The sequence below is a fragment of the Ailuropoda melanoleuca genome, chromosome 5 (genome assembly GCF_002007445.2).
Source record: "Ailuropoda melanoleuca isolate Jingjing chromosome 5, ASM200744v2, whole genome shotgun sequence".
NCBI lineage: Eukaryota > Metazoa > Chordata > Mammalia > Carnivora > Ursidae > Ailuropoda > Ailuropoda melanoleuca.
The window spans coordinates 115084440-115228618 of NC_048222.1; the positions used below are offsets into that span (position 1 = coordinate 115084440).

At 42.2% G+C, this 144179-nt stretch overlaps 1 pseudogene; it reads right to left on the reverse strand.

Moving 5' to 3' along the window:
- Positions 1 to 23673: 23673 nt before the first annotated feature.
- On the reverse strand, positions 23674 to 68808 carry LOC100471422 (annotated as a pseudogene).
- Between the last annotated feature and the right edge of the window lie 75371 nt (positions 68809 to 144179).

The following is a 144179-nucleotide window of genomic DNA, read 5'->3' on the forward strand; positions in this document are numbered from 1 at the left end:
CATCTGAACGGCACACAAAGAATGTCTACCCAAGGGGCAGTCCGGACAGAGAAGGAGAGGCTGAGCCAACCGAGGAAGGCTTTCCAGGAGCTGTCCAGGATGTCGCCGGGGTAGGAATGTCCTGGCCAGGCTCCGTGTCTGAACTGGGAACTCCGGTCTGGTGGCAAAGTCACACTAATGTCCCAAGGGCACTACTGACGGTGGTAGATGGCCACCACCTTCTTTGGGGCCAAGTTTCCCAGGGGTCATGTGGGGGGATTGGAGCTGTCCAAGCTGGATTTCCAACTTTGTGTTCACGAGGCTTCCTTTCTCAGTAGATGCTGCCCCCTTCTGATGATGCGGAATGTTGGGCCGCAGGGAGAAGGTGCAGCCTGAAGTGAGCTGTGGAACCTCGGGAAGTCCTAGAGACCAAAATTCCCCTTAGAAGATGTTCTCCATTCCTGGCAGTTACCTTTCCCCTCACTGCCCGGTTAGCATCCTATCACTACGGTAACAGAGTACCACAAACTTGGTGGCTTGAAACAGCAGAAATGTATTCTCTCACCATTCTGGGGGGCCGGAAGTCTGAGGTCAGTTTCCCAGGGCTGAGATCGAGGTGCTGGCAGGGCCGTGTTTCCTCTGGAGGCTTAGGGGGGATTCTGTTACCTCTTCTAGATTCTTTGAGCAGCCACATTGCCTTCTTTGCTGCCTGTGTCAAATCTCCCTTTGCCTCTTTTTTATGAGGATACTTACGATTGCATTTAGCGCCCATTGAGATAATCCAAGATAATTTCTCCACCTCAAGATCCTTAACTTAATCACATCTGCAAAGGTTTTGCCAAGTAAAGTAGCATTGACAGGTTCCAGATATTAAGCCCTGCTATCTCTGGGCCGTCCTGCTGCCCACTGCATCACCTCATTTTCAGCGTTAGTGTGGCATGAGCCATTCATAATTATTAAGTGGCATTGGAAAGCTCTCCTGTGGACTTCCTGCCAACTAAGGACTCTCTGTCCTTAAAGCAAATAGGTGTGTGTGTGTGTGTGTGCACGTGATGCGTGCGTGTATAATAAAATACGCTGACAAAGAGGAGCATTTTAGCACAGACATTGCTTCCAATTGCTTTCTTGGGGTGATAATAAAAAGCAGAGTGACTGAGCCAGTTTTATTACTGCATTAGAATTCTCTCATGACGATGCATCCCTCCTTTCCCGCACTCAGGGTGAAACATTCCCACATCTGCTGTCTTAGTACTCCATTGTTCTGGCCAATGTCTGAGTGAAGGAGCCAATTCCTACTTTAGGAGGCCCAGAGAGGCAGGGAAGACTTGCCCACAGAGTCAAGAGCAGCACTCGTGGCTTCTCACTCACCATTCAGGGCTGAGTTCTTGCCGCTGTGTCCCTCCTCAAGCCCCACCACTGGTTGCTCACTTACTCAGCTATGAAGGCTCCAGAGGTTCAGCCTGACCCTCAGGCTCCTTTTCTGAGTCGCCACCTTCTGCCCTTTCCAGGGGACTTTTCCTCTTTCCCAGTCTAAGTGGGGTGGTAGAGGAGGAGGGAGGAGGAGGAGGCTGTTTCTCTAGCTTTCCTGTTCTCTGCGGCAAGTGGAACCGTCTGGTCCAAGGGCTCTAGGGCTGCTCACCATGGGGACAGAGCAAGGGAAGAGAAGCAGCCGCAGAGATGTAGCGAAGATTCTAGGCACCTTATCACATTCTTACGGCAGTGAGTCATGTATAATTCTGTGCTCCCGCTCTTAAATTGTGCGGAGTCCCCTGAGATGTTCTTGGACACCCTTGTTATTCTCTCTGGGCCGTTTGAGCTACCCAGGTCTGATTCGGCTGGACGCTGCCAAAACTACTCAGACTGATGGGGCTGTGCTTCGTCCTCGGCCTCCTTCCTCATCTTTTCAAGGTTTGGGAGCCTTCTAGTGGCCTCGGGTTCCCTAAGATGGCTCTTGGGAATTGCTTTGCACAACTGCTTTGTGCAGGCTGCCTGTCCCACTCTTGTGACATGCACTTCCCTGGACCTTCCCGAGAGCATATACACAGAGTACAGAGCCAGGTAGAGGTCACTCTTTCTTGCTGTTTGGACTCTCACCCAAGCTGCAATGTAGCTGCTGGCAAACTCAGGTAAAATACTTACGGACTCATTTTCCTGGGCTAGAAATAGCCTTCCGTGGTCTCGGACAATAGAGGAAGGCCAGGTGACTGTGGTGACCCGTTTGGCCTACTTCCATGTGTTCTCCTCTCCTGCGCCTAGACCATTCTCAGGGGAGGGGCAGCTCTCAGACTTTCTTTCCTCTAAGATGTGGGTGAATCCAGAAAGAAAGTAGCCATGGTTATTGCCTGTCTGAAAACTCCAAGCTGTTGCTCCCAAGGTCCAATTCATATTTTATTTTAAGATTTTACTTATTTGAGAGGCAGAGGGAAAGAGCACATAAGCAGGGGGAGCGGCAGGCAGAGGGAGAAGCAGACTCCCCATTGAGCAGGAAGCCTGATGCGGGGCTGGATCCCAGGACCCTGAGATCATAACCTGAGGCAAAGGCAGACGCTTAACTGATGGAGCCACCCAGGGGCTCCCCAATTCATATTTTTCAACCTTGATTCATCCATGTGGACATGGCTTTTGGGGATGGGTGGAGAGGAGCACGTGCTACTTTGCGGGCCACCTTTCTGTCCTGTTTCCAGATGCCTGCCTGCCTTCCTCCCTCCTGTGATCTTGTTGGTTCTAGTCCAGATAACCATCATTTTCCTCTCTCCTCTGGAGAAGTCTGACTTTCCTAAATTGAAACCTATAAAACTCCTTACGATTTCCTCGTTAGCCTTTGGGGAAGACTCTCAACCCTGGAAGTCCGACTCCCTTCTGCAGGACTGTTTTGTTCTGCCTGTTCTCTGCTCTGTTTTGTCTGTCCGTTGCTCCTCAGTGGCCAGTCCTTGAGTGGATTCTCTGTGGGTCAAATGTCAGCATCTTTTCCTATCACTTGAAGCCGATGGGCCTCCCCTCTTGACAGAGGTCCCAAGGGTTTCTCTTCACCTCCAGTTCCTGTTCTCTCCAGACGGGTGTCTGGTTCCCGGGGCTCCGTGTGGGCAGCTGTGGACTGTTTGAACTCCCCCCAGCTCAGGTTCCTGCGGGTGGGGGTCCCCTTTCTGTTGTTTTTCCTCTGTGCTCTTCTCTCCCTGCTCCCCTCTTCCCCATGCCCTCAATGGAGCAGTCTTTTAAAGTTGCATCTTTAAAAAAGAAAATACTTCCAAATACAGAGACAATAAAAGACATAATACCCACCGAGGGACTAAGAGATAATTTCCTCGCATGCGTTTTTGCACAATTTTGGCAAAGCTGCTTCCCAAACAGATGCATTAAATATTCCCCACCACAGGTGTGTGTTTAATGTGGTTGGTGAGTAAATAACACTCAGAATTGTAATTGCCGGGCAGCCTGGGACTAGCCGGGCCGTCTACCTGGATTTCCTTCTGTGAATCTGGGGTGAAGGAGGCCTGGGGCCGGGGCTCCGGGGCTGCAAGTGTAGGTTTGCTTCTGCTCAGCAGTGTGGAGGAGGCAGCCCGAGCTCAGGGCTTCTAGAGGCAGCACGCGCTCTTCGACAGCTTGGTCCTGAATATCAGCTTGTGGTTAATTTAGCCGCTGTGCTATCATTCTCCTGCTTCACAGATGAGAAAAAGGAGGCACTGAGTAGTTGAAGATTAGATCCTAAGTACCTCAGTCCCCTCATCTCTGAGATGAAGAGGGTGGACTAATGTTTCTCCTCATTCTAAAATGGTCTGATTCTATAAAATCACTCCTTCCAAATTTATACACTATTGCTGATGAGTGCGGCTGCCTCTCTAATTTCTGAGGGATGTGAAGGGTTTTCTAGCAATCTGCAGGCTGAGCTGAATGCCTCTTTGTGCTTTCCATCGCAGTCTAAAAGAAAATCTTAGGAATCGTAGCAGAAAAAAAAAAAAAAAACCATCTGAAAAAGTCTCAGAAAAAGAAAAGTGCCTTCACTGTAGCCTGCGTTCCACAAAAGGAAAAAGATCTTGACATTTTCCCAGGAGTGAATAAGCAGGTGCAGCAATTGTAAGAGTTAATGGCAAGGTTTCCCGAGAGCTCTGGGATAAGGACAGGATCATGACCGAACTTCTGAATGAGCTTTTTAAGAGATGATGTACAGGCTGGAATCTAGGGTGCCTTTGTGTTTCTGGGGTGAGGAACAAAAAGGCTGTGGAGCGTGTCTCTCATTGTACCCTTCTGCTTAGTAGCCCGTGGATCTATGTACCTATATGTATGTCTCTCTCAGTCCATGTATGTACGCACGCACATGTATGTGTATCCATCAATCATTCTATGTATGCGTCTATATCTGCATCTGTCCATCTGTCCATCAGTTCGTCCACCCCTCCGTTGGCCTGTCCGTCTCATTTTCTCACTTGCTCGCTCTGTCTGCCTCTTCTCATTTTTGTCTCGTCAGGCTGAAATTACTTGTCTTCCCAGTAAGGATGAATAATGAAGCAGTTTTTCCCCACCCGCGGTATGTCAATCTTTCTCCTGAGTGGACTGTTCAGATAGTTTCATTGAATTAAAATTCCAAGTTTGCCCTGAAAGTTGAAGCATACATGTATAATGCTTCCTGAGGGTTTTCAGAAATTCCAAGACAGGTGATCAGAGCTGCTGACAGTGGGGCCCTCTCCTCTGAAGGGTCCCGGAGCTGTTTTGTGTGATCATCAAGGAGGCATCCCCAGGCGCCCGTGGGCGTAGCAGAGGCCACATCTTCCCATTCAGGGTCTCCTGGTCTCCTGGGGTGTGGATGGAATTTGGAGGCTGCAGAATCCCATGGAACATCTCTTAATGCTTCCTCCTCAAGGAGCTCGAGGTCTTGGAAAGAAGACGTGCATTTCCTAAAAATGTAGTCATGCAACCTACAAAAAGAATTTTTGAAGAGCAAATAGTCTGTCTTTGCCCCCTGGCCCCGCTCATTTGGCATGCTGGGATTAAGTAAGTACAGCTGCCATTTATTGAGAGCACAAGTACTGTTATAAGTCTCGGACGTGTATTAACACACTTAATTCCCCCAGTAACCCAATGGGGCAGATACTATTAATAGCTCCGTTTTACAGCATGGGGGTTAATGAGGTAACTAATATCTTTCTGATGGTAAGGCACACATTTTTTACTTGGGAATTAAAAAGACAAGGGAATCTAAAAAGTGAATTTCTGTCCTACCCACATTTTACTTTTAAATTCCCTGCTGACAGGCAACAATAATTTAAAAATAATTTTAAAAATAGGGCAATAAAGATAAATAGGGCAGGGGAAAAAATAGAGCAGTGATTACTAGATTTATGATCAGCCAGGGTTGACGTGAGTGGAGGTGCCGGTCGTCACCTCAGGGTCCTCCTCGGCCACCAGTCTGTTCTTGAGAACTTCTGCAAGGCGCTTGGGTTGCTGAAGCTTTTTCCCACAGGCCTAGCAGCCCTGCAGTGCTGATGAAGTCCCCTCTTCATCTCTGCCACGTCTCCTCCTGGATTACAGACTTGCTGGAGAAAATAGGATCTGGGTGTCCCTGTACAATCAACTTCTATTGACATTGACTCTTAAAATTGATCAGCCAAGTAGCGGCACCTGAGGGGTGGAGTGAGCAGAAGGAACTGGGAAGGAGGAGGACCAGTTCTCCACGCCTCTGACCCTTTCGCCTTTGCGTCCGTTGGGCAGGTTCAGGGTTGCAGAAGGGGAGGGGGCTGACCCCGAGTCACCGCTTCCGTGAGGCCGCTGGCCTCTCCGTTGAGCTCAGTCAATAGTGTGAGCTGCGATCTGACATCCTGCTGGACAGCGCCGTTAACTGCCCGCGCTTTCCATGGGCTGAACTTGGCTTCTGTTTCTAAGCCTTTCAAGCAGAGCAAGGAGAAAGAAGGCCCCTCTAGTACGGATATTGACAGCTTATCTAAATTTAGAGGCCATGTGGAGTGTGATTTCGCATATGTCCTTTCCCGATGCCAGTTGGCACCACGGAGCTCCGCACAAGCCCTGAGCGTTTTCATGCTGCTTCCCCACAACACACACACACACACGCACACACACGCACACTCCCCATCCCCACCCGTGTGTTCCAGACAGCGTGCTTCAAGCAGGTGACGAAGCAGACAGAGCAAAAGCACTTTACAGATGGGTTTGAACATGGTTCCTTTCAGAATGCCATGCGATCGGCTGCAGCTCTGTCTCTGGGAAGCCGTGAGGAAATGCCATGGGCCCAGCACAGGGTTCTGAGGCACAACCGTCGCTGTGCGGGCCAACTCTGTCCTCTGCCAAACCAGTTTAGGACGGGAGCTCTTGAGCTTTCACGGCCAGAGCCGCTCATTCTCAAAATCCGAGGAAAACAATTGTGAGACCTAACAGCATATGGCCACTAGATGGGGCCAAAGGTCTGTGAAAGATTCACACGTGTGCGTGTGTGCGTGTGTGCGTCACCCTAAATCTGTAATTCTGCCTTAGCTGAAGAATCCTTGTAGAAGACAGAGACCTTGATCATAAATCCCACACACAATAACAGGTTCATAATGCATCCTAGTGACTACATGTTGTATTTTTTTCTCCCTGAGAAAGAAAATTTCTCTTTCAGTGGAGAAGGATGTTCCTTAACATCTAACATGAACTAATGTTAAATCTCTTTTCTAAGAAGCCAGCAAACTAAGCCTTTAATGTGCACTGACCAAGACGTCTGGGCAATGTCTACAGTGAAATGCGGATTGGTAGCTTGAGGGACGGAGGACACATGAGCCACAATCTTGGCAGCCTGGATAGAGAGGGTTATTTTTCCCCTAAAAAAAAATGAACATTTGACTTGTCAAAAACATTTTCTCATTGATCCACTGAGACAGAATCTGCAGGTTACAGAGACAAGTTTACAGAAACTCTCCCTCACTTTGGAAGGGGAGTTAAGGGAAAAGCAGAGACTAATTTCTTCCATTTAAAAAATTCCTATTTGAGGGCGCCTGAGTGGCGCAGTCGTTAAGCGTCTGCCTTCGGCTTAGGGCGTGATCCCGGCGTTATGGGATTGAGCCCCACATCAGGCTCCTCCGCTATGAGCCTGCTTCTTCCTCTCCCACTCCCCCTGCTTGTGTTCCCTCTCTCGCTGGCTGTCTCTATCTCTGTCGAATAAATAAAAATAAAATCTTTAAAAAAAAATTCCTATTCGAGAGTGAGTTTAAGAACAAAATATTGGTGGTCAGAAATACAATTCTTTGTCGCCCTGACGCTTATGTTCCCGCAGTCTTCCATGTTCCCTGGGTAAAAGGAATCCTAGAACATTGGACAGCAATGGCCAGGTGAGAACCAGCAACAGAATCTACATAAAAACACCGCACGCGTTCACCTCCATCTCGATTTATTCTTCATATCAATTCTTTTCTTAGCAGTGCCGTGTAACAAAAACAGTTGGGATTTCCTGCTTATGATGCACCTTTTGGTCCCTAACTGATGAACTCTTTGTATGCTGATTGTTTATCACGTGCAAAATGTACGGGTAACTAAAAAAACCCTCAAACCCAAAAAACCCACATACCTAAACTTAATTTGATGTTGAGTTACAATTCCTTTGAAATCTCTTACTGTCATAGTTCTCCAGCTAATTCTCCAAATTACTTTTCTGGAACTACACTAGGAGGGCAGATGCCTTGCGTGTCTTTTTTGCTCTTTTATGGCCAGCTCCTGGCGTCATGTTTGGCACATGGTGAGTTCTCAATCTACTCGCTCAATGAAAGAACGGCGTGCAGGCCCGGCTGTGGGCTCGGCATGGAGAGAGCATGTTAGTTTCTGTATTTGTAGGGGTCACATTCTGAGATCTGCCTGTATCAGATTGACCCTTCCAGAGGCAGGGATTTACCTAGAAACCTTGCAAGCTTATGACTGGAAAAAGTAGGATAAAAATCAGCGCATTCTTATTACCAATATGGGGACGAACCCTGCTGCGTTTCAAAGAAATCAAATTGAGATTCCCAAAGTTGAATGTGGCACAGTTCTTTTTAACAGGCTTGTTGTTTTTATTACTGTGTGTCATGAGGAAGAGACATTCAGTCTGTCAACATTCCCCCTCCCCCATCACCCCGAGTATAATGGTGTCTTACTGGTTTCCATTATGCTAAATAGTCATCCCATATTTAGTCCAGACCCATGTGGTCATTTGCAAAAGTGATGCCGGTGTTTAATAAGGCACACATTCATATTTAGTTATTTTTAAAGATCTATTATTTATTTGGGGGGGGCAAGGGAGAGACAGTCCTGGGCAGACTCCACGCTGAGCGCAGAGACCGATCTCAGAACCCTGAGATCATGACCTGAGCTGAAACTAAGAGTTGGACACTTAACCGACCACCACCCAGGGGCCCTGCACACATTCATATTTAGGCCCTAAGATAAATAATGCAGAAGCTTTCAATGAGGTGAGAGCTTTCATTGACATGCTTTTTTTGGTCAAACTTCATCTCCAGAAATAGAATAATATAGGAAGCAGATGGCTTTGCCTTTGTCTTTGATACTTATAGAGACTTTTTACCAGCAATGCCCTCCTCTTCATCCCTCCCCTCTCCTCCCCTCCCCTCTTCCTCTAGGCAAGGAGATAGGTATCAATCAAGATGAGATAAATCATGGTCCCTGGTCTTCAAATGGGGAACGGCTTTGTCTCCTTGGCTGCATCCCCATTCAATGGTGTGGAGCCACACGTGGGTCAAGTCTGGAGAAAATACTACCTGCTGCCCAACAATCGGGCCGCAGAGGTTGGGATGTGCCCATAGCAGGACCAGAAATGTCTCCTGTCTCCCCAGCTGCTGAAGCCCCTGTCCCAGCTGGGAGGGAGCCAGAACTGGCCTGCAGCTCCTTCTCCAGCCAAATTCTCTTCCTTTTCACCTTCATTTGGCTGTCAGACTCATGAAGCAGCCTGAATACAGTGTGGATCTACCGGGCTTCACATTTCAACCGCTCTTTCTTCTGAGATTTCCTCCCTCTGGTCAGAATGTGAGGAGCTAGCTACCTAGAACACTTGCTCAGTGTGCTCCCTTGAAGTCTTCCTACCGCTCTGGGTAGCACCCCGCCTGTTCCACACGGTGTTTTATTGGGGACTCAGAGCAGCACAGCTCTGTGTGAGGATATCTTTATGGAGATTCTCATCAGAACACCTCCTAAAAGTTCTTGCAACTCTCTGCCCTCTTTTCATACCCCTATTAATACAGGGACCAAAAGTTGTGGAAGGGGTTCTGGAACCATCTCTATGAATCTGCTGGGAGTGGCGTGTCCCAATCCTCTTGAGAGCAGTTACCATTTTTTCGGCAGCTCAGTTGAGATGGAGGCAGAGTCCCATTCTAATATCCCATTCCTTGAGGACTGAAGGAGATTCTATAAGAAAACCAAATGTGAAGAGATCTCTGTCAACTCGAAATTTCAGTGCACGTGTCACTTATGAGCCTCACCATTGTCTGTTAATCTGATAATGGAGTCTTATTACAACTACTACCAGGAAGTATTAAAAACCCATTCCGGTCTAAAAATGTCCTTTCTGGAAACAATGTTTAGATTCTAGGTTTGGTAGTGAGTGATCACATTTGGTAAAAGAGCAGTTAATTTCTCCGAGGTGGTGGACAGTGCTGAACTGTGTGCTATGGCCGTGGAGTGAAAACTAGCCATTGTGGCTGAGGAGACATCCCCAGTTCAGGCTGTGTGAGGACAAGCGGTCAAGTAACTGTGAAGCAGTGTGGTTGTTTTCAAAAGCCAAAGAGAAATTCAGTCAGCATTCAGTAACTAAAGGAGTGAGAGGGATGGAAGGAAGAGGGTATCCAGGCCGAGAGCCTGGGCGTGCAATGGAGAGAAGGGGTCACAGGGGGCACACGCATGCACACGTGCACTTATGTACCTGTGAATGGGGGGAAAGGCATCATCAGGGCATGAATTAGACACTGAATTGGTCTGACAGAAAGTTTACAGAAGGAAGGTCCAAAGAGCCAATGTGGAGTTTAGATTTGGTAAGTAGTGAATGATGAATCATATTGGGTTCTTTTATTTATTTTTTTATTTCTTTTCTTTTTTTAAAAGATCTTATTTATTTATTTGACAGAGACAACCAGTGAGAGAGGGAACACAGCAGGGGGAGTGGGAGAGGAAGAGGCAGGCTCCCAGCAGAGGAGCCTGATGTGGGGCTCGATCCCAGGACCCTGGGATCATGCCCTGAGCCGAAGGCAGATGCTTAACGACTGAGCCACCGAGGCACCCCCATTTTGGTTTCTTTTTGGGGCACCTGGGCTGCTCAGTTGGTTGAGTGTTGGGCTCTTGGTTTTCGCTTGGGTCATGATCTCATAGGTCATGAGATCAAGCTTCAGGTTGGGCTCCTGCCTCAGTGGGGAGTCTGCTTGAGATTCTCTCTCTCTCTCTCTCTCCCTCTCCCGCCCATGGACATGCACACACACATGCTTTCTCTCTCTCCCTCTCTCTCTAAATAAATCTTAAAAAAAGTCTCTTTTTTAAAGATTTTATTTTCATTTTTTTGAGAGAGAGCGAGTGAGCATAGGGGGAGGGGTAGAGGGAGAGGGAGAATCTTAAGCAGACTCCACGCAGAGCACAGAGCCCGACACGGGGCTCGATCCCCCAACCCTGGGATCACAACCTGAGCCGAAATCAAGAGTTGGACTTAACCATCTGAGGCACCGTGGTGCCCTAAAGATTTTAAGTAATTTCTGTTCCTAATGCGGTGCTTGAACTTACAACCCTGAGATCAAGAGTGGCACACTCTTCTGACTGAGCCAGCCAGGTGCCCCTAAAGCATGTTTCTCATCACCAAGTAGTACACGCATGCAGCAAAAAAGGGAAACATTATGAAATGTTCGTACATCAGGGCTGATATGTTTCCATTGCCGTCCTGGCAGTGATTTCGGATTTGTTCATCTAGTCCTTAGCAAAGCTTTACTTACCCTGTAATCACTCTCTGTTGCTCATGGTTCATCTGATTTGGGGCAAGATGACAGGTCATGAATATTTAGTGTTGTTGAACTAGATCCTGGGAGTTTTCCACTGGAGGTGGGTGGGACGCAGGCACAGGGCAGTGTTGGGTCCATGTGTCATTCCAATATGAACATCACCAGGTGGCAAGCTAACCTTAGCCATGGGCGGTCCTCACCAAGGAACCTGGCCACTCTCAGCTCCCTGCAGCTCCCTGGAGCTGGCCAGACTTTCCTCCAGGGGGCTCACGACTTCTCCTTGTCACGCTCTCCTGTCCCTGGTGGTGCCCCCTGCATGTCTTCTTGCCAGCCCATGGGGTCTTTTCTCCCAGCCTTGCTCAGTCTTAAAGCTTTGCTCTGTTAGTATATGGCAGAATATTCCTGCCCTAGATTTAGAGCAGAAAACAAAAACATTTTTTTCTTAAAAGTTGAGTATTGGCAACATTTTTCTTGTTCCGTTGTGGGTGACTCATGCCAGGGCACCCTTGAAGGGTTTTGGTGAGTCTAGTTCAGGGACTAAACATACTGATTAATAATTTGAAATAATCCCATATTATACTTCAAGACAGAAAGCCCTTCATAACACCATCCCTTAGAGAAAACCGCTATTTACGTTTGTTGTATGTGCTTCCATACTATTCTAGGCATGTAATGATATGTAATGATATGTGCAAATGTGACTTGTCATTATGGCTATATTATTTACAGAAATGGAATCTTACTAAATGGACTCTTTTGCATCTTGTGTTTTTTCCTTAACACATCTTGGACATCTTTCCAAATTGTTAGTTGGAGACCAACCTCAGAATCTCTAAAGGAAGGAGGAGAAGGATACTCTGGCAAAGCTGCTCAGGCAATTCTGATAGCTAATCGTCTCCGCCTCCCTGGGTGCCGCTGCTGTGACCCCTCTATGATCCAGACCCCCCCCCACCCCCGTGCAGCGCCCATGAGAGCACTGTGCTTGAAGCCACAGCGGCATGTTCATTGGTACTTTTTTTGATTTTGAAAATGTTCTCTAACATCTCTCCCATCCTCTCTTCCTCCCTTCCCTTCTTCTCTTTTCATTCCTTCTCTCTTTCCTCTATTTCTTTCTCTCCTTACCATTAAAAAACCCCACTCGAACATAAAGGATGCCATTAATGAGCAAAAGAACAACAGAAAGGCTTTCCTCTACCTTCCCCTCCGCCCCTTCAATAGAAGTGTAACTGAGTTTTGGTCACTGTGAGGGAGGCGACACTGAAAGCAGCCACCGAGTAGCACCAGGCTGTGCTGTCTATAGAACTCGACAGCCCTGCTGCTGTGCTGGGGGGCAGCCCCCCGAGGAGCAGGGGTCTGGGAAGCAGACTCTGCAGGGACCTTAGGTCTGTGCCGAGGCTCTTTTGATTCCTTCAAAAATAGCATTCATCCTCTGCCAGTGCCGTGGAGGTTCTCACAAGATATATTTGTGCTTTTGCCCAAGAGCATAGGAGGAGAGAATACAGATAGAACAGGGCAGCTATGGGACTCCTGTGATTTCATCACCAATCCCGGTGGTGGGGAGAGGAGCTGAGCTGTCCCCTGGCTTCCCTGGCCTCCCCCCCGGCTCCCACTGCTTGATTGCTGGAATTCTCGCCTTCGATAATCAGGCTTGTATTTCCAGGCTGGAGCTGCTCTGGCCTCTGACTCAGCACAGCCTCCCCCCTCGCACAACCTGTATCGAAAGCTTCATGGGGGAGGTGCCATTAGAATCTCAGCTTCTCCTTGAAATAAGGGAGATGGTTCAGCAACTATCCCTCTAACTTCCATATGCTGTCTCTGTCTGATCAATAAGGAACCATTTTTGACAAGTCCGATGTTCAGTTTTTAGGAGGAAAATCACCTTCTGGAGCTGACAGAGGAAAGATTTATGTGCCAGGGTACCTAAGAGAAAGACCTTGTCTTTCACCTCGAGCTCGTGGAAGGAGATTTTAGGGTAATGGGTGTTTGGCTTCTCTTGCCTCTGTGACAGCTTCTTTCTAGGAGGGCCTTTTTCTTTCTTTCTTTCTTTCTTTTTTTTTTTATTCTACAGAGATAGAGACAGCCAGTGAGAGAGGGAACACAAGCAGGGGGAATGGGAGAGGAAGAAGCAGGCTCATAGCAGAAGAGCCTGATGTGGGGCTCGATCCCATTACGCCAGGATCACGCCCTGAGCCGAAGGCAGACGCTTAACTGCTGTGCCACCCAGGCGCCCCTAGGAGGGCCTTTTTCTTAAGCTCAACTATCAAGGCTAGTAGCGAACACGACAAACCATGACACTGGCAATCACAAAGAAGGAAAAAAGATTCCTGAAGAGTGCGTGGCATCTTTTGGTTTTTGCAGGAATAAGGGACACTGTTATAATGTTTCAGAAGGAGTTATTCAGACCCTCACATGAGATTTCCATTCAGGAGATTAATTCCCCTGCTTTACGTTCCTCTGTCTAGTGTTTTATCTGGTGACTCTTCTTTTCTGTCTTACCAATGAGGAATATGAGGTACTGATAAGCTTGGTAAGTGTCCAGGAGCAAGTGGAATTTGAAACCTTTGGTCATCTGCTTATTAAAATCTGTTAATCTCAATTTTCATATTCCTCCTAGGTTTGAGATCAGAAGATATTGTAGCTGTCCAGGAGCATTTCAGCATGGAGGCAGGAAACCCATCTCACAGGGGCCATTGGGCCCGGCCTTACCCTCACCTGCTGGTTTCCCGTGCAAAGAAATCAGCTCTGATGCCTTAGGTGGACCACCCTGCTTCCAGCTTTCCAGGTGCGTGGGATGCAAGACAAGAAACTATGGTCAAATAGGATCTTAATTGTGGGCTCCCAGTTAAGTGGGAGGCACACAAGGCATTTTTTCACCCCTAGACGACATAGGCGGGAGACTCCATACGCCGTTCAGACATCTATCCTTCCAAGAGGTTTGGGGAAGGCGTCTTCCCTCTAGGGGCAGACCAATTCCAGCTCTGAGGCAGATGTATTGAAATGATTGGCTGGTAGTGTAGATACCTATTCAGGGTCTGAAAAAAGCAAGTTAGGGCTTACCGACTAAGGAACTAACTGAACATTGTTAGAAATCAATGTCTTAAGTGGAATTGAGCTGGGAGCCGGAGCCCCAGCCAGTCGAGTCCTGGGACTTGGGCGCTCGTTTATCAGCTGTAAGTCTAGTTTTGTTCCACGATGATCTGATAGCAGTTCTGCATGCTGATTGGCTGGGGGAGGGTTCTCTTCTCCTACGACAAGATCATCAATCATGCTACTGGCTTTTGTCTTGGCGAAGGTATTTAGATTTCAGCCAGCTGGTTAGCTGCCTCAAGGCCACCTGCTTGACGGAAAAATGAAGAATCAGTCTCTTTCCCTTTGCAAGGAGAAGGGAGGAAGTATTGACTTGTGTGATAATTTTGGGTGGATGATTAAATTTGGCCTCTTAGGCTCCAGCTGAAAATTCAATTCAGATGAGTGGTTCTTCTTTTCATACATCGTTGAGCAATCCCGTGTACTGCCATGGCTTATGTTCCTGACGCTGATTGTCCCTTCACTTTAACAAAGCACAGAATCCCAAGCCCACTCTGTATGTCGTGTGCCTCCCGGCTACAGGGACATAATGAGGAAATGCACTCTTTCTGCTCAAGTTAACAATGCTACTCTCATGCAGGCATGCTCAGAGGCTCTCAAGGCACAGAATTGCTCTATAGGAGTGAGTCAGAACGGTGATGATTTCTCTGATGACAGTTTATAAAATATACCAGTTTCCTCTGGTACATTTCAAATTTACAGTGCGACCGGTCATGCCTCTGGTGCCATTTGGCTGGAACATCCCAATCTCAGATGCCAAAGTAGTGAACAGGGTCAGAGTGGATGAGCTAGGCAAAGCCCAGAGAGTCATTTTTGACTCCCACATTTTGCACAGCAGGTCTGTCAGCAAATCCTGGCATTCTATCTCCAAAGCATTTTTCCAGACTTCCCACTTCTCTCCATCTCCACTAATTGCCACCCAGTGAAAGCCTCTATCGTCTCTCACCTGGACCACTGCGATTGCCTAAGTGGCCTCTCTGCTTCCATTTTTGCTTCCAAAATCCATTCTCCTCACAGAAGCTAGGGTACTCTTAAAAAACAAAAAACAGAAAACAACAACAACAATTGGGTCTCAAAGCTTCCTTTGTTATAAACTTCTACTAGTTTTCATTATTACTAGGCCAACATGGAGCTCTCCAGTTGAGTCTTCAGGACCTCATGAATTCTGGCCTCTGCCCACCTCCTGACCTTTTCTCATATTTTTCTTCTCCCTTACCCTGCCTTGCTATGTCTTAAACACTTCTAGTTACCTTCTTAGGGCCTTTTTACTAGGTATTCCTTGTGCCTGGAATGTTCTTCCCCTGGCCAACATCTTCACAGGGTGTCATCATTTTATTCCGGTTTCTACTTAAATGTCAATTCCTCAGAGAATCTTGACTATTCAAAAGGAGTTTCATCCTTCTGTCGCATATTATCCTGTTATCTCTTCAAAATAGCACTAACTCCTACCATACATTTTTTTTTGTTTATTTGCTTATTGCCTGTCTCCTTTATTAGACTGTAAGATATATTATAATATGGGCTTTGTCTCTTGTGTTTGGAGCATACCCAGTGCCTAGAACAGGGTCTCGTTAAATAGCAGGTACCCAGGAAATGAGCATCTAGCAGCTGCGTGAGCAAAGAAAAGCTTTTCCTAAGTGCTACAGGATGCTTTAGTTGTGGCCCTTCCAAGAATTAGATGAAGCGCAATGACTTTTTGCAGGCTTATTTTTGATCCATATTCTGAGCTTCTAAGTTATCAGATATTTTCTGAGGCCCAGTGTCTGTGGTGTTGTTAAATGTACTCAAACAATGACAACCTCTTATCTGGAGGAGGTAAGAGACTGACCTCATTCTCAGCTGATCTGATCAACTGAAAAGCAAGATGTGCTGTTAATTTTAGGATATGTGACATTTTTGTCCTGCTAAAGGTTAGGGGGCCAATAGGCGAACTGGAGGAGGCCACTAACCAATGTTTCTGTATTCACATTTGGAAATTAGTTGGCACTGGGGACAATCTGTATACTCACCCTGATTTGAGGTCTAGGTCTTATTTTTCCAGGAAGGGCTGGTGTCTACGCTGTGTCCTCAGTGTCTAAAATATCTTATTCATGCATAAACAAAGGGCAGGCGTGATTCAGACAGGATGAATCCCTGAACCTCACAGACAGGAGAAAAATGTAGAGTCGTGATACTTAAAACATTTCTCAGCCTTAGTTGTCAGCGCTGGTACCCACTTCAGCACATTTCTGAAATGAACTCTGCTAAGGCTAGGTCAGCAACACCATAAAAAAGAATTTTGCAATTAAAAAGGCTTAAAGGGATCACTGGCAGGATGGCCTTTTTTTTTTTTTTTTTTTTTAAAGCCAAGTTGCTTAAAGAAGTAAACTCAATAGAAGTATTTCTTTACATCAGTTTTGCCCATCAGTCAAAGTGAAGGGAATCCAGGCTGAGAAGAGCTGCCATTTGAAAGACTCAACAATGGCACTTTTTAGAATTCTGCCTCCGCTTGGGAAGCCATTTTTAACCTGATGAAGGCAACTCTATGGTGACTTGGGTGGTTCTTAATGTTTGATCATCTACAGAGAAAGATAATAGGAGTAGGAAATGAGATACAGATAAAACAGCTCATTGGAAAAGTTGTACATTATGAACAGCCATAAGCCTTACTATTTTAATTTACCAGGCAGATGGTAGTGATTTAAAATATTATAATAAAGGAAAACAATCACCTCTACCAAATCACGTAATAGTTAAGGTACACTGACTGCGCTTGACCCATCTGGGTCTCAGGAATTAGATCTTACTGGCTGTTTAGTAAGTTGGCCAAAATACCCCAAATCAAAGACAGCAAAATGAAACAAAAAGGAGCGAGAATGCCTAGTGTCCAGTGTCCTCTTGATGTTCTAAGGGGAAGCAGCTGTTTTCATGAGTCATCCTATAATGATAAGTGACTATAGGAGTTGACTTGAGTTCAGACTGTCTCTTGAATGGAAGGCAAGTAGAGTCCATAATGAGAGATTATCCCATGGGAGGAGTTTTAAATCAGAAAATTGACTGCTTCTTCTTTCTGAGAATTTGCAATTACCAGGACCACACACATATACACAGAGCAAAAATGACCACATAAGTCTGTGAAGGGACGGAATGGGGAGCTAGAGAGTGTTTGAGCTGGGAGATCTCAGAGAGCATCCAACCTGGACTCCCTCTTTTTGTCAACAAGGAAACTGAGATCTGAAAGGGTTAAATGCTGTGCCAAATGCCACAGAGAGTTAATGAATGACTAAGTGAGGGTTAGTACCTGATTGTGATGGCTCATAGTCTTTCTAGACAGAATGGAAAATTAGAAAAAAAATCTAGTCTTTCTTATGCTGATTACACTGTCTCCTAAAGGCTGTCTTTCTCCTATGAGGTGGCATATGTAAGGAAAGAACGGTGGTGTCTGAGTTTGAACCTGGGATCTTCTACTCTTAGCTGTCCAATATTGGGTAAATTATTTAACCAATCTGGGTTCCTGTCTCTCGATCTTTGGAAAGTACAAACGTAGGCAGTGGTGAGCTTTAGAGATAATATATGCAAAGGCTAGTGTATAGTAAACATTTGGCAAATGGTAGCTATTATTATCATTATATTAGAGGAAATATTGTTTACCGGTTGAAAGAGTGGGTTAGGGGGGTCAGACTTTGAATCCTGCCTCCCCCACTTCCTAGTCCTAGAGACTAATTCGTTCTGCAAGCCTTGGATCCTTCACTTTTTTCGAGGGGGGGGTGGGGAGGGCAGTGGGTGAGGGAGAGAGAATCCCAAGCAGGCTCTATGCCAAGCGTGTCACCTGATGGGGGACTTGATCTCACAGCCCTGAGATCATGACTTGAGCCGAAATCAAGAGTCAGACACCCAACCGATGGAGCCACCCAGGCGCCCTGGATCCTTCACTTTTAAAATGGGGAAAACAAAAATATCTACTTCATACAGCTGTTATGGCAATTTAATGACATAATTCATGTAATGTGTTTAATAGTGTATTGAATATTGAAAAGTTTGATAAACATTGGCCATTGTTAAATTATTTTTAACTTTGTCAGAGAGGATATAAGGCAAGAATCAGCAGACTTTTTCTAGAAAGGGTAAATAAGTTAATATCAGGTGTTGCATGCCGTGAGCACTTTGTTGCAACCACTTAACTATGCCAACCCCTGATACAGTGCAATTAAGAACTCCTGCTCTGTGGCTTCTGGAAGGAACCCTGTTGATATAAGTAAAGAGGGCGGGTGTCTTTGTTCATGGAAAGAAGAGCTAAATAAGTCACCTTTGGCACATGCCTCCTATCTTCAGACCTGGTTCATGGTAGAATTCACTAATAACAGGGCAAGAGAGTCTCTTTTTTGCCCACTGACCACAGCGTGCTTTCTCCCTCAAGACATGGCCCGTCAGGAGCATCAAGAGGCAAAGAACCCGAGTCTGCTCACAGTCAGACCCAGTTCCTATGCTGTCCTTGAATCTCATTTCATGATGCCAGCATTCAAGGTAATGGATATCACTTGCAAATCCTGTGTGCTTCTGATATTGGCGTGATTTCCACGGCCTCCTTATTACAGACGCTGGCGGTTTTCAACTCCCCTGTTTGTGGAATACTAGGCAGCTATGCCCTTGCTTTGATTCCTAAGACCCTTTGCTAGAAGAAGGTCTTCAGAGGCAAGATATTTTTGGCCTTTGACACTGCCTGCTGATCTTTTTCCTGTTGTTCATGAACCTACCAGGCGGAAGGTCGGATGGCCCACTTCTGGAAATGATTAAAGGTGGCACTTTGTTCCAGAGCGGAGGTGTAATCTTATTAATCTGGTACCAGAGTTCATTTTGCAGAGAGAGAAAAGAGAACTTTAAGCTTGACCACTTTCACACACGGTATCGAGACAACTTATTTCCTACCCACTGATCTAGGTTCGGGGACTGCAGGAAAGAAGCATCTTGGGCAGCTGCAAAAATTAAGGAGTGAATTCTGATAGATAAACACACAGTTGCTTTATACAAAGCATGGTGATTGCCAGCAACGGTCTAAATGGAGGCGAGCTAATCATTAGGGTGAGGCTCCAAGACAGCAGTGAAACAAGGTTAAGTGTTCCCCACAGAGCACGTGGGCAGAGAAAGCTATTTATGGGGAAAAGGATCAGGTCCTTGTGGTCTCAGCAGAAACTGTGACCAATTTTCCCTGGTTAGAGTCCGGGAGAGCAGTTAAATAGCGCCACAACATTTGGTAGGTGGGGAATGTTCTCTCTCGTATTTCCGACAGTAAATCATCATGCTATTTTAGAAGCTTCATAGACAGATATTGATAATTAACTTTCCCAGAATCCTCCTTACTATAGACCTTTAACTCTCTGAGGGGGCATCAAATTTGTCGTTTTAATCACAGCTCTGCAGGGTTAGTAGAATATTACCTTGCCTGTTGTCAATTATGGTAATTTTCATATTGTTTTAATTATGTGAATAGTATATTAAAGTGGGCATTAAAGTACATTTATTTTCTTGGGCATGATTTTATTTTGTTCTATCTAGACAATAGAGATGACATTCCTTCAAAATGAACTCATTTTATATTCCATTTCTTCATGTGCTACTTTCTGATTTCTGAGCTAACATTTAATTATCTATGAAACTAATTTTGTATTAATAGATGATGAATTAATGTACAAGCTTTTAAAAGGCATTTACTTTTTAAAAAGAAGATTCTGTGAGATACAGTACTTTAACCCAGAGTTAAATCCCGTGTTCGGTGTGGAGTGGTGCTCTGTGCATGGTGGTCGTGGGGACAGTGTGGGGGGGGCAATAGTTCATCATCTCTGAAGCCCTCCCCATAGGCTGGCTGCCCAGCTGTGAATAAAGCCTAATGCCCTGTGGCAGGTAGATAGGACCAGACAGAGGTGAGGCAGAGGGGAGCAGCTAATGTGGGACTTCAATGAAAAGAGCTGCAAGGAGGATGTCCTTCTGGTCACGTCCAGTCTCTCCAAAAGGTCCAAAGGGTTAAGGGTCCACAGAGACAATTTACTATGTCAAAAATGTTGGGCTTTATGATCTTAGAAATTTCAGTGGTGCAGTTGATATGTAAGCTGTATCTTAGATATTTATGGAGAGAATGGGTTGTGAAGTAATGAACATTTTGGCTGTTGAAGAAAGGATGAAATACAGCAAATTTGCGGGCACTTGCAAGGCCGAGTCATGGAAACATAGCATGAAGAGCAATGATGCTCCTAGCAGTCTTGCTGTTGTCACAGTGAACACGTGGACGAGCAGGGGCTGGAGGCACATCTGCTGGGAGCCAGCCTTGGGAGGGCTGTCCACAGATGGGGAACGCAAGCACATTGGATGACAGAAGGCAAGGGACAGGGGAGGCTTGGTTAAGGATGCTGGAGAGGCAGAAGGTTTTTGAGAAAAAGAGCGGTCTGCCTTCTTTTAAGGCTGTGAGGGAAGACCAAAAGGTAGGTAAAGACACAAGGGAGGCAGATGGAGGAGTTGTTACTCTCCTCCGGAGAGTCCGTGTTAATGGTAAATGAAAAATCTCTCTTTCTATACGCGCATGCACACACACACACGCATAACGTGCTAACACACAATAGTAAGTGATGGAAAGAAATTTAATGATTCTTACTTGGCCAGATCCTTCCCCTTTGCAAGGAGTTAATCTTGAAATAATTGCTATGACTAACTATCGTGGATTTATGGAGTGGGAGAGAAAATTGTTCCCATTTTCTTGTTTAAGTCTCTCTTAAGCTCGAGAGTCTTTAGGGCTCTTTTGATGCCCTCCTTTGCCTGTACAATATAGATTGTGATGGAGCTAGCTGTATTTCATGGAGACATGATATCACTATCCTCCCTCCCTTCCTTCCTTTCTCTTACAAACTGACTTCTAAATGTTGAGTACTTTCCAAGACTAGGATGTATAAAATAGCCTTAACAATTGTACCAGAACTAACTACTGACCATTTCAATAAGAAATCTACCAACGCCATGCTGGAGTCACGTTTGGGGGCTCAGTGGACAGCAGGGACACTTTGTAAATTCTCTTATAATGTTATTTTGGTTTGCCTTGTTAGGAAATGCTAGGGGAAAAGTAATTAGTACTTTATAATCACCATAAAAAAAAAAGACCCAGAATCCTTTAATGTCACATTTATTGTGATGACAAGCCTTCGTTCCTGTTCCAACAACTTCCTCCCATCTGCAGTTAGTACTGAGCGCTAATAGCTAAGATGGTCCTCTTCTTGGATTTGTAATCTCAGGATAAACTATAGGCCTTTGAAATGAACAGTAAATTCATGTTTATCCCAAGTTCAAACATCCAGAGAGCTCACATTAGCAGAGCGTATTTCTAGAAGTGCTGGCCAGTGATAAACAACTTTCATAATTGTCACCTACGGTTTGGAATAATCCTGAGGTGCCATCTGGATTATCGAAGAGAGATTCCTTTTTGTTGGATCTTAGTATTCAATTTCTTTCATTTGATTTCCTAATTTACCGAGAACTGATAGAGTATGGTTTATTAAACCTCAGGCAGAATACTTGACTAGCAGGCGTACTGAATTGCTAGGCATTTTGTGTGAATGGGAACAAAAGGAAAGGAAATCCTGCCATAGTCTTTGTTGGGCGGAGGCCACAGGGATGGTGAGAGAGACAGTCCCTTCTTTCACGTAAAGCTGCGTATTAGGAAAACGGGAAAGGAATTGTCTCGCCTCCCTGGCCTAACCACCGGAGCTCCACCCTAAGGGGTAGTAACACCCACAAAAGGGTTGATTTCTAACCCCAGACTGCTGCTTGTGCCACCAGAGGCGAAGGGAAGGCAAGTAAAGCTGCCTCCCTGGTCTGATGACCTGGGGGAAGCTGGGTGGGGGCCCGGTCTTGCCAGGAGGCCCTGCCTTACCTGCCCTGCTGGTTAGGGGGGGACACGCCTCGCTGTTAATCCTACACGGAGCCCTCTCTTCTGTGAGTTGTTATTTTCCTTCCTCACCTCTGGACACTTCGGCACATTCACTCGAAACATCATTACAGGAGAACTCGACTTTGACAGAAACCTCTCTGAAATTATTTTTTTTCCTGTTCCGGCTTGCACTTGAATAATTCTCCATCAACAGCACGTCTGATTGAGTTGGCATCACAAACCCTTTTGTATGCTATTTTTTTTCTTCAAGAAATATTAAAGTCTGAATAAAATTGGAATAGCTGCCTGGTAATGATCTCATTATATATAAATACAGAAGTGCTCGCAGGGGAGATAATGACTCCAAGATGCAGGTATGTGGCGAATACCTATTATCTTCCAAGGAGTGGGCCCGCGTTCAACTCTCCCCCACAGCCCCGCACACGTTCCTTTCAGCTCAAGGTTCAAGTTGCAGAAAACGAATGGCTGATTGAAGCTGGGAATAGGGCTTTTTCTTTCCCCCTTCATGACATATGTTAGGAGATGAAAGGAACCTGGGCCGTGTGTTTACTCTTCATTTGGGACTTTCACATGTTCTGATTGATCGGAAAGACAAAAAGGCAGAAGGAGAGACATTTGGTGCTGGCTGAACACCATATCCATTCTCAATGTGAAGTTTCCTCGTTTGGTGAGGATAATTGTGATGCGGCAGTTCTGGGTATAGACGCCACTAAAAGATTTTTAAAAATAACATGCTTGCCACCCAGTTTGAGTTCTTATATAGCCAAAGAACAAACACAGATGGTGGCAGTAGGGGTGGGGGCTGGGGCGGGAAAGGCCCTTCTAAAGTGGGAGTTTACTAGTTATTAGCCCCAGTATATCTTTCCTGGATGCCAAGGCGTAAGCAGATGAGTTTAGCACATCACAGAGGACCGCATATAGGGTTTGATTCTCAATATGAGCTAAGCAACCCTGTGAAAAGTTTAGTCCTTGTAATTAGCATTAAAAAGAAAGAAAGAGAGAAAGAAACTGGGTAGGAGAGAGCGCAGACTACATTGCTCTAACTGTCCTGTTCGGTTCTAACGGGGCGTTTATCTAAAGGGGGATTGCCACCTGCCATCTTAGTCCAGAGAGATGGTGCGGAGCAGTTCTTGTCTATTTCCAATGGCTGGGGTGATAAGGCTTATTTTTCTCTTCCGATGTCCATGTTAGGCATGATCAAAATGCAAAATAACATCATAAGCATAATTCTTTGGCAAAAGGATGGAATGAATGGCAAAAATATTTTGCCCCTGGTGAAGTCTTTCATACAATGTAGGTGGTATGCTGTTGAGCAATGACAATAAATTCCTGTTGACTGAGAGAGAGTTATGGCCATAAAATCTAAAGAAGGAAGGATTAGTCAGACTAGACAGAGGCCTGTGTGGCCTGAGGGGTCTTCTGGAATCATGTGGGACTATTACCATTGTGAGGATGGTTAGGACAACTATCCTTGGCCCAAGTGGTTCCACACTATACACATGCTGTTTGATACACTGCTAGGTTTTCCCCTCATTTGTTTGTTTATTTACTCTGGGTACAGTATACTTTATTAGTGGTACATGACAAGGTAAGGCTCCCTAAGCCCCTCCCCTTCTTCAGGAGGTCTGGGATGGAAACTGGAGGTTGGGAGATTCTCAGTATATTGGGGGATGAGTTGGGGCAAGGACTCCCCAGCAGCTGAGGGCTTTTCTCTTCCTCTTATTCTCACTGAGGCTGGTGGTCCGGGGGCTCTTACTCCTTGGAGGCCATAGGGACTATAAGGTCTATCACCTAGTTGCCATAGCCAAATTCATTGTCATACTGGGAAATGAGCTTGACAAGTTGGTCATTGAGAGCAATGCCAGCCCCAGCATCAAAGGTGGAAGAGCAGGTGTCACTGTTACAGTTGCAGGAGACACATAACCTGGTCCTCAGTGTGGGCCAGGATGTCCTTGTGGGGGCCCTCTGATGTCTGCTTCACCACCTTCTTGATGTCATCATATCTGGCAACTTTCTCCAGGGAGCAAATCAGATCTACGACTGACATGTGGGAGGTGGGGACAAGGAAGGCCATGCCAGTGAGCTTCCCATTTAGCTCAGGGATGACCTCGCCTATAGCCTTGGCAGCTCCAGTAGAAGCAGAGATGATGTTGTGGGCAGCCCCTCCACCATCACCCCACAGCTTCCTAGAGGGGCTGTCCACAGTCTCTGGGTGGCAGTGATGGCATAGACTATAGTCATGGGTCCTTCCATGATGCCAAAGTTGTCATGGATGACCTTGGCCAGAGGGACCAGGCAATTGGTGGTACAGGAAGCATTGCTGATGATCTTAAGGGTGTTGTCATAATTCTTATGGTTCACGCCCATGACAAACGTGGAGGCATTAGTGGGAGGGGCAGAGATGATGTCCCCCTTGGCCCCACCCTTCAAGTGAGCCCCAGCCTTCTCCATAGCGGTGAAGACCCAGTGGACTCCATAACATACTCAGTACCAACCAGCATCACCCCATCTGTTGTTGGTGGGATCTCACTCCTGGAAGATGGAGCTGGGCTTTCCATTGACGACAAGTTTCCTGTTCTCAGCCTTGACTGTGCCATGTATTTGCTGTGGGTGGAATCATTCTGGAACATATAGACCCTGTAGTTGAGGTCAATGAAGGGGTTGTAGATGGAGATAATATACACTTTGCCAGGGTTAAAAGAAACCCAGGCGCCCAATATGGCTGAATCAGTTTATTCTGACCTTCCCCATCATGTCTCAGTGACGTGGCTGGCACTGCGCCAGAAGATGTGGCTGTCTGTCGAACAGGGAGGAGCAGAGAGCCCTTAGTTTATTATGTGTTGGTACATGTAATGCTCTGGCCCCAAGGAAAGACTCTTTTTCTGCCCTTCCAGTGTTATGAGTACTGTCGGGATCTGGGAAAATATTTCCTCCACTTGTGCTCTGACTTCCTTGGATGATGGCAATTGAATATGAATTGGATTATTTGCAGAAATTGAGTGTTGGAACCCCACCTTCTTGTATTTTCCCCTCATATTTTGCTTGTGGGAGAATCTAAGAGAAACCCTCAGTTCAGTTATTTTGTTCCCCCAATACCCAGTTGTATTTCAGGGTGCCTCCATTTTTATGATAATGATAAACCATCATCATCATCTGCTACTCTCTGAATGTTGAGCATAAACCAGGCACTGTGCTACGTGCCTCACACACTTTATCTCATTTGACCCTCACAACTCTGGTAGGTGGCTACTATTATGGCCTTTTACAGGTAATGTCATAGATAGTGGCTTGATGACCAGTGTGAGGAAGACTGGTTTGTGGCTACAAATATTTGGGGGCTGTGGAGGCTGGAGAGGAAATGGTTTACATAGAAGAGAGGTCTCTGAAGGAATCTCTTAATTTCCTCAATCCCTATGCATTTATTTAACTCACTTTAATGGTGACTTCAATATTCAGCCTCCATTATTTTGGATACCACAGAAAGATAAGGTCCAATAGCTGCTTTCAGGCACCTCTAATCTAGTACGTGGCTAAGAATAGCCCATGAAAATACCACCTAGAATAAATTTGGGTTAGGCCTCTTATCTACCATTTGGCCCTTCCTGGGCCTAAGCTTCTAGGCTAAATGATTGGATTAGGTCAGAAGTCTGCACACTTTATAAATAAAGGGCCAGATAGTAAGTATTTTAGGCTTTTCGGGCCATACTGTTTTTTTTCTCGACTACTCAACTCTGCTATTGTAGCATGAAAACAGCCAGAGACAATGTGTAGCAAATACGCATGTTGTGTTTATTTACCAACACTTGCAAATCAAAATCAGGTGCACTGGATTTAGCCCATTGCTGACCCCTGGACTAGCTGAATATTATCTAGACCCTCTCTGGCAAGAGAGTGCTATAGTTCCTTCACACTCCACATTGATTTCAGCCGCGGAATATGGAGGCATTTCTTTGGCTTTTCCCTTCTTGAGGAGGAGTACATAAAAAATGGCAATAGAAGTGGTCCTGGAGAGGCACCAGGAGGGATTCCCAGCAATGTTCTGATTGAAATCGCAATGGGAGGAAGCCATTAAAAAAGGTGGGGAGAAAGGTCCCATTAATCAGAGATGGGTACTGCTGTTTTAGTTGGAGATCTGGCTATTAGCTCAGCAGGAAGACAAAGAAGACAAGATGAGGAAGGCTGGAAACATGGCTTTCCCAGAGGCAGAATGCTAAAAAATTATCTTTAGAACAAAATTTTTATGTAATTCCTTATATGCGTTTTAGAATCCAAGGCATAGTCAGTAATGAAATTTTGTTTGTTTCAGGAAACACAATCTAACCTAGCAATCTAACAATCTAAACAATCTCACAATTACAGCAGTCTAACACTTTCTAAATATAGATTTGATTTTTGTTGAAGAAATATATCTATATATTATATATATATATATATCTGTATCTCCATTTGAAAACTCTCTCATTAATTTTTTCCATATAGTTGAATAACTGGATTTTCCAAGACATTAAAACCAATGTATAATCATAGGACATTTCCTGTTGCAAGTAACAGAAACACCTTGCTCAAATTGACTTAAAAAAGGGAAAATATTGGCTAGAAATATAGCACAGTCATGGGAATCTGGGCTTCCTCCGGGAGCAGGGTCTAATCCAGAATATCAAATGAGGTCATTAGTTTCTTGTCTCTTTCATTTCTGCCTTCTTCTATCAGCTCATTTTAAGGCTGACTCTTTCCTGGGTAGTGGGATGCTAACCCAAGACTCGCCTTAGATTACCAGATGCAGAAAAGGAGTGAGACTTCTTTTTTTGAAAGAGCTGTAGCATAGACTCCTCATGTCTCCTTGGCCGTGATTGGGTTATGTGTCCATTCCTAAACAGACTTCCGTGGCCTCAGCCAGTTGGGGCTCACAATGCGGTTAGCGGGTGGAGGGGAAGTTCCTCAGAGGAGAGCTGTATTATATTTATCAGAAAGAAGTGGATGGTTGTTGGGTAACAAACAGCAGATGTCCAGTGCAGTGACACTTTATAATTTTAAAAACACTTTTATGGATACGGTTTCATTTGATTTTATAACAGTTTTGTGGGAATATGTTTGTCAACTATTATTATTTCCATTTTCAGATGAGAACACTGGGGCTCAAATCACATGGCTTGCTCAAATTCACATAGTTGGTGAAAGAGATTATATTAACTTTTCTAGGCTAGCGATGTGATGTCTTACACCATACAACTACTGTTTTGGACTAGGTGCCTATTAATGACATCTAAAATTGAATTAGCAGGAGCGCCTGTGTGGCTCAGTCAGTTGAGCGTTGGACTCTTGATTTTGGCTCAGGTCATGATCTCATGGGTTGTAGGATCAGGCCCCGCCTTCGGCTCCACGCTCAGATCTACTTGAAGGTTCTTTCCCTCTGCCCTTCCTTTCACTCCCTCTCTCTCCAAAATACACAAATAATCCTTAAAAAAATAAAATTGCATTAGCATTTTGGGCAGTCATAGAACAATGGTTTATACTGATTTTATAAGCAAATTAAGAGCCGCACTGATTTTTCACATGATTGTTGGTAAAATGTAATGTACTTATAATGGCTTTTTGAACTTAAGTACAAGGCTACATTTATTCCCGTGGTATCTTATATTACATTTGTGTAGAAAATGTCCAGCTTGGCAAGAACTTTTGAGTCATGCGGAATCCAAAATATGAGCTTTGTATCATCTTCAAGTTTAACAATATGCCCTTCCGTTTAGTCTTTTAAGTAATTGTTAAGAAGGTGGAACAATAAGATATATGCAATATTGATTGATTACTGATTTTATTTTTTTTTTTTATTTATTTTTATTTTATTTTTTTAAAGATTTTATTTATTTATTTGACAGAGAGAGAGACAGCCAGCGAGAGAGGGAACACAAGCAGGGGGAGTGGGAGAGGAAGAAGCAGGCTCATAGCGGAGGAGCCTGATGTGGGGTTCGATCCCATAACGCCGGGATCACGCCCTGAGCCGAAGGCAGACGCTTAACGACTGAGCCACCCAGGCGCCCCTTGATTACTGATTTTAATCTGGAATGAGATCACTAGTGATATGTCACATGACTCTCTTTGGTTTTGTTTGATATTTTTATGAGTGATATGGATGGAGGCTAGACTGATGTATTAAACATGTGAATCACTTCACAGATGGAATGTGTCTTCTCATTTGACTTCTTGTCTTATACTTCTAATATGGGTAAGGTTTTGACTGAGAACATCACCTTTTGAAATGAACAGCTAAATGATGGGCCTGGAGTCAGTGGTAAGTATGATTCAGTGAAATTCCCATATCATTGATCCTGGATTGAGTCAGAAAAATTGTGGCCATTCAGTTAACATTAAATTCCTGCAACGAAAATAGTAAGAAAATCACAATGATGAGCAAGCATCCCAATCTGAAAATTTGGGAACAAATAAGGTAGACAATACACATTCCCCAGTGACTGAATTTTCTTTTTCAGATTAGAGAACTGAAATTCTAGAGCTCAAATGTAAGCGATCAGGATTTGGCCAGAATTGTTATCTGGTACTAACGTGTCTCAGGTGGGGTGGTGGTGGTAAGTGGCTTATAGAATCATCTGGTGGTTGGAATGGCTGTGAGATTTTTACACAAACAGGCTCCCATCATTTGGCTTTGATTTGGGTTTGGCTCAAGAAACTTTGAAGGAGGATGAGTAATTTTTATGAATATTAGGATCAATTATTATTGTAGTTGAAACAAGATTGAGAAACATCACTGGTTTCATTTCTCTAGTTTCGGCCCTGGAGCAGGGAGGCATGCTTCTTTTTTTTTTTTTAATTTTTTTTATTATATTATGTTAGTCACTGTACAGTACATCCCTGGTTTCTGATGTAAAGTTCGATGATTCATTAGTCGCGCATAACACCCAGTGCACCATGCAATATGTGCCCTCCTTACTACGCATCACCGGTCTGTCCCATTCCCCCACCCCTTCTCCTCTGAAGCCCTTGGTTTGTTTCTCAGAGGGAGGCATGCTTCTTAAGCCCAGCTCTGGGAAGGCGTGGGGAGGGGCTTTCTCGCTGAGGACCAGTCCTGCCGTAAAAGCCTTTGGGGCCACTTTCTGTCCCAGGTGGTCATCTTCTGTCCACAACCGATGACCGAGCACAGCTCTCCCTGGCTCTGCCTTCCTTCTCCGCTCTCCGCCCCTCCCGCACCCCTAGGTCTTGCAGAAGCGTCACCATTACTTAGGTATTTCATAGAGAAATTTTACCTTCAAACTGATGAATAGGTTTCAAAGAAAATGAATGAAAGCTATTCTTTTTTTCCCCCCTTTCCCGTGAAGTGATTAGCCATACTTCTGGACAAAATACTGTTTACATTTAAAAGGAGAAATATTTAGAGAACAAACTACCTTCCCCCTTTCCTAACTGCACTCGCAAAACAAGAAAACAGAGGCTTGCTCTCCTCTTGCTCAGTGCTCTGACCCGCCCCTCCTCTCCCAGTGCTCCCCCTTGGCACCTCCTTCTTCCCCACACTCTTTCCTTAGCTACAAGAACAGGTTATCAAGGTGATAATAAGTGAGAAAATGTTCCAGCCTTGTTTTAAGCCCCAGCCACATTGCACTGCTTAAAAGAGGTTAAATGCTTGTATGAACCTGTGTTTTCCATCCCCCCGGCCATGCAGCCCTAAGCCGGGCTGATCCGGCCTTGCCTTGCCCTCTCTCCACAAGAGACTCGGTGGCGCAGGATGATTGAGGTGGCCTCAGCCTCCCCAGCAGCTGCTGACTTCCACTTGGAAATTCAATCCTTTCACGGTAATTCCTCAGCTCACAAAAAACGTCTAGCAATGGATTCCGAATTCGATGCCTCCCACTTCAGGAGGGCTAACGGCAGGCTTGCTGACTCCCACGGAGACACCAGGTTTGGGCTGCGTGGGGAGCATTGTGTTGTAGGAAGTTACTCTACAAGTGGGATGTCTGTGGTCTCATTAGGAGATTTCTAGCTATTTCTAGAACATCACTCTCCACCTTCTTTCTCTTCTGAGGTCTTGTAGATTGCCCATGACTTGGGGCCTGGCTAGGCCACTCCCAGGCCGCAAGCGGCCTGACTGTACATTAGAGAGAGCAAAACCGTGCTTCTGTCTTCTTGGGGGTGGAACAGCTCTCATTGGTTAGAGCGGCTTTGGGACTAAGGCTGGAGACCAAACTACTTGGGAAAAAAGAGGTGCAGTTACCATTTTATATGCCACTTTGTCGCCTCCTATTAGCTGGTGGAGATGTGTATCATTGGCAAAGTAGATGTGGTTCCAGGCTTGGAGAAGTTTCCCTCAGCACAGGAAGGTTGTCCAGAGATTATGAAATAACCATTTGCCTGTAAGATCCTTTGGGTCATTCTTCCCTAGCAGGAAGAATTTCCTCTTCTTTCCCTTCCTCCCCCTCAAAGCTGCTCCTGTCCCCAATAGCAGGACGTCTTGGGTTGTGGTTGCAGAAGCTGCTGTGACAGTCCTCTGCCTCCTCACAGGGACAGCTTTGTCGTGGGAGGATGTGAATGTCCTTGTTGTCTCCTAAAGCTTCAGCTCTGAGTTTTGGGATGTGTTTTGGCAAGTGCAAAATCCAATAGTCATTGAACCCTTGATAATCTTTTATGCCCTGTAGAAGTATGTTTTTATTCATCCGTTTCTTCAGGAGGTAAGAAATAAAGCTGTTCCGTTCTAGGCATAAATTAGCATTTGTAACAATGCAGTGCAAAAAATGTAATTTAAATAGAACTGATTAGAATTTTGATAGGGCACCTAGGAACCTCTAAACAAATGCTGGTCTGGTAATGAGTGGAACAAGTCATTTATTTTAGTGGTTCAGCTCTCTGTTCAATGATTGGGTCACACTCTCCCAAACATATACGGTGACTGTTCATTAATTATTCACTTCTCGCGTGGTAATTGTCCAATTTAACTACAAACTGTGAGCTTATAGGCAAAGCCACAGAAGACAGCAGAGGGAAGAAGTAACAACCTAGATCAAAGTATATTTTTCTTTTTGTAGTAACATTCACTAAGTCAAGGACTCAGGAACAGGGGAGCTCTTGTTAGACTTTGGGCTTGATCTTGTCTTTGTGCAATGGACTTCGTTGCTCACCCTTTGTTGGGCAGAGACGTTTAACCCCAGAATGCCGAGGTTTGTAGGTGAGGCTGTACTAGTTGGCAATCAGCCCGTCTTCGCAGGTATTGCCTCGTCTTTGGGTCAGTGTGCAGCATGTTGTAAGTGGGACGGATGAGCTTCGGAAAGCTATCCGTTGACCCACATGTCCCATCAGGTGCGTCATCCTGGAAAATGTCCTGAGCCGATCTGAAGGTTCAATTGCAAGATTTTCCTCCTTTGATATTTTGCAGGTTTTTCTTTTATTAAGAAGATGAAAATGTTTCCCTCTTATTTCCTAAGGTAGTTCAACTTACATCCAGGAAATTCATGATAAGGCTGCTCCCCTCGCATATATTAAATGCAGTGTTCTGTTTTCCTTACTGGTTCTCTTCATTGGTAATTACGATGAGTTTATCAGCCCTGTTATCTTGACATAATCTTGATATTAGTTGGATGTCATCTTCTAGAATGCAGATTAGAAGTTAAATCCCAAGAAAGGTAATAAAATACACATTTCCTGCCCCTCCCACCAGGGGATGAAACATTATTTTAAAGGAAGAATCATCAACTTATTGTAGTTTAAATGCTGCTCTCCTTGCCTTGGGCATTTCCTGTGTGCAGGACTTCCAGGGATAAGGCTCTGCAAAGTGCATCCCACTTTGAATGAGCACCCAGTCTGAGGCAGGTGATGGGAAAGGGCTACCACAGTCCTGCAGTCTGGTGGGCCGATGCTTGGCATAGCAATGTGGGAATGGCCCTCGTCTTTATTGATGCTGTTGCCTCAGAAGGGAAGACCTTCTGTCCTTTGGGTAATAGCTGGGTACAAAACAAGCATCTAAGACAGTACCCAGTGGAGGCATCTACGTTACTGAATTAATAAAGCTGGGGACTGGGGAAGGCCCACATGCAGCCAGTGGAGTGACAAGCAGATGGAGAGAATTTCCCTCATGTTGGGAAACGACAGCAGATATCTCCAGGAGAGAGTCTTTGTGGCCCAAACTTACTGTGTCAATGGGGAAGGAAAAAATGAAAGTTTGTCACTGCTGGAGGAGCTTGCAGCACTAAGTTTGTGAAACCCCACCATCATTTGAATCAGCCTATTTCTTCTAACAGGCATCAGGCCATTTTACAGCTGAGTAAACGAAGGCAAAGAGAGGCGAAGAGAATTGCCATCCATGCTCATAAAATAATTCTGAGACCCAGAGAAATAAGCAATTTTAAATTGCACAGATGTGTGCCTATCCTTACGCCTCTTTTTAAAGGAGAGCCAAAAGGAATTAGATAGACTATTAGAGATTGAGGCTATTGTCTTCCACAGTGATGATTTTGGTTCTAATGAATGATACTACTTAGAAATGTGCTAAGAGCATTCACTACCTTGAAACAAGCAAATGGTGAACAGATAAAATACTGTGTTTGGGGTAATTTATTTTCTCTGGCTATGTTAACTCTTGAGCGATTAACTAGATTACTTCCCTAATGTGGACGTGACTCTGTTCACACGAAAACAATTAATTGGACCATTGTTCTACGGTGAGACTTTACTCTCTTATTTTTTTCTCCTCCCCATGTTACCTCTGTTTCTGCACATGCCTGGCTCTCTCTGTGAGAGCAATTTCAACAGCATAATGTCTACGCGAAGATTGTCAGCTCTCAAAAGTCATAGCAAGGAATGATAACCGCACATTGATTTTTCAGCAGATCTCTACAGATCTTCGGATTTTTATGTTGTGCTTGCTTTACAATCACGGAATTCCTTGTTATAATGCCTCCTTATTTTGGGGGGCATAGTAGAGCTCATTGTCTCTCTCAGCAGCCTCGGCCGTCTCCCGGGAGGCCTCCACAGCTTACCTTATCATAATATTGAAAAGCAATTTCTCTGGACTGCTGTGAACCAACGCCAGAAATCCAAAATCCTGCCACAGTCATTAAGTGATTTCCAATTAGTTAATTGGTTTCACAGGCTGCTTCTTTCTAAACTGCACCTTCAATGAAAAGCAGAACCATCCATTTTTGAAAGAGGAGAAATCCTGGGGCCTTTGGGTTTTACAATCCTAAAGCAATGCATGCTTTGGAAGAAATGCGACTAAAATGTGAGTCCCGCTGAACAGAAATGTTATTATTATTACAGAAAAGAATGGGACCTCTCTCCTGGCTTTCCCAAATCGTCTCAGGTTTGCTTTACCCCCTTGAATGTTGAATGAAAGTAAGTTAGGTAGATGAACACAGAGCAGCACAGAATGTAGAGAATTTCTAGATCGACCCCGATTCTTCTCTAGGGAAGCTTCCTGGGCCCCTGTGTGGGGAGCTCCGGGGGCCATATCTGCTTGGCTGCTCTGGGCCACCCTCTTAGACATCACTGAGCAGGAGACCGGTTAAGAAGCTGCTTTTTTGGGAAGGGAATTGCGTGTGTTATGTATGTGGACAGGCAGAAGGAATAGGATGAAGGAAGGTGAGAAGCTGGTCTAGAACTTTACTGGTTCACGTGCGTGTTGTTAATGGTGGGGGCTGTAAACGCGTTTTGAGCAATAACTGATTTATACAATAGGATAAATATTTACCCAATAGGGTAAATAGGGTAATAATTATCCAATAGGGTAAATCAGTCACCTATTTTCTCTGAGAGAGAAACTTGGCTTTAATAGTAGATAGAATGCATAAAAAATGAATGCAAATTTTCCTCTCTATTAGACAGAGATGCAATCAATCAAATGAGAAGCAGCAGAGTGTAGCGGTTAAATGCATAGACTCTGGAGACAAACCGTCTGGGTGGAAATCCTCACAGTCACTTTCCAGTTGTGTGACTTTGGGCAAGCCTCTTGACCTCTCTGTGCTCCGGTCTCCGGGGAAATGGGAGAGAGGAAAAATACCATCTCACAGGGTTGTTATGAAGAGTAACTAGGTGGCTGAAATTCACAAGTCCCTTAGAACCAGGTCTGATACATAGTTTGTTAGATAAAAGATTCACCTTTTGGTCTCTCTGTTGAAAAAACCCTCTCATCTTATGGTTAATTACCCATGAGAACCAATACTCAAAGGAGGGCAACTGACAAGATGCCGTCCGCCCGGTCAGTCCATCTGCCAGGCAGCTACGTTTCCTCCATCAGCTCTTTAAGACAATTTCTTTCTCTAGCCTGAGCTTTTTGTTAAAGAGCCACATTTATATTGGAGAAGTAGAGAAGTAGATTAAACCAGAAGCACAGAGGAGGTGGTGATTGGAATAACGGGTCAGAAAGAGGCAAAGAAATTCTGTGTGTGTATGAGAGAGAGAGAGACAGAGAGACACAGAGAGACAGGGAGACAGAGAGAGACAGAGGGAGACACAGAGAGGGACAGGTATAGATACAGAGACAGAAAACCAGTTGGATAGCAACGGAAAATTGCTGGTGCGAGAGGGAGACTATGCATGGGAAAGTCAGCACACTGCTGAGAAGGAAATGAGAGACCGGAGCAGAATAAGGGAGACAGAGGAGGGACCTGAGGACAGAAAACCCTGCCTGGCTCTGGTGCCTTCCTGTCTGCTTCAAAAGCAGTTGGTTCCTCATTGCAGCAGCCTGGAGCCCTTTAGTGATGACTTTATGGATTAAAATTTTAAACCAAATTAGATGTGTTTACAAAACGGCACCCACACTGAATTGATAACAAGCTGCCAAAGTTGGGCTCACAATTATCCCGGAGCTCTGGGTTATGCTGTTCTGGTAGACGGTCTCGGTGTTTGTCGATGAGGCTGAAACTGCAGCCACCCTTTCTCCTATGTCCTCCCCCCCAACCCCCGATGTAAGGATAGCACTTTTAAGTGATATGCTGGGGGCATCTGCAATGCGTGTACGGGCACATATTTCCTGGTCTTGATAGTGACTCGCTTAGAAATTTGTCTACTTTTTTGGGGTGTGTTTAAAATTTTTATGTTTAAGTTTAATTATGCAGCATATCCATTTCAATCAAAACCAGTTTGAGAAATACTAAATATGAAACCTAGTTATACAGGATTTTTGAGGTTGTGTGCATTGAAAGTGAAATATTGCCAGGGATTCTGAGTTCTCCTGCCCCCTTCCACAGCAAGTCCTCCATTTCCTATCACCTACCTAGTCGTTTTAGAGAGGGAAAATCTTATATTCCAATTTCATGGAATAGAATGCAGGATTTTCTACCCATATTTTTGAGAACAGGAGCTGCTCTTTCAAGTTGTTGAAGCCTCCAAGGGAATGCTGCTTGGTCCTGTTTAAAGAGAGCAATGTGTTTTTCTTGTAATGAAGTATATTGATAGATTTATTTCTATGGTACATGAGGACAGTTAGGACTCAATAAATGTTAAATCAACCAGCCAAATAACCTGTTTCTTCCCTCAAGGAACTTATGATCTAATGACATAAGATGAATAGAGTATATCTTTGTCTTTTAATATTTTTTTGCCTTCTATTTATGGAAAGTACAATTTCAAGAATTCCCATCCAGGGAGCCTGAAGAGGTCTGGGCTATTACATACACTTAAATTCACTTATAAGCCAATGAGAAAATTTGGTTGGAGTTATTACTTGAACAATAATAATGCTTCCGAGATGGTTCCTTTATAAAGAAGAGGTAAGTGCCCATGTTCCAGGAGAGATCATGTGATAGGCCACCAAACAAATCTCAATAAATTTAAGAAGATTGAAATTCTATCAAACGTCTTTTGTTTCTTTTTTTTTTTTTAAAGATTTTATTTTTAAGTAATCTCTACACCTAGTGTGGGGCTTGAACTCACAACCCCGAGATCAAGAGTTGCCTGCTCCACTGACTGACTGAGACGGCGAGGAGCCCCTCAAGTATCTTTTCTGAACACAATGGCATGAAACTAGAAATCAATTATAAGAAAAAAAACTGGAAGGAACACAAACACATGGAGGCTGACTAACATGTTACTAGACAAACAACGGGTCCATGAAGAAATCAAAGAAGAAATAAAAAAAAAATATCTGGAGACAAATGGAAATGGAAACACTATGGTTCAAAATCTTTGGGACGCCGCAAAAGCAGTTCTAAGAGGGAAGTTAGTGGCAATATGGGCCTATTTCAAGAAAGAAGAAAAACCTCAAGTAAACAATCCAACCTGATGCCTAAAGGAACCAGAAAAAGAAGAACAAATAAAACCCCAAATGGGCAGAAGAAGGAAATAATAATGATGTGAGCAGAAATAAATGAAATAGGGGCGCCTGGGTGGCACAGCGGTTAAGCGTCTGCCTTCGGCTCAGGGCGTGATCCCGGCGTTATGGGATCGAGCCCCACGTCAGGCTCCTCTGCTATGAGCCTGCTTCTTCCTCTCCCACTCCCCCTGCTTGTGTTCCCTCTCTCACTGGCTGTCTCTATCTCTGTCGAATAAATAATAAGATCTTAAAAAAAAAAAAAAGAAATAAATGAAATAGAGACTGAAGAAACAACAGAAAAGAGCAATGAGACTAAGAGCTGGTTCTTTGGAATGATAAACAAAACTGATAAACCTTTAGCCGGTCTCATCAGGAAGGAAAGAGAGAGGACTCAAATAAATAAAATCGGAAATAAAAGAGGAGAAGCTACAACTGACACCACAGAAATACAAAAAATTATGAGATTACCACAAAAAATTTTATGTCAAATAATCCTAAAATTTGTATGGAACTATAAAAGACTGCAAAGACCCAAGGCAATCTTAAGAAAGAAGGACGAAGCTGGAGGCATCACAATCCCAGATCCCAAGATGCACTGCAAAGCCGTACTTATCGTATGGTACTGGCACAAAAATAGACACGTGGATCAGCGGAACAGGATAGACAGCCCAGAAATCCACCCACACATAAATGGTCAATCAGAGGATCCAACGGGAAAAAGTCTCTTCAACAAATGGCTTTGGGAACACTGGACAGCAACATGCAACAAGAAGAAATTGGACCTCTTTCTTTTTTTAAAATATTTTATTTATTTATTTGACAGGGAAAGAGCGCACACACAAGCAGGGGGAGTGGAAGAGGGAGAGGGAGAAGTAGACTCCTTGCTGAGCAGGGAGTCGCATGCGGGGCTCGATCCCAGGACCCCGAGACCATGACCTGAGCCAAAGGCAGACGCTTCACCACCTGAGCCACCCAGGCGCTGGACCACCTTCTTATACACCACACAACAATAAACTCGAAGTGGATTAAAGACCTAAACGGAAGACATGAGGCCATAAAACTCCAAAAGAAACCTATGGAGGTTCCTCAAAAAACCAAAAGCAGAAGTACCCTGTGATCCAATAATTCCACTTCTGGGTATTTACCCTAGGAAAAGAGGTGGTGTGCACGCAGGATGGGATGTTACTCAGTCATAAAAAAGAATGAAATCTTGCTGTTTGTGATGACAGGGATGGACCGAGAGGGTCTAATGCTGAGTGAAATAAGTCAGAGAAAGACAAATACCCTATGATTTCATATATGTGGAATCTAAAATACAAAACAAATGACAAACAACAAGAGAAACAGACTCATAGGCATGGGGAACAAGCTGGTGGTCACCAGAGGTGAGGAGAATGGAGGGATGGGGGAAATAGATGAAGGGGAGTAAGGGGTACAGACTTCCAGTTCTAACATAAATAAGTTACAGGGGTAAAAAGTGCAGCATAGGGCTTATACAGTCAATAATATTGTTATTCCTTTGTGTGGTGACACATGGTAACCATACTTCCGGTGAGCATTTTGTCACGTGTTTAATTGTCGAATCACTGTGTTGGACGCCTGAAACTAATAAGAGATGATACATCAACGATACTTAAATAAAAATTTAATAAAATTATGAAAACAAGACCCCCCCCCCCACAAAAAAGAGCTGATTGCTAAAAATAACATGGGAGCTAAAGCAAGGAGGCTGCCGCTGACGGTCCGAGGGGGTGTGCACAGTGTCTCCCCGGGGGTGGGGGGGCAGTGAGTGCGCCGAGGCAGGACTTTGCCATTGTTAATCACAGGATTTAAAACCACAATTCAATTACGTGGGATTCCATGCTACTATTCCCCTTGTCGAGTGGCTTTTCCATCTCAGAAGGCAGCAGGGTCCCACCGTATAGTCGATGCGTTTGTCTAAAAGCCTGATTTAAATGTGTTGTGGTGCACGTGGAATATGTTAGTCTCTGGGTATTATTTATGTTGAGAGAAGAGTGTCTTGGGGGACTGGAGATGCATTAAACCCTCACACTTAACGGATGATCTTTCACTCCCAGACAGGCTGCACGTTGCTCTTTGGGCTCCAGTGGCCCTGGGTAAGCTCTTGGCTTCTTCCTGACCTGCAGTAAACCTGCTCTCCTGGCTCGAGACACATTAGAAATAGTCAAAATGCACTTGTTTGAATCGATACCGGGCATTAAGCAGCCCCTGGGCTTTCTGTCAGGGTCTCTGATAGGAGTGGTTATCCTCTGGTTGCACTGGGGTTTGGGTGACAGGAAATTTGAAACCAAAGGGGCTAGAAGTTTAACCCCTGGGTGTGTTTAGTCTTGGAAACGTTACTTGGCCCTCAAGCCTTTAGGAAGCTCCTAAGCTGGCAGGAGGGAAGATGATATCCTTCGTTAGTGTTCTATCTCTTCTCACTGGTCAGCTTCTCACCTTGCCCTTTCTACCCAGAATGCCCTTCCTTTTACCTCCAGATGCCCAGACGCGACTCATTCTTCAAGAGCCAGCTGCGAAGGGGGGCGCCTGGGTGGCACAGCAGTTGGGCATCTGCCTTTGGCTCAGGGCGTGATCCCGGCGTTGTGGGATCGAGCCCCACATCAGGCTCCTATGCTATGAGCCTGCTTCTTCCTCTCCCACTCCCCCTGCTTGTGTTCCCTCTCTGGCTGGCTGTCTCTATCTCTGTCAAATAAATATATACTAAAAAAAAAAAAAAAAAATCTTCAAGAGCCAGCTGCGATGTCACATTGGTCTTCCTTCACTAATTCTTTATGCCCCCTCCCTCTCCCCAGCCCCCGGGAAGCCCCAGGAAGCATAGTATCCTAGAAAAAGTTTGGATTTTGGACTAGATAAGACTGAATTTAGGTTCCAGGTCTCATAGTTACTAGGTGTGTTTACCTGGTAAGGCTTCTCTTTTAGGCTTGCTTTTTCTTAACAGTAAAATGGGGATAATAACACTTACCTTTGGGTTTTTAAGAGGATTAAATGATGTTAGAAGGTATAGGGCCTACACTCAATAGTTATTAGTTCCTTCATCCTTCGTGTTCATTCAGAGAACTGTAATTTTTTAACCTTTTGGGGGTCATGGTCCGTTTGACCATCCCCTGAGAGTTATGAGCTCTCCTCCCAGAGGAAAATACACATGCAAAAAATTTCATACATTTCAGGACCTTTAAGGATCCCTAAAGTCCAAACAAGAACCCTTTAAGGGTGGTTGATTCCTAGGTCAAACACCTCCCCTTATAGCCAGCTTTTAAAGATCTACGCAAAGCACCTGCAAGGGACCTTGGCACCTAGGAGGGCTTGAACAAATCCTGGTTGGTGTCTCTTCTTCCCTAAATTGCAATCAGAACATACACGATGCCTGGAGGAAATCTATCTATAATATTTCCTTATATTTAGTTTTGAGAAGCTGTCATGTACAAGTAACAGAAATACCTCGGAGCAGAGACTCTAGTCCTTGACTGACATGTCTTCCAGCTGGCCTGCCATACCTAGTTTGAACAAATTTGGCCTTTTCAAAAATCTCCCCTTTCTTGTCGGACTCTACCCTGTAATCCTGTGTGTGCTGCTACCCAGCCGGGCGACGTGTTTTTGCTGACATCTCTGTCTTCGCTCTCTGTATGGAATTTACAGCAATTATCCTTTGGTTGGTCCCCGTGTCTGTATTTTGGCAGGCCGCCCTGCCTTCCACGCGATAACTGCTTTGCACACAGAGCAGCCGAAGCTCTGCCAAAGCCTAATGTCACCCCTCATCAGATGCTGTCCGGGTCCAGGGGTTACTTACCCCCTCCCTCCCCTTCTGGAGTCTGCTGGTGCAGGTTTCCCTTGCACGAGGTTTAAAAGCACAGAAGATGTGCAAGTCTGGCTGTGATCCAGTTCATTTGAACAGCGTTAGCAGTGAACCTGGATAATTCAGGCACCTCAGAATGTTTTTTATAGCCTGCGTTACCTGGATTGGTTTGTCTGGCTGTGTACAGCAAGTAAATGAACTGGATAATCGCCATATTTCTATTCCACTCCGTGCTGTGTAGCCTGCGCCTCTGGAAACAAAAGTTTTCTCTACACCAAAGTCACTTCTCAAGAACAATTATGCCCCCTGGGGGTGAATATCTTTGTCAATGTGTGCCAAAGTATGACTCATCAAACTGGCTCGAAAAGCACCTTTTCCCCATTTCACTTTCACTTGATATTTTCCCTGAAGAGTAACAAGGACAACAAAAAACTTTATAAACAAACCAACATCAAAGCAAAGTCTTCCCTCCCAAAAAAGCCAAAAGCCTCTCATCAACGTGCCCCACTCCTTCACTACAGGTCAGGCTCTAGCTAGTTATTCTATGGCTGCCTCTTGAGTGTCTGTACCTGAAGGCGTAAGGATGTTGCGGACCGCTGTTTCTCAAACTTTAATGTGCATTCAGAGCCCCTGGAGATCTTGCGGGAAAGTGGATTCTGATCCAGTGGGGCTGGGGCCTGAGATTCTGCTTGTCTACCAAGCTGGTGTGCAGGCGCACCTTGGGGAAGCAAGACAGCAGCCTCTGTGAGGTGTCCGCACACAGCGTATGTCAACCTGCCCCCCCCCCGCCCCCCCAGGCCCTCTGCTTGGGCTGCTCTTCGGGCTGATTCTATTTTCTTCTAGCAAGCGCAAGTAGAAAGGCTCTGGTCTTGAGAGAAGAGCAAACAACTTTTCATGAAATCAAGGTGGCATCCACCTAAATATTATTACCCACAAGAAACCTCCTCGCCGCGAGTCCTCCCTGGCTTCTCACTAGCAATTTAACGTTCTAAGTAGAAAATTGTTATCACTCAAAATTTAGAACAGCCGAGGAAAGTGCAATGAATGTAAATTTTCTGAGTCTCGAGGACTTGAGGCAGCAAAGAACACATTTCTGGAGTTGAGTTCAAGATAAGGAAAACTGTAGTCATAGCCACTCGTTTTTTTCCCACTTCTATTACATACCAGTCTTTTTTGGTTTTCTGTGTCTTAGAAAATCACCTGAACTTTTTTTCTGGAGTGATTTGGGTATATATTAACAAATTAATTATGTAAACATGTATTCTTTCAACACTGAGTCTCTACTATCTATAAAAAAGTTGTGCGATCGACTCTGCTTCTAAGTTAATAAAGCAAGCCATTAGCCCCCGCGCGTTTTCATTTTCACATCTGAATAATGAAGGGCTGGACAGATGATCCCAAGTTCTCTGGTACTGTGTCATTCTAAGCACTAGGGAGGCTGAAGGAGTAAACATTCTGCCTGTTTGTCACTTTTACTACCCAACACAAAGGCTTTTCGTAGCTCTTTTTCTTCCATGACAGCGTAGAAAAGGCACGCATCGCTCCTTGTATGTGTTTCATGGTCATAGGGCGATGTGTGAGGAAAGGAACGTTTCCCTGTGGTAATGTTGCCTTTTTTTTTTTTTTTAAACTTTTGAGTGAAAGAGTACTCCTAGTGAAGAAAAAAACTACATAGAATTCCTAAACCTAAAAACGAGAAATGTGAGGGTGTTCTGAAGCCCATCTGTGGGCCTTCCCTTTGCCTCCTGATAACCTAGGTCTCTGTGGAAGACAGGTGGAAAACCACTGCCCTAAACTAAGTTCTCCACAGCCCAAATACCACATCATTCTGTGCTGTTTCTGCGTAAATAATGCCGGTGCTGGGAAATTCAATTTAGGAAACATGTTTAAGGATGCGTAAGCCTGAGTAGGTCTTAGTAAAGAGAAGTGGGGAGGTATAGAGAGGCTGTTTCCTTCTGAAGATGGTGAGGGAAAGAGGAACAGTCTGGAAACTGTGTATAGCTGACCGGATTAGGTTTTAACACCTCATGGTTCTTCTGTGCAGGGGATGGATATGAGTTTTGTAATGGAGAGGCTGACCCCTGAGCTTGTCTTGAAACAAGAATGTGGGGTGGGCAGAAAGACTGAGAGTGAGAGAGAGAGAAAAAGAGAGAGAGAGAGAGAGATGTAGCTAGCTTTTACTCTCTGGGTCTGCTGGGCAGGAAATGAAGCACAGTGCTGGGAGCCTATGATGGATGGCGGGGAGGGGACTTTCCTGGCCCTGTAGTGCATCCATTCACACTGAGTGGGTTGGAAGTCCCATCTGCAAACCACAGAGGCTGGGTTAAGACTCTAAATCAAATACTTCTGACTTCACTGCCTTTGGGGTCTGCAAAATGCTTGAGTACTGAGTGAAAAGAGGAACCCTAGTTTTCACTTAGGTCAGTAGAGCCTAAGCCCGGCTCTGGCCTTTGGACAAAGAACTTGTTACTTTATGTATATAAATAGATACAAAGTAAAACCCCCCAAATTTTTATAATGTATTCTTTTTCTTTCTTACAGGATGAGTAAAAGCGAAGCGTGCCTTTTCTGTTGTGAAGGCTGCTGTCTAGTTGAGTTGCTTCTCCAGCGAGCACAGTCAGTGTCATTAATTTTCCCCCTGTACTGTGTGGGCCGTGGAACATGAAACCGACTTGATTGATCACATTGCCACTTCGGAGGCAGGTGGGTGAGTGGGTTGGCGAAACACTTCAGAGAGTTAATGCATTTGTGTAGTTACCAGCGGCTTTGCCCTTCGGTAGATGAATTACGTTTCGGATCAGCTTGTGTGTGAGGGGCTCGGGTAGAAATCAGGAGGTGGAGAGAGAGGTGGGGGAGACTTGAGGGGGAAAATGACTCTGCCTCGGCCACACCACAGCCAGAATTGTGAGCCCAGTTGTGGGTGCTCGCTGTAAAGTGGGGGCATGGCCAGGTTGGTGGGTGCCTGGGGCAGGAACCGGGATGGAAAAGAGATTGAAAATTATGTCCTATAAGGAAGAGATCAAAGACCAAGAAGCCTATTTAATGGCAAGGGAGAAACTCGGCTTTTGTGTGTATCCTGTTTGTTGTCTTCAGTTCTTGAAAGGCTGTTGAAGAGAGGAGTTTGGGGCTACTTTGAGGGGCCTCCAAGGAAGAATTGGAGTAATTTGGCTCTATTTGAGGGTGGAATGTTTCACAGGAATGGGGTGGATTCTGATGGAAGTGAATTTCTCCCCATGTTATCACTCAAGCCAATGCTTTAAGGGAAGTGCATGGTCTGGGATGTATTTAGCCTGGATGACCTCGAGAAACCCGTGGAAGGCTGTCAGACAATGACTCCATCACATTTCATAAATTTCCTTCCCATCTCCAATAACAGCTCATGAACAATTTCTGGCCTGGCTGAAACTAGATATACTGCCCTGAATGGAATCTACTTTCCTGTGGAAGTGGAGTCATAGAGAATTGCTATTTTTTTTCCTTTAAGAAATAAGAAGTTTAGGGGCGCCTGGGTGGTGCAGTCATTAAGCGTCTGCCTTCGGCTCAGGGCGTGATCCTGGGGTTCTGGGATTGAGCCCCATATTAGGCTTTCCGTTAGGAGCCTGCTTCTTCCTCTCCCACTCCCCCTGCTTGTGTTCCCTCTCTCACTGGCTGTCTCTCTCTGTCAAAATAAATAAATAAAATCTTTAAAAAAAAAGAAAGAAGAAGATTAAAAATCTTAGTTTCTGTGTAGTTGTGGTATAGGAGAAAGAACACAGAACTTGAAACCTAGAGTAAGATCTTAGCTCAAACATTTTCTTGCTTTGTGATCTTGGGCAAAGCCTCAGTTTTTAAATTAAAATAATAGAGGTAATGAGGTATTACTGTACAGGATTGTTACAAGCATTAAGTGAAATTATATTTGTACAGTACCTGTGACGTGACCTGGTACATAGTAGTCGCTCAATAAATAGAAATTATTTCCTTTAGTCTCCCAGACAAGTAAAAGTTGCACAGTCAGACTATAAGAAAAGAAAAATGGCAGGCCAATACCCCTGATGAATCTAGTTGCAAAAATTCTCAACAGAATACTAGCAAACTGGATCAATAGCACAGTAAAAGAATCATACACCATGATCAAGTGGGATTCACCCGTGGGATGCAAGGATGGTTCAACGTATGCAGATCAATAAATATGATTCATCCACATTAATAGAATGAAAGATATAAGGCATATGATCATCTTTCTAAGACAACAGTCCACGAGGCTGCTTAGCATTTGCCCTTCACTTGGGATGAACAGGGGTCATGGATCCATGACTCATGGGAGGGATGGATGAATACAGGTGGGATGGGGGGGATGAAGTGGCAGAGTATTGGATGTCAGTGTGTGGGTAGTTCAGACTAGAACAGGGGTCTTTTGGGGTCATATTTGCTTCACAGCAGCATGTGTCCGTCCACACGCATGCGTGTGCACGTGTGCACACGCGTGCATATAGTTTTCCTCCTGCTTCTCTTAGGGTCAAGGTCTCTATGGCATCATTTCCTCCAGCCCAGTGTTTCTCAGAGTCCAATGTGCAGCAGAGTCTCCTGGAGATCTTGCTAAAATGCAGATACTGATTCAACGTACCCATGAAGGGGCCTGAGCTTCTGCATTTCTAACAAGCCCCTGGGGGTCCTGAGGCTGCTGGGGGGTGGACTACACTCGGAGCAGGAAGGTTTCGGTACACGCGAATGCTGCCTGCAGAAGCCTCTAGAGCCAGTTCTAGTTCGCTGATGACTTTGGAGTACGGCCTGCCTCTCTGTTTCTGCCAGGCTTCATGGAGAATGTTTCTTTATCATGCGCCACTACGGCTGGCTGTTTGCGAGGACTACTATCTCTTTTTCTCCAAAGATGAGGGCCACGTGCGCTCTGTAAGGTCCATATATGGGCATCCTTTCCTCAGAGTGGTGTTAACACTGCTGGTGGTGAAACCCTAAATACAAACCTGTTTTCGAAAAGGAATTCATCTTGTTAGAGGGAGCCGAGCTACTTACAAGGCAGATAACGTTCTGCAGCTTGCTGAATTGATGGAGAGAGGCACCGGGATTCAGACTCACCTATTTTTCATTCTTTGAATGAAGTCTATCTTCTGAATTACATGAGCCATGTGAAGCAGGGAAAGAGAGCAATGGTTCTGGAAACAAAAACAGAGTTCTTATCTTTTAATACAGAAGAGAATGCCTCGGGATATTATTATTTGTGATTTATGGGGTGCATAGCAGTATGACCAGTGTCTCACCATTGCAGACAGAGGACTCTGACCCTGTGCCTTTGATGAACTCTTGGAGCTTCCCAGGGGCAATTTTCCACTGTAGAATAGTTGCTGCCTCACAAAATTCTGGCTTAAAAAATACTGAATGAGCTGCTAGGAAACGTGGTTTCTATTTCCAATCCTACCACTGACTTATTCTGACTTCGTCCAAATTTCTTACATTTTCGGACCTGTTAGTAAATCAGGTTGCTCACACTCGCTATCAGTATTTGCTTGTGAAATATGTTGAGGTGTTTATTAGCTAAATTAATCTCAAATATTTGTGAAAACTCGCTTTTTCTTCTGAAGATATATCAGCTTTCATCGATAAGATCAAACCATGTAAATGAATAAAACCAACGAAACAGAACAAGGAGGACCAGAGCACCGTTTGTAAGCAATAACTAGAACAAGTTTCCTTCCTTTCTCCTTCCCTCCCTCCATTCCTTCTGGGTTTTTTTAAAAAACCTTATTTTGAAATAATTTAAGATTTAAAGAAAAGTTACCAGAATAGTACAAAGGATTCCTGTATAAATTCTACCCATATTGCCCAAATGTTAACATTTTGCCACATTTGCTTTCTCTTTCTTTCTCCTTGTGTGTATCTCTATCTGTGTTTTTTCTTGACCTACTTAAGTGGGAGTGGAAGACAAGATAGATGCCTCTTTAGGCTTCTAGTTCAGTGAGTATTCTAAGGATATTTTCTTATATATCCAGAGTACAGTTATCAAAATTAAGAGATTAGATCGACAGTACTACTAAATCTGTAGACTTCATTCAACTTTTGTCAATTTATAGCAAGACAATGACAATGAGCTTCTTTGGTCCAGATCCAGACCAGGCACACGCCCTGCGTACGGTTGTCCTGTGTCTTGTCTCCTTCACCTGGAGCATCAGCTCCGTCTGTCTGTCTTTCATAGGGAAGGTAAACCCTTGACCTTAAGAGATTTCAGGGAAGTTGAATAGACAAATGTTACTTTGTTTTAACAAGCCCTCATGGAAGGCCTCGAGGTTGAATTTGAGGAATATCAAAGTTGTTTTTTCAAATTATGAAAATAAGACACGATTATTATAAAAATTGAAACAATGTAAAAACATCAAGTCAAAATAAAAGTCCTCCCTTTACTCTCACTCAAGGGTAAACTGTTAAAGATTTGTGTGTATTGTGTTAGGTCTCTTTCTATGCTTATGAAGTATATATAGGCATAATGTGTGTGTGTTTTAACAAAAATGGAATTATACTATACATGTTGTTCTATAACTTTCTTTTTAAAAAATTAGTATGTCATTGGCACATTTCCCTGTCATTCTGTGCAGGTCTGTGAGGGTGACTTTGAGCATCCTTGCTGGGGAAGCCCAAAGCTGAGCTCAAAGTCTTCCTTCTTGCCTTTGGTGGTAGCTTTGATTCGCTGATAAGCGGGGAGGTGGCCTTGTGCACTGGGAAAGAGCACTCCTTGTTCATAGCTAGTCGTTCGAGTATATAAGGAGAGTTTGGGGAACAAACTCCTTTGGATTCTTGACCCTTTCTGCCCTTTTCTTTCATGGCACCCTCAGATCCTTCTCTTATTTTATGGACCTTTCTTGGAAAATCGCATTACAGTGGCTGTAGCCAGGGAAGGCTTGATTACAACTTGGATAACATAGCCTTAATGTCCACCCATTGCAAAGGTTGAAATGAAGTATGAAAAAAATACTTAAAATAGCACTTTTAGTTCATGAAAATCTGTCTCTTTTGCACAGTAGCTAAAGTCCATGATGATATGACCACACACACACACACATCGATATGCACACATGCGCACATACATTTTGCAAAGTTTCTGTGATCACATATCTGAGCACCATCCCCATGGGTGTTAATTTCTAGCTGTTTCGATACTCTTTTATCTGCATCCCAGATTAGCAGTGCAGCTGTTCTCCGGTCTTAGACACACTTGCCTGATTTCGAAGTGACATTAGGGGGTTTCTTGCAACTGTTTTGCTGAGATCTTTAAGAAAATTGGTCTTAAAGATTGGCTTAGGCTGGTTTTCTTTTGGTTCTTGAGTGGATTTTCTCTGGACCTTTCTGACCTTTAACTGTATTCATTCTTTGCTTACCCTGACCCCATGGTGCCTTTAAACCCAAGAGGGCAACTAGACAGTGATGATCCAAAGTTATTTATGAGCTCAATGGTTGTATTAGTGGTTTTTCCATCTTGCCTCTCTCCCTGCAGCCTTTAGGCTGAAAGCACTTTGAAACAGGGGCTGTTTTCCTCTAACTGCCGTCTTGCACTTGTTGGGCAAAATCAGAGCAGTGATGGAGTCCTCGACACCCTTATGGCACGGCAGAGTAATAACATTTATCACACTTCTTGTTTAAGCCCTTTAGAGAATGACATTTCACAGTGTAATTTTGCTTCACAGATTTTTCCCTTGTGAGTTTTAACTTTCAGGGTAGAATTCTCTCTTATGGCTTCACCTTTTTCCTATTTTGTGTATCTGTGAGAAGTTACACAAATAGGGCTCCTTTCAGCATAGCAAATGGAATCAGGTCACGCTCCCAAGTGCCCTTCACCTCAGGATTCCTGATTGTTTCTTCCTTATTTGTTGTGAGCAGGCCCAAATTGCCTCACCTCTAGCTGCCCTTTCCACTTTATGAAACAAGCAACTAATAGCAATGCAACTCTAAAAATTCCCGGATGACCTGTGTTTTGCTCTTTTTATTATCCCTTAAGAAATGTCTCTGTAATTGAAATCTAGAGTACCAGTTTTGTGATCTTGTCATTTAGCATTTTACTTATTTTGCCTTTATTATACTGTGCCTTTAAACCCCAGAGTGGTCGAAGTCTGCCCGAGGGACCCGCAGGACTGAAACCAAGAATGTCGTCATTAATTCAAAGGCGAGGAGTTAAACAGAGGTCTCAGTGCCCAGGCTTGCTTGGGAATCAGAAGGAGGAAAAGGAAAACCCGGGGAAGAACGCTGGGATGCTGTAGTGGGCAGCAGCAGGGAGAGGCCAAGATTTATACTGCATGCTACATTTTATTTATTTAGGGGGACATGGGTATCTGTTTTTTCCCCTCTACGGTAATTTATCAGTGAGTGCATCCTGATTTAGTAGTGCACAGAGGACCCCCACTGCTAATTCCCCTTTATTTCATATATTTCTTTTACCTTAACTCATAAAGCTTCAGCATTGCTACTGCCTTTATCATCCATCTGTATTTCATTGCGAGTCCTACCCTTTTTGATCTATAGTGCAAGCCCTCCTTGCCCCACCTCTTTGTCCTCTCTTCACAGATTGCATGCCTCCATATTGACATTTCAGTCATTTGATTTATCCCAACAGGTTCCCCGATGCCAACCAGATCATAACTCCCTTTCTGGCAGCATCACTTCAAGACCTTCCTGGTTATTTCCCTTGGCTCCCAGTATTTGTGAATTGGCACCTACGAGATTTACTGATGATTTGTCTCCTCTTCTGGTTTCTGTTTGCTTAGATCCAAACCACAGGTTTAGGAGGCCTGAGGATATCTGGAATTGTGTGAAATGTGAGCTTTGTTCTGCCCAGTAGGGAGTGCTGGAATGTTCTATCGCCAGCATCGTCACAGAAGGGCCATTTCTGGAATTCGTTAAAACAGAAGGATCTGCCCATAAGCATTCTGTTAGCCTTTGGTAAATCGAATACCATCTACGTAATTTTCCCGAGAGCTTCCTGTTGGGGAGAGTTGGATTATCAGCTTTCGAAGTGGGTTATCTTTTAAAAAGAGGAACACACCTATAAGAAACTCATATTCATTTTAGTTGGAGGGGAGTAGCATACTCCTTTTCTTGTGCCATTTATTTTTTTATCAGTATTTGTGTGCTCTCAGACACACACACACACGCGTGCACACATACACACTCTCGCTAGAGAAATAGGAGAGAGAAAAAAATTTTTCTTTTCGTGAATTCTCATGATGTGGTTTTAAAATACTGAATGCTGCATTATCATGAGACCTTCAGTTGCCCTGATTTGCATTAGTGAAATCTATTTCTCATGTCAGACAAGAGAAAGCTGCACGCATTTTTCTTCCTGGTCTTTCTAGCTTTCTTTACACAGTTTCTATGATTCTATGGGGAGGGAGGTTTTGTGGCTTGTGTATGATACATTAGAAATTAAGAAAAGTAGCTTTGTCCTTAAATTGAGTATAATCTAAAATTTACCCATTGTTTAAAGTTGTAATGCCATGAAGTATACTCCTAATTCTCCATTCCATTGCTTTACTCTGTCAAGCATGTGGGGCTGGGTCTTTCAGGGCTGTTCTGGTTGGGGTTCATGAAGTTGATCCTGGCTGATCACGTGATGGTAGGTAAAAGACTTTCTGACTGTGGGTGGGAATGACTCCCAAAAATTCCGCTCCCCCGCCATCCTGTCATTGCTAAGGATGCATTGACAATACGACGCTGTGGTGTCTGCTTTCCCACTGCTCCCTCATCTGTGAAGTAAAGGAGTTCAATAAGTCTTCCAGTCCCCAAATCAAATTCAAAACAGGCTTCTACTGCAGCTGGAGAGATTCGGGTAGCTATGAGGAGGAATTTCCTGACTCTGAGGATGTCAAATGGCTTGAGTGTTTATATAATCACATTCTCAACAGACTTCAAAAAAATATTTTAATCTCCTTCAGTTAACTGAAGGCAGAGGAGAGAGCCCTTTGGCTTTGGGTCCATAACTCAGTTCTGTAGTAGGGAAGACTGGAACAGGAAATACCAGTTTGTAATTTCTGATAATGATACGTGGATTTCTGCCCACTCTCAATGTTCCATTGATTAAAAAATGTTCCTGGAATCCTGTGAATTGAGGCCAAGCTTATAGATAGGATGACTGAGTAAATAATGGGTAAAGCAGTGACCAAAAATATCGAGAGATAAAAGCATGGGAAAAAATCCTAATAAAGGGTATATGTTTAACATCAGAGGTAAATAATAAGAAATCGATTCAATTTACTTTAAAAAAATCCATTTTTGAAAAGGAACAACTTACAAAAAAAGAGAAGAAGTAGAATTAAGACTTCATTTTTGAATAAGGGACACTAAGGGGGTCAGATTTGAGGACATGGAGGGAAAAACAGTATTAATATATTCTTTTCAAGACATCAGTAGATGAAGTCACTAGGGAAGTGTGATCTGTATGTCCAAAAGCTCTATATTACTTATCTGGCACCAGGATTAGTAATAATACATATAGGCCTGTTGGAATTACCAAGTAGAGTAGCAAGTAGAAGGAACTACATTTCTCCCTAATGTCCAACATTTAGAATCATTTTTATAGATTCAACCAATCCTTACCAATTGGATTTATGGAGAATTGTAGAGAATTTAATTATTTTATTATAATAATATGTACAATTTGCAATTAGGAATATTGCTGTAGGTATTGACTGAAAATGCGTAGGCTGATGGCTTTTTAACAAGAATGGAAGACAAGGGGCACCTGGGTGGCACAGCGGTTAAGCGTCTGCCTTCGGCTCAGGGCATGATCCCAGCGTTATGGGATCGAGCCCCACGTCAGGCTCCTCTGCTATGAGCCTGCTTCTTCCTCTCCCTCTCCCCCTGCTTGTGTTCCCTCTCTCACTGGCTGTCTCTATCTCTGTCGAATAAATAAATAAAATCTTAAAAAAAAAAAAAAGGTATATGTCTTTTTTTAAAAAAAAAAAGAATGGAAGACAAGATATAAGAACAAAACAGACTCCTTGTTGAGCTATGGCTTCTCAAAATGGCTTCTCACAGGTGGGTTTTTTTTTTATTTTTTTTAATTTTTTTTTTAAAGCTGAGAGTGGAGTACTGACTTACCATTATTTAAGGGGCATAATTTATCTGCACTGATTAAGACGATCAAGTATGCAGTGACAGCTCTTTATATTCCAGGGAAATGCTTCCTTTGTGCTTTTCAGAAAAGGATTTCTGACATGATGTGGAAAAAGCTGAAGAAGTCAGTCTTTGGGGTGTATTTTTATCCGGGAGGTGGCTCGAGATGGATTAATGGCAAATCACAATAAATTATTTATCAGATAATAAGTGTGATAATTGTTCTTATTTATCATCAGTATAACTTGCCTTGTTCTCCTGTCATGCTTTCAATCAAACCCTCCCCAAAGATTTTCTGGTTAAAATATACAGCCAAAAGGTCATTCCAACAATTTTTACTCATAATGGCGCACTGATTATCTCCTAATTGGAAAATGTAAACTAGGGGCTCTGTACGTAATAGGAGCGACCCTTGCATTTCTAACACAATGAAGAGAGTTGCTTTGTACCTCATTCATCCTACCATGGGGAACAGTACCATTTTTAGTAATTTTGATGGTCTCCTGAATTAATTGGAAATAACTTTTTTTGTTTTCCATGGAGAAGGAAATAAACCCACATGCCCAAATTTGCTGAAAACGTAGAGATGTATAATACCACTCACTAGCTACTGTCCTGCTGGCAGCTAATCCATTGAAGCTTAATTGTAATTATCCACCAGGTCTGGGGCCAGAGAGGAATACTGATTACCGCTACGTGCGTTTCCGTGGGCAAGACTGTATTGAGCCTGTTGCAAAGTTTCAAGTAAATTTATTTCTACCGGCAGCTGTAATGGATCATTGGTCATGGACTATTTCTGGACTTGGTGCAATGGGTGAAAATAATTCCAACTTATTTGTGCAGAATTCTTAAAACTTTACCATTCTGTTAAAAGGAGACTGATACACACTCGAGTACCCCACACTCTGGAGTCGGAGGCATCTGTGGTCCAAATGGCCCTGGGTCATTTTCCTGTGGTTTACCAGGAAATCCATGCTCAGCGAGACAGCTGACAAGGGTTTCCCAAACATCCTTAATGAGAACCGTGGCTACCATGAACAAAGCAGTCCGCACACTTCTCTGTTTCTCCCCTCCCCCCCTCTTTTCCTCCCTTCTCTCTCCTCCTTTCTTCCCCCTCTCATTTTTGGGTGTGACCCTAAGGTCATAGCTCAGATAGGACCCTCTCCTGATGCTTGATTGCCCCATGTGTTTCTTCCTTCCAGGTCAGTCTGCTTCTCCTCTATGATCTGGGGACTTTTCATACATCTGGGTCAGATCACCATTTTCCCCAAGTTGCTTAGCGTCTTTCCACAGCTCCTTTCTATAGGGCTCCTCTCGATGTGCTGGGGCATGCCCCTCTAGACCTCCTTGCTCTGTTCTTATCTCGGTTTCAAGCCCCCTCACCATGTTTCACATCTTGTGCAACTCTCTTCAGACCGTTTGTATTGTGTCTCATACTTCCAATCTTGCCTTCATCCTTGGACACTATTCACTTCCCTCTTTCTAATGTTACACATTGGGAGAGCTGGATTCACCTCCACCCCCTCAACTCGGTTAGTATAAGAGATTGAGCCTTCTGTTTCACCCCATGGTGGAACTAGGCGGTATCAGCGTCAAATGATGGCAGAAGCCACTTTCTGACTCTCAATAACCTACCTGGTCAGTGGGCCCATTTCCCAACGGGGACTTGATCGTTCTCTCCGATGTTTTATCAGTTTGTTATGAAGTTGGCCTGCCCCATCTGGGGAACAGAAGTTTTCAGTGGACTGGGTGGTAGTCGTATCTTCTCAAAAGGGTGCCATACAGATTTGAACTGAGTGATCTTTTGGTTCTGGTACGAATTGAGAATCAGTGACTCTCACCCTATGAACAAGGTAAGCAGTTCTTTGTATGATCAAATGTTTTGAACCCCCAAATTAGGACACAGGGATGAACAACAGAATCCTTGAAAACTTGAAAAATCTAGACTGTTGTGCTAGTCGTCTATTGCTGTGTCACAAACTGAGGTGGCTTAAAACAACAAGCATTTATTATCTCACATGGTTTTTGTGGGTCAGGAATTGGGGAGCAGTTTAGCTGGCTCAGGGTCTGTCATGAGGCTGTAGTGAAAATGTAGGCTGAGATTGCAGTTACCTGAAAGCTTGACTTCATGCTTCCAAGATGACTCCCTGAGGTGGGGGCAGGCAGGCCTTTGTTCTTTGCCACATCATCCTCTTCATAGGATTGCTAAATGTTGTAACAACATGGTAGCTGGCTTCCCCACAGCAATGGTCCAAAAGAGCAAGGTAGAAGCTATAATGTGTTTTACAACCTAGCCTTGGAAGTCACACTCTATTAGTTTCACAATATCCTATTCTATTATTTCTACAGTATTCCAAAATCCAGCCCTATTCATTGTGGAAGGGGAGCACCCAAGGGCAAGAATACAGGGAGGCATGGACCACTGGGAACCATCTTGGAGGCTCTCTACCACAAAAGTGTAGACTCATTTATTAAAGCCTCACCTACTGTATCTTTCCAACCATGCTTGAAGCGTGGTGGGGAAGACTGTGCCTTACAGGGTGTACTATGCCCTTTGAGCTCTCAAATCAGAAAACAAAAGACTCCAACGAAGTTTTAATTTATTCTTTGATCCGTCTTCCTTCAACCTTGATGTCTCCCAACATGTATTTCCCAGAGTACTGGTCCTGTGAAGTGTTCTACCAAAAATTGTTTTGCAGTCAAACTCAGAGACTCACCATCTTCATGACCTGATTGATGACTCTGAGACTTCTTACAACAGAAATACTTGTTTCACTTTGTTCAGCCCAGAATTTCTCAAATTTATTTGTTCACGATTTTTTTTTTCCATTTTGTCACACCAAAAAACAACCTCCAAACCTAGTGTTCTTTAAATAATACATTTTGAAACACTGGTCTAGATAGTTAGAGGTCCATAACCGATATTATTCCGGAACAGATTTAAGGTGGTTGTGCTTTAAAAGTAGCACATTGAATCTACCTGGAATCATACAGTTGAGTAGGCCTACTATACTACACTGAAGCCCTTGAAGGGCGAGCTTGCATCCACAATACCTAACTCAAAACCTGAAACTGTTTGTTGGGGGAACCCTCAATCAACCATCCTTCGTACTATGTCTAAGAGCATGCACTTTGATGTTTCTTTTGCCCCGTATGAGATCTCTACTGAAAACTGGTCCGCAAAGTCTTTCAAAGAGTGTTAACCTTCTTCCTCCAGGTGGAGGAAATTTTCTCCACCTACATATACACTCCAAGAAGCATTGCACTGCTGAGATTAAGCATCTCTTGGCTGGTGTATTTTATGGCTGAATTGTTTGTCTTGGTATGTAAGCCTCTGGGGCATAACCATTTCTACTTATGAGTCTGGTATAGCACTCAGCACACTGTCAGCACTCAACCCAAAATAAATCATCATAATAATAGTCATAAACATAAATCAAGAGAGCACAATTCAACTTATTTATAGCCTTACAGGGGAAGCACAGTAGAAAAAGTGCAGTTATTTTCCATCATATTATCCTATATCATTTCCAAGCAAAATGTCATATTGTCCACTAGTGTGTAACCAGGTAATGAAGGATTCTGGCGTAACCTGCAAATTCCATGGGGCCAGAATTAAATGATGTGAGGCTAGAAGCTCATTTTCCTAAGTTTCTATAATTAAAATCTGAATTTCTAGGGCTTATTAAGATAATATTTAACATATAATTATGTTGACATTTTAAAAAGGAAAAGTGTTTAAGACAAATTATGTAGTAATATTTAATCACAAAAATCTACTTGTTCTGCTCATTTCTTCAAAGCTCTTTGATTTCCAAGGTGAAAGCTTAAGCTTAATGAAGATTTTAATCTAATGTTTAATATAATGGATAATAGTGGATTCATTAGTGGGTTATCCCTCCTACATAATATATAGGGTGCTTTCACCACATTGGAACCCAGGCCACCCTTACAGTTGAGCTTGTCATTCCATATGACTGAATAGCAAACTGTAGTAGTTACAGTCTCCATTTTTTTAAACATGAGGAACCTGGAAAATACATTTAGGCATGCATGCACACAGCCACACTCACCCTCCCCATATGTGTGAAAATATCGATCCTCAACATACTCATCAATCAAGGCACTTGAACGTTTCGATAGACTTCTTTCTAGGCTTTTCTTTAAGCATATACTTTAAAAAAAATACAAGGAACATATGGCTGTATTTTCCTCGTGTGTTTTTTATTAAAACATCTCAGATAGAGCTGAAATTCTTGCCAGCTACCATCTAAATCTTGCCCTCCCTTTTGTGAGTGCACTCCCTTTTTTGAGTGCTGTCTTTTTATGGTATTCATAATCCTGAATTTGGTTTATATTCTTTCAGATGATTGTTTTTTGTACTAACATACATGTATACGTATTTCTATGAAGTGTACGGTATTGTCATATCACATAAAAACATTTTTACACTATATCTTATGTATTTTAATGCAAATTACTTGTAAACAAAACTACCTATGGCTATGCGCACACACCCACACACTCATACTCCAGTTCATTCATTTTATCCACTATATATTTAACCTCTTGAATATGCAACATTTTGTTTAACAGTTCCATCATTTCTGTTGCAATGAACATCTTTGTGTATGCTCAGAGTGGTTTAAAAATTTGGAATGTAGAATATACTAGAATAAATGTGAAAAATGAGTTTTATTATAAAAATTTATTTTTATTTTTATTTATTTAAACAATGGCATCTAGAAGTATAAAAACCAGGTCATGGGTATGTACATTTTTTATTTTAACGGGTGGTGCAAAGTGAATGTTCTAATTTACACAGCCAATGCTAGTGAATGACTCCCACTCTCTATAAAACCTTGCCAGTGCATGGTATATTCAAATGTTAACACTTCCTCCTAACTTATTGGTGCAAAATATCATTAGTGATTTGAGTTGGATTTCCCTGGCTATTAGTGGGAGTGAATCTATTGTCCTATGTTTCTTGTCCATTTGCATTTCCTTTCAATAAATTGCCTATTGATATTGTTTATTTTCCTACTAGATTATCTTTTTCTTATTAATTTGTAGACGTTCTTCCTGTACTCTGGATACAAACATTCTATCTTTCATATTTATTTTAAATATCTTTCACAATCTGGTTTTTGTCTTTGATTTTTGCTTAGTTGTCTTTTGTTTAAAAGTAGCTTAAAATTTTCAGTTAATCAAACATGTTTTCTTTTATGGTTTTTACTTTTTTTTTAATTTTTGAAAGACATGTTTAGTTTTTTTTTTCCCCTTTAGTTATAATGAGTTTGCAGTAATTCTGGGTCTTAGCTTGATCAGATGTGAAATCAATGTAGAATTGAAACTCAGTTAGTCAATAACTAGACTTAATGGACTTAATCGAGAATCACAGAAAATATCAAATACATGTACCCCATTTGAAAAAAGCAAAGGTGCCATTTTCTTTTTATATCGATGATTTTATGCCTGAGCTTATTATATGTAGCAGTTGGATTCCCCTCCTTTGATTTCCACCATCATCTAATCAGACATTTGGCAATCTCCATTAAATGGCTTTCTCATTCTGTCACTAAAATTTTAACAGCAGTTGTTAAATGAAACAAGAGAAAGCTGTGTTCACCAAGATGTACTCCAATTGCGAGGGAAAATGGTTTCAGAATTGGAATCAACATGGTTATATCACATGAGAAAAATGTCTCTCCGACTTTCCTGCTTTGTGTGCACCTGGCACTCTGTTTTTACACGGGATTTTCTATATCTACACACCTTCCCGCATGTTTTTCCTTGTCTGCTTTATTGGCATTTGTTCAGAGTAAGCTATCAGGTAGTGAGACAATTAGAAGTTTGACAAGGTCTAAAGTGATAGCTGGCCAAGTTTTCAGCAATGGAGATGGAATACGGAATCTTAGTGAGATGGACAGACTCCTTCTGCCACACCGCTGTCCCATGGGGCCAGCCTTCACGTGGGTATATGTGCTAATGTTAAGAGCATGTGGTGGATTGTGTGGCTACTTTGATAGTTTTAGGCTTGTTGTATTGCATTGACAGGGTGGTCTTGAAAGGATCTTTTTCAAGGAAAATTTAAACGTAACTCTATGGCTAATATTATATTGGATGTTCTTAATTAATGAAGATCTTTCATATGTCTTATATTGTTTATGCCTCACAATAAACCTGAAAGGTATTATTTTTTAAATCACAGCTTTATTGAGATATACTTCAAATACCATATAATTCACCTATTTAAAGTATTCAGTTAAGCAGCTTTTAGTATATTAATGGAGTATGAAACTGTCAACACAATCAATTTTAGAATGTTTTCATCATCCCTCCAAGAATCGTCATACCCTGTGGCAGTCACTTCTCCAACCCTCCACCCCCAGCCCTTGACAACCATTAATCTACCTTCTGCCACTATGAATTTGCCTTTTCTGGACATTTCATACAAATGGAACCATTCAATGTGTCCTCTTTTGTGACTGGCTTTTTTCATTTAGTATGTTTTCATGGTTCATCCATATCATAGCATGTATTAGTATTTTATTCTTTATTAATGCCAAATAATACTCCATTGTATGGATATACCACATTTTATTTATCCATTCATCAGTTGATAAACATTTGCATTGTCTCCACTCTGATACGGTATTATTACCCTCATTTGATAAATGAAGAAACAGTGTCAAAACACTCAAGCTATCTATCCACAGTCACTCAGCCAGTCAGTGTCAGAACTATAGAGTAAATTCAATGCACACTTCATAATTTAAGAATATTTCCTTTCATCTCTCCCTTTCTTCTTGCTTCCTTATAAGATTAAGAATACCCCAATATTTGTGTTTAGAAATACTGCTATTAACTTGATTCCTTTGATGCTAAGTCGTTTTCTTTGATCCTGCTGGGTAGGGACCAAGTTCTTGGGCACCATAAGTGTAATGAGATTTGTACACATCAAAAGCTCAACACAGACATTCTCCAAGCACATATACTTCAGAATCCCACTCATTATCATCATGCTAACCCGTTAACTTTCGACACTTTGGTAGTTGATGAGAGTGAACAAATTCCTGGCTGATATGTTAGTTATGATTTGAAAGTAGGGAGGAGTAAAATGTCTTGAAATTTTTCCTAGTTCCAAATTTAACAGATTTAGAGAGCTCTGCTTCCTTGCTCAATATGTTAAATGTGGGAGAATGTCTCAAATGTAAAAACAAACTTGATGTTGATGGTGAACACTGAAGTGTGTGATTCCGTGGCTTGTTTTAAGGCTACTTCATATGTGGCATTTAGCATCGCATCATGGAATTGTTGAAATTGAAGTTGGATAGTGCAGTAAAAGTCTCTCACATATGGAAGAAAACACCAATTAATTTAAAAGACTCCTTGGGACTTACTGATCATCATTCTGTGCCAATAAATTATTAATGATCAAATGAGTTGGCCAAAATGTTCCATATTCAGCAATATGAGTTGAAGCTAATGGTTTCTATTTTCTGGTTACAGGGCAGGTAGGAAAACCTGGATCCAAACATTTTTATATTTGGGAGGGACATTACATTTCAGCTAATTTTCAATCTCTTTTTCTTTGCAGTTGGGGGAACTGAGTGCTAAAGAGGTTAAGGTCTTTTTTAAAGTCACAAAGTGAACGTCAGTCTTCTTATGCTTCACCTGACTAACAACTATCCTTAAGACTCAGCAGATGTCCCTGGCAGGAGACATCCCTGACATCTTTCCTCAATTCTCTTTTGATTTCCCAAAATTGCCAAGGGTATTACAATGATTTGTTGTGGGAACTCGGTGAAATGTGAGTTTGACTATGTCCTGTTCGTCTGTGTATTCCCAGTGTCCTGCACACACCTGGGAACACAATGGGTGCTCTATAAATATTCATTGAATGAATTAAGCTTGTGTTTTTGTGACACTCTATCCAGTGTTCTTTCATGCTTTTCTGTCTCATGGTCCAGGCTATTGTTTTTCTATGTTTTTAGCAATGGGACAGTCTCCTCCCCACTAAATCTGACAGAAATCCCCAGTGCATAAGACAGATAATAGAAGAGCTGTCTTGGTTGAAACGGGTTGAAGGCCAAGGGGAAGAACATCTTAGAGGAGTGCCAAGGATCTGGGGATCATAACTGAACCGCCCCCCCCCCAGACTCCTAAAGAGAATTAGAATTAAGATCCTAACTAGGAATAGCTATTGCGTATTCATTAGTCCATGCCCTATTTGAAAAATGTAATGATCTGTAAGCTTATACAAGACTTTAAGTCTTACAGGGAGCTGTAAGTTCATTCAGTTCTCCTACCAGTCATGTAATGAGTACCTACGATGTACTAGGCTCTGTTTTAATAACTAGGGTTATAAAACAGCAAAATGGACCAAAATATTTTCCCTCATGGAGCTTCTATTCTGATAGGGAAAGATAGACAATTAAAAAGGGTAAGTTATGTAGTAAGTTTGATGGTGATAAGGTCTATAGAGAAAAGTGTGAAAAGAGTACAGGTGTGTGTGTGTGTGTGTGTCTGTGAGGGTGTTTCAGTGTGGGTGTGTGTGTTGAGGAATTACAATTTTAAATGGGGTGGTAATGGAAGGTCTAAGTGAGAAAGTGACATTTGTGTATAGACTTGAAGGAAGTGAGGGCATGAGCCATAGGCTCTCTGGGACAGTAGCTCAAAGCCCTAAGTGAAAGCACGCCTGGCACGTCAGGAGAGGGATTCTCTCTTCAGTCTCCTTTGCGTGAGATTCCTTAGATTATGGAACATCAGAGAAGAATTTTGATCAAGGAAATGATTTGGTTGCATTTTCTTCTTTCAGATCCTATCAGTAGGCAGTAGGTAGGAAGGCACTTTCATTACAAATGATCTAAGAATGACTTACCTGATATCATGGAATTCGGTTTGTTTGACCACTTAAGTTGACTGAAATATATGCTGATTTGAGACGTGAATGCATCGTCTTCCCATTGCCCTCCCTATTCCGGCACAGAAGGGAAGAGTTAAGACTCTCCTTTCTAAAGAGGTCTTTAAAATAAGCTAGAGTCTCATCTGGGTTGGTTTAGGAGAGGCCTTGCCTGAAGGCAGATCAATCTCTCAGGTCTCATTACGGCCCAAAGAGTCTTTGCAATAGACTGAGCCTCTCCAGGTGATCTCAAATTCTGTCTGTTAACCAGGAGAAAGTCCTTTGGCACTGTCATCTGTTCAGTTTTCCCTGCATCAGATGCAGAGAAAATACTGGGGCATCACAGCCCTTAGGGGGTGTGGGAGCACTGTTCTCCATCGTTTAGACAGGGAGGAGTATCATTAGGGTGATGCTGAAGGAAAAGAGTCCTGAGAGGTTGCTGTGTGATTCCTGTGACCATATTTGCTACAGACCCTATTTTCTAAAATGCCTCACTAGTTTCTTTCAAGGGAGATTGTTATCTGCCACTCTAAACAACTTGCTTTGTAGCCAAGTCACTTGTGGAGAGGACAAGTTATAAGGCTTCTGAACCAGGCTGGTGAGGGGAGTAACAGAATGGCGACCAAGGGCCTTTAAGTGCTGTTCGAATTATGGTTTTGTTTGGGGCCCCGTGGAGTACAGTGTTTATGTTTTATTTAATGAGTGCCTGACACTGAAAAATGGATGCTTTCTAGTGGGAGGCTGGGGAAGGTGAGTCAGAACACCAGTGCAGATGGGAGCTCGAAGTGGAGGACATACACCCCGTCCTGTCATTATGGATTGTTGTCACCTGTTAAATGCCCCTCACTGTGGCTCCCCTGAGACCCAGCCTTTGGTAAATGCTTGTTGCTGCTGGGAGTTGTTGGTAGCAGTGCTGGTGGGGGGCAGGGTGGAGATGGGGGAGGAGACTTGTGAGGCCTCAGAAGAAAAGACCCCATGCTTCTACAAATACACGTACTTCATGCGAGAGATGAATCTTTTTCATATTATTAAGATGCTCCAGGTGAGCTCCTTATTAAAGGAACTGAATGGCGAATTATTTTTAAAGCACAGTTTTTTCCTAATTAAAGTCTTTTGTAAAATTGGATTTTCCTAGTACTGCTTGCCTGAAAAAAGGAACCAACTGTAAGACAGCTTGTGAGACTTGGCTTGAGCTTGGCTTGGGGGTGTGGGAAGTACCCAGCTTTAGTTACCGCAGAGACCAGGGTTGAATCCTGCATCCACCATTTGCAAGCTCTGTGATGACGGATCGGTCACTTCACTCCAGAGCCTTCAGCTAATTCATGTGAACAAATGGAGGTGAGGATTCTTCTCACACTGGATGATTGTGATGGAAAGTCTCTGGCACGTGATAGAGGTTCAATAAATGCTATTTTGTTCTGTTCTCGCTCCATTAACACACCAATTTAGGCTCAACAGAAAACAACCTGGTTTATTGGAGAAATTGGCCAGTTATGGTAAAGAAACCATTCCTTCCTCAAATTGTTTTTTAGTGCTTTCCTGGGACTTTGAAGACTTATCCTCAACTCTGAAATCACCTGCGATAATTTTCTGACTCTGGTCCCTGCAACGGCCTCAAGAACTTCCCCTGCTTGGGCCCTGCTCATCTCTCAGAGCCTTAGAAGTGATGCCACATTACAGCTCATCACGTCTGCCAATATGGCGGCCTGTTATATTGGATTTTGGTTTTCCTCTGACTACCAAAAGTCAACATTTGATACTGAGTCAATTCCCTCATGTTCGGGAAAAAGCTTCAGGTAACTAATCGATTTTATAGAAGCTGGCAAATAATAGAAAAAACCTTTCCCAAAGTTCGTGTGTTCACTACATTTATTTTCCCAGAGACCAAATAAGAATGCCATAATTCTAGGGCATTGGTGTTGACCACCCCAAAGGAACTCCAACAATGGCGGGCACTGTAATAAAATACAGGAAACTGGCCCAGATATTACAAAACAACATAGTATTTGTCATTTTGATACTCTCTGAGGTTCGGTGACATTGTGCTGGTCGGTCTTCCTCTAGAGAGGAGATAATACCATTTACTGTTATGAGCCTGGACCGTTTCTTCTATAAAGGATGAGTTGCTTGTAGATATTCATTCATTTAAGATATTGAAGTTTTTGTGTCTTAAAGTGTTCTTGTTCTCTTGTGGAAAATCTAAGGGGAGGCAGTGGGTTTGAGCATTTGCCAAGTAGTGGTATTATTGATTTCCCCAGGAATCACCTTGGCCACTAGGGCTGGGTTTGTGACTGTCTGTAGAACATATCAGTATGCTAAACATCTGAGAATACACTGTGTTTGTATTTCTTCATCAGGGCAAATGGCAGCATAATGATTTCATTTTGTTTCAGGAGCTATGATGATCTAATAGGCAGATTCTCCGCTACACTTGCTTTCATATTTTCTAGAGTGGTTTCTTCATTTGTCAGTGTAACCAGTTTGCTTTATTTCTTAGTATCTGTCAAAAGGGCTATAGAGAAGGATCAATCCCTCCTTGCTGCAATAATCCTGTAACTTCATCTTGTGACCAATGCCTGACTTCTGCACTACTGTTCTCGAACCTGTACCTCCACATTAGTATTGTTCTTCCAAAGAGTTTTCTGGGAAGGTTAAACATTGACTCCAGTGGCATCACGAACACTGCTGTAGGATTGCTCAAACCATTTCTGGGACTTCCCTTTGGAAACTGCCTTCAGAGGCAAAACATTAGTCACTGGGACAATAGTTTGCTGATATCAGGAACTTTAAAATCTAACACCAATATTGATCTCTTTGAAAAATCAACACCATTTGAATGGATAAGGTGGTTGTTGTTGTTGTTTTTTTTTTAAATCGGTCTCCTTTCTGGTCACAGCTAACAAGCATAGAAAAAAATGATTATAATAATGTCCTAAGCACAGCCACAGTTGACAGCTTGTGCCAGAAAGGACAGTCCCAAGTTTTCAGCTTTTCCTTGATCATCAGCATTGTGTCTTTTTCTAGTCATTATTTCACTCATTAGTACCTGTTTCTTTTCCTCCTTGATTTTTTTTTTCTTTTAAATCTTTTTCTGCTAAGGATTTCTTCCATGATCCCTGAACTGATAGTCCTACTTGTTTAAGGGAAGCTTTTATATGCCTAGTTCCAGGCAAATTCTTTGATGGTTCAAAACTCTATTTGTTGTTCTCTCCTTTCTGGCCAAGACCATCTTTATTTCTGGCTCCTGAAGTCAAAGTAGCCCAGCCGTCAATGGAAACTGTTACCCACTTTGCTTCCCCATGATACTTACTGAGTTGGTCACAACTCCCCCGTAGTGTTGTATCTGAACTCATAGTAAGAAAAGTGATGCATAATGGTTAAGAATTTGTAGCAGCTTTTTTAAAATGTTATATTGGAATGTGTTTGTGTGAGTGTGTGTATTCTCTTTCCTGAATTCTTGTTTTTTTACCTTATGCTCCACCAGGCATGTTTCTACTAATTACCAAGGCGCAATAAAACCCTCCTCTTCAGAAGGAGAATATTTTTGGAGAGCAGCATTTAGGAGTTTGGTAGCATGCAGAATTTGCAAGAAAAAGGAAACTCAAAGTCAGGAAGACTGATAAGTGACCCAGTCAACCCGAGTCCCTGGGTACCACACTTACTTTTTGCTTCAATAAAGTCTGCTTCAAAGCAATCTCAATCCTTCATCAAAGAGATTTCCAGAGCACTCCCAATGGGTTAACATAAATCTTACTGTTCTCACTCTTTTTTCCCCCTTCCAAGTTGCCTTTCAAAAAAAATCAGTCCTTGTGTCTCCATTTCTTTAAATCTTTTATCCTCGGGCTGCTACCACTGGCTGTATGGATTACATATCAGCGGTTAAGAATATTCCACAAAGTCCTGGCTTGTTCTCACCCTGCAGTGCTTACAGTCACCGATTGTGATGAAAGGAATTTGAAAGGCACAGCCAGGCAATCCTTAACTGGCTCAGCACATTCGCTCTCTGCGGCTTATCGCGCTGTGGATGTTCTTTTGACCAGCTATCAGTCATGTTTGAAACTTTCCCGTGATTCCTGAGATATGAGCCCCTTTGATAGAAGTTAACAATACAGCACATGCAGCATGGGCTAAGGAAAATACTTTTGACTTCAAGTTAAAGAAATGCTTTGTTCCAGCTCAGATTTTTATACTTTCTTAGTGTCTCCTTTCTCCTGGGCAGCCTCCGTGCGCCCCGCCGGGTGAGCCAAGTTTGAGCCCCCACGGATGCGTAAGTGACTGCCATAACCAGGGAAGAAAGGCACCTGGAGGGGGATGCAGAGAAATCAAGAGGAACAGAAAAAGAGATGGAGCAGAGAGAAAGAGGGGATAAGCAAATGAGAAGAGCGTATCACGTTGAAGACAGAAGTTATTTTTTTTTTAAAGAGTTTATTTATTTGACAGGGAGAGAGAGACAGCCAGCAAGAGAGGGAACACAAGCACGGGGAGTGGGAGAGGAAGAAGCAGGCTCCCAGTGGAGGAGCCCGATGCGGGGCTCGATCCCAGGACTCCGGGATCACGCCCCGAGCTGAAGGCAGATGCCCAACGACTGAGCCACCCAGGCGCCCCTGAAGACAGAAGTTTTTGAAATGTTTTTGGGAGAAGGAGGTTTTCTCATTACTTGTGCCTTACCATGTGTGATTCCTTCGTTGTTTTTAAAATTTAGGCTTTGCCTTAAAAACATTGAATTTTTATGCCTGGGTTAGGGTAACAGGGCAGATAACTCTGCTATGCTAAGGGGAGTTTATCTCTGAGCTCTGGGGGCTAATATTTAAACATCAAAGAAGACAAGGAGCCCTCGTGGGAATTAGGCAGACTTCGTTTTCAGTTATTCTAGCTGAAAGAGGAGAGAGGAATCTTCTGCAAAATTATGGGGCCCTGGACCCCCATATTATCATGCGTTATTTTGAGTGGACAGGGCGTTGATTGCTCAGTGCGATGGGGAAGTTATTTATCAACTAAGCAACATAACAGATAAGTGCCACCTACATCCCTGGGTTGAGGGTTGGAGATTGGAATTAAAATGTCACCCTCTCTTTTATCTTTAGCTGTGGTTTGGAGGCACTTCCCTGGAGGGCTGATTTGCTCCTGCTTTCTACTGGGTTGGAATAATTCCATTAAAAGTCTTTTGCTTGCTCAAGTAAAACACCCTACCAAGTGAGTGGCATTTGGCAAACTCGCTCCCTTTTCTTGATTATTCTGGTCTATTGATCTGTGTCTCTGGAGAAATTCTGGAAACTTCCAAGAAGTCTTTTGCAGTTTAAAATATTATCTCGCTGCTGATTAACTCAAATCAGAGGCTAATAAGATGAATTCCTTCCTTGCATCGGTGATCCCAGTCCTTCCTTCACACCCATCAATCCCCCAGCTCTCCGAGAACTTAGAAATGAAGGAGTATATTTGTCACCAGTAGGTAGCAAGGCAACGGAACAATTCAGATTGGCCAGGCAGAAATAAATGCGTCTGCAGGAAAAGTAGAAGGCACACAGTTGGTTGTAGGAAATTGGAGAGAAAGAATTTTGCATGGATGTGGTGGAAAGATAAACCTCAGTCTGTTCAAAACCCACAGAATTATATTCATCCTGTCCCTGGTAAGCTCTGTGAGGTTTGGATCCAAATAATCTGCCACTGGGAACAAGGAAAAAAAATGAAAATGTCTTTCTTTGTCCATTATGTAGGAAACATCATAATTGGCTTTAGGATTCCTGGAGCGCATGAAGAAAGAAAGCTTTTTCAGAGAGTCTACTTTCTCCTGAAGAGAAGATAGCAGAAAAATGAATGATGGGCAACTTCTAATTTATAACGATGGTTTCATCTCTTCCAGATATTACTTTAGTTCTTGGATGATCGGTTTCCCCACCCGAATCCGGATTGCTTTTTAAAGATGAAAAAGATCACAGAGGCTATACAGTCCATTTCTAGTCATTACAAGTTTGCCACTTACCCACTGCTTTGATACTAGTTTAAAATTCTTTGAATAATGAAAATTCCGGTTTGTTTTTATTTTTGTCTTTGAACCACAGCTTAATTAACAAACACTCATAAATAAAGCTGGCTAGTTCATATCTCTTTGAATTTTGTTTGTGCCAAAGCCCAGATTTCAGATTTCCTCAGCTAAGTTATTTCGAATATAACTAGTGGCTTCCTTTATGAGCAGAAACCAAATAGCCAACATGAGAAATGCCGCTAATGCATATAGGTCTTATATAAAGAAGAAACGTTTAGTGCTTAACAAGAAACCTATCAGATGTCTTAAAATTCTGAAGCGAGTCATCCTTTTGTGCTTACTGTTGATTTGGCACTTTATTGTTTTTTAACTTAAGCTGTAGTTTTTCGGTATTTGGAAACTCTGACCACTTTCATTCATACTTAACAAAAAAAACAAAAAAACAAAACAAAACTAAAAACCTGGAATGCTCTCCAAAAGAAATGGTAATGTTTTATGCTTTTTTTTTTTTTTAGAAAGAGAATTTGATCTTTAGCAAAGAACAGGGATAAGATCCATGTATTAATCATCCCCACTGCTTTTGTCCCAAATTTAAGATTATTGCTTCTCTCTCTGCTTCAGCATTTTCTTTAATGCTTTTTCTTTTAGACAGGGAAACATAAGGATAAAGGGCAGAATATATGGGAGCAAAGTAAAGGGTAAGATGTATTCATTCCTTAGGGGTGGGAGCCCCGTCTTCTTTGTCATGTCTTACAGCCCCAGGCTGTCCCATTTTGCCAAATATTTAGAACATAGCTTGAACCGAAATCATTTGATTTTGTTGATGGGATAAATGAGTAAGAAGACAGGGTTTGTGGGCAAGTGCAGACCAATAGCTTCCAAAGTGTGGTTCTGCATAACACTAGCCTAGATACAGAGATCTCATAAAAATATTCTGAAAAAAATTTCTGAGTAGGAGAAAACAGATTGAAAAATATTACACATTATATTTGCTGTAGGGGAATCAGAATGTACATTAGTATATTAAGGACTGTGAAAAAGTCCTGTAGGAAAGAAGTCCGTAGGAAGGAATCAACCCAGGGTTTTTCAAATCTGTGACCATGAAGCTACTTTTCCTTTTTTTGAAACTTCCTCTTTATGTCCCCCAGACCATGCTCTGATTAACATCCTGGATTAAGACAGATTGGATTAAAATGGAAAATCTTGTCTTCTTTGGGAATTACATTCAAGAGGTAGTTGTTCTGAACACGCACAATGTCTTCAGGCAGCTCAGGAAGCCGCATTAGTAAGAAACAGCCAATGAAGTGAAAATCTGCATTTCCTATGAGGTCAGGAAAAAACCAGTTGAAACAGAACTCTCGATGAAATATTGCTTAGAGAGGAACCAGACACCACTTGAACTATAAATGTCTGTTATGGGAGGCAATGGTGGGGCCTGCCTAAAATATTTGCTATTGAAGAGTCACAGGCTTAATATAGTCTTACATATAGAACGTGTGTACTCTCTTGGAATGAATAACAATGTAGCATGGGCGAGCAGGATAGATTGATGATTTTATGATTTTAGTTTACTTTGATTTTTTTATGTTTTTCTAGAGTAAGAATGGGCTAAAAAAAATCAGGCCCTGTAAATATTTTCTTTTTCTGTTTGTAAGGCTTGTGGAGAGCTTTACCATGAAGAGGCCAGTGAATGGTTTCCCCGGCAAGCTTCGTTGTGCCTCGCTCTGTTCTGAGTATCATTAGAGCCCTTGTTTGAGACAAATGGGGTCCATCATTTCTTCACCATTCAGACCTGTAGGAGGAAGATGGCACTGACGTGCATGAAGCTTCAACATGACAGTCACCTTCCCTTTATTTCTGCTCTCCCTTCTTTTTGGTTAATGAATCGGGGTGTCGTTAGCTGCCTGCCTCGTGTTCATCACTGTCAGTACTGGCAGGGTAACAGATAATGGCAGAGATTCAAGGCCACCCAGGGAATGAAGCCTGACAGGACCTCATTTATCACTCCCCTTTTAGGGGGTCTCTGTGGTAGAGCTAGCATCAAAGCTGTAATCGAAGCTCACCAGGTCGCACGGGGGCCAGGCAGGATTGCTTCGCCAAAAAAGCAACTTGAGCTGTCAAATCTGCTTTGTAAATGAAGTGCTTTTCTAGAGACAGTGTTGTTTATAATTGTCATTCTGTATGTAGTCCCTCCATATCCAAGAGCCGCTCTCCATGTGCTCCCTCTCATTTCTTTCCGACAAATGAAACTTACACTATGTAGAGGAAAGGTATGCCAGAAAATGGATTTCTTTGACCTTGGGTATACTGCAGCATACTCTAGTTCTGAGGTTTACCTTTTTGCCCTCAAGGATTTGGGTCCACTTGAGCAACTCAGTTATTGAGAGTAGAGGGAATGGCCTGACTTGAGAACTGCCTCTTCCCCGCGCAGGTCTATTTTCAAAGCTAACCTTCATCTATACATGTCAGCAACGTCCAGGTTTATGTCAAGCAGCCAGCTCAGTTCTTCATTCTCCTTTCCAGAACAGTATGTCCAAGTCTCTACTTGGCAATTCCACAGGCACCTCAAATTCACATCCTGGACAGGATATATCATCTTGACTCCAAACCTGCTTCCCATCTGTATTCTTATTTTAAAGAAATGCATCATCTTCCAGCAAGAAAAGGAGAAGCATCCTAGATTCTTTGCTCATCTTTACCTTCCTCTGAAATCCAATCAAAGCTAAATTTGTTGGAACCAACTCCTGAGTATCTCCAGTAATCATCACATCTTCTCCATCTCCTTGTTCCATCTGGATCTTTTCAATAGCTTTCCTACTGCCCTTCCTGCCCCTCTCCTCCATACCGCAGAGAGTTTACCAGTATATAGAGCTGATCATGTCACTTACTACTCAATATTAAACAATGACTGACCATTGCCTATTGGGTGGGCTCTAAACCCCTTTCTGTGTTCTAGGCTCTTCATAATATGGCCCTTGTCCTTCTGGCCATTCTCACCTCCTGGACCCTCTTCCTTGAACTTATTATGATCTAGCATTACTGAATTACCTGCCTGCCCTTGAAGATGCTAGTCTTTTAATGTTTCTGTCATTTTTGCATGCTGTTTCCTCTTCCAGGAATGTTTTCCCAATACATGCCCCCTCAGCAAATCCTATTCACTATTTAAGTCTCAGCGCAGGGACTTTGTTATCTGTGAAAACTTCCTCAACTCTCTTGCAGTCATTTACTTCTTGTTTTAAGATTTTTTTTATGCCTGCCTTTCCACTGTAATACAAATACTATTTATTGAGTGCGTCCAATCATCAGGCACTGTATTAGTTTCTTTACATATTTGTATTTAATTCCCAAGTTAGCCTCTATGGTAGATACTGTTAGACCAATTGTACAGATGATGAAAGCAAGGTTCAGACTGATTTAATAGTTTCCCCAAATTCATATACCTAGTAAATGGTGGTAATGAGCTTCAACTCCAAGCTGCTGCTCTCCCCATTGTTTTAAACTGTATCTGTTCCTGTCTTGAGAAAAAGCTCTGTGTGTTTTTGCTTTCATTTTCCTAGTGCTAGAACACAACATTTGATAGAGTAGATGTCCAACAGATAGTTATAGAATGAAGGAAACTCAGGAAAGACTCCATCTATTTATACCCACAAGGTACATTATGCACATTATCTCTGTTTTATACAATAACCTTAACTTATTGGCATTGATGTGCCCATTTTTACAGTAGTGGAAACTGAAGCTCAAGCAGGTAAATGACTTTGCTGAGGTCATATACGAGGCCGAGTCAGTGCTTTCTTTCTCTATAGCCCACATTGTCAATATGTCATGCTAGCTGCCAATGAGTGAGTTCTCTGATGGCAATGAAAGAATCAACATCAAGGAACGGAGATAGAGAGATTAAGAGCATATGATTCAAGTTCAAGTTCATTTCTGTGCCCTTCAAGGCTTTCTGTAGTTTCGTTATATTCTTTCCATCCAGCTTTTTCTAACACAACTCTGAGCCCCCCATTCCCCTCCTCTCTAGTTATGCTAGATTCTTCACATTCCCTCTGACACATCTGTCCCTGCTCTCAATTTTACTCACACTTTTTCTACTGCCTGAAGTGCATCTCTCCCCTGCTGCACCCAGCCAGATCCATCCATCTCTCAAGGACATGCTCAGGTTCCATCTCCTCTGTGAGCTATTCCCCATAGCTCCATCCTGCCTGCCCTGACCAGGCATAATGTTGTCTGCACCTTACATTTTGGTCTTGGTTACATAATTTAATTGTGTTGCTCTACACTGTCTTATATCCTGTAATTACCAGCTGTAATTATCAGCATCCAAAGTTTATTCCCAGGAATATTGCAAACTCCTTGACAGGAAGGACTGTGCTATATATTCTTTTGTATTCCTTACACTGAAGAGCACAGTTCTACGTGGTCCTCCATAAATACTCATTGAATTAAATGGAATATGGTGCAGACGACATTTAAACTTTCACAAATTTTCTTTTCATAAATGATATGAGCCTAGACAAGAGGATTATTGCAGGGAACCAATGAATATATTCAGTCTGCACAAGGACACACGAGAAAGCAGGACTATAGTGTAGGTTCTTGGAGAAAGAGAAGTGGGTTAAATGGGATTTGGAGCTGAGGGTGGGAAGAGGAAGACTCTGCCAGATCAGAAAAGAGTGAGAATAGTGGAGCTCACAACCCAGAAATGTGCCTCCATAGCAAAGAGGCTGCCAAGAACTCCTGTTTTTGAAGTTCTTAACAAGTTAAATAATTTGATGATGTGTTCTTATGTAGTCAGGAGATTTGCTTACAAAATATCTTGCTGGGTCAGCACAATAATGCTGTTCTCAATAATTTCTGCAAGGTGGAATGCAGTGTTTTCAGAGTTTTATTAATAAAAAACACTTCTGTTTCTTTGTACTGGTCCCCTCCAAATTTTACTCTCCCTCTCTCTCTTACACACACATACACACACTCACACTTACACAGATATGCATTCTCTCTTTCAATTGGATGGTCCTCCTTGAATATCTGGGATGAGAATATCCTCTCCTAAGTGACTAGATTCTTGAAAGATTTTGTGATATTTTTTTTTAACTTTCATCTTGGATTTACATGTTTGAAGATATGGAGGAAGCTCATGTGTGGAATTTGAGTCATTACAGAGACATGATTCTAAAACAATCATTCAAACAAAAAATGACATTGTATCAAAGCATTCACATCCTTGCCGTATCCCCAGGAATATTTTGATATCTTTATTTTTTAAATATCTGGCATTTTTTTTTCTCCTGACCTCATTCCTACACTTGAAGCTTCTGGATTATTGCCAGGAACAGTTTCCTAAATGGTACTGAGAAGATAGAAACCCAACGTTCCAGAAGCACAGACTGGGATGAAATGGCAACTCCAGGGACTATTTTGTCCATGTCCTTGCTTTCTAAGAGGAGAGAAATCATAAAACATTTCTGTCCACTTGATTGTAATTGAAAACCCTTAAATATCTCCAGGGGAAAACGCATTCCCACCTCACTAGGAAATAGTTTCTGATGTCCCATAAATGCTATCAAATATCGAGAAATTGCTCTATGAGGAAATGCATTTCTACCGGCATCTCTCCTTCCTCCCTTTCTTTTTTTCATTCGTGGTGCTTAATCATGAAACACTGGTTATTTTCTATTTGAAAGCTTTCTGATTCCACTAAGGAACTAGTGGAATGTATGAATGTAACAGACACTGTTGGCTGCCTGGCCCCTCTCAGATCCCCATACCTCCATCTCCCAGCTCAGTGTGACCACATCACAAGGTTCTAGCCCATGAGTGTAAACAGGGGACGCTATTTACAGACTGATAGAAGGTAATACATTTGTGTTATTCAAGCCATTAAATTTGTGACAGCTTGTTATAGCGGTAGTAGAAAACAAATACACTGGGGTTGCTTGTGTTCCTGCTTGAACTCTCTTCCACATGACTCCTCAGCATCTCCCACTTGTCCCCACTTATTCTGTCTTAGTAATCCATTAGAACTTTAGACAAAAAAGCAGAAATAGGCACTTAAATTCTTGTTTCTTTGTGTAATTGCTCTCAGGTTCCTAGTCCATGTAGCCGTGAAGATGGCACTATATCGCCCATTTAAGTCACATCCCTCATCACTTTGAACTTGGATTACCGTAGCAGCCTTCTTGGGTGTTCTCCATACTACATTGTATCCCTCTCACTAGATACAACTGATTTTTCTCATGTGCCTCTTTTGTCATGCCAGTCCTTGATCAAGGATCTACACTGGCTCTCCATTTCCTACTTAACTGAGACTCAGTCTTCTTTTTAGCCTTCATAATCTGATTCTACTTTGAATTTCTAACCAGAGCTTAAACTTTCTGCTTGATTGGGTTGCTCTCTTCTCTCTCCCATCTCCCACGTCTTAACAAACCCTTGTCCAGACTGGAATGATCTTCCCTCATCTCTGTTTCTTTTTCCTTCCCTTCCCTCTTCTCCCCTCCCCCACCTTCCCTTTCCTTCCCTTCCCTTCCCTTCTCTTTTCTTTTCTTCCTGCCTCCTTCTCCCTTCCTTCCTTCCTTCCTTCCTTCCTTCCTTCCTTCCTTCCTTCCTTCCTTCCTTCCTTTCTTCCCTCCTTTCCTTTAATTTCCTTTCCTTCCTTTTTTCTTTTGCTCTCATTCTCACTTTCTCTCTCTCTCTCTCCCCTCTTCCTTCCTTTCTGTCTGTCTTTCCTTCTTTCTCCACTCTCTCCCTGCTCTTCTGACTTTCCCTCACCTGATCACTGGACTGTAGTTGGTACCACCTTTGTGGTTTTCTTTGTGAATTGAAGGTTATATCCCATAGTCCCCTTTGCCTGTGATTCAAGGCACAACACAATGTTATAATGCAAATGGATTTATACTTAGTCAACCCCATTCTCTGCTTCCTTCTGTATTCCTCCTTCATTACCATATAAGCAATGCCAAAGAGTCCCTAAAGAGATAGCTGTGGAAAGGGAGAGTAGATTTAGAAGCTGTTAATGGGGGAATGCCTGGGTGGTTCAGTTAGTTAATCATCTGCCTTTGGTTTGGTCATGATCTCAGGGTCCAGGGAGGGAGCCCCGCATCAGTCTCCCCGCTCAGCAGGGAGTCTGCTTCTCCCTCTGCCTGTCCCCCGCACTCGAGCTTGCTCACTCTTGCACCCTCTCTTTCTCAGATGAATAAATAAAATCTTAAAAAAAAAATAGAAGCTGTTAATGGGACAGATCTGAAACCTGTTGCAATCAGGTTTGTGATCTACCCACCTGAGCAAATTGTCTCTGGAGGTGCTTGGCAAATATTAGAATTTTATCTGGCTACTTGATTGACTGAACAGTCTTTTTAGAATACTCGCCTAGTCTTCTCCATCACATCTACCTTTAAGTATGTAAGCGTCATTATCATTATCTAAAGTTTCCAGTATTTTCTTAAAAATGTAACCCACATACTGGGTCTGAAACTTCCAGCTTGCTGGGAGTCATCTGTTTTGATATTTAAATAAAATTTGGCTGATGTTCCCATCCCAGTGGGAAACTCATTGTTTCTTCCATTACGTCTGGGATTTTAGGGAAGTGACATTTTTTGTAATTGCTTCTGGCTGTGAGTTCCTACTTTGATTCCCTATTTGATTTCCCGTTTGCATTTTGCCCTCTTGGATGCTGTTTTTTTTCCCCTGCACAATGTTATCTGGCTGCATATTGCTCTCATCCAATGTGTTTTCTCCCCAAAGTCCCACCAACTTAAGATGCTGTGTTTTGCAGACTTTACTGAAACTTTTGGGGTTGGTAGTAGCTGACCTGGAGGGTCAGAGGGTCTGTGTTCATTGCTTCTGTTAAAAGCATATTAGACATTCCTGTTCTACCCTACAGATAGACCTGCCTTAAAAATTACTGGCCATTTCTTTTACCATGCGAGGGGCACAGCTTTCTTCTTTAATTTCTTCTCTTTCTTCTTAGAGTATGACTCCTGTCCTTTCTGGGGGAAAACCATTTAGATATTCTTTGGTCTTGTCTTAGAAGATTCAAGCCAAGCCTGTGGGCTTCAACTTTAGCATCAAACCTGTCTATTTAGATATGTTCCTAAGCAAAGATGCTTTTTTGCTTGAGAAAAGTTCTGCCAGAAATGAATGAATTTTTTTCTCTTTTACTATGAATGGAGAATATAAATCAGAATTAATTGCAAAAACTGTAAAATGTTACTACTCCATTCTTTGGGTTTGGGGACTGCGGGTGATTTTTTTTTTTTTTTAGGACTTTTTATTTTCAACACTTTCTATAATGAATATGTATTTCTTTGCAACTAGAAAAAAGTAGATGCACCACTTTGATCCAAATACAAATAAAAGGAAAATTATTAAAATCGATCAATATATATGTACTTATTTATATTTTGAAATATTTATGTGTCCTTTAGTTTGAGAATCTAAGCAAAGAAAAAAAATAGAATCTAAACTTCTAAAAGAGGATAATTTTTAAGCAAGTTCCTTACAAGAACATAATACACTGTGGGTCTCTGGTAAATGTGATATGGTACCTACTTGATTCACTCCCTCAGCTGACATATTGGCAGGGCTTCAAGACATTAAACCATTTTATGGGGAAACTTGATGGGTACAAGTTATTGCCCCATTATCAGTGTAAGACACAGAATAAAATACCCTTCAGTTGGGCCCATGGGAATGAAGCCTGTAAAGCAAGAATAACTTTGAAGAGAAGGAACTAAGTGATCAAAATGGACACTGAAATATCAAAGGCACACAAGTATTAGAGATATGAGGAGACACAGCAAGATAATGACTATGGAACACAGGACTTTTAGGCCAAAAAAAAAATTTTTTTTTTTTTCTATTTCATCCTGCTGCTATCACTTTACTAAATCAACAATTCAGTTTGGGCCAGCTGTTCTGGTGATAAAGCTTTAAATAAGGGTATCGAAATAACCGAGACAAATGATAGAGTCATCCTTTACCATAATATATTTTCAGAATGCCTAACAGTCCCTTATTTAATCAAGAGATTGGCAGGACAGGGAACAAGTTGATAATTTGCAGTTGGGATGTAATAAAAATGTTATAATTCATGGATGAGACACCCAGACTACATTATGTATTATGAGTTTAACTTGACTTATAACTCTTGCTGGAATTTAAACTGTCATATCCAACCATATGCATTGACTTTTATAGTGATTTAATGAGTTGTTTGGTGAAAATAAATGTTGACGAAGCTACACAATTTCCTTCCTTCCTTCCTTCCTTCCTTCCTTCCTTCCTTCCTTCCTCCTTCCTTCCTCCTTCCTTCCTTCCTTCCTTCTTTCTTTTCTTTTCTTTTCTTTTCTTTTCTTTCTTTTCTTTCTTTTCTTTTCTTTTCTTTTCTTTTCTTTTCTTTTCTTTTCTTTTCTTTTTTTCCTTTTCTTCTTTTCTTTTCTTTCCCTAAAGCTTGTTGTTTTTTCTTTGGATACTAGAGCTGGCTGCTTTACAATAATCTAAGAGTTTCTCTTTCCTCATAATCTGTGGATAGGATCTTGGCCTTGGAGAGGTCTTTCCTGCTTGATCTTGGTGGCTGAATCATGGCAAAGAGAACCTAACAGAACGTGGCGATTAATCCCTTGTGCAGCAAGGTATTAGTGTAAGTTTGGAAATAACACTCCCTTCTATCTGGTGTCGTCTGATTCCGCAGGGAGGGGCCTCGTAGTCAGGCTGTGGTTTGGTTCCCACTTAGTTTTGCTGGGGGCCATGTTACAGCACTTTGGATTGCCGGTCATGATGCTGGATTTGAGGGGGGAATGGCTATCTTGTAAAAAAAAAAAAAGAAAACCAAACTAATTCCAATGCACTCTCAAAGGAGAATCTTAGCTACTGGACCGGTGCCGTGGATCCTGAAAGCAATGAAATAATGCCAAACTGCAGTAGTAGCAGCATAGCCAAGAATCTTATCAAATCAGCTGTAATTTGAGCAGCCACACATTATACAGTCATTAAGAAAAGTGAGGAACAACTAATTGGCTTATTACGGACTCTTTAATTGGTTCAACTAACTTTTATTTACGGCAGTGGGGAATAAACGGGGAATCCTGTTTTGGGATTTGGCTAGGCCAGAGAGACCTCGTGAAATTTCCCTACATGAGAAAAATGATAAGCTGCACCACCATTTAGCAAACATAATAAGGAAATAGCCCATAATCTATTAAGGGCTGCCTAACCGTCCTGGCTGTGTGGTCAATGAGCCGGCAGGAACCGAAAACTCCCTGGGAATAAAGTGATCTGATGTGTGGGAGGGAACGACCTCCTTTAGGGCACCTAGTACCCTGAAGAGAGATTTACTCTCTTGTCCTACAAAAAGCCATTTACCTCACAGGGGTGACATTTTTCTTACTCATGAATTTCACCCCAGCTGCTACTGTTATCTGCATATGTAAAAGGAAGTGGAAATCTGAGGTAATTACCTAGATCATATGGATCCCTGAAACACTTTTTCTTCCGTTGCGTGGATAGTTCAGTCAAATGGTTTTTGGCCTCTGTGATGATTACCTTAAGTTTACATTTCACTTTGAATACAGGGGACTAGACTATGTCAAAGGAAGGAAATATATTAAAGTTGTAGAAGGGAAAGTTTTCCAAAGTGTGTGAGATAACCCATAGGGCCAAAGACAATTGCTGATAATTGATGCATTTTTATCTTTCAACTTTAATGATTTAAGTTGGGTTTTAATATTTAGATCAATCAACAAAAAATAAATAATGGTTATAAATAAATAAAAAATGGCTTATTATCTGAATGCAAAAAAAAATAGAGTTTAATATTTTTAGCATCCAAACCTGATCACATCGCACCATGTCCGCTGCTAACACCTTGTTCAAGGAACCTTCATCTCCCCCTTGGGTGATTGCAAGTCTCTCAACTGGTCTCCTTCTTTCCCTTGATCTGGCAGCCGTGCTTCTACTTTTCACACAGCAGCTGGATTTTCCTATGAAATGCAAGTCAGTTTTTGTCATTTCCCCTAAAAACTCTCTAAGGCTTCCCATTTCATGCAGCGCAAAGACCGTGGTCCTCACTATGGCCAAAGGCTTTGTGAGATTGGTTTCCAGCAACCTCTTTGCCCTCTTCTTGAGTTTTTGTTACTGTTCTGACCAAACTGGCTTCCTGGTCTTTCTCTGACCACGTGACGCACTCTTGTGATCTTTGTCCTTGCTATTTCTTCCACCTGGAATGTTCTTGCTCTACTATCTGCATGGCTCATTCACTCCAGAATCTCTGCACAAATGGCCTCTTATGAGAGAAAACTTTTGTGACCATTCTCTATAACATAAATGATACTCTCAATACCCCTTTCTTTCCCTTATTCTTCTTCATAGAATTATTATCACCCGATAATTCCTTTATTTATCTCTTGATTTGTTTATTGCTAGGCTCCCTTTGTCCCTGAACATATGTACAAGAGCAGAGACTTTATATTTTTGTTTAGTTTTCCTGGCATATTTGAATTTGCAAGATGGCCACGAGAGCTCTTATATTCTTAGAATGTGACATCCATCGAGAGATGTGTGGACCTATGCTGCTTCTCCTTGAATCTTGGCAGGCTTGTGACTGTTGGCAGAAGCGATGCTATGTGTTTTCCAAGGCTAACTCATAAGAGGCAATATGGCTTCCTCCCGGTCCTTTGGGATTCTGCCTTGGAACCCTGCTGCTATGCTGTGAGGAGACCCAGACTACAAGAATAAGCTATGTCCAATGATACAGTGACACTCCCCAGTTGAGGTCCAGCATTAATTGCCAGCCATGTCATTGAGGGAAGCCTTTGTGATGACTCCAGGTTCGAGTCACCGTCTGACTGAAACTGTGTCAGAGACCCCAAGAGACAACTGCCTAGGTTACCCTAGTCGACCTCCAGAACTATGTGGCTTAATAATACAGTGATTGCTATTTCTTAAGCCACTATATTTTGGCATATTTCATAGACATCCAGAACACTGCTATGTCTCCCAGAGCCTAGAAGAGTACCGGAAAGATACTTCCCTAATAAATATTTTCTGATTAGCCAAATGATGCAGAACTCTGGAGGTGAAAGCATACTGGTTTCTTGCTGGAGACTTCTCTTGGGCTTCTGTAGTTGAATGGAAGCCCCTGATTAATTGATGTGCATACCGTGCACCCTCTGGCATGTTTGGAAATTTCAGGCTAGTAATTTCCTTTGAATTTTTAAATACATAAATAAAAGAGTAGACAACTCGCAAGACTTGAATAAAGGAAGGCAAACGCAATCGGAGGCTTAAACAAATTGGCTTTTTTCAGCTTTTTTGTTTTTTTGTTTTTGGTCATTTCACTGTATGTAAACATCTTCAACAGAAAGAATGATAGTAAGTCTAGAAAAAAGGCTTTCATGAGCGTGAAGCTAAGGTCCTCGTATCACCTGTTGATCGCTATTAGCCTTGCTGTATTAGCTCCCAGCTGTAATTGCTGATCATGCCTCACCCCGGGAACAGAAGAGCTCCAGCCCAGTTTACATTTTCTGTTATTACTATAGTAGAATTTCAGACAAAAGCGAAAAGAAGGAAAAAAAAAGGAAACCAGTTTTCAAAATCACTATAACTTGCATGAAGTAAAATTGTTTTAAGAAAGGCTCTTTTCTCAAAAAGACCTATGACACGTGGGGCTGCACTGTGTTCCTCTTCACAACCCAGTGTCAAAGCAATGGGGTGTTCTCAGACTCAACCCTTAGAAATGTCACCCGTGTCCAACCTTAAAAGTCACCCAACCAGATGCAGTCACTTGACTTCAGACACAAAGGAGTCAAGCTCCAGTCTTGGGGCAGTTTCCAAGAGGTCTGGGAATGGCCTTTCTTTCTTCAATCTTTCATTCAGAGCTGCTCATCTCCTAGCAGGACGCGGTATGACAGACAGCTTCCCTGTCACCCAGCTCCTTGTGCGGGCCTGTGACTTGGGCCTCGCGCACATGCGGTAAAAGGCCAGGGCCGGCCGCAGTTCTTTTTCTTTGAAAACACGCAGGAGAAACGCAGGAAAAGGCCGCCTCATTTATGGTCTCATTCCGAAATGTATAAATGGCCCATCTCCTGCTTGGGTCAGAGGAAACCGGAACGCTGAGGGCTACCCCAGGGTAGGGAAAGCAGCACTATCTCGAACGCGTTTCAAATTTCCTGCCGCTTTCCCGACTGGGGCTCTGGGGAGAGTGGAGCCCTTCGGGCAGGGCTCCGCACGTGTTCCGTGGCCCTCCGTCTCTCTGATCTGGATGATTTTCTCTCTTATTCCTAGAGGCTGATAGCAAGTTGGCAAAACAGCATGAATGAATAAAGGCGCCTTAGGAATCCAGTGTGGGTGTAGGGCGGAACACAGGAGTCCGACGCTAAGAGCTGGCTCTCTGACGCTGTGCGGTGCTGGAGTCCGGGGCGAGCGTTGCTTACACCCCTGCTGAGCTATCCCAGCTGGCTGCCGGGGTGGCAGAGACAGCCCTATCCTACCAAGCCCTGCGTTGTTTTTGTGTCAGGTCCCGATTCTTTTCGTTATTGATTGATTGATTGATTGATTTATGACATTTCTTTTTTTTTTTTTTTTTAAGATTTTATTATTTATTTGACAGAGAGAGACAAGCGAGCGAGAGAGGGAACACAAGCAGGGGGAGTGGGAGAGGAAGAAGTAGGCTCCCAGTGGAGGAGCCTGGTGTGGGGCTCGATCCCACAATGCCGGGATCACGCCCTGAGCCGAAGGCAGACACTTAACGCCTGAGGCACCCAGGCACCCCTCTTTTTGTTTTATTTTATTAAAAAAATTTTTTTAAAAAAGATTTTGTTTATTTTCCAGAGAGAGAGAGTGAGAGCACAGGCAGGGGGAGCAGCAGGCAGAGGCAGAGGCAGACTTCCCGCTGAGTGGGGAGCCCAATGCTGGACTCGATCCCAGGACCCTGGGATCATGACCTGAGCCAACCCTTAACCAATTGAGCCACCCAGGTGTCCCGTGATTCTTTGTTTTAAACTACTAAGTTTTGGGGGAATTTGTAACACAGTAATAAATACTGGAATGCCATTCCCAGTCCTGCCTCCCAGACGGAAGCACATTTGATTATTTCTCGTTTTGGTCTCTTCTCGTGGCTACTGACAAATAGCGGAAGACATTTTCTATCTGGTGATTTATTAATTATAGACATTGAATCTTGATTTTATCCTATGGTGGGTAAATACTAAGTTACAATTTTATTTTAATCCAAGGGTTTTGTTTGTTTTTAAGACAAAGAGAAAGATAAAGCTTGTAAGTGGAAGAGCACTATATGGCCCCATTCCCTCCAACCTTAATTTCTGCTTCCCAGCGTCAACCAATTCCAATGCTTTTAGCTCTTATCTTGGTATTAACCTTTGAAGTTCTCAGTAACATACTTACACTGCAATTTTTTGATCTTTACATTTTACACATTATCTCCTGACTTCCTACTAAAGAAGCTAAGTTTCAGCTTTCTTAGATGGCATACCGTACCACTACCCACTCCCTGCCAAACGTACTTTCATTTCTCCATACTCTCAGTGGAATTATTATAATTTTGGTGTAAATCAGTATTTGGCATCTACATTACTATGACTTTATAAATATTGTTCACAGCTGGGCTACGTATGTACTTTAGTTATGTTTCCTTCCTTTAACCATCTTTTTCTCCTCTAGAGTTAATAATTATTCCAATTTTTCTTCTGCTCAGGCTTTTTTTGTACCTGTTAATACTTCCAGTTGGAAATTAAAGTGTCCGTGAATGTAATTAAATGTATATTCATATTGAAGTAAATGAATGCACGTCTCTCTATCAAAAAAGCTACGTAAGACAATTACATTGGTTCTGATCTTTTCAGGGGGGGAGGCTTCCTTCCTTAGAGCCCTCTGGCTTCCTGCTCAAACCTGGACTGGATGCTAAGATTGCTCCCGGGCTCTTGCCCTGGGGCTTTCTTATCTTGGGAATTTCTTTCACTTCTCCTCTGGGTTGGATGAATTGTCTATTGGTGTGTAACAAATCACCCCCAATTTAGCAGCTTAAAACAATAAGCATTTATTTTCTCACAGTTTCGGTGAGTCAAGAATCCAGGAACAGCTTGGCTAGGTAGCTCTGGTTCAGGGTTTTTCAAGAGTCTGTGATTATCTGAAGCTTGACTGGGGTGGGAGAATCTGCTTCTAAACTTACTCTTGTGGCTTTTGGTGGGAAGAGCCAATCTCACCAAAGGGACCTCCCTATGGGCTGCTCATCTCATGGCAGCTGACTTCCCCCAAAGTGAGTGACTTGAGAAAAAGTGCAAGAGAGTGACCAAGATGGAATCTCCAGTGTCCCTTATAACCTAATCTCAGAAGTGACCGATTATTACTTCTGTCATTTTCTGTTGGTCTCACAGACTAATTCTTGCCCAGCATGGTAGGGAAGTGAACAAGGGTGTGAATTCCAGAAAGAGGGGCTCATTTGGGTCCACTTTGAAGACTGGCTACAACATCTTTTATCCTGGATTCCATGTTTTTTTCTCTTTGGTTGACTAATTCCTTTTGGTGCATTACATTTTCTTTTCTCCTTTTTCTTCTTCTTTTTAAAAAGATCTTATTTATTTATTTGAGAGAGAGAGAGAGATCAAGCAGGGGGAGGGAGAGGGGCAGAGGGAGAGAGAGAAACACACTCCTTGCTGAGTGGGGAGCCTGATGTGGGGCTCGATCCCAGGACCCTGAGATCTTGACGCCAGATGAAGTCAGAGGCTTAACCGACTGAACCACCCAGGTGCCCTGCATTACATTTTCTAGTAGCATCTTGAAAAGGGTTGGCTGGGAAGGAACCTATTTCAGCCTTTGCATTTATAAACATGTCTTTAATCTATCCTCATCCCTGAACGAAGGTTTGGGTTTAGAATTCTAGGTTTATATTATTGTTCTTCAGAATTTTGAAGGCATTGTTCCATTATCATTATCATGTAGTTTTCTGAGTTATTATTGCCAGCTCAAGCCCTTCTGAATCTCCATTGTCATGTGTTCCTTGTTCTTGTGTTCTTACAGCTTTTAGGCTTCTCTCTTTATCCTTTGTATTCCAGAGCTTCATATCTAGGTGTGTGTGTGTGTGTTTTTCTTCTTCAAACTCCAAGCTTCATTCTGGAGCTTGTCTAGGCTTCGCCTCTTGGTAAATTACCAGCATAGAAAGAGATATCACCTGATTGTGCCAGCTAAGAGAGGGGACCTAGGAGTAGGGATTTAATTGTTTCAGAAGCGAACTTTTTCCAGCGTATGTGATGGGCTCTTTCATTTTAGGAACTCAAGCTCTTTAATTCTGTGAAGTTTTTGTTTTTATTTATTTGATGATTTTCTCAGTTATCTTTATTGGGGGTCAAATTTATTGCCTGTTTAACCTGTATCAATTCTCTGGTTTTCTTAATATTATTTTTTCTATTTTTCTATCGATTTTTCTTTGATCTACTTTTTGAAGGATTTCCTCAACTGTATATTCCAAAACTTTTATTGATTTTTAAATTTCTGCTTTGATATTTTTAACTTTCAAGAAGTCCTTTATTGTTTGATGAAGGTTTTTCTTTTTTCTTTTCCTTTTTTAAAACTTTTTTGCACTTCAATTCTACCTTCATCATTTGGTCTATTTTTTTTCCCCATCGGACGCTTTCCGAAAATGTTTGGCTTAGTAATCCTGGACTGTCTGTTAGCACTGAAGAGTGGTGCATCAAGAGCTGATTGGAACAGCGTGCAGAGGCAGGCCTTGTCAAAATGTGGGCTTTAATTTAGGGTAATTGGTTGGTTTTGTTTCATTGACGGATATCCCAACTATCAGTATTTATAGGTCTTTTGTTCTTGAGTTGTTCAATTTCCTCAGAGAAAAATTACCCAATCTCTTGCTTTGGATGTGTGTGTTGGGGGTGGATAACAAAGTAGGCTGCCAGGATTTTAAAAGCCAAATGGGGCCAAAGCAATTGGGGTCTCATTGCACCTTATGCATGAGTTCACCCAGTTTTCCTGTTTTAGTAGGGTGTTTCCCATCTCTGGCTGGCACCCTGAGTCTAGAGCTTGTCTGGGCTTTGCCTCTCAGTAAATTGCCAGCTTAAAAAAAGAGTGAGTCACCTGAGGTAAGAGAGGGGACTTAGGAGTAGGGATTTAACTGCTTCATAGACAGACTTTCAACCAACGCTGCTTTGGTTTGGACTCATCCTCCCACCTTCACCGGTCTTTACCGTCTCCTTTGGGGGAACGTGTGTTTTGCTGTTATTGCCTGTAGAGGGGCATTTATTAAAATGGCGGTTCTCAGAGTGTGTCCTGGGGGTCTGAAAGGTCAAGAGAATTTTTATAATAATACAAAGATATTATTTGCCCTTTTCATTCACATTCTTCTATGAGCATACAGAAAAATTTTCCAGAGGCAACATGATGTATGATATCACAACAGATTGAATGCAGAAGCAGATAAGAGGATCTAGCTGTCTTCTGTGAAGCACAGACATCACAGAGATTTGTAAAAATGTGCAGCAAAGCCACCCTTCTCGTTATTTTTTTGTTTTGGGATATATAATTATCTTTCATAAAATACATTATTTATGATAATATGTGCCGGGTTTACTAATATTATTTAAATAAATTAATCAGTAGGTACCAGCTTTATGGTAAATATCTCTGTATCTATATTTATACATATAAAACCAACATGAACAAAAGTTCTTCCAGGTCTTCAGTAATTTTTAATAGTGTGAAGGGGTCTTGAGTCCCAAAAGTCTGAGATTAGCATTAGAAGAATACTCCTGAATTCTTTCTTCTCTCTCCTTCGCTTCTCCCCAGGTGATAAGAGTGACTTAATTGTACCATATGGGAGAAGTGGGCAAACAGTCTTTTCCTCTTCCCTTTCTTTTAGGTGATCCTAAAGTCTTAAATTTAAAATTTATTCATGTATAAAGAGTGTGCTTTCTCTTCAGCTTTCAGCCACGGGTCAGGGTTGGGCCTGCTGGTTTATCCTGTGGTGAGGCTGGAGTTGGCACATCATTGCCTGTGATTATGATTGGGCAGATGTAATTCGGGAATGGAGTTGGCACATTCATCTGATTCAAACAGAATAACCTGTATTTTCTAATGAGAGCTTTATCAGTAATAAAAGAGACATTTAAAAACCATTTAAATTTTGAAATGATTTTAGACTTATGGGCAGGTTGCCAAAACAGTAGAGACTTCTCCTATACCCTTCGTCAAGCTTCCCCTGATGTTCATGTCTTATTAACCACGGTACAAAGATAGAGAGAGCAGGAGATTGAGAACACAATACAGTAAACCAATCCACAGACCTTATTTGAATTTCATCAGCTTTTCCACACATCTTTCTGGTCCAGGATCCAATCCAGATCCCTTTCAAGGTGACATTTTGATTTCTATTGTCTGGCTCCTGCATCTAGGTCCTAACTGATTATCTACTCAATTGAGAAAAATTGGGGGTGTAATTTATCAGTCAGCCTTGTCTCTCAGCACTTCCAAATCTTGGATCTTTCTGAAATCCTCTGGTGTGAAGAGATAGTACTTCTTGTCTTCCTCTCATATTCTCCACTATGGTACTTTCCAGCCCTCTCTCTTTGACTAACTCAGTTACCACAAGACCACCTCTTTTCTAGCTTCCAGAACTTTGTTGATACTTCTCTTCTGCTCTTGGATGCTCTCTTGTTTTCTGTGATTTCTTTCTGGGAGACTTGGATTCTCTTTCCCCAATCTAGGGTCAGTTGCCCAGCCCTTACCCGTGCTCTGAAAACATGAGAGTTAATATATTTTTACTTTTTTAATATTAATATTTGTTGGGTTTTGGGAAGGAACAGAGATAAATAATAGGTTTAATCTCCTTGTTTAATTAGTAATCTGACCCCCTGATGTATAATCCCCAATTTGTGCATTATTTTTGCTCTTCAATTGAAAACCTTATTAAATACTTTTAATGACTATTGTGCTTAACTGAAGCTTTATAGTCACTCTTAAGGCATATAAAGACTATGGAAAGATTATGGAAAAACTGGGTAACTTTTAAACTAACTTTACTGATATACCTGTTTATGGTAATCAGACACATGTTGGCCTTGATTAGAATGCTTTTTGTAATTTACCTTGAATTGCTTGGCTTGGAATCCAAAGCCATGCCCAGGGATTTGCTTTATCCTTTAGGCTTGGCTGGTGTCATGGTGCCTCCAGCCAGTCACCGCTCAGAGATCAGCTGCAGCTCTCTCCTCATCTCCTCCTCTTCCAGGTTCAGAAAAGGATGAATTGCCGAAGGAAGAAACTATTTTATCTCTGGTTGCCAGCTCCCAACTTCCTTCTATCATGTTCTCACACTCAGTTGAAAAGCAGGAGTGAGATTATGGCTGCACAGTACTTTTCTATGAAGTATTCGACTGTCCTTGATTACTTTTTCTTGAATTCAAAAGGAATCAGGTTCTTTACAGTTTTCAGTATTTTTAGGAGGAGCAAAGCATTCTGTTCCCATCGCTTATTTTAGAATTTTACCTTAGTAGGTATCTGTTCACTGTCTTCATACTTTTGCTCTGTAGTTATGTATCCATAAATAATGTGTTGTATTATTTGTTGTGTATTTAAAAATTGCGTCCATTATTTCCTGTTGGGACAGAGGGTGAGGGATGGGAAAAGCAGTGGAGAGGAGAGTGTAGGGGACAGTATCCTTGACAGTGATGCTTTTTCTTAAAAGAGAAAGGTCTAGAGCACATATGACAAAACATTAATGTTCTTTTTGAGTGGCAGGAAGGATGTTTATGTCATTTGTACTCTGCATTTAAAAAAAAATTTTCCCCAATTTAAAAATAGCCATTTTTAAAGGTAGCTATAGCTTGATTTTAATAGGAATAGTAGTGATTATTTGGTCTTCTGTCATCTGAGAATGAGTCATTTTCCATAAGTGAAATGATTCTATCCAACTGAGATGGAACTTTTAGGTGTGTTATCCGAATTTTCTAGGCTACATCTACCTTAGTAAAGGAGGCTAAAACAATAGTCACAGAGCAATATTTCTGTGTATCTGTTCTCACTTGGTCTGCAGAAAGTTCAGCTCTCTCAGATTTGGTGAACTAGTTTAAGGTCTCTAAGAAATCTCTGTCATGTAAACTTCAAAACCATCTCTTCTCCTGGCTCCTATAATGACGACTCCAGTTACTGCGGATGCCACACTCAGCTATGTCACCAGCACCCAGCTCAAGTAATGCAGCAGCCAGTGTTCCCGTTACTCAGTGCCTGGCAACGAGGGCACTGACCTCTATGCCCTTGGTACGTAGGGCTTTGACGCTGTCACCCTCCGCGGCGACAGTGTGCACAAAGCTAACGCTGTCACCGCTTAGACACCGCCAGTACCAATGTTGCTGATATTTCACAGTCTGACGGTCATGGAAGCTTCAGAGAAAGAAGAATTTTGGTTCTGATGGGTGCAGCCTGCCACAGGTGTGGGCTGGCGGGAAGTCTGAGTGACAGTCATATGCTATGCTCCTAGTCATGTCTCCCTTCCAAACCAGGGCCATTGACTCTACCCTGAGGTTGAGTGCTTTCCTAGGAAGGACATTGGTCATCATTAAATTAGATCCCTGGTGAGCCTGTCCCACCAGTCCTTTTGCCATGTCCAAATACAGTAAATTTGAGGAGAACATATTCAGATTCAAGCTGGGACTCTGTTACAAGTTGTGAAGCATTTATGCATATTTTTTAAAGTTTTATTTTAATTCCAGTTAGTTACCATACAGTGTAATATTAGTTTCAGGTGTACGATGTAGTGATTCCACACTTCCATACAACACCTGGTGCTCATCACTAGTGCCCTCCTTCATCCCCGCCACCTATCGTTAAATAGGTTACCATCTGCCACCCATCTCCCCTCTGGTAACCATCGGTTTGTTCTCTGTAGTTAGGAGTCTGTTTCTTGATTTGTTGCTCTCTCTCTCTTTTTCCCTTATTTGTTTTGTTTCTTAAAATGCACATATAAGTGAAATCATATTTGTTTTTGTATTTGTCTTTCTCTGACTGACTTATTTCACTTAGCGTAATACTCTCTAGCGCCAACCACTCGTTGCAAATGGCAAGATTTCATTCTTTTTGATGGCTGAGTAATATTACAGTGTGTGTGTGTGTGTGTGTGTGTGTGTGTGTACCACCTCTTCTTTATCTGTTCATCATTTTATGGACAATTGGGCTGTGAAACATTTATATTTTTAAAAACATGACATAAAAAGGGACTTCTCATAATGTGGATTATTTACCTTTCTCACTTTAGAAATTACTTTTTATAAATCTAATGTAGACAACAGTGAAAAGAAGGTACTCCTCAGTCTCTGGGAATTATCTATAAAATCAAAGCATTATAATGGCATTAGATATATGCAAAACATGACTGAAATATAGATATTGCCTAGATCCAGAAGCAGAAAGTACAACAAAACTGGCTATATTAGCATGTCAAAAAGCTATTATGGGTTAAGTTGTGTTAACATGTTGTAAGAAAAACCATGCCAGTCAGAAAAGGAAGTAGATGGTCAGTAATGGAAGTTGGCAAAGTCACAGAGGCACATTTGCTATACATCCCAGCTCTGACTGGGGGGGGGGGTCCCTTGGCCTGCAGCCTTCCTCTGCCTGTGGACAGGAACAGCCTGACCCCATAAAGAACAATGCATCACGTTAAACATCAGAATCTTAAAATCAAATACTGTTGATCAGATTCTATAATCCCTAAATCAATGGGATACAATACAGGTCCCCTGGCCGTTAAATTTCTTATTTTAAAGATATAATTTGCATTTGGGTTTATATATTAGTCTTTTGTAAGCAAGGTTAGTGTGAGTTCCATAGAGGAATGTTCTCTCAGGTTGTGAAAAAGATCAACTATTTGAGCTTGAAAAATTGAAAAAAAGATTCGGGAGCACTGTGCATTTACTGAAGTGCTAACATGAGAATTCTTGGTAGCACACTATCCACACTGGCCATACCCTACCCAAGTACGTACCTCACCGATAAAAGTAATGTAACTATATTAGAGCATTAGAATATAGAAGAAACCAGTTGCATCCCACCAATATTACAATTTTGATGTTACTGTTAACTATTGGTGTATTTACACATAATTGTGTGTGTGTGTGTGTGTATGTGTCTATGTTGTCTATATAGTTTAGTTCCTGATTTTTAAATTTAACTTTATATAGAGTCATTTAACAAATTTTTATTGAATTGCTATTATATTCTACGTGCTGCTCTAGGCACCTAGAAGAAAAAAAAAATGGTTTGCCTTCAAGGAGTATACCTTTTAAAATGAAGGGCAGGACATAAACAAAAGAAAGATTAAACACATGTCATGTCAGGTGATAGTCATGAAGAGTAATAAATCCATGGAGGGAGAATGATGGGTATACTTGGGGGAAGGGGTGGATCAGGGAAGCCTTCTTGGAGGAAGTGACATTAAATAAAGTTGTGACTCAATATTCAAGAGGATGTGCTATTAAATGAAAAGAGGGAGGATCTAGATTGAATAAGACTTGGGATTTACTGATCTATACTACTAAAAGTCAATTCATTCCTTTAAGACTTAAGAGTGCATTAGATATATTATGGCTATTAAATATCTACTAGCTCTGGCGTTTTAGAATATTGGACACATTTATTATCTTAGAATATAGGTGTGTATATTAGTGTGCACATTCACTGGAATAGACAGGAAAGAGTAATGTGTATATGTGAATGCTTCTGTATGAGAAAGAGTCACCTGGCCCTCCTTAAAGATTCCAGGTCTTTCAGGAAGCTCACTCTCTGTCTGTATATTAAATACTAAAATAAAGCAACCCACCTTAGTGCCTTCAAATGTTAGGTATCATCACACTCCTAAGGTTTTCCTATCATTTCTAAGACTTTCATTTTGTATTCCCCAAACTAGGGTCTAGGTTCATGTCCTTGATAAGGCTTTCACCATCAGCTGGTAAACATCTGAGTCATATTTACCATGAGGTGATTTCTGACCTCCCATTTCTAGCTAATCTACCTTTCATCCAATCAACACTACTCAGGCTTGTGTTATGTGCCAGCTATTGAGGACTGAGACCAGAGGTGGAAGAGAAAATCTCTGTCCTTACAGAGACTTAGGAGGGGAAACACTCAAGGCAACTATAACATGGCGGGACAGGTGCTGTGATGGAGGCAGGTGTAGGGTGTGGAGAACGAGGGGCCCAGGAGGGCAGGCTGGAAGCAGCCTGTGAGGTCTCCAGAGTCCTCATTTTAAAAGGAGACAGATATCAAGACTATCATAATTTAATTAGCAATTCCCTTATTTGTTGTACATGATGATTACTTCTAATTTTTCACTGATACAATTCCACTGCTAAGTATCTACCCCAAAGAAATGAAAGGAGGGACTTGAGCGGATGTTTGTATACCAGCATTCAGAATGGCTTTATTCACAATAGTTAAAAGGTAGAAGCAACCAACATGCCCATCAATGAACAAATGGATGAATGAAATGTGGTCTATATGTACAGTGGAATATTAGCGTTAAAAAGGAATGAAGTTCTGACGCGTGCTACAATGTGGATGAACCTAGAAACATCATGTTAAGTGAAGTAAACCAGGCACAAAAGGACAAACATTGCGCTATTCCACTTGTATGCAGTACCTAGAAGAGTCAAATTCATAGAGCCAGAAAGTAGAATGGTTGTTACCAGGGGCTGGGGGAGGAGATAATGGGGAGCTACTGTTTAATGGGTTCAGAGTTTATGTTGAGAATGAAAAAGAAGTCCTGGAGATGTTGGTGGTTGCCTAACAATCAATGTACTTGATACGAATTATGTGTACACTTAAAAATGGTTAAAATGGTAAATTTGTGTATGTATATTTTACCACAGTAAAAAAACAAAAAAACGGAGATGATGTCCGAATGCGTATAGGATATGCATTTGTCCTTCTGTGTAATACAGAAGGAGGCAGATTTCCCAGAACTTGGATTATTTCCTTATTGTTATAGAAAAGCTCTTACTGAAAGTTTATGGCACTTAATAACTCCCAGGTACATATAGAGAAGTACTGATACCCTGACCCCTAACCCTGACTACAGGAAAGAAAGTCAGTTTAGTGATTCATAGCGTTAGTGCAGGGCTGAGCACTAAGCTTAGGATCCACATTAAATTATAAGTAAAAAATGATGCCTTGTTTTAACATGCATTTCTTTGTTTATTAGTGAGGTTTATACTCTTTTGGCATCTTTTTTTAAAACTAGATTTATTTCCTATCCTGTGGATTCTCTGGTTTCTTAGAATATTTTAAAATTCTTATCTCACTTTGTTTAAGGCAGCCTAGCAAAATACATACACAACAACAGGGTGTTTTAGGAGTGAGGAAAATTGGAGCCAAAGGAAAATAATGGTAGGAAAATAAAAATGAAGACAAGGTAAGTTATTATGTATGGAGTTTGCCAAGAGGTCTGGCTAGAGGAAGGCAACATATTTGTCTCTGAGTTTTCTGGATGCCAATGGAAAAAAGAGAAACAAGATCCACAGCTTCATAAGCTCAGCCAACATTTTCTTGGGTAGTATCACATTAATTCCTGGTATAGGATCTGAAACAAATTCTTCCTGTGGGTTCATAGGGTAGACTGCAGCAAAAATCACAGGCACGATTTTTCCATCCCATGTGAATTTCCAAAACCTCGGCACTTCATACAAGAGGTGGAGTTTATTTTCCCCACCCCTAAACCTAGACTGGTGGTGTGACTGCCTGCCTTGATTTATAGAATATGGTGGAAGTAAGGCTGCATGACTTCTGGGGCAAGGCCATAAAAGGCAATACAGCTTTCCCCTGGCTTTCTTTCCTGGGACACAGGCGTTGGTAGCCTTGAGCTGACCTTGAACTGCCATACTGGAGAGACCGCGTCGTGGAGATAAAGAACCCAACCAGGTTCCTCACTGAGCACTGCTCTGGTTGTAGACTTAACGAGCAAAACAAAGTTTTGCTTGTTGCTTTACGCCTCTGTGTTTTAGGGTGCTTTGTTATGTGGCAGTAAATAACTGGAACAATTTATTTAAAGAGAACTTACGAACTGCAGCAAACAGTCCTTTATGACATCCGTGGGCCACATACACGTGGGGTGAAGGGCTATTTCTTCAAGGGTCCTCTGTACGTGCTGATGTCAGGAGGCCCAGAGCCTGTCAGTGAAACAATGATGTGGGGTTCTGAAGGCAAGCAGTTTGAGTGCTTCTGAGTTTTCCTGCATATTTTCAGAAGCATGTGTCCCTCTTCTTAGTAGTATGCCTACAATGTGTTCAGCTCATAAATAATTTTTAACATAGACATATATTCAGAGTTTCTTCTTATAGGCCATTTAACTTTTGCAGAGATCGTCTTAAATAAAACTTCAACAGTTTCCTGGCAGAGGCTTATATTTATTTAGTGGCAATCTATAAGATGTCCTAGACTTCTTTTTTCAATAAAGGATTTAAGTTAGACCAGAAATAAATTCCAGGTACCTGCTAAGTGCTCAAACTGTATGCGCATCATTCAAATCTATTATCAGAAGGGTAGAGGAGTGTTGAGGAGGCCTGATTTTCTCTCCTCCCTCTGATTAATACTGCTGTTGGGCTCCTCTAATTGGCAAATTCTCCACCACTGGGACCCAACTGAGGACAAGAAAATCTGGGTTTGCCCGGGAAAATTGTGATTGACTGAAGCTTTATATGGACCTTCTCCTCCATGTTCCTATTTCCTGCTCTTTTGGAACTTCCAGTGGGTGGTCAGTTCCTTTAACAGAAGGAGGCAGGCCATGCCACAGCTATGACGGCTGCCAGAGAGCCGCAACACAGCAGGTTATCGTAGTTAAGAACGTGAGCCTGAACTCTGGATCCAGAGAGCCTGGCTTCAAATCCTGCTCACAGCACTCACTAGCTGAGTAACTTCAGGCAGACTAGCTAGCCTCTCCGTGCCTCAGTTTCCTTCTCTATGATAATAGGAGCACCCGCCTTATAAAGGAGCTAGGGTTAAATGATTTAAGTCCCTAGCACAATGCGTGGCCCGGAAGAAGTGCTGTGTGTTAGCGGCTGCTGTTACTACTATTACTGCATAGTATTAGTGAGTACTCAGTGAAGTTTGTTGAATGAATAAATGAGTGCATGACTGCTGCTCTGCTGTGTGCTAGATTATATATGTTCCTATCATTCTTCTACTTCCTAACTCTATTCACCTTAGCTTTGGAAGACCCCATCCCCCCTAAGGCTGTTGGACTGTTTCATAGCATCAGCCTGAAGATTTATCCATATCAATATTTTATTTATTCACTATTTGGCCTTCCAGAGCTCCAGGGCTTAGGTCCTCTTGTCCCTTCTGACCTTGATCATTTAAATGAAACTAGTTCATCCACAGTAAGAATACGTGTAAGAGCACAGAGGGCTCACTTTTTTTTTTTTTTTTTTTTTGTTTTCCTGCTGCTTGTTCAGACTTCCCTCTTACTCACATGCCATTCCTTGTTCTCATCCTTCCTGGACCCTTGATCATTTGCCTCCATCAATGGCTCCTCGATATCCATTTCTCCAGTTTACAGGCTTGATCTGCTCTGTGCGACTTTCGGCTTGCATCTCTTGGGTCTTTTCTGCTTTTTCACCTGCAGGTTGCAGAAGCCGTCGCTGCTCACCCACCCTTGGTGACCCATGTCAGTCAGTAAGCTCTGGCAGATTCGCCGCGAAGAGTTCTAAAACACATACCTCAAGGTCACCCTCCCAAACTCTGATCCTATCAGGTGTGAGGCGCCATCCCACCCCAACTTGGGAGCATTCACCTGGATCTTCCAAGAGCTTATAGACAAAAATTAGAAAACCCATCCTATTGTATTTACGTCATGGTTCCTGTTAACACTTCCCTCTAATTGGATCAGGAGCATTTTGATGGAAAGCATTGCGTGTTTGTGTTGTATGGTGTGGAGGTTGTGTCTGTCTGTTCTAGATTTGTGTTGCAGGTTCTTGACACGATTTCTGTTTGTGGATTTAGGATCTGTTGATGGAAATAAGCAGAGAGGGCTATCCTCTGTGACTGAGTCTTTGTCATGTCTTGTCCAGCTTCATATCAGTCTGCTCCTTGCTTACGTGGGAGTTCCTTCCTCTCAGGTTTCCATTGTGTGCTAGACATCGAACTGGCTAAGGGGTTGGAAGATCTTGATTCTTGCTTCAATCCTTTGGGCAATCGGGCAGTTCCTTTCAGTTCTTTGCGTCTCAGGTTTCTAATTTGTAAGGGTGAAGCAATAATATCTCTCGGAATTGTCTGAGGATTTCATACAATAATTCTGGTCAGGTTCACAGCTGATCCATAGGAGAGTTTTGTGAAAATTAGAAAAAGGTGTCTTTACCTCCAGGGAGACGCAATCCTGTGCTAGGACGTGCCCCGTGTGAGCGAAGTGTGGGCTGGATCCCCTCACTCATGCTCGCAGCTGGAAGGGTGTCTTGGGACAGGCCACACATGGCACAGCTTAGCAGACAGTCCCTGAGTTTTAAAGTTTAGTTTGTGATGATAAAATATCATACATGTATTGGGAATTATTATTAAGTTCTGTCTCTATCTATCTATCTATCTATCTATCTATCTTTCCATCCATCATCTCCATTTAATCATTCCACCTCTTTCCACAAAGGATTTGAAGTGGCATTGATTAAATTATAGAATCACAGCTAATATTTGCATAGCGTTCTCTCATTGATCTAAATTACTTTATTTAATCCTCGTGATGGTCCTGTGAGGGGAGCATCCCATCTCTCATTTCACTGATGAGCCAACTGGGCCTCAGACAGATATAATAGGTGGTGGGGCTGGGATGAGAACCCAGATTTTTGGATTTAAACCCATGTTATCTTACCAATATCCTGCCGTCCAATTAGCTTGTTGCAATGAGCAAATACAGTACGATAGAACTATTTTTTTTTTATTTTCTCAAAAATGGGAACTGCTCTTCAGTAACTGAAACTGAACAAAAATCAACATTTATTATTATAGGCACAGTGGAGACACGCAGAGTTGGTTTTCTCTTGGTTTGTGTACTGTCTTTATCTGTTAGGGAATTTAATTTAATTTAATTTATATGTGAGAGAAGCAGCACATTCAACAAAGGGATGTGGATTACATAGAAATGAGCTGTGTTCAAAAGGGACTCAAGTAGCCAGAGGAAAGGGAGAGAAGGGCGACATTAATATCCACAGCTTAGGTAATCACTCACATCATGGATTGTGGTGACTGTATATTGCTATATAAATATATCACATAGGATCTTATACAAGGGGGATTTCTATAAGGAGTATTATTGCTAAACACAATTGGATTTTAGATAAATCTCATACATCCGTTTCATATCACCCTTTGTTACAGGATTTCAAAATGCTTGTGAAACAGTAAGAAAATGAAACGATATCTAACTCTTATCAAAAGAGACAGAGTATTGCGTTGATGGTTATGAGAAATATGAGTGAAGAGATATCTTGAAATTGCATGTATGCTACTCAGAAGCACAATCCCCAGCTTCAGAGAGCACCCATTGTTAGAAATTTTCCTAGAAAACATACATTTCTGTGATCCCTTTTATTATAGTTACTCATGCAGTTCCAACCTCATTTTATTGTTCAGAGTAATCACTGTATTTTTTATTTCAGTGGTATCAAATTTGGGAAAATGTCACAAAGTAAACTGGATATACTTCCAGAATTCCAGGCCATGGGGCATTTTTTTTCCCCCAGAGGAAGAAGGTAATTGTTACCACCTCATCCCTGGAGCCATGCCAAAGTCAGTTGGCTTTCAGAACCGAGAGAGCCTAGTTTTGTGACTGACGTTGAAGTATAAGAAGAAAGAGATTGACCCCTTCTTGTAGCTCTTGTCGGAGAAACAGGACAAACACCCACACTCTAGTCTAAATTAATCAGCTATGTCTTAGGAGACATGATTTGATTTGTGGCAACACTGAATCCAGATTAGAGAGGACAAGAAAACCCATATGGTGCCTGGCATTTTGGCAAGAAATGTGAGAGAGGAACTTACCGGTTTTAATCTCAGAGTTATGGAATTATTTTAGGGATATAAGAGAGCTCTGGGATAGTTCTGTCCAACATTTTTGTCTTTTACAGGAAATTGGCTGTAGAGTGGTTAGATGACTTGCCTAGTGCTGACGCCCAAACCGAGGCCTTTCAGATGCCAGCCAGTACGTCTGTCACCACACCATTCAACCACTTCCTTTTTACGTTTAAGATGAAGACAAATGTATTTATGTAAAATAAAAATCACATAGATAAAATTTATTTAGAACTTTTTTATAGGTTGGGCACACTGTACTTTCTCTATTATTTCATTGAATCTTCCTGAACCTCTACGAATCCAAGTACTATACTACTGCTACCCTATTTAACAGGTAAGGAAACTGAGGCTTATGGAGGTGATGAAGGACCTCGATCACATCACACACCCTGTGAGAGCCAGGACTGCAACCTAATCTTATCTCTGAGACCCTGTTCTCAACCTGCACCTGCAATACATCTCCTTCACTCCAGTGTCTTTGGTCTGGGTCACCTAGTGGAGGAGTTCTGTTGAACAGTAGCCCAAGTGATGGAGCCCAGGAGGAGAGACAACACTTCACTTTCCGACTGGTCACTGGCTCCTTTCTCTTTTTTATACTCTTCTTTGTTCTTCTTTCTGTAACGGCCTCTCCTTGTACAATCTCGAAACCAGAGGCAGCCCACATACCGACTGAAGCATTCTACCTTCAGTGCCCATTTCTGGCTTCATCTGGAGTTTTCCTTCTTGTTTTATTTATACGTTTGGTTGTAAAGGTCCTTAGAGCAGAGACTTTACTGTTTGGTACAATCTTATTTATTGTAGAAGGCCGTGTATACTTTGGGCACACATATAAATATTAAAATAACTACTACTCATTTCGATGGAAAGATTTATAGGTAGTCATTCTTTACAAAGAGCAGGTAGTTTGTTCGATTGCTATTGTGAGAGAGGTTATAAGTGGGTCTCTCAGCTTTTCTCAAACTTATGCCCATTCTTTCTATTGAAGGCAAAGGAAGTATATTTCCTCTCTGACTTTACTGGAGTTTGGCAGCATAGAGAATACTTGTTACGTTAAGAACATTTCCCTATTTAGTTGAGTGGTTTGCTGTCTTTGTCTCTGTATTTAAGAAAACACACAGTTTGTGAGCGAAGAACGTAACAGTGAGGGGCTTTGGAGCTGAAAGCATTTCAACAAAATGCTAGCGCTTGATTTATGTGTGAATATTGTTTGGGGGATGTACATACGCAGTGTGCCTTCAATCTTCATCCCAGCAATCCAAATCGCACGGTTTCTTTGCATCCAGGGTCACTCAGTAAGTGATATTTGTATGCCTGTGGTTGGGATACTTTTGTACGTGTGTGGTTTAGACATGCCCAACAATAGCTAATGAACCAGGGGCTGGACAGACTGAAGTTTTTAATTCATTTTCTCAGGGGCTCTGTAGCTTCCTAGGAAGGAACACAACCAGCATCCCCTGCTGGTGTGCAGATGGGCCTGGGTCTCTCTGCTGACCTGGTGGGGATGCCCACTGAGGTCTATTTGCAGGGGACCATGGAGACCTCTGGGAACGCGCCTGTCTTAAGTGAGGAGACAGCCAGATATGAAGGGGTGAGTCAGGAGCAGGTGGAGATGTTTCTGTACTATGTGCTGCACGTGACTTGGATCTGTCTCCTTGACACACACCCCTTGACCTTGTGGCTATAAACGAAAGCCAGATTTGTTTAATTCACATTACTGAATAATGGACACAAATCATGCTGCTTAACCATTTCTAAGGGACTATCCGTAAAGGAAAGTTGTCCATTGTCCCTCTTTCCTCTTTCTTCACTGTAAACCACTACCTAGCTTGGCTCTGTTAGATCCTTTGATTGTCCCATTCTAGAACATTGACCATCACTGGTGGTCATGTAACAGAAAACTCTGTTTTTTGCTCTGCAGAAAGCTCCATGCAAGCAGGGATGGCTCCTGTCTTATTTCCTATAGCATCACCAGCTTCCTAGAGGCTCTCAATCACCATGCTGTTGGATGGATGAAGGGTGGGTGGAAGGTTGGGAGGAAGAATGGAATAATGCTTACGGCTGCATTGGGGGTGCTGGCAGAGCTGGGGTGAACTCATGTGCATTGTACGGGAGTGGGAAGGACCGGAGAGTAGAGCTACCCTAAGCTGTCAACCAACCATTAACTGCCACTTCCAAGTCAGAGAGGACAAGGGAAATTGATAATTGGGTTTTTTGTTTGTTTGTTTCTGTTTTTCATTTTTTTTTTTAGTATGCATTTCACATTTGTAGTCTATCTCAGTTTTCTGTTACATGACGTCAAGTTTATGGCAGCCTTTGAGTTGACAAGAGCAGAGCCTTTGAATGACTTCTCTGAGTGAAGCCAGTGCCGTGTCACAGGCTGTGGTGACCAAGGTCACCTGTACGTTTGCCATTGTATCTCTAGGTCTCAAGTTTTGGGGATGTCTCTGGTTGTCAGTGCTGCTCACATTCTGGCCCCAGAATCGGAAGACCGTCACATCCTTTGGCCTGCTCTTCCCATGTTATTTTGGTGCCACCCACTAAGTCCTGCCCTTCTTTGTTGATTTTCTTTTTCCTCCTTTTTCTCCATGGAGCATGTCTTAGTCTAAAACTTCGTTGCCCAGTGTGGTTTTCACACCAGCTGTAAGAACCAATCATGGTCACAGATTAGTCCTGTGACACCTGCTAATGAGACCAGACATGGACACAAGGAAGGAGCGTGTTCCTAATGAGGCCATTAAATCTCATTTCCATCAGAAAGTTGAAAACCTTGGAGGGATCAAAAGTTCTGTGTGATGTTTCTGAGAGAAGAGAACTGTCTGGCATCTAGGACAATGTTCTGGAGATTACTGGACAGTTGAAAACAATGACAATGAGGTCAGGTTTGGCTTAAAGAAGCACTCTGTGTCTCGCTACTTTTCCAGCACTTTCCTTGCTGGATTCCTAAAGGCCATGATTCTGAGCCTTTATATATTTGTGTCCCCCTTTTTACCTGGAAAACCTATACTTATTTTTTTAAGACTGAGCTCCTTAGTGAAGCTTCCACAAGTTCCCAGACGGCGTGAGGGGCCCCGATCCCCAGCCACGTGCCTCTAGAGCACCGTTCACTGCACATCTATATTCTATTATTTATCAGGATATAGGGCAGGGGTTGGCAAGGTTTTCTGTAAAGGGCCAGATAGGAAACATTTTAGGTTTTGCCAGCCATATGGTCTCTGTTGTAACTATTCGAGTTGGCTGTGAGAGGGCATAAGCCATCATAGACAGTATCTAAATGAATGCGGCTGTGCTCCAATAAAATTTGATGACGGACACTGAAATTTGGATTTCATCTATTCCTCATATGTTATGAAATATTCTTCTTTATTTGATTTTTTTCTCCAAACACTTACAAATGGAAAAATGGCTCTCAGCTCACGTACTGTGCAAAAAACAGGCATGGATTCGGCCCGTGGGCTTCGTTTGCTGACCCCTGAAGCAGAGCATTTATTTGAACACATGTCTGTCTCTTGCTTTTGACTGTAAGCAAGCTGAGCTCAAGGAGTGGAATCCCCAGGACACAGCCTAGTTCCCGGCACTCCGGAAGGGCTCGACGAGCACGTGTGAAATGAATGCATGTGTGGGAGTCGGAAGCAATAATACCTCCCAGTATTTGTTGAGCACTTATTATGGTGTCGGGCACCCTGCTGAGCACTTTATACGCATTTTCTCATTTAATCTTCATTTAATTTTGCTATCTAGAGACATTAAAGGCAACAATTATCATTAGACACTGTGCTAAACACTGTCTATGTAGTCTCATTTAGTCCTCTCCACAACCCTATGGTGAGTACGTACTGATGAGATCCTTACAGCTGAGGGAAATTAAGCTTGGAGACAGGATTTGCCTGAGGTTACCCGGCTGGGGAGTAGGGTGGGGTTAGGAAGGAGGCCGGGTCACCAGACTCCAGGGTCCGTCCTAACCCCCCGCGCTGTAGAGTCCTTGGGCTTGGGTGCCCTCTCCATGACTTGAGCTTGAGGCAGGTTCCGGGACCACAGTAATGCTGAGACGGGCGGTGGAGACTGCCTTTTCTCCTTCTAGAGTGATGTGTTTAAGAACTACCACAACTCTGCTCTTAACTAGCTGTGAAGTGTTCAGAATGTTGCTTAACTTTTCGGGGTGCAAGTCTCTCACTAGGATAGCAAGGAGTTTGAATTCCATGCTGTCCAAGGTCTCCTCTTCTGCTAAGTTTCTGTAGTTTGGTTCTCGGCTGTTTTCTGCTTATATATTGCTATTGCCCATCCCAATTCTTCTCCCAACTGTGACTAGAGAAATCTCAGGTCCCACGGGGTTGCTTGGGCTTGGAGGGCAGGAAGGGAGGAGGGAAATGTCCATCTAGCCACAAATACATTTCTAAGTCCATAAAATGGCCATTTTAAGTATATTTGCTTTTTGACTTTTTCTGATGAAAAGGTAGCTTTTCCAAGAAATGTAAGTAACATTGTTTATAAAAAAGTGGCAATAGGATAGCATCTTCTATTTCTACAGCACCGTTTAAATGTATTTTTTTGAGGGTATTATCTAATTCATTGTTCCAAAATTCCTTTGAGACAAGTAAGATGCTTTTTTATTAGAAGATCCTTTTATGTAGCGGCAGAATGAGCCTTTTTTGTTGTAAACCAAAGGTACTGGGTGTCCCAGAGAGATTTCAATAGCAGGCCACTAGGTGACCGGTCACTCCCCAGACTGATGGTCATAATTCTTAAAAAAAAAAAAAAAAAATCCAGGCCTCTGCCAGGCCTTTTAGAAATGTAAAAATATATTTTCCTCTTAATATAAATGTAGCCTTTGATATTTAAAGACCAATATCCTTGTTTAGCTGGTGAATATGAGTCCATTGAATTGTATGGTGTGGAAAGAGCCAACTCATTCTAAATAACTCTTTGTGGAAGGAGCGAAGGGATGGTTGAGACAATCTTCAGAATGGCAGGGATTGTATCTGTAAGGACTTACCATGCAATGTGGCCACATCTCTGGGCCCAAGTAAATTGTGAAGGGAAGCTCTTTGGTTTCTGTTAGATTCGACTGTGCATAAGCAACCTCTCTGTTTCTCTATAGATATCGAAATGGCCCCATACCGATAGAGCTACAAAAGTAAGATAAAAAGAAATTTAGAAGTCTTAATAAATAAGTAGATCAAATGATCTTTTCTGAATACAGCTTTTAGATTTATATAAAAATAACACCTTCAAGATGTCCTTGCAATGCAAGCATTGGGTTTTAGCTTTGTTGGGCAATGATTACCGCCAATATACCCTAATGGCCAGGGAGCATCATTGGTAACATGACAAAAGAGACAGAATTTGTTTTGGGGGACTTCTAGCTTCCCTTTTGGCACTCACATCCCCACATCCCTCACACTGCACTTACCTCCGCGAACACCGCCAGACTGCCTCATCTATGCCAATGCTCCCTGAGGGTTCTAACCTTCAAAACACCAGACTGCCTCATCTATGCCAATGCTCCCTGAGGGTTCTAACCTTCAAAACACCCCTGCTTCTCTTTATCCTTTCCCTCCTTGCTTTCCTCTTTCTTCCCTAGAGCACTTAGCCCTCTGAGGGGGAAATCAAGTTGGTAAGTAAATTTACATTATGGTATAGTTCAGTGCTAGGCTTTTGAATTTTGTGAATCAGGGAAATGAAGAAAGTTTTGAATTGCCATCTTTTCTATTCAGTTTCTATCACAATAGTTTCATAAAATAAAGGACAGCTTAATACCTTTAAATTATGAAACGTATAATCTTATAATAAAAGGTATTTCAGCCTAATACAGGATAGTTGGCAATTTCTTGCTGATATATATATATATATATATATATATATATATATATATAAATGATTTATTTGTTTATTTGAGAGAGAGAGAGTATGTGCAAGCAAGGGGAGGGGCAGAGGGAGATGGAAAGGGAGAGAGACTCTCTAACAGATTCCCTGCTGAGCTTGGAGCCTGATGCCGGGGATCCCGTGACCCTGAGAACATGACCTGAGCCGAAACCAACTTAACGACCGAGCCACCCAGGCACCCCTGACGCATATTTTTTAAACAGGATATATTTTTAGAAGATAGAATTCAATAATATTATAACATTCATTTTTATTTTACCATTTTACATGTATAATGGTCAACTGTGCAAACTACATGAAGAGACCAAGGTTATTTAATATGATCTGGAATTTTTTTTTTGAAAACATACTCATTGTCAAATATCATATTTCACATGGAGGAACTTGACAAATCCACAGGTTTTCTTTTTAATTTGTTCATTCAATAGGAAATGTTCTAGGTGAACTGTAAGAGAAGCTCAGGGACCACAGGCTTCAAGTTGCCCAATGCCTTTGCACAACTTCTCTTTGCAGGGCTGGTGAGAAACCTGAGAAATTAAGCTGTGAGCAGGGTGTCTGGTTAGCAAATTTTCTGAAAAGAGACTACAGAGTGAGCACCATGGAACATCTGCTGGCACATAGGTCTATGAACCTGAGTGCCTTATTCACCCAACCTGGAGTCATCAGAAATATACTTAAGAGGGTGACTTAAGACTGGTAAACATTGGGGAGCCTGGGTGGCTCAGTCTGTTAAGCACCTGCCGTCAGCTCAGGTCATGATCCTGGAGTCCCAAGATCGAGTCCCGGGATCAAGCCCCGGAGTCTAGCCCCCGGAGTCGAGCCCCCGGAGTTGAGCCCCTGCACTGGGCCCCCTGCTCAGCAGGGAGTCTGCTTCTCCCTCTCCCTCTGCTTCTCCCCCGTCTTGTGCTCTCTCTCTCTCAAATAAATAAATAAAATCTTTAAAAAACAAAAAAGATTGGGAAACATTTCTGCACGCATATGCCAAATGCTGACCAGCCTTTGGGAACTGTTTGTGCAAAAGGCATCATTTACTTCCAAGGGTAATTTGCATTTGAAGAGCTTATTAACCAAAGAAGTGTCCAGTGCCTTAGTTTTAGTGTGCTCAGGGACCCTTTTGGGAATGTGATGAGAGCCCCAGATACTTTCCTCAGGAAAATGTCACAAGCCCATACAAAATTATACAGTTTAGGAGATTTATGGATTTACAAAGCTCTACTCTAAATAAATGGAATTTGGGAAGCCCAAGGATGAAGTAAAACTTTTCAGAAGTGTGGGAGAACTATTAGGGGCATGGCATCTTCCCTGTGATTTTAAATCCTGTCGATGGTGGGTAACAAGTAGCCCTGGTTTTAATGTCTCAGAGTCTTAGGTATTTTTAATTAAGTACCTTCTTTCCTATACAACTAGAAATAAATTGGAGGAGTATACTTATAATCTGATTGAAATCGAAAGATATGGTTTTTCTTCTTCTAGCAAATTAAAGGATTGCTAAATTATAGCAAAATAGTTTCAGTTCATGCTTTGCACGGAAAAATATAGAAGAAATGATTGCCTTTTTATCTATGAAACCCTCTTGGTGTTTGATCACCTAAGCCAAGGGATCCTAGACGGCCACGAGGCATTCATGCTCTGACGTAATACAGCAGCACTGCTGGCATTGTGGCTGTCCTGCTCAGCTCTCCTGTCTTGTAGCTGTGGTACTGAGAAGCTACACGCATAGGTTTGTTTTTTTTTTTTTTAAAGATTTATTTATTTATTCTAGAGAGGGGGAGGGGCAGAAGGAGAGAGAGAGAGAGAGAATCCTCAAGCCGACTCTGTACTGAGTGTGGAAAGTCCAATGCGGGGCTCGATCTCACTACCCTGAGATCATGACTTGAGCTGAAACCAAGAGTCGGTTCGCTCAACTGGCTGAGCCACCCCAGCGCCCCTAGTGCAAAGCATAGTTAATACTCACGTGATATTCCTTGGCCTCCAATTCTTCCATGTGTAACAAAATATGTGCTGATCAAGTCCTAGAGTTTTGCCTCTGATATTTCTCTGTTTTCCAGTTTTATGGAGAAATCATTGACATACATCCCTGTATAAGTTTGATGGTTTGATTTACACATACAGTGGAATGAGTACCAAAATAACTTTAGTGTGGGTGCCTGGGTGGCTCAGTCAGTTAAGCATCTGCCTTCAGCTCAGGTCATGACCCCAGGGTCCTGGGCTGGAGCCCTGCGTTGGGGTCCCTGCTCCCTGGGGAGTCTGCTTCTCCTTCTCCCTCTGCCCCGCCCCCCATTCATGGTGCTCTCTCTCTCTCTCTCTCTCTCAAATATAAAATCTTTGCAAAAATCACTCATCCTTAAAAAAAAAGTTTCAGTGAACATCGATCTTCGCATACAGTTACGATAAAAAGAAAACAAAGGAAAAAGGATAAAAGAAAAAAAAAATCTCCTTGTGATGAAAACTCACGGGGTACACTCTCTTCACAACTTTCCTGTATGTCCTACAGCAGTGTTAGCTCTAGTCATCGTGTTGGACCTTGCAGCCCTAGCACTTAGACCTGGGAGTTTGTACCTTTCGCCCACCTTCCTCCAATCTCCTCTTCGCTCCACTGTCCGCATCTGTCACCACAAGTGTGATCACTTTTTTCTGTGAGTTTGGTGTCTCTGGTATTTCTATTGGTGAAAGAGATGCTAACGATGAAAGAGAGATCGCATTGCTCCGTGTGCTGCGTACGTTATTCATGATGCAGAAGCATAATGCCCTTTCCTTGCTGTGCGAATGCGGACCATCCGTAAGGTAGAGTGGTTATCTATACGCTCTTCCTTTTATTCCCATTTGTTCAGTATTAACAGGCAGGGTTTCTCTTATTGGACACGTCCCCCACACACACTTTTTTTTTTTTTTTTGCTTTGACTATTTCTATTGTAAGCATATAAAAAAGACAGCAGAATATTTTCACACTTTCCCCCCCGCCCACTTACATGAGAAATCTAAATTTTTTGAATCTCTTAAAAGCATATGGACTGAGGGGCACCTGGGCGGCTCATGCGGTTGAGTGTCTGACTTTTGATTTCCGCTCAGGTCGTGATCTCGGGGTGGTGAGATTGAGCCTGGCATTGGGCTCCATGCTGGATGTGGAGCCTGCTTAGGATTCTCTCTCTGCTCCCACTACTCCTCCCTACCAGCTCGAGAGGGCTCTCTCTCTCTCTCTAAAAAGAAAAGAAAAGAAAAGAAAAGTAAGCATCTGGACTGAAATGACAACCCATCAGCTAACAGACCAGTATAATTTTTATTATTATGTAACCTTAAAGTTCATGGAGTTGATCATAAAAGTGAAGATATTTGAAGAAAGTATCTCATTTCTTTTCTACTTTTATAAATAAATCCTGACTGAAAACTGACTGTGTAACACATTTATGGGTGGTAGCTTCTGACAAAGGTTTCAATGATCCCAACTCTTGTGTTCATACCCTTGTGTAACACCCTCCCCTTGAGCGTGGCTGGACCTCGTGACTCACTTCGAACTAACGGAATATGGCACAAGCGTTGGGATGTTGCTACCATGACAAAAAACCTCTAACTTCTGTCTTGCTAACCCGCTGTCTCTTGCTGGCATCCTTCCCCCTTCTCATTTGCTTGCTCTGATGAAACCAGCGCCATGTTGTGAGCTGCCCTGTGGAGAGGCCCAGGTGGTAAGAAACTGAGGAAGACCTCCAGCCAACAGCTGACATGGAACTTAAACTTTCCAATAACCACTGGAGTGAGTTTGGAAAACAAGTCCACTCCCAGCTGGCCCTCAAATGAGACTATGGCCTCTGCTAGCACCTTAATTATAGCCTATGAAAATCCAGAGCTGGAAGACTCAGCAAAGCCATGCCCAGATTCGGGACTCACAGAAACTGTGCAATAATGAATGATACTTTAAGTCAGTCCCTAAGTTTTGGGATAATTTTTCTGAAGCAATAGATAACTAATATAGTACTCTCTCAGATGGTCAGGACATGGTGATGGCTAAAGAACGATCTGTCCTTAAGGAGCACGTGGTTTTACAGTAGTTGCTAGAGTAGCTATAGGAACAGCATTTTTAAGGATGGAGAGGAGACTACTGTTCATTCTGCTAGGTGTTGTTAAAGGAAATTGGGCTGAGTTACTGGTACTAGACCTGATTAGGATTTCACTACATTAAAGAGTGGGAACCTCTTTCCACTGAAGGTGTGGGAAGCAGCAGGGGGAGGTGTGAAAGGGTCTGGTGTGTTTGGGAAGCATCAGGTGGTCTAGTGAGGCAGGATCACAGGTGAATGAGGAGGGGTCTGTAAGAGGACATGTGGGACATGAGGCTGCAGAGATTGGTTGAGAAAGTAGGAGTTATTCTTCAACCAGTGATAACATGGTAGACCCTGGGTTTAAAATGTGTCTGTTGAAATTGTTGAGATTGGTATCAACCAAGGTATGAAGGGCACAGAGCCCAAATTTGGGGCAAGAAAAAGAATCCCTTTGATATTTTATCATTCACATAGTCTGTGCCTAGATTATACCAAACCAACAAATTAAAAGATCATTACATTATTTAGTTTGATACTTAAAATGGTATTGTCTGATTTTTCATTAAGTTCTTTTTTTTTTAAAAGATTTTATTTATTTATTTGACAGAGATAGAGATAGCCAGTGAGAGAGGGAACACAAGCAGGCGGAGTGGGAGAGGAAGAAGCAGGCTCATAGCGGAGGAGCCTGATGTGGGGCTCGATCCCCATAACGCCAGGATCACGCCCTGAGCCGAAGGCAGATGCTCAACTGCTGTGCCACCCAGGCGCCCCTCATTAAGTCCTTTTTACGTGGGTAAATATAGTTAAAGTCTGTTTTGAGGTGATGGATGTGTTAACTAACCTTATTGTGGTAATCATTTTGCAACATATACATACATCAAATCATTACGTTCTATATCTTAGACTGACACAATATTATGTGACAATTACATCTCTGTAAAGCTGGAAGGAAAAAATCTGTGAAAACATGAAAACAAACAAAAATCTGTTCAAGGAAACTTATCCCCCTTTTTTTGTGGGTTTCAAGGTCCTTTTGACAGAAAGCCATAGTCTTTCCCTAGGAATAATGATGGGTAATCCTTTTTTTTTCACTGAGCCCCCCTATCACTTTGCCCACTATTACTATATTCTTGAACATGGAGGTGGTGGCAGGGATTGGGCTGTGTGTTTATATTTAAATTCATCTATGTAGAGAATCCAAGTGCCAGCAAATTATTATAGCATTAAATCTATAAAGGCTATGTAAATAACAGAATCAGATACTTCACAAGTTGATAATCGTATAGCATCAGTAAACCCCGTATCTCTCAACTACCGGTATTATCAATGAAAGGACAGTGATTCAGCCTGCTGCAAATGCTGTTGGGAAAAAAAAGGTATTTTCCAATCTGCATTAAATGGGAAAGTTAAGATTCTGTGCTGGTGCCATTTTGTTGGGAAAAAAATGTACCTTTGAATCATAAATACACCACATTTCAAATTTCACTAAGCTTGCGTTCACCTCTTCCCCAGTTAGATATCAAATCGTTTAGCATTACCCCTTCCGCTCATATTTCTTCTGAAGTGTTACGTTTTTCCTCCCTTGGGTTTATTTGCTTTATCCTGGGCCCTTTCCCCCACTGGTAGCCAGTACTAATGGCCTTCTTGGGTAACTGATATTCGCTTTATTAGCTGCACAGCTGGTATTAATATTGGGATGCCCATTTCCACGAGAATCAGTGGGGCTTTTGAAAGGGAGGGAACTCCTATTTGTTGCTGCATGAAGTGGGACTGATGAAGTCCTGGGGTCCCCAGGGCTGGCCTGGCTTGGTTCAGTCATTGGAGCTCAGGGATGTTGATTCTGATGATGAGTCTGGCTTGTTAGATTCACTTTTTGCGCTTCTTTCTCAGCTGGGGACATTTATTCAAGAATCATTGCTATGGCAGGCTGAGTGAATGGGGTCACCTTGGTGTATATGAAACAGCGGCACACATCTATCAATCCCAGATCTGGGCATGTTTAAGCCTGCTGCTTGAGAAGGGACAGACTCATTCCCTTGGTTGAGATTTATCTGATGCCTGATATCAATTGCACTTAAATCTCACTCCCCCACCTGGGGTTCCTGCTGATATCTAAGTCCTCTTTTGCACACTTCAAGTATGGTGGTTGCAGTTCCAGAAGGAGAAAAGGTTGAGTGGAGGTCAGGTCTATAAAAATATCAGAGGAAAGCTTAGGTGGGTCTAAGAATCACTGTAAATTTTTACCAGCTTCTCTATGTCCTCTAGTCTTACAAAAAAAAAAAAAAATCACATTTCTCTAAACTAACTCTAAATTCAAATGCAAAGAAAAAGAAAAAAAACCCAAAACGATCTCTTTTGAGTTATATTCTACATACTACCCTAACTGTATACTTGATTGTACCAGTCTTAAATGTTGATAGAAAGAATTCCCTTTTTTTTTTTTTTTGAGTTGTGTTTTCTCCATTGCTGTCACTTATAACAAAGAACTTTCAATAATCACGGCATAAGAATATAGAAAAGGGAAGAAAATCCCAATCTCTGGGCTTCTCCCCATTCGCATCCCTGTTATTTCTGCGGCTACCAGATGCTTCAAGTCAAGAAAGTCAGGTTGTTTTGAACGTTTGGCTGCTATTTCCATTTTGCAATTTTCCAGAGCCAAATGCTTTATGTCCTAGTTCACTATTTCTCTTGTTCATGTTGCTGGTGAATGTTTCTCTGTAGGCCGAGGTAAAGCAGTGACTTGGTGTCTTTCCTCTTTCAGTGCGTACAGACACTACTTTAGTGGTAAGAATGGCTCATAAGCTGTATTCGTCAGGACACGCTTTGATAGCAATCAACTACAAACAGTTTAGTGTCTTAATAAGGGGAGGTCTCTTGTTTGTGCTAAGTGTCCACTGTAGGGGGACTGGGGGACGTTGTCCTACATCCTCTTCACTCTTCCTTAAGCTACATGTTCGTCTGGCACGTTGTTGCCTTCTGAGTCTTCACAGATGGATGGTTCACTAAATATTGTATCACTGTGTGATAGAGATGGTCACTCTTGGAGCTTCTGATAACGGCTTCCTCTCTGCCCACTCCCTGACGTCACAGTTTAGTTTTCTTCTGGTAGAGCAGAATTCTACTTGTTGGTACTGATTTCTGAATCAGTCAGGACTGGATAAGTTATGCTGGAGGGAAGGACAACTTCAAAATTGCAGTGGCTTCAATGACAAAGTCTTATCTCTTACTCCTGTTACATATTCTAAGGGCCTCTGCTCTGTCCTCCTCACCCAGAGACCCAGGCTGAAGGAAGCTCAGTATCTGCCTCTCCAGTTGCCCGGGGTGGGGTCTTAGCTTACCTATTGCTGGATAACAGACAACTCCAAAACCTAAACAGCTAGGTACTTGCTTGCTACTTTGTGCCTTGGGCTGGGCTTAGCTGGGCCCTTCTGCTGTTCTTGCCTGGGGTCCCTCATGCAGCTGCTCTTAGTTCGTGGGTTGGCTGGGGACTGGCTGCTGCTGGGTGGCCTCGATCACGTGTGTGGGGTCAACTGATATTGCTGGAACAGCTGGGATGGCTGGATCTCTCTAACCACCCGGTTTTGCATCTTCAAGGACTCTAGCCTGGGCTTTTTTACATGGCGGCATTGTTCCAAGACAGAATGAGAGGCAAAGTTTTAAGTCTTTTTGAGGACAGTGCTCACATTGTCACTTTACCACATTCCGTTGGTCAAAACAAGTCACAGAGCCAGCTCAGATTCAAAAGGAGGGAAAGAGCCCACATTTTGACTGAAGCAACCACAGAGAATTTATGGGCATTTTAATCCACCAATGCAGGAAAATGGGATTATAGCAAAAGCAGGTACTTGTTCTTAAATCTTTTGCCTGGACATGACAATTGTCCCTTCTATTGACGTTTCATAAACAACTCATATGGTCATATCCTCAAAGAGGATAGAGAGATGACTCCTACCTTTTATTGGGAAAGTAGAAAGCTGAAAGTTTTTGGTAAATGGAAATAATGATGCAAATAGGAGTTTTCCAGTGGTTGAACATAAAGGCTTCTATTGTTAGGGATTGATAAGTTTCTTGACTTGATTTTTAATAGTATGCTGCTCAAGTGGAAGAATTAACCAATCAGATTCAAGACTCTTACATTATATATGGGCTGTTTGTAAGACTTTTATGGTGGTATTTTGTACATGCCCAAGCCTTCCCTGAGGTTTAATTATGGTGTAGCTCTGCATTGACTATAATGATCTTTGCTCTGTTTGTCATCAACTTCTTTCTTTTTTTTTTTTTTTTGTACAGCATCAACATACCAGACTTTGAATATTGTTCTTAAAGTCCTCTCATAATGTTTATTACTTATTGATAAGATGGGTTATCAATGTGTCTTTTTATGTCCTTATTTAAGAAACAATAATCCAATGGTATGGGTGTGAAGATGATTAAACAGACATCATATACATTATTGGAATCTTATATGTCACGAGTTTAAATTTAATAGTAGTAATATTTTGACATGGACTTTGAAGAGACAGCAATAATTTGGAATCCCTGTAGAAGTTGTATTGTTTCAGTCAGAGATGGTCCTTGTCTCTGGACAGGCTGGTGAGAGATTAAGGTATGTACATAAAAGTCATACAGCGTTCTTCACTATTTTCTTTTTAAAGATTTTATTTATTCATTTAAAGAGAGAGAGTGTGTGAGCAGGGGGAGCCTCAAATGGGGGGGGGCGGGGGAGCCTGAAATCAGGGGCATAGGGGCGCGTGGGGCTTGATCTCACAACCTTGAGATCATGACCTGAGCTGAAACCAAGAGTTGGATGCTTAACCGACTGAGCCACCCCGGCACCCCTTCATTGTTTTCTTGATGAAATTAGATAAACCGTGTCAGGTAAATAGTTATATACAGCTAGATATATATAGAACTTAAAAAAAATTTATTTTTACTAGTATGAGTTTAGATTATAATCTGTTGAGAAGTCAGTCGGCTGGCAGAGTGAGGCAGGGAACTCTGAAAGGCTAGTGCAGACATGACTGTTGTAGTGGGCAAGAAGAGTATGGGCTCTGGAGCCCAGTGGGGCTGGCTCAGGACTCGGCAGTGTGAGTGCAAGCACACGGGTGGCCTCGTTTCTGAGCCTTCCTTGTATTCTGGCGGTGGCCACGTGACTGAATTCTGGCTACTGGAGTGAGAGCAGCAGGAGCAGGACTTGTCGCTTTCAGGCGTGGGCCAGAAGTGCTCCCCTCCATCTGTGATTCCCACTCCCTTTCCCCCTCAGCCAGCTGAGTGGAGAAGGCTGGGGGGAGGGGTGGGGTGGAGAAGCGCCAAGGTGGGGGATGGGCCGGAAAAGAACTGAGATGACAGAAGTTGCCTGGGTCTTTCTCAAGTTGACCTCCCGCCCAGCCCACTTACCCTCCCGCTCCTACTGCCACCGCTGCATCAGGCAGCATGGGCAACATGAGCGACAGTGCTGTACTTTGGCAAGCCACTGAGATTTGGGGGTTTGTTTGTTATGATAGCTAGTGTGGCTCGTTACATTTGTGGGTTTAGGTGAGGTACATAAGCCTTCATCAGCTTCACTTTCCTCACCTATAAACTGGGGCAACTTAACACCCACTTCATGGGATTGTTGTCAGTATTGAAAGAGGTGAAGTTTAGGGCGCCTGGATGGCTCAGTTAAGCATCTGCCTTGGGTTCAGGTCATGATCTCGGGGTCCTGGGACTGAACCCCCACATCGGACTCCCTGCTCAGTGGGGAGCCTGCTTCTCCCTCTCCTCTCCACTCTTTCTCTCTCTCACTTTCTCTCTTTCTCAACTAAATAAATAAAATTTAAAAAAAGAGGTAAAGTTTATAAAGTGCTTGACATAATGCCTAGCATATGGTAAATAAACAATAAATGGTAGATAATAATAATAATAAATTGAAAGGTTAGAGTATTTCCTTTTTGAAGTTGGAGCAAATTACTTTTTTTTTTACTTTGTCCTAATGAACTATGAATTAGTCTCGGGAAGTAGCTTTGGAAACACTGAGGGAGAATTAATAGTTTTTTTTTTTTTTTTTTTTTTTTTTTTTTTTAGATTTTATTTATTTATTTGACAGAGATAGAGACAGCTAGCGAGAGAGGGAACACAAGCAGGGGGAGTGGGAGAGGAAGAAGCAGGCTCATAGCAGAGGAGCCTGATGTGGGGCTCGATCCCTTAACGCCGGGATCACGCCCTGAGCTGAAGGCAGACGCTTAACCGCTGTGCCACCCAGGCGCCCCGAATTAATAGTTTTTTAACACTTAGTTGGATACTTTAGGCAAAGTAAAAAAAAAAAAAATAGAAGAATGCCCTGCTTGATTTATTTCTTTGGTGATGAGAAGTAAATCATACAGAACCGATCAGATGAGGAATATGACACCAGGAGCTCCTAATGCACCATATTACTGATGTCAGCATTTGGTAAGACATAAGAGCTAGTATCGGTGTATACTCGGCCCCGTCAAGAGGCTTCACATGTATTAACTCCTTAGGGCGTAGGCACTACTATTATCCCCATTTCACAGATGAGGAGATTGAGGCACAGATTGGTCAAGTATTACCTCGCCTAAGGCCACCTTGGCTAGCAAATGGCAGAGCCGCGATTTGAATCAGGCGGCCAGGCTCCAGAGCCCACACTTCTGACAACCATACCACACACTGTCATAGACATCAGCAGGGTAAGTGATCCGTAAACATTTGTTCATGAGTGATGCCACTTGACATGTTTTCAGAGGCGTATATCACTCATGCGGGAATTGGAAACTTATGGATAGCAATCAGATCCTGATCCTTTTAAGTATTAAAATATGATGAAAGGTGGTGGAAGGAGGTGCCAGAGAGCCATGCTAGATCGGTCACATGCTAAACCCAGCTCAGCGTTCAAGTTGAGTTCATGAGATGGGCACAGCCTCTGCTGGTATGGGGCTTGCTTTCTGGTTTAGAGATATTTGGACTCCACTCCTATTGTGGGCTTGCCTCATGACACTGGAACTGGCCAATAAACATAAATGTCCACCTTCAGCCCCTTGAGAAGCTTCTGATTTGGGCTGCTTGTCAACAACGGATGCTGTGCCTTCCCCAGCACTGTTCTGTGCTGGTGAGGGAAAAAGAAATGTCACTGGAAAATGAAAGCACAATTTACACTTAATATTCCCTAAATCACTCTTTGAAGCTTATCTGCTTTTCCAGCAATTTTGTGATAGATATCGTTACTTATTTTGTGTTACAAGCGTCCCACAATCAGTGTTTTTTTTTTTTTTAATAAGAGATCATAAGGTGAATGACAGTGTAGTTGCCACTATCTGTCTCCAGAGGTGTTTGCACACACATATCTATATATAGATCTATATGAGGAGAGGAAATAGACTACGTTGACCTATGATTCCTCTCTTCCTAAAATTTCCCTGTGTCTGTGTCATAGCTCTGATCTTAAATCTTATTTGGCAAGTCACAGAAAGAGCTAGTTTATCAAAGAGAGAAAAAATGGACTATTTTTTGCCTTGTGAATTTCAATGAAAGAAGAGTATTTTTCTTCACTATTGATCTAGTCCATTGAGTCGTTCTTGTGATGATTACTGCTTTTCTATATTTATAGAGAATCAGCACTTCGTAAATGTCAAAAGGCACTTTGCTTTACATAAGTGTCAGTGTTCTAACATTTCACAAAGTTAGCAATTATCATGAGAACCACGTGTGGAAACGGGAAAATAAATAATTACTAAGGGAAGTAATTTTTTCTTAGTAGAATTGGAGAAGGAGGAAAAGTCCTTTATTATCTGTCTTATTTTGATCACTCGTCCTTGACCATGGAGTCACGGTGGAATGGGGACTTTCTCATCTCCCTTTTCCACTTGGTTCTATGCCTCACAGGTCCCCTCTCATGGGGCTTGAATATCAAGTGGGCTATAAAAATCTCCTGCAATGTGAGATGCTTGTACTGGGGCAAAGAAAATTACATTTCGATCATAGGAATCAGAAAGGGCAACCTTTTGGGGTGCTATGTAATTATCGTATTAAGTTTTATAAGGAAACTTCTATATACTCCCATGAGAGTATAAGGGAAGATTTCAGACAATTTTTAAAATTGAGGGTGGAGGGCTTCTAAATAATGCTTAAGAGCTGTCCTGACCGTTTACCCTTCACTGAATTGACCAGCTCTTTCATGTCTAGTAGGCATAATCTGTGCTGGGAGGTTCAGTTTTGTTTTGCCTCTTTTTTTTTTTTTTTTGGTTCTCGATAAGACTACTTTGAAAAGTTGTCATAGCAACACTGGCCACTGGTCACAGATAATATAACAGGGTGAGGAGGTGGCCTCCACTGGACTCCAGGCTTTGTTAGTTCCTGCTGTTGTGTGTTGGAATGACTTGTTCAGAGACAACATTTTATTGCAGCAAAAATGCTCGATGCCAGACACCCCTAAAAAAGCCATAGCTTGTTCTCAAAATGGATAAGCTACCCCAGCCTCCCCTGCTTCCCTCTGTACCCCACCACCTCTAACTGTTTAATGAGACCTACATCTATGTCTTGGCACATGGATCGTCCTTCTCCACTAAGTCATTCCCCACCACATGCTTATCGGATGATGCGAAGTTGGGGCTGAGAGTGTTTTCTCAGTAGCTTCTGATGAGACAGGCAGCTTTTCAGCATCATGTGGAAACCCTGTGCAACGTTTTGTTGTTCAGTCTGCCAGCAAAGTTTGAGATGTCCTGGGTATTTTTCAGTAGAATTATGTCACCTACACATGGTTGTTATACACGTTATGGCTCCTGCCTTTAATGACTGCGCTAAATGATTTTACTCTCATAGTTCAGAGGGACAGTTTGCAAAGCTCTGTGTGTTTCAGGAAACTGAAAGGAATGATGAATTCCATCTGTCTTCCTGGCACAGCTTTTTGCTTCAGGTTTTCCGTGTTAAGGGTCCTGGGCTGTCACATCTACGTTGATTGACTTTTCATGTCTTTTCAATGGGTAAAAAATGTTCTGCTTTCATATATTGTTGCTTGATTTCAGTGGTTTGGTTTCTGGGATTTTGAGAACTCTTCAGGATTTCTTTCAGAGTCGCATCTCTTCTAGTTTGGCTCCCTGAGGTCTTACCCGCCTCTGTCTCTTCCAGTTCGTTTTGCCAGCTTCTCAGTTTGACCCTATAGGAACACAATAGGCACCTGTAAATTTTGATTGTGTTGAGTGTTAGGAGGGACGGGGAGAAAGCACGATTTGGATTTAGTGGGACATCTTTATGCTGACATCTCTCAAAGGGTTCTGGCCTTATGTCAGGAAGTAGAATGGAGTTAAACTTTTCCTGCTGGTAACTGGCCATCCCCTGCTTGAAATCAAGCACAGATGTGTTGGCTGCAGGCAGAGTGTGTGAACTAACGCAATTTTACAAGCTGATCTGATAATTGAGAATATTCATATATTGCAAAGATGCCTGTAACTGCCATGGGAAGCTAGCAAAAAAAGAAGGTAGTAATTCTTGCTCTGAAATATGCCGCCCCTCTGTTTGGGTATTTCTATCAGATTTATTGCCATGATTATTTTAAATACTCTTATATAGATTGAACAAAGAATGTATTTTGCCTTTCATCCCAATGACTCTGGTGATATGTGGTCCCTGATTTTGATCAGCCGAGGTAGTGCCATGTGAGAGAACAATGCAATCATAAATGAGAAGGCAGAGAAGATAAACTGCCCTGTCCTGCCCACTCACCTCCATCCTTTATTTATTTATTTTTTTAAAGATTTTATTTATTTATTTGGCACAGAGAGAGAGACAGCCAGTGAGAGAAGGAACACAAGCAGGGGGAGTGGGAGAGGAAGAAGCAGGCTCCCAGCGGAGGAGCCTGATGTGGGACTGGATCCCAGGGTCTGGGATCACGCCCTGGGCCAAAGGCAGACGCTTAATGACTGAGCCACCCAGGCGCCCCCACCTCCATCCATTAAACACAGATTGACTCTGGGACATGAAAGGACTACCAAGCAGTTAACCTGCAGGAACAGCAGTAGAACAGCCTATGGACTGCCCTTTGATGAAAGCATCTCATGCCGCCTTAATTACGTCCCCAAGGATTTGTATATCTTAACAATCAGAATGGCCATGTTGCAGTGGCCACATGGAAAAGAAGGGAGAAGGATGGGAAAACCAGCGGATTGAATTACGCAGGGATCATGGCTCTCAGAATTCCCACAGACAGCGGAGAGGAAATCTGAGCCTTGTAGGGAGTAAATCACAAAGCATCTTGATATTGTTTCAGATTTCCCCCTTTCCTCTAAACCTGCAATGCCCCCACGTAACTCAAGAATTGGATTTTTGTAATTGAAAAAATTCTAGGGCAAAATGTTCACATTTCCACTTTCCCAATGGGAGGAAAATATCACATGGAAAGGCTTCCTGGACTCGTCTGTAGTACTTACTTGCAGCTCTAAATGGCAAAATTTAAAGATATCAAATGCCATTATGTCTTCAGTTATAGGGAACCGTAACGATAGTATAAACAATGGGGTCCCACTTACTATTTACAAGATGTTGTAGAAAAACTAAATGCCATGAATGTATGAAATACAATGTCATCTGGCACACACCTGGTGCTCAATAATGATTTGAATCAAAAATGATGTGCACTATGCTGCCTTATTCTATAATTCAGGACAATATCCTTAGTATATTTCAGTTCAAGTCAGCAACAATTTACTACCAGTTATTTGCAAGGCACTGTGTTAGGGGCTGTAGAGAATAATAAGTTCCAACTGATGGTGCTGGTGGTGGTGGTGGAGGTGACTGACCTCGCAAGACAAATGTAATATCTATAAAACATGCAATATTAGCCTCTCAGGAGAGCTACCTAAAAAGTACCCACAAAGGGCATGATGTGGATGTGTGAATATTACTTCTAGAGTACGGGTTATAGATGCAACCCAGTGGGAGTTGCTGGTAGCACTCATTCAGATAGGCATACTGAAGGTGATACAAAATTGAAGGCGTTTTTGTAGCCCAGGATGAGCGTATGTGGTGGTTTTATTGAACTTATCCCTTTAAAGGGTGCTGTGTGGCTAGTTGGGTGAACACATATTTTTAGCCCAACTGACCTGCGTTCATATCCTGCTCCCATTAATGGCTAGCATTGTGAGGACTGTCAGTCTCTGTGGTTCTGCAATCTTTTATCTCCACAAATAGAAATCATATTCCCCTTAATACTTATTTTCAGGGTTGTTGCAAGGATTAAAAGAGATAACACTTAATACAGCGTCTGGCATGTGCAATAAAGATCCTTCTCCATCTTTTCCGTTTTTTATCACAGAGTAAGCTTACAAAAGTCAGCCTATTAGTCTGATGTTTTCGCCTCTCCTGAACTGTTTGCTTTTTTAGCAGCACTAAAGAAACTTAAGAAAGCTAAGAATCTGCGACTAATGAGATGGCCATTCCCCAAGACAGGGGGGACCCAATATATTGAAAAGTGTATTGTCTGTGTTTACAAAACCTAGTGTTGATATTCAGGCAATTATTTCAAGCCTCTTTCACACACATGATCTAACATTCACCTCATTCACTGTTGAATTATATTTAAAAAGTAGCCTGGTTCCGATTATGAATTTGTTTGATGAATATTTTATTCACGATATGGCATAGGCCTATTTTTATTTCCTTCCATATTTGGATTTTTTTTCTTTTTTGCTAAAATTGAATGACACTGTACCTATGACTGAAGGTGGAGGTGGATTACATTTTTTTTTTTTTTTCCTGGAGTGTGAGGCTCCGCCAGGTGTTAAATGCATTCTATTACATAGTTTCCCCTTCTGGCCTATCTTGGAAGTTTCTAGTTTCTCTTTCTTTCCTGAAGGTTTTCTTGAAACACAGATTCCTCTTCGTTTCCCTATTTTCCTTTTCTCCCTTCTAAGATTCTTACTGAAGGCAACCAATGGTAAGTTCCCTGAAGGAAGTCTGTCTTAAATCTCTTTGCTCAATAAATACTTACTTATATGTCCAAAGCCCAGGAGAGTCTCTGGTAAATAAATTCTCTATTTACAACATTCAGGGTCGTTATTCTAGTCACCAAAGCATTGTCTTCATGGAACATTGTTTCTAATTCTCCCTGATGAGTTGGAAAACCACAAAACACTGTGCCTGGAAGAGTCACGGCAAATGGATATTTTTATTCATGTTATATAGGATGTATATTAATTTGTAGGAGATCTTGAAAATACACTGTCACCAAGGCTGGTTTTCCAAGATTTACTGCATCGCTTGCTCCACAAATTTTTCCTCCATACTGTTCAGGTCTTACAGCTGTAACTCATATTTAAATGGAATCACAGACAAGTGCAAAACATATGGCAATTCACCTCATTTTTTAATTTGCTTATTTTATTTATTTATTTTTAGAATGAGAGAGAGAGCACAGGGGGCTGGGGCAGAGGGAGAGACATAGAGAGAATCCCAAGTAGGCTCCGTGCTCAGCATGGAGCCCCACAAGGAGCCCAATCTCACAACCCTGAGACCATAGCCTGAGCCGAAATCAAGAGTCAGATGCTCAACTGAGTGAGCCATCCAGGGGCCCCAACTCACTTCATTTTTAAGTCGTTCTCTCTCTTAAGAGGCATACGGTAAATTGATATTCTTCCCTTTATTACATAACATATTTTTTTTAAAAAATGATTTTATTTATTTACTTATTTAGGGCGAAAGAGAGAATGAGAGCGAGTCGGGGAGAGGGAGAGAGAGAATCTCAAGCTGACTCCTCACTGAGTGCAGAGCTGGATTCAGCTCTCGTTTCCATGACCCCAAGATCATGACCTGAGCCAAAATCAAGAGCTCATTGCTTAACTGACTGAGCCACCCAGGCGCCCCTGCATGACGGATATTTACTGAGCATTCATTATATTCTAGGCACTGGGCTAGTTGCTGGAAATACATAGTGAGCAGGAGACCTGGGAATGAGAGTCGATAGTCATAAAGCACAAATTTTCCAGGCTTCATGCTGTTCATGTTCGGTCAGGGTGTTCGAGGATGTACATTCAGCTGCTTCGTTAGAAGAGTAGGGATGAGGACTTCTGCTGGTTAAATAAAGCCCTGTTCATAGTTTGCTAAACTATCCAAGATGAGGAAAAAACTTTGTTTCCTGAAGTTTCAGCCCAGATTCCAACATTATTTTAAATCATTTCAGCTTAAAAAAGTTTTTCATCTTTTAAACGCCCTTTTATTCACATAGGCTTTCCTGGTTTGTTAGAAAATCTGACCACACTGACTGTCAGTTATGCGACAGAACCTGGACAGGAGCGTTAGGAACCACACTAAAGTCTGCAGAGCCCCCTTGTTGAGAAGTTGGTGGTAATAGTTTGCTAACAGGTGTTCTTAATAAATGATAAAAATAACCTTTTAGATACTTAAATCATCTTGCTGCCAAGGGCACATAATCAGGCCCATTGCCAAATGCTAATTAATGATACAAGTGGAGGATTTTATTTAAATTTGTTATACTAATATGTTGAAATATAAATAGAAACTGCCAATTGAGAGAAACTTGTCAAAGGGTGGAATGTGTAAGGTGAAGGAACAGACACCAAACTTTAAAATAATAGACCTGCCGTGTTACAGAAGGTCATTGAAATAGAAACCTTGCAAAGAAGATAATTTACTTGTAAAAAGCTTTGTATAGAGTACTCAAACTACTGAAAAATATATAAAATAATGAGGATGATTTTAGACTCCCATTTACTAAGTAAGACGAGTTCAACTCAGTTGGGAGGGAGGATATGTCTAGATGTATGGTCTGAAGGCTGTCTCTTTCGGGGAACATATTTGCTTATCCTGATGTTTACGTTTCTGGTTGGTGTTAGTCCTGAGTTTTGTTCCAGCCCCAGCAGCTGCTAATGTCATTTTAAAGAGCTTTATAATTTGCAAAGAAAGTTCATAGGAGGGATGTGGTATCATCCATGGCCTGTGGTTGCAACATTTCTTACAGGCTCAGCAGAACAATGACATTCTTCTCGGTCCGGATATGTCAGTCTGTTTTCCACTGGGAGGCCCCATGGTTTGGCTTTTTACCACGCTTGCTCCTGACATGCCCTGATGGCCTCACTGTGGATTGAAACTATCAGGTGGGCTAAAGGCAGAAGGTCCCCTAAAGCTAAGAGGGCAGTGGGGGCCATACACTGTTCTATTCTTACTGGATGCGAGCAAAAATGAGAAGTGTTTTGGTTCTTTTTTTCCCCCTTGTGTTAGGGGAAAGATTGGATCTACGGATCTCTAGATTGTAGTCCGGCAACTCACCACTTAAGTTAATGAAATGAGTAATTCTGGCTAAAGAAACAAGCACTTGGTGTCAGGGAGCTGTTTATAATAACCAATTTGAAGGGATCCTCTTTGTGAGGCATAGAAATAGCGAGTAGGGCCCTGTAGGTGTTTCCCACATGGAGCAACAGGGTGGGATTTCACCTGCTTTGTTCTGGTGGCTTCGGGATTTTCCAACTCAGTGCCTTTGTTTATGTTTATTTCCCTTCCTAGAGTGAGCTTCCTCCAGTTCATTCCACTCTCTACATCCATCGTTCCATCCAGCTCAAATTCCTCTTTCACTGGAAAAAACTTGGAGCACTCTGTCTACAGTTGAAGCCTCATTCAGCTGAAAAAAGGCATTGCATAAATTTAGAATGCACTGCATAAATGCTACTTATTGCCTAGAATCATGTGACACTTGTTTTATAATTGCTTGGATACCTCTCTCTTCAAACGAGATTTCACATTCAGGGAAGGCAAGGGTAACACTTTTGCATTTCCCACATCTTTGCACCGTGCCGAGCTTAGGAAAGTTACACAGTAAATATTGGTTGATGAACTAAGGAATGAACACAGAGGACTGAACCTAAATGACCAGTGTCGTCAATAAGCTGGTGACTGCTGTGTGTCATTGTCACTGTGCAGCTACACTGCCCCGTCCCTCCACTCTTTATTGTGGTCCTAATGCCAGAAAGGGGGCTGGATGTATCTCATTAAGGGAAACATTCACTTTTTCACACACATCCAAATGGTATAAACATCTGGGTATGCTCAAGATAGACACATTCAAATCTGCATTACCAAACGACTATAGAATGCCTGACAAGGCTTTTCAGTGTTTCTTTTCGCTTACAGAAGATCTCAGTCAACATTTGGATTCTTGTAAGTGTGGGGTGATGTAACTCCCTTGGCATCACAAGGAGATCGTATTTTTAGTTGCTCTTCTCGAGACCTGATATCTCCTACCTTGAACCCTACGGACAAAACAGAGCTTTTCCTGTTACGGAGGAGGAAAGTGAGGCTCACAGAGTGTAAAGGACTTGCTCAAGGTCACTCAGCTTGTTACTGGCAGAGTAAAACCCACAGAGTTTCTGTATCCTTCCTACTACCCATCTGAATACAATATAATTCACAGATGGCTGTGCTGTTTGGCCATCAGATATAGACGAAACCCTTTATTTTGGACTCTTTTAGATGCTTTCTATATATCATCTTGAGCTTTTTTTATCTTCAGATATGAAGCCTCCAGCATCTCTGTCAAGTAGGCTAATTCACAGGTGTGGAGACTGTATCATCTATGGGTTAAAATAGTTTGCTTGAGGCCGGTGATAACTAAGTCCATGCAGAAATGATAGTTACCACTGTTTGAGCTTTTAATCTGACATTTAGTCCTGGCAGAGAAAAACATTTATTTCTCTCTGCTCTTGCTGGGCTGGCCCCCCTTGGGACGGATAACAGGCGTTTATAATGAACATTTTTACTGTATCTACTCACCCACCTGTGGACGCAAAGCAAGGCGGGTGATGGCACGACCTGGAGCTCCTGCTCCCGGCCCTGATCTGCTCCCGCAGGGCATTGAGCTTCCCTGCGAAGACCTCTCCAGGTGTGTGGGGGCTCCCGAGTGAGGCCGGGCATGTACTGACAACTGAATTTGCAGCTTTAGGAATGAAGTGGCATGATGGACTGTTTTCCTTGCTTTCGGTGGCGATCATCTTACCCCCAGCCCTCAAAGCCATGGGGGTCTCTCCATTGCCATTTGTAATGGTGGCTACTGTGAGGCCACCGATACTGATGCCGAGTACTGTCTTTTGATTCTTCTAATGCCCATGTTTAGGCTTCTGAGTGTCCGTGGATCCTACACAGAAATGGAGAACGGCTCTCCTCATTTCTTTGCTTCACTTGGGCCCTAAAACATCACAACTTGGGTATACGGTCACAAAAGTCTCTTTAGAAAACAGCTCCTTCAGACTGTGTCCTCCCTGACTTGGGGTACAGTATGAAGTCAAATGGCAGGATGGGAATAGGTCCCTTATTACCTTCCCTGTGGTCTTCATTTCTCCCTCTTCTTTCCCAGACCCCTCTCACACTTTCCTAAAACAAAAAGAATTCCTTGCTCTCCTTCAGCAAAACACCCAAAGAATCTTGTATATCAACTCATGCAAATAATTGTTGGGAAAGGGTGAGTGGGCAACACACAAATGTGAAAGCCCTCGTGCCTACTGTTTTCAGATTTGTACTCTGTGTCCTACATCTTGACGTACATGACCATATTTAATTCTCCCAACAATTTGGAAGGTGACACTATTATCCTGAATTTACAGGGAGGTAACTAAAGCTCACAGAGATTCAGTCAAGGTTCAGGAACTTGCCCAAGTCAGGCAGTTATTCATAAATATCTGGGATTCCAGCCCAGGTCTGGCTGACTCCTCAGCTAATGCTCTTTTCCCGGGCATACTTGCTTTGGTGCTACGTAGCGGCACAGCTAACTTCAGGGTGCGTAATATTTGCCTGTTGTGCTTGTTAAAAAAGCAGATCACTGGACTCCATCGAGGTCCCAGGGATTGTCATCACCCCAGGTGATACAAACCACCAGACACTATGGGAAACTCTGGTGTGAAGGCTGTCTGTGGGGACGGGAGCAGAACAGCGTCGGTTAAAGTAAATGGAAGGGGATCTTTATACTGTCCTTGACCCATGGCATCATTTTGCTTGAGTGCTCTCATCTGGGGCAAAGGTCACCCAGATCGTTAACATCTGTGTTCAGGAGCGCACCTGGATGAACACAGCATTTCCCGAGGTGCCCGGATCATCTGCTTCAGAGGAGGGCATTTATTTAAAGATTGCAGATACCCCAGTCCTTTCACAGATCTGCAGTTCTGTGTGCTTTGAAGCCCAGGAACTTGCATTTGTACCTCCTAGCTGGATATGATGCACGGTCAACACTAGACATAAAAGCAAACAAACCAACCCAGCTATTCAGTAAATAGCTCTTTCTGTGCAGCTTCTAAAATTAGTCTGGGTTTCTGTGTTTCAGCGGTAAATAGATGGAAAAAAGTATGACCAAAGGCATCTGCAGGTTTGATTTCAATTAAATTTGTCATCCGGGCTGTGCCTACCTGTTCAAATCAATACAACAGAGAGGACAGCAATGAGAACATTATGAGAAATAGACGAAATCAGAGCATATCAGATGAATCCTTTTCTTCCCCCCACTGGGTCCGTGAAGTGTACATTTCCTAGATGCTTTTCCCTATAGGCTTTCAAAGGAGATGCTGCGACCAAAGTCCTGTGAGAATGCGGTTGATTGAAACTGCAAGAATATTGGAGCATAAGGGCTAGAATTAATTAGCATCCTTAAAACAGCAGCACTAGGCCCTTGAATTTTTGGAACATATGAATGGTAACTGTTGATTTCTCAACCCAAAGCAGAACATCTGTTCTTTTGCAGAGAGCCTAGCAAAGATTGCAATGCAGAGTCAGGTGGGGGTAGTGTTGTTAGGATACGCCGTTCGTACCCGAGCTGTCCATTTGGATTTATTATTAGATAGCACTCAGTATAATTGCTTTCTCAAGAATTTTTAGATGTCTGACACATACACTGTACATCTTGTGGGGGTTGTATTGGGCCTTAATCCTCTGTAAAGTTATTCTAATCACAAATGCACATGAGAAGTATCCATAAAATGTAACAGTCTGTATTCAGAATTAATTTTTCATTAAACACAATTCATTAATTCCCATCAAGTCATCCTCCTTGTCATCTTGCCCGCCTGGATCTTTGGCGGATAGAAACAAGTCTGTGAAGAAAGGAAAGGGTGCAGATGAAGAAAGGGAAGGCAATGGAGACAGATGAACTTCTTGTTTCTTCAGAAGTAAATGACTATACCCAAGAATAAGATAACAGTAAGGTAGAAGCAAAGCAGGTTTAATGCTGAAAAGATAAACAGAATTATTAAAAATGTTAAGTACAGAGACTCATCCAGTGTATAATCATACCAAAAGTGTCATGATTTTGAGCATTTATTTCCATTTGAACTCAATTGTTCGAGAGGCCTCGGGCATCGTCCCAGCGCTGCCACATACTCGCTCTGTGCTGTTGGGGCAAGTTATCTAAATTTTGCGTGTAAGGGGAGTTTATGTAAAAATGGAGATAATCATTCCTTCCTTTCAGTGTTCCCGTGAGGATGAAAATAAAAAAATACGAGCAAGGGCCTAGCGAAGTGCCTGGTGGAGAGGGTATTTAAAAATGTAGTTGCTTCTCTTCCTTCTCCTGTTTCTAAGTGCTCTGCAGCTGACATTTTTATGTTCAGACTTGATAGAATTGGATTATTTAGTTGCCGCTTCACTAAATTAATTGGAAAGTGAACAGCTGACTACATTAATTTTCTGTCTGGTGCTCTACAAACAAATACAGGTTCTTGTTGTTAGCTGAAGTGGGTGGAGATCCGTTCCGTTAGGGCTGCCGAGCAAGGTGATGCTTGAAAAGCAGATTCATTTTCATTTTACTCAATAGGTTATGTTTTGTATTCCATGGTAATAGAAATGAAAAATCAGAGTATTGCAGCATTCTTTTTTGTTGCCCATTCTGCCATACATTTGGGTACCTGAGGCGTCCTTCCGAGTCTGGTGGGGGAGAAATTCAGCAATGGGAGGTGTGACCTGGGGGCAGGCGCCCACGGGGTCTTAGCTTCTGCTCCTTCTGTTTTGGGATGCCTCTGTTCCCTTTCAATGGCTAATATTTTGGTAGGCTTTAAAAACATTAATGGGATAGACTGGTGATGGGTAGTAAGGAGGGCACGTATTGCATGGTGCACTGGGTGTTATACGCAACTAATGAATCATCGAACTTTACATCAGAAACCAGGGATGTACTGTATGGTGACTAACATAATATAATAAAAAAACATTAAAATAAAAAAAATTAAAAGTGCTTCTCCGTTAGTATTTTCAAGTTTCATAAACTGTAGAGTTTATTATAAGGTATGAAGGGGACTATCGAGTGGAAAATGAAAGGAGAGATCAACAACCAGATTTAGATCATTTGAATCATTACGAACTTGGCTTTTTCCAATTTATACCTTAATGATTTGATTTCTAGTTACCTTAAGTTGGCTCGATGGTGAGTGATTAACACTGTTGTGGGGCTAGCTAGCGCCTCTGGCTTTTCTAACAGGCTTCCAAATTATGCCATTTGTTAACTAAATTAATTCATGATTTTATTTCTCTAGCCTCCTTCCCTGGTGAGTATTGTCTCTGTGATAGGGAATGCTTGTAAGAGTTTAGATTTCACCTGGCCCCTGTTAGCGGCAATTTCTCTTAGCTGCTTTGTCATTATCACTTTGACACCAGGAATCGGAATTCCTATATACCAGGAAGAGAGATTAAATTTAAAAAATAAAAGTTAAATAACATTTTATATTTTCCGCTTTCACGGAAGAGTCCCAAAACACTTTTCAAGGATTCCTCGTACCTTAATCTCAGGTAAGAGAGAGCTATCTTTTCATAAGACAAAATAATACTGTATGTTGGCTGTAGACTTCGAACAGTAACTTTCTGCTTCCTTTCCCTTCCATAAGAGTGAAAGAGACACTGGTGCTTCCGGAGTAAGTGACAGAAATGAAATTAGCATTGGGATTAGGAATTGACCCTCTGGTCTGCCACAGAAAATAGACTAACGAGTTATGAAATGATCAAGTCTGGGTTTTTCTGTATCGGTACCCGTCATCTATCTGTCTGTGTGTCTGTCTGTCTTTCAATCAACTATCAGAAAGCCAAGATTTTGGTAAAGTCCGTGCTAGTTGCCAGTGAAGCTCTAATGGATATAGCACTAATATCGGACTCAGAAGGTATTGAAAAAAAATCTAAATTTTATTTATTTTTTTTAATGTTTTTCTATTATATTATGTTAGTCACCATACAGTACATCCCCGGATTCCGATGTAAAGTTCGATGATTCATTAGTTGCATATAACACCCAGTGCACCATGCAATACGTGCCCTCCTTACTACCCATCACCGGTCTACCCAATCCCCCACCCCCCTCCCCTCTGAGGCCCTCAGTCTGTAAAAATCTAAATTTTAAAAAGAGATCTAGAGTGGCTGCATTGGCTCAGATAACCTGGCAATAAAAACAAATCCATTCCTGTGGTTCCTTTTCCTGTGCCCCCTTGCACAAGGTACAGCGTTCTCTTGGCAGGTTGGTGTTTTTTTTAATTTTTAATTTTTTTTGAGTCAGTGCCAGAAGGAAGACACACGGGTGTCACAAGTGTATTTCTTTCCAGAGCCTCAAAAGGAAATTTCAGGTAGATTTCGTTAGGAAATGGTATTCATTGCTGAACTGCAAATTAGATTGCAAGTGCTTTGGGCATTCTTAGTAAATTATATAGCTAAAACCTGGAGCTATACTAAACCCTTTGAATTTAATTTGACTGCTGGCAGCCATCAATGGTTAAAAGATTTTAGAAAACCTGAATGCTAATGCTTGAACATGCTGGTAGGGGATGTTGTAGAAAAGACAGGTGGCTCAGGGTGCCAAATAAAACACTGGCCTTTTACAGACTATTCAAAAACTAATACAATAAAAATGAATATACAGCATAATATCACAAGTAGCGCTAATGTAATCAAGGCCCACACAGCCTTACAAGGTACAAGTTCATTTTCCACCTTCTGAGTTATTACTAGTACAATTTACCTCTCCACGCTGCAGTCTTTATTCTGGGAAGGCTTGTCTCTCCTGTATTGCTGCTCTTTTGCATGCTAATGCAATATTCTGTTCTAAGCTGACCATAACAGGTTAGCAACTATCTCTGACTCCCTTGCTTGCCTAATGCGATTCTAGTTGGGCAGGGAACCTGACGTTTGTCTTAAACAGTCCTAAGCATTTTTCATATGAAATTCAATTAAACTATTTCCTAGTCTAAGAGTCTGTTCAGTTTCTTACCTTTCAGCAAAATGAAGTTTTCCTTCCTGTGAAAATACTTAAAAGCAAGCAATTGGAGGAAGGAGGGAGAAGAGAGGGTAAGGGCGGGTGGGGGGGGTGAACCATGCTGTTTGGCTCAGTCAGCTAATTGTTTCAGCCTTTGTTTTTCCGTTCCCCTTGAAGATGAGCTGTATTTTAATTACCGCACAAAAGATTTGTCTTGATTAGATGGCTAGGAGGTGTCAGTGCTTCTCAAAGCGACAAAAATGCATAGGGAAAGGGGAAAGAGGCAGGAAAAGTGGATTGATCTTGGAAACTTCCTAGGCTTCGGCTGTTCTCCCTCTCCCCTAGCCACCACGCACCTCATTTCTGCGCCGGCCCGTTTCAGGTACAAACGGAGCCGTGAGATATTTGATGACACAGTGGTCTGAAATAGGATCCTCTTGCTGGGGTTAAGGAATGTATGGATGAGAAGTGTGCCTCGAAAGAAATCAGGCAAAACCTCTCTGTCTTACTGCCGTGAGAGGTAGCTACCGTGCGGCACCCAGGGCTTGCTGCTTTATTTCCTGGGACTGAAAGGAGGGCACAGGTTGCCAGCCAAGGTTTAGACACTGGGGAGGCAATGTGGGTATCAAGATAAATAAGGCTAACACCTGTACCGGCCTGGCTCATAATCAGTGGGGAGGTGGGGGAGACAACTAAATGGGTGCGTTGCTGCATGGAAATTCTCTTAGATCATACAAAGGTGCTCCAGGAGGGCAGAGGATGGAATGCCCAAGGTCGCCGCTGGGCCATGGTTGGGTAAGCCTTTTTGGAGAGGGTCATACTTGTGCAGCCCCGTAGGACAAGGGATGAGGGAAAGGAACAGCCTGTTAGGTGTTCACAAATTTAGCAACGAGTTGGTTACTGGTCACATTTGTGAGAGCAGTTGAAAGGAGTGGTGAGGGCAGAAGCAGAAGCAGGTTGTCCAGTGTGTAGGCAAGAAAGGGCAGCAAAGGAAATCCTTTGGATTTTTTTTTTGGGGGGGGAGTTTACTTGTGGAGCAAAGGAGCAAGATAGAGTCCTTTTTTAAAAAAATTATTTGATAGAGTGCAGAGAGTGAGAGAGACCATAAGCGGGGAGGAGGTGGGGGAAGCAGCAGGCGGAGGGAGAAGCAGACTCCCCATTGAGCAGGGAGTGATGCAGGACTCGATCTCAGGACCCTGGGATTATGACCTGAGCCAAAGGCGGATGCTTAACCCACTGAGCCACCCAGGCGCCCCAGCAAGATAGATTCCTAATTAGAGTGTTTTCAGTGTAGGCTTGCATATAAAGTAAAAAGTTGATATCTAGATGTCTCAGTACCCGAAGTATTGCTATTAAAGAAAAATCAGACTCCATTAAGTGTATATTTTTCAAGTAGCTAACACAATTAATGACGTCAGAAGACATGGCTCAATTCCCAGTTTTTCTTCCACTAACACGGTCTTTTAAGGGGAATATTCCTCACAGGGAATCTATGAAATTATCTTCTCTTGACTCTGGACATTTTTTGACTTTCTAAAATTAGCACAGATATAGAACTTCCTTTAGTTTAATACATTGGTTTAAAATAAGTGTGTAAGCTATAAATGAGTTTAGCTTCACAGAATAAAGAAGCAGTAGACATTTAACCTAAGGTAACATTTAATTGTATAAAGAGCTTTATTTTTAATATGCAAAACACATTTGATTCATTTATTTTTTAAATTGATAATTTCCAACTTCTTTATAAAAGTCAGTATGAGACCCACAAATACAGTATTTTCTTCTTGTTTCTTTTCATTATTAAACTGCATAACATTTTCAGTGCTCTCAGTGAAAGGGCTTTTCAAACCTGGGTTGTGTTAGGGGAATAAACACAGCTGTCCGTTCTCCACCAAGTTAATTTTACCAGGTAAGGGAGGAATGCAGGAACTCCAGGACTCGGGCGTCTTTGAGTGTGAGAATCAGCCCTTGGCCGGACATTGAGTTCAGGTTCATTCTGGGCTAAGCATACATGTTCCTTTGGAGTTTAAGCTTTCAGTTTTCAGGACCGCTGCCAAGTGGGAATGAGGTAAAAGAGTAAGGAGGGGCGCCTGGGTGGCACAGCGGTTGGGCGTGTCTGCCTTCAGCTCAGGGCGTGATCCCGGCGTTATGGGATCGAGCCCCACATCAGGCTCCTCTGCTATGAGCCTGCTTCTTCCTCTCCCACTCCCCCTGCTTGTGCTCCTTCTCTCACTGGCTGTCTCTATCTCTGTCGAATAAATAAATAAAATCTTTAAAAAAAAAAAGGGTAAGGAAAGTGTTAAAAATAAAAAAAGAATGTTTTCTAACTCTGGAAAAGTTTGCATCATAAAATGGCATCATATTTTTATCGTGGAAGGCATAATTTTCCCTATCATTGCCACTGGAGTTTGTTTTACTAAAAGTAAGCAATTATTCAATGCCTGATGACTATGTCGTCTCTATGTGGTCATTCATATTTAGGCAGATGCTGTTTTTCTTTTTTTTCAATCCTACTTCAACTTTTTCAGTTTTAGAAACTAACAGGGACATTTTAAAGTCCAGAAAGATCAATAAATGTCGAAGCTGAATTTTATGGGTTGTAGAAATACTGCAGTAAATTTGGATTGTTTCTAGGTAGAAAATATACATTTGTCTTTTTAAAAAATTTAATCAAATGTGGGGAAAAATTACCCACAAATCAGGAAATGAATGTCAGAAATCATTGTGCAATGTTCTAATGTTGTGTTAGGTCTCCTTCCTTGTGCCTCATGTGGGAGACATTGAGACAGTGGCTGTGAGGCTTGATTTGAAGCAGTCACATACACAGAAGAAAGCCACTAGAGCTCCGGACTCCCACGGGAGAGCCCAATTATTTAAAGAAAGTCTGAGTCAGAAAGCAAATATATGGGCCCGGAAAGATTTAAGTTGGTAATCTTTTTCTGAAATTTTGTGTATTTCTATATTAATTTTTATGAAGTGAGGAAGCTTCTTGAACTTAAATAGGAGTCACTGAGGAAGATTGTTCAGGTTTGTCCTTCAACTTGCGACAATGACTCATAATATTCATAATAAAAGGAGTATAATTTGTTGAAAATCAGCAAGTCATAAATCAGTTTCTCCTCAGAATGTGTAGTATTTTCTTCAGTTGCAGTGACAATGGAATGTTTTCCTACCAGAGGGACACAAATTATATATAAACTAGGTGAAGAAAATCTTATCACTTGCAAAAGGAAAGACTACAAAGTTCTTATTGGAAAGTCTAGAAGAAGCAATTTGAATCTGATGCTAAGGGGACAGATTTTAACCTGTTATCCAGGGCAGTAGAAGATATTTAAAGCTCTGCCATGCATCAGATATTAGAATCTGCTCCCTGAGCCTGCCTTATTACTGGCTGTTATTCAATAAAGCATAAAAGAGTTTTAGTTCAATTTATCTTACGCGTATTTGTTGTGGGGGAAAAAGTCATATGAACCACCAATCTAAATTTATAGTTATTTCACAAAAGACAGAGGCTTGAAAGAATCTTAAAAAGTTAATGCAGTTAATATCCCTGTCAGTCAATTTATGATACCCCCTCAAAGAAAAGCAGTTTTGGAGAAATGATATTTCTCGTAAGGTCTGAAAAGGCCTGTCTTAACTTTCTTAATTTCAAATTTAAAATGAGATATGCGGACATATGGAGTGTCAGAGGTATCTGTTAAATCAAATCACGGACATTGCTAGGGTTTATGTATGTGTGTAAATACGCAGGAGTGTAGAATTTCTGTGGATTATACTGACTAACGAAAGGTCACAGAAGGACACATTTTCCTTCCAAGCTTTAGAAAGCTAGTAATTTTAGGCTATTGAATTTTATGTTAATTGCATATTGCCTAAATAGATTGATCTGGTAAATGGAATTGTAATTACTACAAAAACACATATTTAGAAATTTTAATTTGATAGTTTAGTAGGACAGTATGACAAAGAGAGATGAGTTCATTGTTTATTCTGTGTACATAGGGTTCAGGTAGGGTCAAAATGGGATATCACATGGATTGAATTTTGTAAGTGAAATAAACTCTGGTAAACATGTTGTCAAGTAAATGGAATTTTTTAGACGATGAACATTTAAGGACTATTTAGGATCCGGATCAGGACACAGTTGCCTGGCCATGCTCCAAGTCAGCCAGATCTTGATGAATCAGAAACCAATTCTCCGGACTAGGAATGACTCAGGGCTGCCTCCCGCGGCTGGTCATTTCACTTCTTATTAGCATAATCCTCAAGCATATGGAAGGGAGTTGGGAGATAAAGCTCAAATCAGCTTTGTTCCTTGCTAACAACTCTGGCAAACTGTTGACACTTCTGGCTAAAATGAAGTTTGGGTATTCTCTGTGGATTTTTATTATTTCTACTGTCCTTGTCTCTACAGATAATCAACAGCTCACTGCATAATATATAGCAGATGCAACCTGGCTCATTCTTTTGAATGAGTAATCAGAGGTAATGCAAATTAACACCTTCACCTCAGAAAAAAAATAACTTTAGAATTCACCCAGTTCAGTAAATAGAAGAAGTAATCTTAATCATAGGGTTATAATGATAAAGGAATGAGAGAAATAATGAGGCATTTTCCTCCTGCTTTTTCAGTAGAAAATATGCATTCTAATTATATCCGACATCTACCAAAAGAGGGCAATTCGAGTTGGGTTGACCCTACATTTCAATGAAATTGTGTAAGAAAAAACAACTCAATTCTCTCCTCCCTTCCTTCTTTCACAATAGCCGTGCTGATAATTAATATTGGGGAATATTTGTTTGAAATTTAGAAGTAATAATTAGAACACTTTATTTCATTTTTTATTTTAATTAGTCCAGATTTGTTTTCTAAACTTCAGAAGCCACACCAAAATATAAACACGTTGGTGAAGCTTTTGGTTTTCTTACTTTTGTTTACTTATGTTTTTTATGATCTCTTTCCCACATGAAATCACGTGGTTCATATTGTTTTATAATCTTTTTTCTGCTAACGTATTATGTTATTAAATATCCTTCCACAATACAACTTCTAAATGGTGTGTGGCATTTCGTGCCAATATACTAGCGCTTATTCAGTCCCCTGATGCTAGCTAGATATTTGATTGTTTCCAGTTTTTTACTACTCTAAATAAACATCCTTTATAGCTAGATCTTTGCATAAATCCATATATATATGAAAGATATTGCCAAGTTGTCCTTCAAAACAGTTATACCTATTGATATTTATGTTTGTGATAATTTATTATTTATTTATTTTTAAGATTTACTTATTTATTTTAGAGGGGGGAGGGGCAGAAGGAGAGGGAGTGAGAGAGGGAGAGAAGCAGACTCCTCGCTGAGCACAGAGCCCCATGAGAAGCTCGATCTCAGGACCCTGAGTTCATGACCTGAGCCACCCAGGTGCCCCTATGTTTGTGATAATTTAAAGATAGGCCTAAGTCATGGGACAAAGTTTCTGTATGGCTGGTTGTTTGAACTCAACAAAGAAAACAAACTTATCTGTGTGTAGACACAGTCCTGATGGCTGTAGTACTGTGTGACACCTCCCTCTTCCCTTAGATCTTTCCTAGCGTTTTGACACCTTGAGAACATACCTCGTTTTCTTCTGGGGTTTGGTGGGATCTGCTTGGTATTCAGGGGAGGTACAAGACCCCCTGCAGAAATGGGTTACTTGAGGCCTGACTCCTGTTCTCTACCTCCTCACCCCTCCAAGGTGGAAGTTTCTTTTCATTTTCTTGAAATAATGGGATTATTTTGTGTGGAATGCAAGAGCGCACCCAAACACTGACGGTGGAGTTCAGAGGTCTGTGAGGGCTGTTAGCGCAAACCTGTCACTGCAGAGGGCTCATAGGGAGAGAGATGCGTGTTAGAGGTCAGGCAGGTATGGTTTTAACTACCACAAGGCCTGGCTAGTGGTTCAGGAACCCCCGCACTGCCGCATAGAGGTGGGAGCCTTTTCCACATCATGACTGAGGTTTGAGCAGAGAAAAATTTCCCCTATAAGTGGGGGAGCTGAAAGGTACAGAAAATCTTTATTTAAAAGAAACATACTAAACGTAAACTACATTCTGGGTGTATAAAATTTTGTGGTTTAATCAATAACATTGATAGATACCAGAAACCTCACCTCATATTCACAGAGACAGCTTCTGAAAAGTCTTGTTTAGAGTTTGTTTCTTGTATCGTCACTCCCCCCATCCACTGTAATGGCTTTTAGGCGTGCACGCTAAGGGTAAAACAGACCACGGATTGCTGACCAAGGCCACAGATTATAAAACTGCTATTTTAGGGTGCTTTGTTCATAAGGGCTCTCTACACTCATCTACCCATGCTCCTTCCTATGACAAGGTAAGAAAAATTTACACTCTGTACGTTTCCCACAACTCCCAGCAGGGTCTGTGTTCAATGCTCATTTTAGGCTGTAGGTCAAAAGTATTAGAAAGCTGTGTTATGGGGGCATCTGAGTGGATCAGTTGGTTAAGCGTTCGACTCTTGATTTTGGCTTAGGTCACGATCTCAGGGTTGTGAGATTGAGCCCCCCATCGGGCTATGCACTGGGCACGGAGGCTTAAGATTCTCTCTCTCCCTCCGCCCCTTCCTGCCCCCCTCTCTCTCCCTCTCAAAAGAAAGAAAAGAAAAAGAAAGCTGTGTTATGGACCAAAAATTTTCCTTCTAGACTGGGAACCATATTTACAAAAACAGACGGCAATGTGCTGATTTAATTAGTAAGATAAGTATACGTTCTGATACCCACCTCCTCTCTATCCTCTTTCTAAATTTAATTTAGGATTTAGAAAATCTTTTTATCAAAAATTAAAAAAGAAAGTCAGTTCTCTATGTGACTGTATAGTTATAGTAACCAATGTCTTAGATTTTTCAGTGTTAATTTCAAAAATACTTTTCTCTTGGTCTCCATTGTATTAAATGTAAAAATGTTTTTAGGTCATAAATCATACTTTTTGTTTCAGGAAATGGGATCACCATATTTGCAGTTAGAATACTACTCCTATCCCCCCCCCACTTTTTTTTTTTTTTCCCAAACAATCCTTTGTCTTCACCTTGAGAGTATTCTTACTATTCCCTGTCTCTTTGGGACAGATAGGCTTGGGCAAGCACCCAAAAAGAACAATACTGGATTCACAGGATGAGTACTTTAATACAGAACTTATTCTCAGGTTTCAAGTTTTGTGTTTCGGTGGTGCGTTGTAAACCCAGGTGAACAGTAAGGAAAGAAGACAACCCATGTGTGTCCTCACTGTTAGATGCCATCAATAACGGGGTGAGTTAGTTTTCTACTTGTGTCCATCGGCCTCTGGACTCAGAGGGAAGTCATGTGTGAAGGATGCTCTCCAGCCCCATAGCTGCCCATGGGAATCATCGTAAAGCAGTCTGCCAGAAGGAATGTGTGAGCAAATGACAAACGGTACCTGACTCCAGGGGAAAATAGACTTTGGGAAGCTTTTAATGCCAAGCTTTATAATGTTTAGGATGAAATACTGCATCAGATTTCTCATGAGGATGGAAACGACCTCAGATCAGTTTAACAAAGCATTTTCCAGCAGAAGAGAGCATGCTTGAATAGAAACAGAAAATAAGCTAGTACTTAGAGCATGCAGAGGGCTTCTTTCTCTACCTGTTGCTGGCTCTCCCTGCTCTTTCATCCTGACTCCTGTTCTATAACTCCCAGTCATGCTCACTTAAAAAAAAGTCTGTATGGATTTTCTGAGTTAGTCCTGAGAGCAAATATTCTGCCCCATTGAACTCAAAAGTACCCTCATGATTGTCAGGCCATGCGTCCCATTTTTTTTTGGTTCAGGAGACATGGATACCACCTTTATAACCAGTCATCAATCCCTTTGTTTACTTTCTTTTAAAATATATCTCCTCTCTACCCTGTTCTCCACCCTGTTCTCATTTGTCACCATCTTAGCTCAGACCCTCATTTTCTGCCTGGATTAAGGCCATTCTTTCCCCCCTATTTCCATCCAGACTGATGAGAATAGAAAAGGTGGAATGGATGCAAGAGATCTTTTCAAGGTAAAATTCATGTGACCTAGGATTGGATATGGGGATGAAGGCACCAGTGATAATTCTTAGGATTCCAACCTCATCTGGGTGACCATCTGTCAGGGATGTAGAGAAGAATCCTGCTTTTGATGGCTAAAGGCACTCGGCTACCATTTTATTTTTTATTTTATTTTTTAAAAGATTTTATTTTATTTTATTTTATTTTATTTTATTTTATTTTTTAAATTTATTCGACAGAGACAGCCAGCGAGAGAGGGAACACAAGCAGGGGGAGTGGGAGAGGAAGAAGCAGGCTCCTAGCGGAGGAGCCTGATGTGGGGCTCGATCCCATAACGCCGGGATCACGCCCTGAGCCGAAGGCAGACGCTCAACCACTGTGCCACCCGGGCGCCCCTCGGCTACCATTTTAATTGCTTAATCTCATTTAATAATTTAATCTAAGACTCTGACTCTAAGGATCTTCCCACCACCGTGGCTGCTCTCAAGTCTGTCTATAATGATCTCTTATGGCATTCTTCTTCGTTATGACCCAAAATCACGTACAAAATGAGGAAGAAGGACTAGTTGTATTTAAAGTAACTTCTAATTCCTAAACTCTACAAATTTCTGACTTTCCTTGTTAGGAAATAAATAGTTATGTATCTGCCAACTCATCTATCTTTTCTCTACTTCCTAATTATTATTTCCTAAAAGTGAGATCTTTTCCTGTCTTTTGTTTTTTCATATGTCCCATGAAGGTAATATGGTGAGAGGAACAGAGCTATAATAAATATTATTAATCAGGATTCAATAATGAGGAAGGGAAAACCCTGAAGATTCATGATTTATTTAGTTTTAAAATTATTCCCATGAATGAGTTGACTTAATATTACTTTTCCCAGTTTGGGATTTTCTATTGATGTGAAGATGAGAAGTTGTTTGATGTATTCAGTGAAAAAATGTGACAAAAGAAGGAAGAAAAGTCATGTCTTAAGGCTTCTTTAAGAGCATTTCAGAATCTATCTTCTCCTCCTTATTTATGTGGCTGAGGTTGATGACCCTGAAATTAGAGCAGATTAGGTTTCATTGGCTTCAATCAACTTTTATATGATGAGAATGTTTTCAAAATAGCCCAATCTGAAGAAAACACGACAGAGAGGCCAGCTTATTTTAAGGTCTAAACTATACTGAGCTGTACTTTTAGAAAAGCTAATCATTTTTTATGGAGTTTACTTTTTCCATTGTAAAAGTAATACATGCTTATTACAAAAAATTTAGAAGTATAAAATAGAAGGAGTGAAAAGTTTCACTTTTCAAAGGTAACCAGAGCCAGCCTTTCAGTTGGAGCTGGTATCTATCCAGCGCCCTTGTATGTCTATCTGATATATATAATGATACTTTTAGTATGATTTTTATACCGGTCATTTCTAGGGCAATTTGAAATGGCTTCATGATACCACGTTTAATTGCCACAAATCACCTGTACAATATACTTACTTGTTGGGCATTTAGGTGATATTCTATTTTTCACTATCTTAGATAAGGCTGTAATGAGTATCTTTGAACTTTTCCAGTAATTAGGATTAATTTCTTAGGCTAGATTATGCAAAGTGAATGTTTTTAAAGCTCATTATACATATTGCCAAATTAGTTTTAGAAGTTCTTCCATCAGTATCTGAGTCTTTCTCATCTCACCCTTACCGGTGCAGAATCATCTTAGTTAAAAAGATATTAATGTTATAGGCAAAAATTGTCTTTAATTTAGTTGTCCTTGATTTCTAGTGGTGCTTACAGTTTTCTAGGGCTCATTACTCTTTGCTTGCTGAGTGTTCTGTTTTGTGAATTATTTGTCTGTATCTTTTGGCAATGTATCAATTGCAAGCTCACCGGCTTTCATTTTTTACAGAATTCATTTGGTAGACTCTTGATGTGTTGAACACTAATCTTTGTTATATGTATTTTGAATTTTTGCTTATTGTTTCCCTTTTTATTTTTTATTTTTTCTTACCGATTTTAAACTTCTATATAGCAAAATCGTAATTCCTCAACGTTCTTGGCAACTAAAAAAAATTCCAGGTTCAGCTTGGAAATTTGCCTTCCTCCCCAAACACTGACCCCAAACACTTCAACTGAAGATTTAAATCAGAGTGTAGTGAACATTTTTTATAAGAAACAAAAATCTTGGGAAATTTTTTGGGGAAAATATTTATGAGTATTTTGTTTTATGGTTACAATGAAACATCCAGAAAAAAGATTTGTGATTTAATTTTTTATTTCCCCAACCGGGGCTGGGTTTCATGATGTTTTACATGTAGGAATTATACCTTACAACAGCGTTTCTTAACCTGGGGCAATTTTGTCCCCAAGGGACATTTGGTAATGTCTGGAGACATTTTTGATTGTCACAACCTGGAGGGAGTCGTGCTATTGGCATCTAGTAGATAGAGCCCAGGGATGCTGCTAAGCGTCGTACAGTGCACACAACAAATAATTATCCAGCTCCAAATGTCAGCAGTGCTGCTGGGAAGAAATCCTGCCACAGAGTTAGTTCTCGTTGAAATGATTATCTCTACTATATGAGTGGGAGAGAAGTTTAATGTCAAATAAGTTAAAATTCACCGTTTCTTTTTCTCCTTTTTTATGAGCAGAGAGTCCATTACTTTCCACTTTGTTTTCCTCAAGAATTTTAATGACTTCCTTGACTCCCCTTCAGGAAATTGTCCAACGTAGGGAAGGGTATGTGTATACGGGGATGGTGGTTGGCCCTCCTTTCTGTGTTAATTTTCCTGCAGTGGGGACCAGATTGTGGACTAGTTCTGGGCCATGCGTGATCTCTGCTTTACCTCTTTCCATCCCTTTCTTGTTTGGTGTGGATAACCTGGAAAGCAAGATATTAAAAACCGTGGGTGTGATCTGTTTGCATGAAACTGAGAGACACACCATTGCATTCGCGGAGCGCTAGTACTTCAGGACTGCCTCAAGTCAGGGTGAATGAAGGGAATGGGGTAAGAAAGGTTTGTCTCAGTCAGGTTCCTTGAGGAGAAACCTACAGTCAAGGTTGGGGAAGTCCGTGCCAACACAAAATCCGGAAATAGTAATAAACTAAATAGTAAATAGAAATAGAAATGAGGAGTTAAATGAAAGCAGAATTGTGGTACAGAAGTTGTTACAAGCTGCATTTAGGCTAGCTCTTCACTCAGAAAACAGGACAACAGCCTTTATTTAAGTATATTTCTAGTATGCACGAGGTTCATTCATGTTATGTAAAAACCAACCATCTAGCCACCAAACAAGCAAGCAAACAAAACAAGTTCCTTTTGCAATTAAATCTTGAAAAAAAATTAAATAAATTTAAACAAAATTAAATTGAATTCTTTGTTGTCAGACTTCCAGAGTCTTTGCTTCGACAGTTTGCACTGGGAACCTAGACGAGGGGCTGAGAGACTCCTGCCTTCTACACTCGTCTTACTTGAGAGCCCTGTGTTTCACAGAGCAGCTTACAGAGCTGGTGTTGCATTAGTGCTTTTGGTCCACAGTTGCAGATTTGAATAAAAATGGCTGTGCGGGTGGGACTTAAAATTCCCAGGCTCCACACCTTGCAACTTGTGTGCAGTCGGGGATGAGAACCCCTACATTAATGGAACAGGCTTTGAGAAGAGCCAACGGAGACTATGTAGGACAGTGTCTCCAAACCTGTCAGTGCCTGGGGACCATCTGAATGCTCAGTAAACATTTATTCCCATGTCTCCCTCTTGGAGATTCTGATTCAGTGGATGGGTTCCGGGAATGTGTGTGTTCAGCAAGCTCTTTGAGCGATGCTGATGCTCAGGCAAGTCTGAGGGACACCCTGCTGTTCTGCAGTCTTCAGTGGTGATCCCTGTAGGGCAAAGGGAGTGTGGCTGGTGGGCGGGGAGCTGTCCAACATCTAAGTGCCTCTAAGGTCTCGCCTTAGTCTCGCCTTTAGTGCTTCTACGGTCTATTTTTGGCCCCTTGCATGCCTACGGACTTCTAAGTATCTCTATATATTTTATTTATTCATTTAATTAATTTATTTTTAGCAAATGAATGGATTTTTCCATAAAGGATTTCAGAGTGTTCAGCAGTCCTGCCTTCCTTTCAGTACCCCTGAGAAATTACTGGTTTCAAAGAAGTTTTGGAAATAAAATAGATGGCTAGTTGTGAGTAGGAAAGGCAAATGAATGAGGAGGGGGAAGAGAAAGAGAGGAAAAATAGAGAAAGAGAGAGAAAGCTCTCAGAGTGCAATAAGGAGTGAAAACCTGATGGTAAAACAAAGACTCATAATTGGCAAAGTCAGAAGCCACACTCGGTAGCTTGGGAAACTTCAGAGTCTAGAGGTGAACTTCAAATTGGGCAGATCTTGAGGTAGTTATTATACTGATGCTAAACTATTGCATTAATCCTGTTTATACTTCTTATCTGATTTCCTTCTGGACTTGTAAAGCCCAAATTGGCAATTATTTTAAGAAGAGGTCAAACAAGGAGGTCGAAGCTGCAAAAGATTATTGCTGTTTTGGTTAAAGCTACTAGGAGCAGTTACCAGCTAAGTGGTAGTTTCGACCTTAAGTGAAGTTAAGAGAGAAAATGTTTATTATCTGGGCAACTCCCTTTAAGGAACAAACGCTCTCTTCTTGTTATATGGGGATCAAGAACTTGCTTACCCTGCCAGGTTTGACTGAAAAAGGACCTCCAAATGGTCTTCTAGATAGGAAATTCTGACAAATGTTCATCAGGCCATTACTTTGCAGACCTTGTGCCTGACTGTCTGCTAGGCGGAACACAATAACGAAAGTTTGTTTACTTCCCAGGAGATGCAATGTAACAGGGGTGTCCCAGAGTTGTCTATTATTTAAGACTGTACCCCCCGGGGAAATGTAACTAAATTCCGTACCATGACACCCCACCGGTCTTGGGTAAGCTGATTAGACCTGAATCAAGGGCATTAACCTACCAAGATCCATGTGGCACAGAAACATGAGACGAGAGGGACCAATCACATTCATCCTTGAGGAACTTGGAATGGGGAAGCTAAGAGACAGAAGCCGAAAAGTGATGTTGAGAGCTAAGTCCTGCCGTGCAGGCTGGGGTGGGCATGTGGGTTGAGCTGAGGGAGGGGAAGCTGGCTGGTAGAGAGAGAGAGAAAGAGAGAGAGAGAGAAAGAAGAGAATGGGAAGGGATGAGCAGAGAGGAGCAATGATGTTTTGACCTTAGGATCTCTGAACAGGAGATAGAAAGAAAAGCTTCAATTTCTGATGGCTTTTATGTTCCAGTTCCTATGAAGCTCACCTTTTTAGATGCCTGTGAGACCCTTACATCCTTGCAGTAATCCCACTCAGCTTGGTCGGACTTGAGGGCATCTCTGCTCTTTGCAGAGAAAGTGCAATGCCAAGCAGAAAACAGGCAGTTGCCAAGTTGTGCTAAATGCTGGGATGGGGGAAATACTGCATGCTGTGGGAAGATCTGGAGAACACCCAGTCAGGATTGGGGGAGGCAGGGGAAGATTCCTAGAGGAAATGATATCTAAAATGAGAACAGAAGGACAAGGACGAGTTAGCTGGGCAAATGAGTTTGGAAAGAATTAGGCAACAGTATAGGCAAAAGTCTGGTGAGTGTCTGGAAACAGGACACTCTCAAGGAACCTGAAAACATCTAGAATGATAACAGAGATGATAAGAGTTAAAATTGATGAGATTGGAGAGAGAGAGACAACGAAAGCCCTAGTAAATCATGTGAAGAAGTTGGGAATTTTTTCCTAGAGCAAAGGGGAAAATACATAAGGAGGTTAAATAGAGGACTTCAGTAATATGATTTGCTTTCAGGAAGGAACAGTCTGGCTGCAGTGGGGAGAGACTAGGTTGGAAGCAGCGAGGCCAGGTGGGAGGGGGTTTTAGCTATCTGGAGGCTAGCTGGGAAGCAAAGCTGTCAGAGCCTGGTCATTACTGAGAGCTGGGGACACAGGTGACACGTGTGTTAAGAGTGAGATCCAGGTTTCCAACTTGGGGTATTTTCACTGAGATAGGTCTATAGCAAGGTGATTCAGCAAGGTGCTATTAGAGAAAGTAGTTCTACTGGAGTGATGGTCTCAAGAAGCCAGGATATAGAAGGGTGAGGTAGGAAGGGAAGGGAGGAAGAAGGAGGAAAGCGACCTAGAGGGGAAGTTTGGCTAAGAAGGAAGAGGGAAGGAGCCAGGGTGGAGAGAGGGATGGTGGGGCTTCCAGAGAGGATTGGCAATGTGCTAGTAAAAACTTCAGAAGTCTCGTCCTAACGGGGCTTGTAGCCTTGGGTCTGTGAAACTGTGGAATAAAGATATAAGTTCCATGCCAGTCTGTAGGAAGAGCTAGGAACTCAGCTTCCTGGAGGAGGACACTGAGTTGGGGCTAAGAATTAGTAGAACTTTGTTGGATGGGGAAAAGATGGGAAAGGGGAAGATGTATCACACATGGAGAGAAAACAGAATATGAGAGGATTTTGAAGAGAGAAGAATGTGGGCCTTGCAGTAGGGCCTTGGTGCAGCTGGAGCATAGGATGCGAGGAAGCCAGGGCAGCCAAGTCCATCTAACCATCTATATTCACGGTCCGGTTTGCAAGGATTTCAGCAAATGTAATAACAACCAATTCACTGAAACGTGACCGAGGAGGACTTGCAACAGTGTGGGCTTTTATGAATATGAGAGTGGTTTTCCCTTAATATTTGATCTGTTCTGGGTCCCAAGGAAAGGAATCTATATGTTCAACATGCTTTCTCCTCACTTGCCCGCCTGTACCCCGTCTCTGTGCTCACAGCCTGTGGGTGGAAATCCAGCGCCCAAGCTCATATATATCTTCTCGGGCTTGATGCCACACTGATTATTTGGGTTAGGTACCTAATGCTTTGCATAGAACCTTGCCCTCTCACCGTTGTCGTAGAGCGGATTTTTTTTTTTTGAGGCTGCAGCCAATTTACAGTAATTAATGTGCTAAGGACAGCAGCTGTAGCAGTCATTAATTCCTTAATCTTGGAGTAGAGAGAAATGGATTAGTTAGAGATAAATATAGCTTATGGCATTTTCTCCTGAGAACAAACCCTTTAAAAACAGTGTGTTTCTGCTGCTGCAGTGTGTGTGTGCGCCGCGTGTGTGTGTGTGTGTGTGTGGAGGGGGTGGGGCGGGTAGTAGGAAAATGAGAAGCCCTTTTCCTTTCCTTGGGGAATATTCTTGCAAGAAGGAAGAGATGGGGGTGAGGTGAAATGGAGGTTCATTTAAAATGAGACAAAAAGGCTGACCCCAGCCACCACGGAGGCTTTTGTCTTCACTCCCAGGACCCCCGAGCCCTCTGGGTGAAGATTCGCTCTTTGAGCTTATATGTGCATGCCTCAAATCTCTGCTTAGGGAGCCAAGCTGGGGGAGGAGGGGGGAGAAAAACCCACAAGATTCTCTTCTGTGGAGTGAGCCATTTGTTTTAAAATGAGATGAGAGGTGGCTCAAAGATGTTAATGGAAATCTTCGCAAACACAAAGTTTCTTCAATCCGAAGAGTCACTCAGCCATAAATATGTGTGGGTTATTTAGATGCTTCCAAAGGTTACTTGAAAATTGCCTATTTTTCCACAAAAAAGCGAGACTGTTTATTGCTTCAGAAATGTGCCTCAGAGTGAATGCTTTTCGTATTCGGAGAAGGAAAGAAATGCGGAAACACATGCGGTGCTGGGAAAGGTTGGCTGGAGGGCAAGGAGGTGTCTGGGGCCGGGGCGCTAGAGCACGTGGCTGCCGGAAGCACAGGAAGAGGGGGAGACGTGGATCTAGAGGCGGCTTTCGCAAGTGGGTCCGAGAAAAGGTCGCGGTGAGGCAGGCTGGGGGCCAGGGAAGGGGCCTCGGTAGGGGAGTTCCGCTGGGGGCTGCAGAGTAATGCATCCTGAGCGCTTCCTGCCCGCTGCCTGCCCGCAGGGGAGCGCTTTGCACAGCGGTTGAGGAACTCGCATGACTTCTAGCCCGACTGCATGGTGGCGGCATGGCAGGGCCCGGTTTGTATTCCTTGGCGGACCCTGTCACACAGCATACTGGCTGGCCTTAGGTGGATTTACACTGGACCCCAAGAAAGTGAAGGCTGGTATTTTGTAGTTCAGATGCCTCTTTTTGCGGACTGCTGGTATGGCCTTAACCGGGATTGAACTGAACATCGGGGTTGAGACCAGGGCCCTAAGTGTGGTTGTAATTCCTGTAGTGGTAGTTAGGGGAGTGTGGAGGGAGGGTCACCTTTTCAGGAGATCCTTTCCATGGGGAAACTGAAAGGAGGCTGAGAGACGACATTGGTTGAGGGTCTACTGTATGCAGTGTTGTGCGAGGCATTTTTCACACAGTATTTTAATTTCACCTCAAAATAACCCTGAAAGGGTAGTTCCTCATTTTCATATACGCGTGAAGTCCTTTGTGCAAGGTTGAAAGAGAGAGAGATTCACACACACCGGTGGGTTCATTGGGCCTCTTTGAGCCCCTCAGGGAAATGTGGCTGAGCGTCCCAGTTCTCCACAATGGCCTTGAGTCGGGAAAGTCTGTTGGGGTCATCTGGCTCAATGCCACCTGCTGCTTTAGTAACGCATCTAAGGCTTTGCAACTGTGCACACGGCCCTTCCTCTGCCCTCTTCCAGGGTTTCCCAGCAGGCTGCGGAAAGCATGGTCCACACTGTGGATCAACGCGATGGGGTTTTCCTTCTCCTCTCCCAAAGCCCTGAGGACCGAGACCAAATGGAATCACATAGTGTTATTATTTGTACACTAACTGAAAAATTTATGACTCTTGTAAAAATATAGACGAATATGTTGTCCGCGGAGAACTGAAGATAAGAAATAAACCAAGTTATTGGCAACATTTCCCACGGGTTCCACTTGAGCGAGAATGAATCATTCATTGGATGTTCATGGTAACCACCACCACCAACCTTGCTGCTTCTAGAAATGGAAAAAAAAAAAGTTAGTTGTACCGCCGTTGCAGGAAATAATAAAAGCAAATTAATTTTGCATTCACACAATGCCCGGTGTTCTCCTTTGGTATGGCTTAGATTCGTGAGCCTGTTTGAGGACAGGCCCTTCTAACTTGTTCACGCTGATGTTGTGAACCTCCTGGAGGGTAGTCCTGCTTAGTCAGGCTGATTTCGGGTCCTGTGTTTTATCTTATCTTATCTTTTCTTTCTTTCTTTCTTTTTTTTTTTTTTTTTTTTTTTTTTTTGCCTTCAGAGCTTGACTCAACTTGCGGGACTTTTATGCAGAGTAGTTTGTTTACAACCCGATTTAATAAAGCCGGCTATAAATTTGGCCCAATTTCACCTTGTCAATGGGCAGTGTAAGGGTTTCATTGGAATTCAGTTTTGATCGTTAAAATGGATAGAAGATAAACTGCTTAGCAGCTCCTCACAGCCACATAAATTGGATGTCCAACAGCGCAAAACTCCAAAATGCGTCTTTTAAACCTGTGAAAAGAAGCATTAGAGGCAGAATTTAGAATTTGTTTCAATCGAGTTGACAGTAATCCCAGACACAAGGGAGTGTCCTAGGTACTATTCATTTCTTTGAAAATTGATATGTTATGGCTAAAACCAGCCAATAGCTCTGGAAAGAAAAGCTAACACATTCATGAATTATCCTTGAGTTTTTGTGCTTTAATTTAAAATTGTTAAAGTCATGCTTGATTCCACCATGAGAGTTTTCACTGACTTTTGCTACCCAGTAAAAATTCAATAAAGCAGGGGTGCCTGGGGCGCTCAATTGGTTAAACGGCCGGCTCTTAGTTCTGGCTCAGGTCATGATCTCGATCCCTAGACCCTCTTTGGGCTCTGTGCTCAGAGGGGAGTCAGCTTGAGAATTCTGTCTCTCCAGTTCCCTCTGCAACTTCCTCCCCATTCACGCATGCGCTAGAGGTCTCTCTCTAAAAAAATTAAATAACTCTTAAAAAAATTCAATAAATATAAAATGTAAGTTACAAGTAGCTTTATATGTTAATGCTAATTAATGAAATTGATGTGT